The 144,179-nt window shown below is 36.0% G+C and overlaps 4 protein-coding genes and 1 pseudogene across 14 annotated transcripts; 3 read left to right on the plus strand and 2 right to left on the minus strand.

The window, feature by feature from the left end:
- Positions 1-16,406: 16,406 nt before the first annotated feature.
- On the plus strand, positions 16,407-21,927 carry lhx1b (LIM homeobox 1b). The gene is made up of 5 exons (XM_051110624.1): positions 16,407-16,615; positions 18,155-18,378; positions 18,653-18,927; positions 20,009-20,174; positions 20,728-21,927. The coding sequence occupies exons 1-5, from the start codon at positions 16,446-16,448 to the stop codon at positions 21,099-21,101; spliced, it is 1,209 nt and encodes a 402-aa protein (XP_050966581.1). The 5' UTR covers positions 16,407-16,445; the 3' UTR covers positions 21,102-21,927.
- Positions 21,928-23,382: 1,455 nt separating this feature from the next.
- Positions 23,383-25,005, plus strand: LOC127164786 (serine/threonine-protein kinase pim-1-like; annotated as a pseudogene).
- A 1,773-nt stretch (positions 25,006-26,778) lies between these two features.
- On the plus strand, positions 26,779-39,851 carry aatf (apoptosis antagonizing transcription factor). 3 transcript variants are annotated; one of them, XM_051111211.1, is made up of 12 exons: positions 26,779-26,913; positions 27,642-27,812; positions 28,002-28,427; positions 28,592-28,729; positions 31,497-31,611; positions 31,806-32,040; positions 32,186-32,350; positions 32,542-32,625; positions 32,729-32,796; positions 32,873-32,953; positions 33,731-33,802; positions 39,591-39,850. In XM_051111211.1, exons 1-12 carry the CDS (start codon positions 26,829-26,831, stop codon positions 39,640-39,642), a joined length of 1,692 nt encoding a protein of 563 aa, XP_050967168.1. In that variant the 5' UTR covers positions 26,779-26,828; the 3' UTR covers positions 39,643-39,850. The 3 variants fall into 3 exon arrangements, with proteins under 3 accessions (XP_050967168.1, XP_050967169.1, XP_050967170.1); XM_051111212.1 differs by having other exon boundaries at positions 26,782-26,913; positions 31,809-32,040; positions 39,591-39,851; XM_051111213.1 differs by having other exon boundaries at positions 26,782-26,913; positions 28,005-28,427; positions 39,591-39,851.
- Positions 39,852-41,874: 2,023 nt separating this feature from the next.
- Positions 41,875-94,613, minus strand: acaca (acetyl-CoA carboxylase alpha). Of its 9 annotated transcripts, none has more exons than XM_051109014.1 (54): positions 94,423-94,613; positions 92,155-92,410; positions 85,398-85,530; positions 84,718-84,856; positions 84,293-84,402; positions 83,665-83,746; positions 83,456-83,554; positions 82,807-82,913; positions 82,615-82,725; positions 82,323-82,532; positions 81,982-82,152; positions 80,868-81,029; positions 79,877-80,040; positions 79,604-79,754; positions 79,291-79,394; positions 78,687-78,914; positions 77,915-78,065; positions 77,345-77,479; positions 77,084-77,230; positions 76,215-76,403; positions 76,026-76,126; positions 75,842-75,930; positions 74,580-74,704; positions 74,191-74,418; positions 72,936-73,025; positions 72,728-72,846; positions 69,900-69,923; positions 69,186-69,287; positions 67,768-67,911; positions 65,826-65,928; positions 65,576-65,683; positions 65,446-65,502; positions 65,212-65,256; positions 64,229-64,270; positions 62,940-63,155; positions 62,704-62,859; positions 62,420-62,623; positions 61,271-61,426; positions 58,876-59,022; positions 58,247-58,516; positions 58,050-58,147; positions 57,695-57,815; positions 57,481-57,591; positions 52,863-53,006; positions 52,670-52,790; positions 51,974-52,070; positions 50,371-50,467; positions 50,153-50,288; positions 49,891-50,068; positions 49,604-49,716; positions 47,880-48,034; positions 47,533-47,703; positions 44,990-45,126; positions 41,875-43,216 (listed from the first exon to the last, which is right to left on the minus strand). In XM_051109014.1, exons 2-54 carry the CDS (start codon positions 92,379-92,381, stop codon positions 43,090-43,092), a joined length of 7,152 nt encoding a protein of 2,383 aa, XP_050964971.1. In that variant the 5' UTR covers positions 92,382-92,410; positions 94,423-94,613; the 3' UTR covers positions 41,875-43,089. The 9 variants fall into 9 exon arrangements, with proteins under 9 accessions (XP_050964971.1, XP_050964970.1, XP_050964978.1 ...); XM_051109013.1 differs by having other exon boundaries at positions 62,399-62,623; XM_051109021.1 differs by lacking the exon at positions 69,186-69,287.
- Positions 94,614-136,679: 42,066 nt separating this feature from the next.
- Positions 136,680-144,077, minus strand: tbx2a (T-box transcription factor 2a). The gene is made up of 7 exons (XM_051111291.1): positions 143,259-144,077; positions 142,259-142,526; positions 141,492-141,638; positions 140,775-140,851; positions 140,513-140,679; positions 138,388-138,986; positions 136,680-137,981 (listed from the first exon to the last, which is right to left on the minus strand). Exons 1-7 carry the CDS (start codon positions 143,615-143,617, stop codon positions 137,544-137,546), a joined length of 2,055 nt encoding a protein of 684 aa, XP_050967248.1. The 5' UTR covers positions 143,618-144,077; the 3' UTR covers positions 136,680-137,543.
- Positions 144,078-144,179: the final 102 nt, after the last annotated feature.

A 144,179-nucleotide genomic window follows, 5' to 3' on the forward strand; every position in this document is an offset into this window, starting at 1 on the left:
GACTGAAACACTGATATGACCTGTCATGTTGACTTGAGGATGCCATAAAAACAGTGTCCAGTGTGGCAGATAAGACTTGTGATTAATGGCTAGTCAACACTAGCACGCTCTGCTAAGGGATCGGGGAGCTTTATGAAAAATGAGTGGGAAAAAAAAGAACGACTATGCATTGTGTATGTGTTTTTGGGTGTTTAATGTTTGTTGTAGGATATATTGAATTAAACAGAATAGGGTATGGCTCATTGAAACAGTTGTTGAAAAAAAATGCTTTTTGAAATGAAATGAGGAATATTAACATTCAAAATTATTTCCTGCTGTGATGTAAACAATCAAATTTCATTCAAAATACAAGTTTAAACATAAGCAGCTTGACATGTCCCACCGTTTGGTGTGTGAATGCATGTGTAAACACACTCGTGGAGGCCTGGAGTGTGTTTGTGCATGTCGTTCTGAGTTTATGCTAATGAGCCGCAGAGGGCAAAGAGGGAGGGATGAGCTCTTCTAACGGCTTTTTGAATGAGATGAATGGGTTACAGATGGCCCACTCAATATATTAAAATGAGACATGCAAAGCAGGGGCGGGACTTCCTCAAGATGGGGGCTTTCCTGAAGCAGCTTGGCACCTGTCTATCTTTCGTCATGGATGTATGCAGACGCACATATGCATGCAGAGACGCAACTGATTCACCATAACAAATAAGCACAGTCGGGCTTTAACCAGACTAACAGAACCGTGTAATCAACCCATTAACCCAACAAAACTGCATCTATTTATAGAACATCTCTAAAGCTATTTTTAGGTCATTTTCAGTAATCTCTAATGCTAATCTCACCCTGGGTCAGTAAAGAGTGGAAATATTGCTGTCATCATCAGCTAAGCGTGCCATCATGTTTATCCATGTTTTTCTACTAATGCACTAAAAAATGCAGTGTTATTTTAAATGTAACAATGTGACTTTATAATTACTTTGTTTCTCATAACTCCATTGTTTCTAATATCTTGCAATGTGATTTTAAATCTCGCAATGTCACTTTATATCTTGCAATTATGATTGTTTCTCATAACTGCAACTTTTTTTATCATGCAATGGGATTTAATTGCTTTATTTCTCAATATGTTCAAACAATAATGTTCTAGCATCTAACAGGATTATATCTCAATGTGACTTTATAGTTTGCAATGGGACTTTACATCTAGCAATTACAACTTTGTTTCTTGTAGCTGCAACGTCATATCTCGAAACAAAATTTTACATTTCACAATTCAACTTTATGTATCTCAGTTATGACTGTTTATTGTAACCGCAACTTTACAGCTCACAAGGTGAATTTAATGTAATTTAAATCTCACAATATAATTTCATGTCTTACAATATGACTTTACATTTTACAACTGCTACTTTGTTTCTTAAATCTTGCAGTTGCAATTTTGTTTCTTGTAATTCTGATTTTACATCTCACAGTGTAATGGTTTTATAGTATTTTTGTGCTTTTAAACCACTTTTACTTTTTAAAAGAGCATTGGACATTACAGGAAGGGCCAGGGTCATGTGATTCTACCATTTGGCTTTTCAAGACATTTCCAGAGGTCTTTCTGAGTTGAAAGGTAGAGAGGAGGTCAGACTGCAAATGTTTGGTGTAAATGTTTCTGATTCAGGGGCAATGAAGTGGAGAAATGGATGCTGGGATTTAGAGGTTCTGCTGATTTCTCCGCCTGCATCTCTCTTTAGTGTCACTCTGACCACTGACACGTGCTGAGCACTGCCCTTTGTCACCCCCGTCCCACCGTCTGGCTACACCTACCCTCGTATGACCGCCCCGTTCTCCACAAAGACACATTGACCGGCTCTCCTTTTGGCAGACACATCGCCTGGCCATTCTGCTGTGCTGTAATTCATATGTGGGAGTACATATTTCTTTGAAAGACACCAACACAGATGCCAGGATTTTAGATTGATCAGACAAATATATTTATTTTACTAAAGGTTTATTTTACTCACCCCCCTGTCATCCAAGATATTCATGTCTTTCATTCTTCAGTCTAAAAGAAATTAAGGTTTTTAAGGAAAACATTCCAGGATTTTTCTCCATATTGTGGACTTCAGTGGGGGCCAATGGGACGAAAGTCCAAATTGCAGTTTCAGTCCAGCTTCAATGGGTTCTACACAATCCCAGCCGTCTTCTTTAGTGAAACATTTGGCCATTTTCTAAAAAAAAAAAAAAAATAAAATAAATATGTATATGCTTTTTAACCACAAATGCCCATCTTGCATTAGTTCTGTGATGTGTGTGTGCAACTTCACGCATTACGTAATCACGTTTTTTGCACATTCGCTTTGTAAACACTGGGTCAGTACTTGTGACCTTTCCAACGTGAAGTCAAGCTAGTGCAAGACGAGTATTTGTGGTTTAAAAGTATAGACTTTTTTTTTTTTAAAAAAGATTGATCATTTCGCTAGATAAGACCCTTATCCTTCAGCTGGGATTGTGAGGGGAAGCTGCATTGAAACTGCAGTTTGGACCTTCGACTTGTTGGCTCCCATTGAGGTTCACTATATGGAGAAAAAATCCTGGAATGTTTTCTTTAAAAACCTTAATTTCTTTTCTACTGAAGAAAGAAAGACATGAACATCTTGGATAGGGTGAATAAATTATCATGAAATTTTTGTTCTGGAAGTAAAGTATACCTTTAACTACAAATTATGCCTCATTAAACAAATTTGCTATTATTAATAGTTAGTAAGGTAGTTGTTAAATTTAGGCAAATGAAGGGATCTAAAATATTGTCATGCAGAATAAGACATTAATATGGGCTTTATAAGCATTATTAAACAGCTAATATGTTAATAATATGCAAGCTAACAAGTTAATAGTGAAACTGGTCCCTACACTGGCTCTTGTAGATTTGACACTCACATATGAATTTACAACTGAAGAGAGACTTGCTGACAATGAATTACATTAAGCAATATCCAATTTTGGTCACACTTTATTTTAAGGTCCTCTTCTTACTATTAATAGACCATTAACTATAACTATTTTGCCTCAATAAACACTCCTGTTTTGCTGCTTACTAATAGTTAGTAAGGAAGTTGTTTAGTTTAGGTATTAGGATTAGCGATGTAGAATATGATCATGTAGAACATGTGCTTTATAAGTACTAATAAACAGCTAATAAGTAACTAGTTAATAGTGAGAATTGGTCCCTATACTAAAGTGTTACCCTGTTTGCACCACTAAGAAAAATAAGTCTAAACAAAGTCAAAGCAGAATTATCCATTGCCTCTCTGAGCAACAGAAATTTCTATTTCAGAATGAATGAGGGCTTGTGAATGAACTGGTTGGGTGTATGATTCAGTGACTTACTTGTATAAAGACCCTCATTTTATGCCACTGGCTTTTTGATGTTAAAAATCCTACCATTAATTCACAGGCTGTCTGTCCCAGAATCATTTCACACAGAGTTTTTCTATGAACTAATGTTAATAAAAAGAGTAAAAGTGATGATTGCCTTAATATGCACCATTAATTGTTACTTAGTCACAAGGACATCTTAACTTCTGCCAAATACAATAATATGAGTTTGTTTTTAACATCCAAATATGCAATTCACAGTGGGAAGATTTTATCCCTATTGATGCTGCCAATATTAAACTCTAACTTGTGAATCACATAATCCATACGTTCTTTTCTCATTGTTGTCAACGTATTGAAAATTCCTTGATATTCAGTCAGAGATTATATTTACCCATGGTTCCCATTCATCGGAGAAGAAAGCCTAAATGCGATTATGTAGACGAGGGATTAATGTGGAGATAAGCACAGGGTAATGCATGGTAATGATCTGACAGTAGTATTCCTCCTCCTTCATTTGCATATCTTAAAGTGCTGACAGGTGTGCCAGGGCACGAGGTAGAAATGAAGGCCAGTGCATGCCGATAAGACACTGTGGGGTGTTTTATACCTTTGAATGTTGCAGATAATATGGACATTGGTTCTCTCTCTCACACACACACACACAAGCATGAAAACGCTCTGAGTATGTTTGTCACAGATAACATACTGTAGATGGCTTGCTGGACCATCTTTATGTCTAATGTAGTCTGTCTGCAGCTCTGTTGTGGGCTGTAGGCTCTTGTGAGGGCACTGATAAATCAAGGCAAATGTTATACAGAGGTATTTTTCGCATTCGCACACACATAGACACTTTGCGGTGTGCCTCATGCATCATTTTATCTGAATCTGCCACATGTTGTTGATTTTTCTCCGCCGACAGCCCTGTCTCATAATATATGCTTGGCTGGTGCTTATAACAGTAGAGAATCAATCGTTATATTGGCTACACACCACACTGGAAACGCCGAAACCTCCTTTGCAACAATAAATGTACTGTGGCTTGCTCATAGGATAACCTATCCTTTACTGGGACTATTCAATCCATGCAATCTATATTGTACAGCTACATCATTACAACATAATATTCTTCTATATTCTTATTGACTAGCAGTGCATGTACATATGTCAAATGTCAGAGATAATTGGCCAGAAGTGCAAATGGTAAACAAATTTATATTCATTACTGAGAATGCTAATGTATCTCCTGCCTGATTCTTTAATGTGTTAAATCCTCCTTTGCATGTAAGCAAGTTGTGTCTTTGGTTCATTCTTAGGAATCTGTGCATTTCTGTCTGTTTTCTGTCCCTGTGGCTTTCAGCTGAAGTAATTTAAAGGAATACTGAACTCTGTATGGTGTGTCATGCAAAATAAATGTTAGGCTGTAAATGTTTTTCCTGTTAATATCAACCAGTTTTTATGTTGCCATACACCACCATTACATTTAATAGAGGGTTTAAACTTACATCAAGATTTGGTCAAATATGAATGAATGAATGAATGAATGAGTGAATTTATTGTCATTTTATACACCCGGAGGCACAAAAACAACAAAATAGTGTTAGCAGCTCTGCAAAGACATTAACACCGATAAGGACATTAAGTAGTAAATAGGAACAAACACTAAAAAAAAAAAAAAAAAAAAAGCAGTCTATAGTACTCCAAATGTTTGACCGATTACTACAGCCCAAAACATGACAATAATCAATAATTTTCAGCAGCAAGAATCAGCAAAATATGTGAGTTTCGTTCGGTTCAGTGGCATTGTTTACATTCAGTCCCGCCAATATGGCACAGTGATGGCGTGCCAGAAAAAAAAATTCTTATTTGATAAAATTCTATATATTTAAAAAATAAATATATAAAATTAAAATATTTTTTATATATATATTATTATATTATATATTATTATATAAACGCTTTGTGAATAATGTGTTTCTTTTTCAACCTTGACATACTAGAACTAAAACTACACTAAAACTCCAAACTCTAAACTTCAAACTAAAACTACAATTTTGAATGTAACACTGTTGAATTACTGTTGCACAAAATTTGTTTTGAAAGAGAAATGTTGTAATATAGGCCTATATAGCAGATTATTTGGTTGATTTTAACAGAATCTACTGTCATTTGTATCAAGAATGAAGTATTAGTGCAAGGCTTTGAACTCATATGCAGGACTAGTTCAATCTGCCATTAAAAAGTATATATTTGTTGATGATTAATTGGAATATTATAACATTCCCTATTTCTATAGGTCACCCAGTATTTATGGGAGTTATGGCCAGATGGGCAAATATGTGGCCCTAGACCACAAAACCAGTAATAAGCGTCAGTTTTTGAAATTGAGATTTATACATGTGAAAGCTGAATAAATAAGCTTTCCATTGATGTATGGTTAGTATAGGATAATATTTGGCCGAAATACAACTGAAATCTGAGGGTGCAAAAATATTTCTTAAAATATTAAGAAAATTGCATTTAAAGTTTTCAAATGAAGTTCTTAGCAATGCATATTACTAATCAAAAATTAAGTTTTAATATATTTATGATAGGAAATTGACAAAATATCTTCATGGAACATGATACTTAATAGCTTAATGAGATCATTTTGACCCATACAATTTTTGGCTATTACTACAAATATACCCGTGCTCTTTAAACCAGTTTTGTGGTCCAGGGTCACATATGATTATTAAAAATAGATTTGAAAAATATGTCTTTACTGGTTTATTCATTGCTTGGTTTCTTGGTTGCTTGGTTGACATAAATGCCACTGATCACTCAGAGTGAAACTACTTCAGAAGGCATATATAAGCTCTTTGGCTCTTAATCATGTGATTCTCAAATACTAGATTGTAGACACCACAGACAATCACAGCAGAATAAGGTCTTCTAACTGTCTTCTGACACTGCTCATGCAGGTCCCCAGGAGTCACTGTATCAATTGTGGTGCTGTTATTGGGGTGTAATCGGGCATGAGAAAGGCCAGCTTGCTGAGGGTTGGGGGCTATTGTGAAGGTCCCATCTGTGACTGCTGTGTGGAGAGGGGCGTACTGGCCTGGAGGTCTCTGGCACATGTCTATGAATGGTGGGTGTGAGAAGGGGCAACAGGGAAGCAGCTGATATCTCCGGATGTGTGGGTGTATTGAACAACCTGTCTGAAACTTTTGCAATAAATATTTTGCATTCACCCTCTAGATTTCTCTTAGAAATTGTCCCATTTCACTGTCAGCCAATGTTTATTACTGTTAACTTAGAAAAAGCTTAAAATGCACATTGATCTGTTCACAGATGCGCATCCGTTTTTCCTCTTCTTGCATAAAACTTCATATTGTCATATTGACTAACTTGTGTTTGAGTGCACATTCAATGCCGTCTCCATACTGAGACACATTTGAGAGTGAGAGTGATGGTTGATTGATCCCATGGCTTCCTCTGCCAGGAACAGTGGGGTCAGGCTGTAGGAGATGATAAGCTGAGATGGAACAGGGCTATCACTGCTCTGGGGTCAGGACCCCTCCGTAAATTGAGCTGATTACTGCCGCTGCTGGTCAGGTTCGGAGGGAAGACCAGTAATCAACAGCCAGGCCAGAGTACAGCAGAAGTCTGCTAACACAGGCATTACAGTACATACTGTAATATATACATGTACAAGGCTGATTGTTCATTCAGTGCAGACACAATATAGCACAGTATATTCCTTTTATAAAATGGCTACTATATAATAAACATAAAAATGGTATTTTATATTATAATAGTGAATTAATGAAGTGCCACATCACTTCTTTCATGTCAATTCTTTAGTATGACCTGAATATGACATAAATGTATTAATATAAAATATAAAATAAATGAAAAAATAAACTGTAAAAAAAAAAAAAAAAAAAAAAAAAAAAAAAAGTTTAGGATTTACTCAAAACTCACTACACTGTAAAAAAAAAAAAAAAAAAAAAAAAAAAAAACATTTTTTTTTAAAGATTATTGGAGTACACTTCACAACTACTGGTTTAGTTTTCTACTTTGAAATGTCATATTTATTTCAGTGTGTTACTTGCGGTTTCTTTTTAATGAACTGTGAAATGTGCTAGTAATTTCTGAGAGAAAATAATTTCTACAACTTATTTTAACACTTTAGAATAAGGTTCATTAGTTAACATTAGTTAACTACAGTACATTAGTTAGCACAAACTAAGAATGAACAATAGTTCTACAACATTTAATTTCAGCATTTACTAATGCATTATTAAAATCACAAGCTGTGTTTGTTAACATTAATTAATGCACTGTGAGCTAACATGAACAAACAATGAACGACTGTATTTTTATTAACTAAATGTGCTGTACATTGTTTGTTCATGTTAGTTAATACATTAACTAATGTTAACAAATGACAGCATTTTTTGTAAGTAATTACAAAGAAACAACAAGCAACACATTGAATTTGAAGTAGAGAGATATGCAAAGCATATTTTTTAACAGTGTATTTGGACACTTAAGCAAAAATGATATCTATTTGCATTATAAAGTAAAATATTTAAACAGCTACCATTTATTAAGTGATTTTATAACTGATAGATCCTCAATTTGAGTGATGGTTCCCAAGTCAGTCAGTTTGATTGAGAAATTCTGAACAATTTGCAACATCTTTGGGAAAATTGTGACTAGCAGTGTTTGAATGTTTAGATGATACTTACGCATCTCAACCTTGTTGACATCTCTCAACATCCCATCAACACATTCACACACAAAACACAATAACTGGCTGGATTTGCACAAAGCATGCTGGTGAACAACTCAGATGGTCTCCACGCCCTATACTTGACACAAGCATGACCTGTGTGTTTGTGTGCGTGTCTAACCCCTCCTCATTGCAGTCTGTCTCTCTATTCCTTTTCCGTGCCAACTGCTCTCAGTCAGGGCTGTCCTCCAGGGCCAGGGTGCATCCTCAGGTCACCTGGTCAATTAAATTCAAATTGAGGATAAATGATCTGCAAATTATGTCCAAATAAGTAAGTAAAATAAATTGACTTTGAAACGGCTCAGAGGGGCCAGAGAATTATAAGCTTCACTAACAAACCTTTACATGGAAACAAGGCACAAAATTTGTGATTTTATTTACTGTAAAATACACTATTGATATATGTTTACATTCAGTCCAGCCTGTCTATATTTTATTATTGTTTCACCATGGGCATCATTATTACTATCACTCAAGCTTTCTGTATGGTTAAAAGTTTGCTCATATCACTAACCCTAAGTATTACATTTTGGTCTATAACCTAAGTACATGACATGAATGATGCCTGAACGAAATCAGGGGTTTTTTCCCAAGAACCCCCTTCCTAAAATATTGAGTATGTATGTATTTTTCAATCATGTATTATTTTTTTCTTTCAGAAAATGAAAAAAAAAAAAAAAAAAAAAAAAAAAAAAAATATATATATATATATATATATATATATATATTCTTTTCACAAAATGTTCCTAATCTGTTCATTGTTTTTTCTGTCTTTAATTATATGTTCTTGTGTATATGTGTTTACAAAAGTGAGGCAGAGAGAGGGAGAGAGAGAAACAGAGAAAGAGAGAGTAAAAGGCATGTAACGGTTCTTCTCCCTGAGGGCTGGATGACACTAAAGAGACACAGAGAAGAAAGGAGGAGGGGAAGCCCATCACCCTCTGCTCCATTCTGTTCTTTTACAACTTGACAAAATAGCCTTTTAATTTTGCTGAACGTCTGGGGCGTCTGCGGCTCTGCCTGCATCAATCTCCATCATCAGCAGGCTCCAGGCACTGAGTCCCCAGGGTCCTCTCACTGCCAGAAGACCACTGTCTCACCCCCTCTGGGCACAAGGCAAAAGGGAGCTGCCAAGACCATTTCTCTTTCTCTGTAAAGCCAGGAATAGAGTTCACCATCTTTCTATGCTCAAATTCTCTCTCTTTTTCTGATAAGATTGAGACTATAAATTCAGAATTTGCAACCAAGTTTATGCTTTTCAAATTAAGTCAGCAACACTCATGCTCGTCATCATATCATGTAATATCCATTTAATTTCACTTTCAAATTTATATATTTGATTTGACGCCTTAGGGTTTGAGTTCTTCCAGCATATCTGGTATGATTGAATATCGTTTGACTCACAGGAAATGTCACCGGTGTGGACCGGCCTGATGTGGGACATCATTGAGTGAGACAAATCCATGATATCAATTGGCAGGTTGAATGAGAGATGGTCAATAAGGATTAGAGTGAAGTCTTTCCCTGTTGTTTACATTCATACCTTTGCATGCCAACCAAGGTAAGTGAAGCAGAACAGGTGTGAAGGGTCTGTGGGCAGAACACAGCATATCAGCCTCATTCACACAGAAAAGGAGGCTTGACAAACTCTTCAACCAGCCATCTGTCAAGAGTGACTGTGTAGTTTCATCATGCAGTTGAAATATGCATATGCTTAAAGAACTCTTGTAGAATTAAGGTTTAGGCTGAGCGGTTTTCATTTGGTTTTCCAGCTGTATAATTTCATTGTTTAAAACAGGGTCATTATCTAGGTTACACTTCATTTTGATAGTCCACTTTAGACATTCTACCAACTATAAGTAAACTTGCAACTACATGTCAACTAATTCTCATTAATTTGCAACTACATGTTTATTAACTCTTGAAGCAGACTGTTAGGTTAGGTTCAGGGTTAGTAGAATAAGGTTAACATAGTTAACAGAAGAGTGTTAGAAGATATTAAGCAGACAGTCTACTAATACTCTAATGACTAGTTGACATGCAGTTGCAAAGTTACTTAGTAGAATGTCTAAAGTGGACTATCAAAATAAAGTGTTACCATCTATCTATCTATCTATCTATCTATCTATCTTTCTATCTATCTATCTATCTATCTATCTATCTATCTACAGTGCCTTGCAAAAGTATCCATACCCTTTCATTTTTTTTCAAGTTTTATGTTGCAGCCTTATGTTAAACTGCTTTAAAGATTTTTCCCCCCACATCAATCTACTCTCCATACACCAAAATGACAAAGCACAAAACAGGTTTGTAACAAATTTGTGCAATTTTTTTAGAAATAAAAAACTGAAATAGTATTCATACCCTTTCTGGGACACTTGAAATTTAGCTCAGGAGCATTCATATCAGCTGTAGATGTTACTGCACTTCGAGTGGAGTTAACCTGTGACAAATTCATTTGAATTAGTATGATTTGGAAAGACACACAGCTCTTAATAAAAGGTCTAACAGCTGAAAATGCATATTAGAGCAAAAATCAATTCACGTAAATAAAATTCACATAGAAATAAAAATAAAAAAATTGACAAAAAACACACAGCAATTAAATTAACAATTAAAGTGAAAACAAAAAATTGAATTCAAAATATTAAAAGAGAAGTCCACTTCCAAAACAAAGATTCACATATAATGTACTCACCCCCTTGTCATCCAAGATGTTCATGTCTTTCTTTCTTCAGTCGTAAATAAGTTTTTTGAGAAAAACATTTCAGCATTTTTCTCCATATAATGGACTGGTATGGTGCCCAGATTTTGAACTTCCAAAATGCAGTTTGAATGCGGCTTCAAACGATCCCAAATGCGGTTGTAAACGATCCCCGCCAAAAAGAAGGGTCTTATACAATTTATATCCTTTTTAATGTCAAACGCTTATCTTGTCTACTTGGTGAGAAAATACGTTTGGAGTTTTTTCGACATACCCTAACTGTCTTGAGCCAGAATATACAGAGAGTTTAATGAGAGCAAGGCAAGACGAGCATTTGAGAATAAAAAGTATTTAAATTGAATTTTTTTTATTGAAAAAAAAAACACGACCGATGTGTAAACTAAGGTCATTCAACCAGATTGTGTGAATACTATTTTTTTTTTTTTTTAATAAATAGTATGCAGGTCTTGAAGTCCACTCCTAAAACTAAGCAGATTGAATGAAAACATAAAAAATAAGGTAGTACAAGTCACCAAAATGTAAAACATAACTAATTTCTCCAAGACTGTTTTAGGTTAATAATGCCATTGTGGGTGTAACCACATCTGATACAGCTGATGAACAGAGATTTTGCATCATAACTGCCTCTGTATTTGGGTACACTGACCAATGAACTTCCAGGATTGAAACAATCTAATTTCATATTTTTTAACATCATACATATGGAGATAAGCCAGAAAATCCCTTGCATTAAGATCACCCAGCTTCAGTTCAACCTTCACAATCTACATTAATAACACAAAGTAAACCTGCTCTACTTTACACCCAAACAAGCCTGACCTCAAACTCCCTTTTCAACAAATAGTTGCCATGGGGATCTCTCTCCATCCCAATGAGCACAGACTACAGTCGCACTGGTACAACTCTGCTATATGAAAAAGTATGTGGACATCCCTTTCTAGTTTATCCCTTAACAGTTTAGGCTTTCATAATTAAGATGTGCATAAAATCAAGAATATACTACTATGTCAAATATAGTACAATATTTAATATATACAGTATATATTAGTATGTTTTGTGACAATACAAGCAATCAAGCAGTAGAGATATGCTATGTATGTAATGTATGTATGTGAATAATATTAAATATATCCAACTTCATATAGAGAGCTGTTGCATAATACATATGCTGCGCACCAAAGATCCCATAACTTTCATCATGGATTCATGTTTATTGTATTGAAATGAACTGATGGTTTGATGTTTTATAAGTAAGTCAAAGGTATTTACAACCCCCCACATAAAGAGTAAAAATGTACAGTCATAAAACACATTTACTCAAAACCACCTGTATGGTTAAAATTGTGCTAAGAGGTTTCATTTGGCAAATCATAATCAATTATGTTTTCAGCAAATTATGTGAATGAGCAGTCCCTCTGGGTTGCCATCTCATCTTGTTGAACTCAATTAGCAGTAATTAACACGTGCTAATGAGATGAAGTGGAATCCAAAACAAACAGTGTGAGCTCAGCCTCATATCTAACAGCAACAGAGGCTGAATACAGAGGGTCAGGTTCACCAGCACATTCTTTGCAGACCAAAACTATCATTTATGCATGATTGTATATAAATCTGACTCATGCAAATGATTCAAACCAAGCTGAAGCAAAGGGAAATAAACAAGATGTGTAAGCACTCCTGGTTTTTGATTTATTTGGTTGTTTTGAGGGTGGCTGTGTAACTCACCATGTCTTTACACCCATTCAAGCACAAAAGACATTAAGTTTTACTATCAGTTGTATTCTTTCAAGCTGACTGCACAGGCTGGCCACAATTCTTGTGTATTGACTATATTTTTCACCTGCTTGACATCTATTCCAGGCATAAAAGTGCTGGTTGGACACTGGTGAGAGATCACTTTCCCAGTGAGAATAAAGTCACATCCTCTTTCACATTTATAAGCTATAAAATAAAGTCTGTACTTCAGCATCTGCAGTGCATCTTTGTCTTTGGCTTGCACAACAAAAAGTGAAACTGTAACAGGACATTGATCTCCCACAGTTCTCTCAAAATATTTTACTGAACGATAATAAAGATTTTAATGGTCCTAGTCCTGTGGTTCAGCAAAGAATGCATTTATCATCTCCATTTTTTTTGGCATCTCCTTCTTTATTTGCATCTATGGCTCCATGAAGACCTGAAGACTCTTTCGACTGCACAAATGTTTCATTACAGTGGAAAAAGGTTCTTTAGATTATTGAAAAGATCTTCCAAAAAAAAAAAAATCTTATCTTTTTTTTTAAAAGATGTCAAGTTCTTATGTTCAGTGTTGGGAAAGGTTGCTTTTAAAAGTAATGCATTACAATAGTTAATATCCCTAAAAAAGTAAGTAACTACACTACCGTTCAAAAGTTTGGGGTCAGTACATTTTTATTGTTTCTTTTTTTTTTTTTTTTTTTAAAGAAATTAATACTTTTATTCACCAAGGATGTATTAAGTTAATAATTAAAAGTTTATTAAAAGTTAATAATAAATTATTTACATTGTTATAAAATATTTATATTTTGAATAAACACTGTACTTTTTAAACTTGTTATTCATGAAAGAATCCTGAAAAAAAACTCACAGGTTCCAAAAAAATATTTGGCAGCACAACTGTTGATATTATCCAACATTGATCATTCTAATAATAAATCCGCATATTAGAATGATTTCTGAAGGATCATGTGACACTTAAGACTGGAGTAACAGCTGATAAAAATTCAGCTTTTCATCACAGGAATAAATTCTATTTTAAAGTAAGTTAAAATAAAAAACATTATTTTATATTGTAAAAACATTTTGCAGTATTACTGTTTTTTTTTTATATATATATATATTTTTAATCAAATAAATGCAGCCTTGGTGAGCATAAGATACTTCTTTAAAGACTATTACAAGTCTTACTGACCCCAAACTTTTGAACGGTAGTGTATGTTACTTTTTATGGAATGTGTTATGTTACTTCTGTGTTACTTTTTTTTTAATTTGGGCAGGGCTTGCTTGTTTGTAAAATAAAAAGTTCTAATTTTTTCCAGATGTAAAAGCCCTTTCACACAAAAAGCCTCAGGCTGAAAGAAAAGTAAATTCATGCCTTTACAGTAGAATACAGAAAAAGTAATTATTGCTTATTAGTATGGATTAATTGATTCAGCCGCTAAAACACTGTTTAATAAAATGAGATTAAATACATAAAGGATATTTGTATTATTAAGCATATTTAATAATAATTATTATTATTTAATTATTTTCTGAGTTGCATTTCACTGTTTTTATTCATTTTGAGTACTGAATATGTTTTTTGTGAGTTACAGATTAATTAATGCATGTTTACATTTATTCTAGAACTAAAGTAACATTTTACTACTACTATATCAATCAATAAATGGGAAAAAGTAGCTGGCATTACTTATTTGTAAAAGTAATGCCTTACTATATTAGTTGCTTGAAAAAAGTAATCTGATTGCGCAACTCGCGTTATTTTGTACATTGCTTATGTTGACTTTATGGTTCTTGATGTTGGTCCAATCAATGACCAATGATATTAATTGTTCAATATTAACCATATCAACCATATTTACCTAGTGCTTTAATGCTGAAATAAATGCTTCTTTGTTTTATTAATTTATGTTATGAATCTTGAATCATGAAATGCTTTTCATCAACAACAATTAGCAATGTTAAAAGTCAAAGAAACCCTAAATTGGTGCTATTTTTCTAAATAGCATATCATCCATTAACAGGGGAAAAATGAAGCCCCCTTGGGTTCTTTACAGCACCGAGACATTGCTGGTTTTCCAAGAACAATGGAAACTCGCAAACCCTTGGATCCTTTATTTTTATGCATGGTAGTGTTTTGACACATTTAGAGGTTAACGTTTTGAATGATTATGTTTTTCAAACTTTTTTCCCTGTAAGATTAGCTATCGCATAAACCACGCACATATGATTTAATTAAACAGTAAAGTCGTAAGAACACATTCGCTCATTGCATTGTTGAGGATCAAATCCCACGGCTAATGATATCTATAGCATACAGGCATGAGGCTTGTTCGCTGTCTGTTGTATCTCTCGCTGCAGCTCCTCTGATGGCTCCCCGTGCGCTGATAATATCTCCCAGCAGCCGGAGACTTTATATTATAATCATTAGTGATCCTTGCCCTCTCACCCGTACTGAAGAACAATCGCAGAGGAACATTAATCTGAGCTGGAAACTGCCGTGGCCCTATTTTCCCACATGGCTGTCCAGGGCGTGTTTTTTTCGAATTGTGCATAATTTCTGGATCACTATGGCTGAATTCAGCCGTTTAACTAAAATATTTCAAACAGCCTCGATTTCATTAATTACCCTGTGTTAATAGGATTTACTGGATGTAGCTGATAAAACGAAATTACAGTGCTGTATATAAAATCTTTAATATAGGCCAAGCCTATATTAACCTTTTTATAATTTATTAGCCTATTCTGTCTAACAATATAACAGAAATAAGTGAATCTGAAACATTTAAAAGCATGTTTTCTATTTGTATTTTGCATTGAATATAAAACCATTTAACAAATAATCTTTACTATGCTTCCAATGGCCTAAGGTAAGCTTGCTTGAATTGATAACAAGCGTAAATAATCAGTAGAGCCTTCTATAGGCTACTGAGATTTACAAGATCATTGAAAAAAAAGAAAACGTCAGTAGCCTATTGTTCAGAATGTGAATTACTCATAACCAATGTCTTGCATACCGTCAGATTGTCTTACATGTCATAAGTAGAACTAATTATTAATTATTATTTCTAAAAACACTTAACTGATATATAAATAAAGAAAGACAAATTACAATGCATTAAATTCTTCTCGGTCAAAATAGGTTAGTTTTTACATACATTTTCCTCCACTCCATTTCGAAATGTAATTAGTCAACATTCAAGTTTGTTTTGATAATACTCAATGTGTTGTTTCCAAATGGACTGTAGACAGCAGAAATTGCAGGGGAAAGTGCTTTCACCTAATTTGCTGTAATCTGATTGGTTCTGTTCCAACATGACGTCACATCGCAGGGAATAAGGTCTCTCGGCAGCATCCAAACGCATGCCAGCGACTGAAGCAGAGCAACATGCAACTGGAAATTACACACAAATGACCAGGGATATATGTGATATGCTTTGATATCGTTGATTTTAACTTTTTGTAAAACGAATTAAACGCATTCATTGTTTTTGTTCAAGCGATGGGAGCATTGGAGATTCTGCGCGCTGTATCGATTTAAATATAGGCACAATAAGTAAGCATTTCATGAGACTGAACTAACACTTCAGCTAAAGTTTGTTTTATTCATCTTAATGATAAAGCATCAACGCATGCTTAATCGTCTAAAGAGGAACTGACACTTGTCCGTTTCTGTGCTGCATCTTTAGGCAAAATCTGGGATGCTGTGTTATATCCAATGCCTGGCTTTTTGATGACTTTTGTTTACTTGGATCAAGGACCACGTAGTGTTCTCTAACTTTTGGCACATTTCAAGCTAATTTTTGCCTTTAACCAAGGACAGCTACGTAGTGACTGGAGTCACAAAATATGGTCCACTGTGCGGGATGCGAGAGGCCTATTCTGGACCGATTTCTGCTCAGCGTCTTGGATAGAGCCTGGCATGCCAAATGCGTGCAATGTTGTGACTGTAAATGCAATTTAACTGATAGATGTTTTTCAAGAGAAGGACGACTCTACTGCAAAAACGACTTTTTCAGGTGAGCATTTGAATCGAAGAAAGCATAAAAGACAAGTTTTAGCAATACAGTTACTGACCTTTCTGTATTAAAACCTTGAACTAGATTTTTTTTCCTCATAAAAAAACAATAAAATAAAATAAATAAAAAAGGAATTCTTTAAAAATCCATGTATATATAAAATACAGCCCAGCTATGATAATACATTTACACTAAAATAAAATAAAAAATCGACACAAGCGGTGCGAATTACATTTACAACCCCCCGAATACTACACAACTTGTTACGTGACAGACTAAAACAGTTCTCTTTGTTTACAAGGTATGAGTGTCAGGCAGGCAGCGGATGAGATTTGCACCAGCACCTGACGGATGTGTGCCCTGCCTCGCCTCAATCTTTCGTAGCACACGCGTTTGTTTGCAAAAGCTCGAGCAAAGATGCGATAAGTGGATTTGAATAATGAATCAGCTCGAGAGCAAAGCCACAGACATCCAGTCAGCACGCATTTGATAACCATTTCAGTGAACTGCATTTACATGTACGCGGAGAGACAAAAGAACGTATATTGGAAGAGTTTGGAAGAGGATATTCTGTTAATACATTCTGTCAAAGCAATGCTGAACATATCAGCAACTCTGTGCTGAAAGAAATGTATAAAGAAATAATTCTGTTAGTTAATGCACCTTTGTGGGTGGAAAAAGCATGATTATAAATTGTTTACCATTTTAACAGAATATATATACATAAGTAGGCCTACATGTTTTTTTTTCAACATATATGGGGTAAATTTACCATATAGGGTACATTATTTTATTATAAAGACATGTACGTTGTCTGTGAAATATAAAATGTTGTAGATGTAAAAGTTGTAACTATTTGAAAAAAAAAACAAGAAAGTTGTATATATTTAAGGTAACAATATACAGCAAGATATTGGTTGAATGATTATGGTTAATAGGTCGTTCCTAGAATTCCCTGTTTGGTTTTTATTTTAAACAGTATCTTCCCATTTTTGTTATCAGTGTTATTCATTTGAATGTTTTACATTGCATGTTGTGTCATTAATGTTTATTACAGTATTTAAGTGCTGTGTGTTACCCTGTTGCTTTTATGTTATATTACTGTGCTCCTTATTATTTACCAATTTTGGCCAATTTTGATAAACCATACGTTTTTTTTTTAATTTGCACCCCTATATAATATGCGGCACAAAGATTTGCATAGCTGAAATAGGTTGATATACTTAATGACATATAATTAGAAAGTGCCTGTAATGCTTCACATTATTTTAATGCCAAGGTTGTGGCAACCACAACTGCCACCTTTTTAACTGTAAATTAAAGTGTAGAACTGTAGCTGTACATATAATATATTTAATGTTTATAGGAAAAAGTAAAAAGGTAGAACCCACTTTTCGTGAAAAGGCAAACGAAACAGCTGCAGTGCCAACAGTCTTCCTCACAGGTTATTTTAAAAATATTGCATTTGCGTGTCTGTTTGTTTGTGACTAAATTCTTTAATTCGCTTATTTGACTTAATGTCTCTGTTGTTTTCGGCAGACGTTATGGCACTAAATGTGGAGGATGTGCGCAGGGAATCTCGCCCAGTGATCTAGTCCGGAAAGCGCGAAGCAAAGTCTTTCACCTGAACTGTTTCACCTGCATCATGTGCAATAAACAGCTTTCCACTGGCGAAGAACTGTACATTCTAGATGAATATAAATTTGTCTGCAAAGAGGATTACATGAATAACAGCATCGGAAAAGACACAAACCTTCTGTCAAGTGAGTAATTTTGGGCCTATGTAGTCTACAAGATAAATTTGCACGATTTTTTTTTCTCATGGTCTGCTGATTCTGTAGGCTATGTAATTTTAATAAAGCGTAGACTAGGTTGTTATTGTAATATCTGATAACGTGTTGTCTTCGAATGTGTTGCACAATGCATTTTGAAAAAAAAAAAATACAAATGCACATTAGAAAATTACAAATGCATAATGACATTTCTATTACGAGAATGTCCTGACTACTAAACGTTTTACGTCTGCGATTTTTACAGTTACTACGTGCAGTGACCCGAGCTTATCTCCAGAATCTCAAGACCCACAGGACGATTATAAAGACTCTGAGACTGGACACATGTCGGACAAGGAGGTCTGCAACAATGAAAACGACGAGCAGAATCTGGGTGGCAAACGTCGCGGGCCGAGAACTACTATCAAAGCCAAGCAGCTGGAAACTCTGAAAGCTGCTTTCGCCGCCACCCCCAAACCTACCAGACACATACGAGAGCAGCTGGCGCAGGAGACAGGCCTTAATATGAGAGTCATTCAGGCAAGAAAAAAAAAAAAAAAAACAGAAAACAGAAAATGGGCTATTAAAAAAGGTTGTAAGTCAATAGGCGCTTCGCGTTGTGCATAAAAACAGAACACTCCCGTTGTCAAATAACTGCAAATGTAGACTGTTTGTGTAACCGACGTAGGCCTATTTTTTACTTAAAAAAAAAAAAAAACACAGTTAATTTAGTTAACATGATTTACCTGACAAAACATTTGACGTGTGGACTTGTGTTGCCAATAGTTTTTATTAAACCGCGGCCACGACAATATTATAAAAACACCCATTTCAATATACATATTCTTAAATGAAAGTGATAAGTAGAATAAACAGTTGTCTTTTCAAGAACATTACCCTAAACTGTACGTCTTTTACGGTTTCCAAGCACATAATGCATCTTCTGTGTGGTCACAGGTGCGTGTTGGTTATTTTACGTTTTCGTCTTCGGCACATCCAGATTTTAGAGTCGGAACTATTGGTATAATATGCCAGTATTTACTAATGGCGTACAAATGAACAAATTAAGTTATGACAACTTAAAACAAGCAGCCTACATTAATTGGCTAGTCATAATGACTGCAATCACAATACATTTTAAAATTGTGTATAACTATGCCTAAAGTCCATTAGATGGGATAATAGGCTTGATGCAAATATGTGCTGTGCAACCTTACAAAGACTCAGTGACATAATAGTAGCCTGCCACTGGTTTGTCTTTCGGCAGTAATACCCGTGGTCATAACGAATGGGGCTTTAAGTACTACATGTAGAGAATTGTGTGGCACAGTGGCAGGAATAATGACAAGTGATTTGGGCATAAACGCCAAATATTCGAAAATTTTCGAATTTATATTTTAATTTGACCTATTGTTTCATGGAATATAGCGATATCTATGCGTATATCTAAATACCTTCCTTAATATTCGAATTAAATCTGTATTTTTTTTTCTAAAACTGTTGCTTAGCTCTTAGGTTTTCCATGTGCTGTCAAATAACAAAGTTGTTCTAAAAAAATTTTGGGAGGTTATTAACCTGGATGTTAATGTCCCTTTTCTTTTGTGTATTTTCTGTCGTGCAGGTGTGGTTTCAGAATCGGCGCTCTAAGGAGAGGCGCATGAAGCAGCTGAGCGCGCTGGGCGCCAGAAGACACATGTTCTTCCGCAGTCCGAGGAGAATGAGAGCGCTGGGCGATCGAATGGAACCTGGAGAGCTCATGGCCAACGGCCATTTCTCTTTTTATGGCGGTCAGTTCATATTCATGAATATTAATTAGAAAATATATTGCGTTTTTGGAATTCGCTTGCCCCATATAGTTACAGTAATATGTTACATATATAATGTTGGAGTAGTATGTTTTATACATTTTAATATATGTATTATGTTTTGTGCAACACATATAAATATATGTAGCCTATGTATATATGCTAGTGTATGTAAATGCATACAAGCATACAAGTGTTGCACAAAATTTAACCAACATTACTTAAAATAATAATAAAAAAATAAATAATCAAGCTTACATGTGTTACACAAACCATATATATATTTTAATTAAGATTTAACGTTCTGTTAATAGAAATATGAATGTACACAAAATATTAAGCAGTCTTCCTAATGTACATTGATGTTCAGTGTTTAATTTTCACCAGTCCAGCCCTACAAAGTCCAAACAGAGTAATTACACCAACACTGACTGAAGTGATTTCACATGCCAAATGGGGAGTTACTGCATTGTCCCTGTGAAAGTGTAATAGGAAGTCTTGAATTATGACCATTTCATGACCACACTTTTTACAGACTATCAGGGTGAATACTATGGCCCAGGGTCAAACTACGACTACTTCCCTCAAGGTCCACCTTCCTCCCAAGCCCAGACTCCAGGTGATCTAGGATTCATGCCCTCCTCCGGCCCAGCTGGAACCCCTCTAGGGAGCATGGACCACCATCACGGAGCCCACCACCCCTCCACTGAGACACAATGCTTCAGTGAGATGATATCGCATCACCCAGGGAACTCCCCCAGCCCAGAGCCCAGCGCACCCGCCTCCATCCACAGTATCTCCACTGACATGTGTGACTCCACTCCACCCTTCACATCCCTGAACTCTCTTAGCAGCAACGGATACAGCAATCAACTGTCCTCGGAGCTCAATGAAGGGACGGTTTGGTAGCAAACAACAGACTAATTACAAAGTCAGGATACAAAGATGTGGACATGTACTGTTCATGTGTGATTTTATAGCAACAATATTTCTATTTAGTTAATTTATTGACATAACTGTCTATTTATTTGATCATTTGTTTACCTATTTATTTAATGTATTTATCTATTTAAGCAGCATTTTGTGTATTTTGAAAGTGGAATGTCAAATATGGGTCTGCAGACCTTATAGCTGTGCTATAGACAAGGACAGTACAAGAAAAGCTGAAACAGAATGTTTATATTTACAACACCTGGTGTGTCTGTTCACATGTGTATCATAATTTGATGACTCAGACCTCTTTGCCTTTCAAGGCTTTGCCATAATGACACTTGAAATCATCTCGCACCAAAATCTTTCTCTGCTCTCCATGTGGTGGAGTTACGTTTCCATTATGAGTTCCACCAAATCTCAGAGCGTTTGCCTTTAAAAGGGAAACTTAAAATTGTCGGGACAAACCCTTTATTTGAAATGAAACATGACTTGAATTATAAGACAAAGTCTACCTTCTAAAAAATGATTTTATATGGTCAGTGGACAGAGAGCAGTCAATTGTTTACGTGTATTTTCTTCAGGGGTTTAAATATCAACAATAACTTAACGAACCCTCTTGATACTGACATAAACTTTTTTTTTTTCCAAGCAAGAAACCAAACTTTTGTATTAATTCAATTTATATTTGAGTTGTGATTCACTGTACTAGTTTGTATAATATTGTGTTTGCACAAAGAATACACTACACAGAACAAAACCATAAATACATGTTGACAAAGGAGCACAAATCCATAAATTGCATTTGTTTTTTGGAAAACAACTCTAATGCTGAAATTGACTCATCGTGTATTAGTCTGAATTAGGGTTATCTGATAATAATACAGTGTTGAATTTTAGAATCTGTAATAAAACGGAAACAAGAAGTCTGGAGAACAAACAGGGATGACATCGATGCATTTTCTAGTGAAAGAAAAATTATAAAACTGTGTTTTTTGTTTATTCTATTTGATTGTATACTTTATATCAAATTTAGCATACAGATATTGATTGATATTATGTCAGTTGCCCAGTATTTGCTGACATTCTTTTTTTTTGAAAATGAAATAAATAAATGAAATATATAGTAGGAAACCAGACCTTATCGAAAATGCAGGCAGCATAAACTATAGCCTACCTAAACAATTTAAATTAAGTTTAATGATAACACTTTACAATAAGGTTCATTAGTTAACATTAATTAACTACTTTAGTTAACATGAGCTAAGCATAAACAACACATCTACAGCATTTATTAATCTTAGTTACTGTCAGTGTTGGGGGTAACGCATTACATGTAACACCAGTTACGTAATAATATTACTTTTTCAAGAAACTAGTAAAGTAACGTATTACTTTTGAGTTTCTTTTTCAAATAAGTAACGCCAGTTACTTTTTTCCCCATTTATTGATTGACAAGTCTCCTGTCGGGAAATTGGGAGTAAACATGATGTTACTGTATTCTAGACTAAATGTGAACATGCATTAAGTCATCTTACTCTCAAAAAAACAAACAAAAAAAACAAAACAGAATCAGTATTCCTCAAAATGAGTAAAAACAGTGAAATGCAAATATGACGCAACCCTGCAATAATTAAATATGTTAAATAAAATATAAAAATAAATATAATATAAATACATAAATATCCTTTATGTATTTAATTCCATTTAATTAACCAGTGTCTTTGCTGCTGACCTTCGATGATGCAATTCTTTTTATTTATAGCTAAAGAGTGATCTCCTGCATAAATGTACATTTCTTTCAGCCTGAGGTGAATTTATTTCACTTTTGGTGTAGAAGGGCTTTTAAAATTGTTTTATATTAAAAACAAAGAAGCAAGCCTTGTCCAGATTTAAAAAGTAACGCAAAAGTAACGTAAAACATTACTTTTAAAAGTAACTTTCTCCAACACTGGTTACTGTTCATTTTAACATTTACTAATATATTATTAAAATCAAAAGTTGTGCTTGTTAACATTAGTTAATGCACTGTGAATGAACACGAACTAACAATAAACAACTGCATACAAATCCACACCATCACATCAAAATACAAAATGCCATGATACATCTTTAAACAGATGAAAACAAGAGAACATCTTTTACCACTGGCCAAAAGAGAAAACGAAGTTCCCTCAGTGTGTACGACATCTCATCCTTAACATCCAGCACTGATGTGGCTGAGGAACATCTGTCCATTAGTGCTGGTGAAGAACATGAGATGTCAGTGAAAAAGAGGAGAAGGACAGATAGTTTTGAGAAGCTGCTCTCTCTCAGATATATCAAGTGGAACAGCAGCTCAGACCACGCATCGACACACGAGAGACACGCTGAAGGTAAACCAAAAGACCATTTGGCAATGTGTAATTGTCTTCTGTTTACTGGAGCTCTGTACATTATAAACTCAACAAAATGTTCAGTATTACCATATGTGACCCTGGACCACAAAACCAGTTATAAGGTTAATTTTTTTTTTTTTTTAATTGAAATTTATACATCACATGAATGCTGAATAAATAATAATAATAATAATTTCCATTGTTGTATGGTTTGTTAGGATAGGACAATATTTGGCCCGAGATACAATTAATATCCTAATGATTTTTGGCATAAAAGAAAAATCAATAATTTTGACCCATACAGTGTATTTTTGGCTATTGCTACAATATATTCATACTACTTAAGACTTGGTTTTGTGGTCCAGGGTCACATATGCTACAAAATAATCTACACAATCAGGCATCATATCAAATTCCCAAACTTTGATAAGTTTGAACTCATGATCAGATTTTTATTGCAGGACATAAATCTTTAAACAGATAAAACATGAAGTAGTTCTAATTTTGATAGCATGTAGCAACTGAAGAATCATCATTAGAATGCAATATTTAATTATTTGATAAAAACATGCTTTGGTTTGATATTCCCCTCTTCAGGTCATTCTCCACAGTCAACTGCTTGGTCTCAAGAGGATCATGGTTTTCAGGAACCTCTTTCCAGTGATCCTAAAGTCCTTCCCCTTGCAGATCAGCAGGTTCAAAGTCCTTCAGCTCCAGTCCATCACAGTCCAGCATTCGCTCACAACAGCATGGACCTGACGACTGTTGGTGAGTTTACTGTCATAACCCCAAACATTACACTGCTGTCAGTGCTTGAGATTTAATTTCAAATACAATTAATCTTTTAACAGACAGCATTCTGTGCCGATATGAAATTAGGAAAAAGCTTGGTGAGGGAGGATTTGGCTCCGTCTACGAAGGCAAACATTTGGAGGATGACCTTGAGGTACAGTCATTCTTATAATATTGAACTGCATTGTTTTGTCTTAATATGTCCATTTTAAGTCAAAATTGCCAAAAAGCCAAAGAACATGAAATACATCAACATATAAGTACACAACACTCGCTGCAACATAGTATTTTTTTTAATCCAAAGATTCAACAAACGTCCTTATTTGGGAAGCACCTCCATCTAACAATGATCTTTCTTCTAGTCTGGTCATCCCACACCTGTTCCATTAGAGGTTGGCCTACCAATCCTGGTCAACAGGGAGTCCAAACCTCCAGAGATCATTCAGTTGCTGGACTGGCAGGACCAGCCTGAATATTACATCATGGTCATGGAGCGTCCCTCACCCTGTGAAGAGATGTGGGACTATCTGAGGCATCACGGTGGCACCCTTGAGGAGGAAACAGCACGGTTCATCATGGCACAAGCAACGATGGGCGCTTACATCTGCTGTCAACGAGGAGTGTTTTACTGTGACATCAAGCTGGAGAACCTGCTGATGAACCCCGAAACCCTCGAGGTCAAACTGATCAACTTCGGGTGCGGGATCTCCTGAGAGACTATGTATTATGCACTAAACCTGTAGTTTGGGAGTAATTGAATAACACCAGATATTTTTTACACATGCTTTCAGTGTTGGGGAGTAACTAGTTACATGTAACGGAATTACGTAATTTAATTACAATAATTCGAATTCCTCAAGTTAGCATAGCGTCTGGCGGCCTGACCTCAGTGCCAATTCTTCCATGTTTTAGCATCTTGCTGGACTGAAAGTGACTTGCCTTGGTTGCGACAGAGGCCACAGTCTCAAAGTTCCTCTTTTGGCCATCCTAGAGGTCCCCGTGAAAGCCGTTCCTGCCATGGCTGTCCCAGAGGTCTCTGCATTGGCTGTCACAGAGTTTCTGGTCTCATCCCTCAGCTTATCATCTGTCGTCTTGTCGGTCACTCAATGCCATAGCAACTTGTGAGGCTGCCAAACCCTGGTAGCTTCTGGTTCCTTGGTTTGAGGCAGTAATATTTGCATCTTTGCAGTATTACTTGCTTATCTAGTGACCACAAAATACAAATGCAGTGTAAACAGTGTAGGAATGTATGTAAACATACATATTATACAAATGTATAATATACTGTATATATTATACAAATACAAATGTAAACAAAAATATTGTATATACATGAAAATGTGAACACATTATTGAATAAAAAATTAAAACTGTCTGTTAAATCCATTAAATGAATGTGCTTTTGCTTAATAAACTCAAATAAAATCATTACTTTATGACTGTCTCCACAATCAAATACTTGAAAGGGAAATAGTGCAAATAAATAGCGCCCATGCACCTTGAGAATTAGTATATAAGCTTTGAAATGCTTACTTTCATTTATTACATGCCTTTCTGAAATGCTTACATCTTTTTATCATGGCATTAAGTGGTGAAATATTTTTGTATTTAACATGTGCCATATTTATATGCAATGTTAATGGTTGTAAGGTGACAAAAAAAGAAAATCAACTAAGAAAAAAACTTCTTTTGCATTCTTTCTTTTTTTTATTGCAGAAAAAAAGGAACATATTTCAAGGCGCACACTCAGTTTTAACAAATAAAGATATTACGAAGTACCAAGGGAATTGCAGATTATGTCGAAGTATTTTAAACATGTCACAGACTGTAACAGTCTTACTGAATCAGAACAATCAATCAGAACAAAACAAATTTAACACAGGGAATTAATTAAGATATTTTTGTTTATGTATGTGAAATATTTTGTAATAAAACAAAAAGGTTAACAATAAATTCTAGATCTTTAGCTATTGTTTTTTTCCCCCCGTAATACAAGATAACATCCTTTAAAGTAAAGCAATAATTAATATTCATTAAATGAAATATAAACTCTACCAGGTCCATCCAAAACCTGTTTATGACTTTAGTCTAAAAATAAGTCCTCATCTCTTTCTCACTATTACAAAAACAGCATACGTAATAAACATCAGTGAATCTTGATGTTAAAGATTTAGAAGGGTAAATGGTATGTAGAATTTTGAAATGTATTATTTTATTTTATTATTAATACAGTATTTAAAAGGAATTAGTTTTTAAAGCTCTTCTCCAGTTAATGTTCTCAATTTTAAAATATTTTTTGTTTTTGGAAAATATTACAAATATGTTTGTTTTTGCCTTTTTTCTCAGTTTTAACTAAAAATTAAACTAAAAAAATAACTGAAATGTATTAAGGTTTTGTCACAGGTAGAGAATTATAACATATAACATATAACATATATATATAAACGTTTTAAACACCAACTTGTTTTCTACATACGTCACGCCTTCTCCGGCGCACTCTGATGATGTCACGACAGAGTTACAGCGTGGGACAGTCATGGCAGCTTCCATATCACAGCAGCTCGAGGATTTATTAAATCCTTTACCAAACTTCGTGGATCCTGAGGATGACCAAGATGAAGGTATTATACCTTATAAACATATTAATTTTATTTAATGCGTTGTAAAGCATTTTAGCGCTATTATAATAGAAAATTTGCCACCTTCAATGTAAGCACGATGTGTCTGCATGCCTGACTGTACTGATAAGCAGCTTTATTTATTATAACACACTTATTCATTAGAAGCTGCAACTTATGGCATTTAACATAAGTTAGCAATAAATATGATTGTCATGTTAACAATAAGCAACATGTTGTTTTGTTTTCACATAATAGGCTATTTTCTGTAAAAAATTTTTTACTTGTATACTTATTTTATTTTAAGCTTCCACTAAAACAATACACCATGTATGTACCATGGTACATATGTGTATTTCGTGTGCTATGGTAGTACCGTGCAGTTCTTTGTAGTATCATGTAAATATTATGGTGCATTATATAAATATGGTAGTCATTCAGTAACATGGTATTACCGTAGGATACCGTCGCTATACCATAATACTATAACGTTATATTATGTTATAAGAATAATATTTTATAGTAAGTATCTTATGTATTAGAGCGGGGCTTGTTGATAATTGTTAATCAGACATTGTCATTGTCTGGTGATATAGTCAAAATCTTTATCTTACATGCAGGTTTTAATGTAATATATGTTCTTCATGTAAGAATATATGGATAACTGACTGTTGATATGATCGTATGACTGTAATTGCCCAGCTTAACTACAATACATTTGTGAACTGCAGAGACGAAAGCCAAAGTCATAGAGAAGTTTGATGAAGGTGATGATGATGATGAAGAACTTTCATCTGGCCATCTGCGGAAGCGCTCTGCTGCAATTCTGGCTGATGGTGATCGTCGATATCGTGGCAAGGCAACATCCAGGAAAGATATACAGAAAGAGTTAGACGGATCAGGTGAGGTGAAAGTGTCTATATGTTTGTTTAGAAAAAAATGACAATAATGACAAACTTCTTAAAAAGAGTGATGTTTTGAAAACCCTTCATTTACACTTTTTGAAAAAAACAACTAACTAGCAACTTGTCTGTAACTGTCTGTGGATTATAAAATGGGATTATTAAACTAATGCTTATGAACATTTTCAGCAGATGAAGATGAAGGTGATGATGATGATGATGAGGAAGATGAAAATGAAATGCTGGACAAATACATGGAGTGCATCAAAGATGATGATGATGACGAGGAAGAGGAGGATGACGAGGATGATGATGATGACGACGATGAAGAAGAGCAAGGTGATGACGAGGAGGATCTTAATGAAGACGATAGCTCACAGATGTCCAGCTTAGTATCTAAAATGAAAGGCACAGACTTTATGAAACTCACAGAGGGAATGGATGATCTGGGAGAGAGTGAGGAAGAAGAGGACTCAGCTGCCAGTGAAGGAGAGAGTGAAGAAGGCTCTGAGGAAGAGGAAGAAGGCGAAGAGGAGGAAACAGCCCTGAGGACCTTCTCTAAAGAGAAAGTTGATGAAGAGGTTGAAAAAGGGAAAGCCGTGAAAAATCAGCTCGGTATGGATATTTGCGCGCACATTCACATATGTGCTCTACAATAAATAAATAAATAAATAAATAAATAAAAAATAAAAATGCATTTGTTGTAATCTATTATAAAAGAAAAATAGAAGCTACCAAAAAACTATACTCAACTTCACGCTGTTTTCAAACCTCCACAGCTCTTTGGGACATGATGCTTGAAAGGCGAATCAAACTGCAGAAAGCTCTTGTGATAGCCAATCAGCTTCCACAGCCACAGACATTCCCAGAGTTCAAGAGCAGGGGAGGGGCTGAATATGCAGAAGCTTTAAAAAACAGTAAGTGAATGCAGTAAAAAATACTTGATATTTCCTACTTCTGACCATAAAGTTGTTCTGTTGCTCAGTGTTTTAGAAGGTGTGTAAAGAAACAAAGTTGTGGTCAGTAAATGCAAAAAATCACTGTAAAAGTTTGGAGTTAGTAAGTTTTTTTTTTTTTCTTTTCTTATTTTTTTAAAAGAAATTAATACTTTTATTCAGCAATAATGCATTAAAGGAGAAGTTCACTTCCAGAACAAAAATTCACAGATAATGTACTCACCCTCTTGTCATCCAAGATGTTCATGTCTTTCTTTCTTCAGTCGTAAAGAAGTTATGATTTTTGAGGAAAACATTTCAGCATTTTTCTCCATATAATGGACTGGTATGGTGCCACAAAAAAAATGTAGTTATAACGATCCCAAATGCGGTTGTAAACGATCCCAGCCAAGGAAGAAGGGTCTTATCTAGTAAAAAGATCGTTTATTTTCATAAAAATAATACGATGTATATAGTTTTTAATCTCAAATGCTCATCTTGTCTTACTCTCCCTGAACTCTGTTTTTTTCCGGTTCATGACAGTTAGGGTATGTCGAAAAACTCCTCTTTTCTCCCTCAACTTCAAAATCGTCCTATATCGCTGTTTTACCTTTTTTTTTATAAAGGGTGTTTGATCTTCTTTGCTTGTTCACTTTGCATAGACTGGGTCAGTACTTGTGCAGTGATGTAGGATGATTTTGAAATCATTTTTGAAGTTGAGGGAGAAAATACAAGTTTTTTGACATACCCTAACTGTCTTGAGCCAGAATACACAGAGTTCAGGCAGAGCAAGACAAGACGAGCATTTGAGATTAAAAAGTATTTAAAACTAGATAAGACCCTTCTTCCTCGGCTGGGATCGTTTACAACTGCATTTGTGATCGTTTGAAGCTGCATTTAAACTGCATTTTGGAAGTTCAAACTCGGGGCACCATATTAGTCCATTATATGGAGAAAAATGCTGAAATGTTTTCCTCAAAAAACATAATTACTTTACGACTGAAGAAAGAAAGGCATGAACATCTTGGATGACAAGGGGGTGAGCACATGATCTGTAAATCTTTGTTCTGGAAGTGGACTTCTTTAAATTGATCAAAAGTGTCAGTAAAGACTAAAAAATATATATTTCAAATAAATGCTGTTCTTTATTTGAGAATGTGTTCACCATTGAAGATAATATGAAAATGAGCATCAAGCATATAAGAATGATGTCTGAAGAAGACACCAAAGACTAGAGTAAAAATTACAGAATTTTACTTTTTAAAATATGTTAAACCAGGTATTTTAAATTGTAATAATATTTCACAGTATTAATGTTATTACTGTGTTTTTGATCAAATAAGTGTAGCCCTGGTGAACATAGGAGACTTTTTTCAAAAACATTAAAACCGCCCCCAAACTTTTGAATGGTAGTGTGTACATCTTTAGAGTTCCTAAAGATGGCTAACAGACATGGATAAGGCATAACACTTATTTTTAATTCTCTGTGAGGAATCATATGAACATGCAGTTAAATTTCCACCTTTATCATCGTTTAAATCTCACATCTTCTGTGCATTCAACAAACAGGCCCTACATCAATTGTAGTTTTAATATCAAGGATTCTTCTGGCTCTGAGCAATTAATACATTCGTGCACCTTCTTTCTCAAGCAGATCTGGCTGCTTAGAGAGACTGCCTGCTTCTCATTTGCATATTTATTGCATCGGTCCTTTAGCCAGCGAATGATTGATGTGGGGCCGTCCTCCTGAATTCTGAACAGCGCGTTGCTTTGAGAAGGAAGGAGAAGTGCATGTGTATTTTTGATTAGCAGTAAAGATGGCACAATCTCTGCACCCCCACCCCTGAGTCTTTTTATTTATTTGCTCTTATTATGTAAGGTAAATTGTAGCATAGGCCTGTTTTGCATATTGGCTGTGTAGGAAAACTGGGAGGCATATCTTCTTTAAAATATTTTTAAACTTGGTTTGGTTTTTGATGACAAAGAAAAAGTTATTTATTTTTCTTTTTAGGTAGTTGTGTGCTTTCCAGGTAAAGCTCGGTGGTATGACATTGTGGATTGTTGCCAAAGCATTGCTTTGATTGCTAAGAGTTTTGTGGTTTTTAGGGCTTTTTTTATTGCTTGTGGCTTCTAGGGTGTTCTGGGTAGTTGTTTACTTGCCCAAGTCAAAAGAGATGACCATTTAGTCTCTACATTCTCAGAAAAAAGGTACAAAGCTGTTACTGGAGTGGTACCCCAAGGTAAAAAACCTAAAAATACATCTTTGTACATACAGTGTACAAATTAGTGCTGTTTGAAAGGGTGCCATCCCAGTGACAGCACCTTTTTTCTGAGAGTATTTGATACATTGGTCCATAGAAATGGAACTGGTTCCTCCGATGGAATTTTGGTTCATCGTAAGGCTGAAAATCTCATGTCTGATAGCTTTAAAACAATGATAGCATACCTTTTGCTAAACCACAAATGGCTAACTTTTAGATGTCTCTTGACAGCATTTTAAAATTGAAATGATACACTTTACCTAAGCTTGTTTTCTATGCCATGGAATCAGTATCTTGTCTGATGGCTTGTGTGCCTTGGGCTGTAGAGTTTATTTCTTCATGCGTTTTGATGTTTTTAACTAGTGTAGTACAGGAATGACTAAGATCAGAGGAGGTGAGTTGTAATGACCCTGCATTTACAGAAGTGTGCTGAATTGATGTCATGCCTGACATGTGCTGTATGATAAGCTTGTATCTGTGTGTGGTAGGTCATAAAGCCCTAAAGGCTCTACAAAGGTCTCTGCTGGAACTCCAAGATCTGCTGCTCTACCAAAACCCTGAAACCAGAACCATCTCTCAGGGAAAGACCTGGGACGCCAACAGGTACCAAATTTTTGCTTTTAAAATATTTTTTTTGACATTGCCTCATTCTCTCTATTTCCCACAAGTGAAAATTGTGAATTAACAATGGAAATTAATTAAGAGATTATTTTTTGGGTGGTTGCTTTCTACATGACAGTTGTCTGAACACCATAAGTGTATAATTTCCTTATTTCAATCTCTTACATCACATGCAGCAGCAGTGCTAAAGATGATGAAGAGATTAACAGTGAGGATGATATGGAAAATGGGGATGACGTCCAAGAGGAAGAACAGGAAGAAGTGCGAAACGGACCCCTGAAACGAAAACTGGAAATGGCAGAGTATCCTGACTTTATGGCTAAACGATTTGCTGCTTTTCTGCCTTACCGTGATGCCACCCTGCAGAAATGGTATGACAAGACACGACTCGCAACCGGCAACAGTAAAAAGGTAAAAAAATATTATGTTACGTTATGATATATTACATTATATTATATTGCATGTGTGTTTTTAAATGTCACAGAGTAGGATGCTACTGTCTCTGCTTAACGTGAATATCTTAAGTAATTTACTCTTTTTGTTTCCCATCAAACAGGGTTTTGGAGCTTTTGACAGGAACATCCTTACACAGGTGGAGCAGGTTTTAATGGACAAAGAGAGGCTGGTGAAACGTACACAGACGCGCAGGTCTGAATACAGAGTTCTGGGGAAGCCGGAGCCCATCACGCCTGAAATAGACAGCAGTAAATCAGAGGGAGAGGTAAGACACTGCTCTGTGCAGAAGTGTAGTTCTCTTTTAATTAATTCTACTGCTCTGGAGTTGTTTAGGCTAATCAGCCTAGCCATTTCAGTAGGTTATATATCTGTTGATTTGAAGTGTAAAACTATTTTTAAAAGTAACATTTCCCATCATGCTAGAAGTCTCACTGAGCTCACTCTCTGCTGTTTCAGGCAGCTGAACTGGCACTGAAAGCTAATGTGCACCTTAAAGATTTGGACGAGGAGATTTTTGATGACGATGACTTTTACCACCAGGTAAGAAAACAAGCAGGATGAATTACTATGCAATGATAATGTTGAGTAGTTATAAAAAAAAAATAGTAGTGACGTCAGGCATCTCTCTCTCCTTTTTTCACAGCTACTTCGAGAGCTTATTGAGCGGAAAACAAGTGCGACAGACCCCAATGATCAAGTGGCCATGGGAAAGTGAGTGTGTGTGTGCATGTCTCATGTGTGTGTTTCATGTGTCATTCACATAATAACTCAACCTCTGATCTCACAGGCAGTGGCTTGCCATCCAGAAACTACGAAGTAAAATCAAGAGGAAGGTGGACACCAAAGCCAGCAAAGGCAGGAAGATCAGGTAAGCTGGTATTCTCCTAAAAGAGTCAAGATGTGCTCAGAACTCACAGGTGAATATCACAAAACCTGTCAATGAAAAATCAAGAAGTATTAAAAAAATAAAAGAAAAATCAAGAAGTTTTGTTTTGTTGTATTTTGTTTTATTTTATTTCATTTTATTTTATTTTAGACCGGACGATTCTCGTTTATTTAAATACAGGCTTTTCCTTTAAACAAATTTTTTTTTTTTTTGTCAACTTTTTTTGTTGACATCCTTTGCAAAATTCAGCCATATTTACAGCAGTGTCATTGATTTTAGTGCTCCAGTTCTTTCATGCAGGGTTGTTATAGTTAACTAAAACTAAATGCATAAACACATCTTCGTCCAAAGCAGTTTTTACTACTTCTTGTTACTAAACTAAAATGAAATAAAAATGAATAAAAACATACATATTTAGATGTATATTTAGACACACACACACACACACACATAAATAATAATAAATAAATAAATAAATAAATACGCTTTCATTTCAAGTTGTTGCATCATCTAATAAAAACAGTAAATCATCTGCTATTATTTAGCAGCAAAAAAAAATTAATTCAGTTATGCAGCAATGAGATGAGTTGTTTCTACTGAATAAGCAGCAGATATCATCTCTTATCAAACATCTCTTTTAATTGTCTGTTTGTCATGTAAATGAGTTTGGTCAGTGAGGCCGTGTGTGCTCACAGTTAAACGTCACAATTCAATTTTCAAGACTGTTTATACTTGTCATTCTTTCAAACTTCTTGTCAGGTTTCACATTCACAGCAAGCTGATGAATTTCATGGCTCCTATAGACAACAGCAGCATGAGTGATGATGCCCGGTGAGTGACGTCTTATGTTCTACTCGTGTCTGTATTTCTCATTCTGCTGAAACGTCAGAGTCAAACGTGATTATACACAAACCCTCACATTTATAAGATGTATATAATTGTCTAAATGCATAGTTCACACAAGACAGAAAGTCTGTCCCCATTTACTCACCCTAATGCTTTGGAACACAAGATCTTAACGCAGAAAATCACAGCTGCTGTTTTTCATACAACAAAAGTAGATGTGGACAAAAACTGCAGTTCACATGACTTATGCACTATATTCTAAGTATTCTGAAGTTATACAGTAGCTGTTTGCAGTGAACACACTGAACCCTGGTATTAGAGCAGCTCGAACATTCTGCTAAATGTTCCATTTTGTGTTCCATTGGGGGGAAAAAAGGTGAGTTTGGAACAACAGCGGTGAATAAATGATGAGAACATTCATTTCTGAGTGAATTGTCCTTTTAAGTGTCAAAGCATCTTCATTTGAGTGAGCTTTTTATGCCAGTCTGTGTTTGTACCCTTACTGTGCAGTGGGAACACCAGCAGGAAGCTGTAGTTGTAGTTGTGTGCGTGTTTAATTAATGGTTCAGTTGTGTGTTTCTCTGTCCTGTCAGCCAGCAGTAATCCTCCTCAAACAGAGAACAGGCTAATCAAACACGCTGTGGAGATATGCACATACACAAACACTCACACATTTCAAAGATTTCACTTTTAATCCCCCTTCTCGTTTTTTTTTTTTTTTCTCCCTTGTTTTGTTTTCCGATGGTTCCACAAAGACAGTTGTGCATATCAGGTGTTCAGTAGCGACTTTTTTTTTAATCTTTCATAGGCACATGAATTCTATTCATTAGGGCTGGCTGTTTTTCAGATTCTGTTGATTAATTTGAATTTAGTGTTTTGCCATGATTTTATTTGTTAGAAATCCCATGATTTTGAATAGAAATATTACCAAACGTTAGAATTACACACTTACAATATACCAATGATAACTGTAAAGAGAAAAGAATGATCCAACCGCATGTCGGCGCATGTGATTAACTGCTCACATGTGAATGTGCTGGGATTGCTAGGCGCCATTCACACAGAATGCGCTTTTGTGTTGACAAAGATGTGACGCGGGCAGTGGAATAGGAAAAACATGCAAGAAGATAGGAGTGAACAACTTCTAACTTGAGCGCTGCGTTTTTATAATGCCATTTCATGCATTAGATCAGGGGTGGCGAACTCTGGTCCTGCAGAGTTCAGCTCCAACCCTAATTAAACTCACCTGCCTGTAGCTTTCTAGTAACCCTTCAGACATTGATTAGCTTGTTCAGGTGATTGGGTTGAAGCAAAACTATGCAGGGCTGCAGCTCTCCAGGACCAATGTTCGCCACTCCTGCATTAGATGCTGCAAGAGATGCGAGTGCAGCAGTCAAACGTGTCCATGTTTACATGGCAAAAACAATGGAAAAGCAGCACAATCAAATAAAAAAACCTGTGAAGAACTACTACTCTATGTCTGATGTTTCATGTTTGCATCATCGTGACTGGCTGAAAGCTGCTGTTTATTGTTTTTACAGTTGATAATAGTCTACTATTGTCATACCTTCAGTCATTTTGAATTTGAATTACCTTGACTCTTGAGATTTTTAAAAAAGCATTTTCCTCGTATTATTTCTTAACATATAATATGTGTAAGACAATGTATAAGACAAGTTTGTACAAAATGTAGTTGTAGTTCATGCATCTTTTCTGCAAAGATATTTAACTATTAATTATTAACATTTACATCATGTTGACAACATGTGTGGTGCACTCGGAATAGAATTTTCTGTAACTAAAGGGTTAATAAAGAAACAGTTACTTAGTAACAGTTGATTAGTTGATTACCTAAAAATTGTAAAAAATCAAAAATCAGTTGAACGTCCTGAAAAAAATGAGATTTTTATTTTTTATGCCATATCGCCCAGCCCTAGAATTCATATTAAACAACATATAGACACTGCCATTCAAATGTTGGAGTCAGTAAGATCGGGATTTATTTTTTTTGTCAGTGTGGCTTTTTTTTTTTTTTTTTTAATACTTTATTCAGCGAGGACACATTAAATCAGTCAAAAGTGAGAGTAAAGACGTGTAATGTTATAAAAAATTAAATAAATTAATCTCTCTTGAACTTTTAATTCTTGAAAAAGTCAAAGAATCCTGGAAAAAAAAATCATTCTACACAAAATATTAAGCAGCACAGCTGTCAACTTTGAACATTTCTTTGATCATCCTGAAGGTTACAGAAATGTTTTTTATACAGTTTATTCCTCCCCCCCACCCAAAGCATACATTTAAGGGTTTATGTATGTATTTGTTTATTCATATTACGCTTTATCTATTTACTACTTTAAATTTCCATTACAATACTTTTACAATTCATTAAGTATTTTTCTAGTAGTTTTTTTCTCCCCCCTTATTAACTAAACCAAAAATCTTTGCTTCAGTAGCACATATTAAATGTTCCAGTTTATTCTTGTCTATATTTTAAAGTTTTTTACAGAGGGTTGTAAGTATATTGGTCACCTATTAGGTATTTTACATTTTAATACTAAAAACAGTTGACAGTATCTTCAGATTTATGATTAAAAAGATTTAACTCTAATATGTTACCAAAATTAAGCAAGAATTTTAAACATGGCTTTATCCGATGTTCAGGTTTCTGTTACGGAAATTTAAGGAAATTAGTGCATACTTAATTAGATAATTTGTCTGTTAGATAAATGTGTACCCTGTTCACCTGAACTGCCTTAATATAGTATGGTGCCTTTTTGTTCTTCTTGGAGCTACTTTTTGTGCTTCTTGGAAGAGAGCTTTGGAATGGCTCAAGGGAGTAAATGAAAGAATTTTTATTTTGGGGTGAACTGCCTTTGATAAAACATGGAAACCCTATATGTAAAACACAAACCACAGTCTTATAAAATCAAGCTTTGAACACATATTTGCATGCACTGATCTGTCCCTCTGTAGTCCTCCTATTGTTTTCTTTTTCTTACACAGTAAGTATTTGTGTGGGTGTTTTAAGGGTTCTACTATATCGTGCTGCACTGGGTGTAGAGATGTGTAGAGAAGAGAGATGCAGGATTAGAGAGGAGAGGGTGGATTGATGAAGAGATGGAGGTGACGGATAGACTTGGCCTGGTGATCACGGTCACAGTGCGATGCTACTTGAGCACGTAGAGGACGAAAACATGAAGCACTCAAGAAGGTGACAGAAATGTCTGCTGAACTATAATGCACGCACACTCATCTTTAATCAGACCAGGAGACAACACAGAACATCTTGTGTCAAACTCTGTTTGCCTTATGTGTACCTGATATTCCCTACATTATGGGGACCAAATGTCCTCACAAGGATAGTAATACCAATGAATTTTCACCTTGTGGGAAAATAGCTTATGAATACAAAATGAAGATATTGGTGAATAAAGTTATTTTTGTTCTCTTTACGCACAAAATTATTCCTGTTGCTTTATAAAATTACGGCTGAACCACTGATATCACATGGACTATTTTAATGATGTCCTTACTACCTTTCTGAGCCTTGAATGTGGTAGTTGCATTGCTGTCTATGCAGGGTCAGAAAGCTATGCGATTTTATCAAAAATATCTTAATTTGTTCTTGAACGTGAACGAAGGCCTTACAGGTTTGGAATGACATGAGGACATGAGTAATTGTTGACAGAATTTTTATTTTTGGGTAAACTAACCCTTAACATACTAATAACACTAGGACTGTTATCAGAGTCATAGATGACACAAACTGAAGCTTGATCTTTGCCAGCCACACATGCATAGTAACACATGTGCCTGCTGGATTGTTTTTATTTACATAACAAGTGGTGAACTACAGAAATAATGATGTATGCCGATGGCATCAGAGAGTGACCGGTGACCTTTGCCAATGAGGAATTCTAGGCGACCTTTTCCTTGTGCAGCCAGAACACACTTCCCTCTGCCTGCTTACACAGCCACTCTGCCGTATCTCAACTCCGGCTCCATAGCCCCGACACGCACCACTGGCCCCATGAATGTTAATGCCGACGTTGCAGGATGGGGTGCGCTCTCTCTCTTGCACGTGGGCAAGTGAGCAGACATGCAGCATACAAATTCTGCTGGGGCTTAAGAGATAATCACAATACATTTGCCCTGATGGGGTGATGGCAAAAGCTGAGGATTCTGGGTAGCATGAGGGTCCTGGGTAAACCTCATCAGCAGAGATGGGTCTCAACTTTCCCCTTTGATGCTGTGCATCTCTCTTTAGCCCTTTGCTTCTAGAAGTTCTGTTTAGCTCAGAATGTATGCGTTGTGTGACGGCGACAGCGTGCTGTAATCCTGAATGCTGGTTGTGCATTTCTAACAGGGATTTCGGATTAAGGATGGGCTTGTTAGCTTGGCCTCAGCCCTGCCCCTCTGGGACATTAGCACCTCAATCTCAGGACTATGCTTGTGTGCTTTTGTCCTCTGTGCATTAAATAGGGCCATAGTTTATCTATTAGGATTTGTGGCCTTTAGTCATGGATGGTTCAAAAGGGACTGAACAGATTGAGTTCCTCATGCTACTTTGAGATTCTTTTCTCTGTTTTTTTATTATACCAGGTTATTTTCCAATTTCACAATTTTTCTGCCATGGAATGTCTAAAACAGCCATAAACATGATGATAACAAATTTACAGGTCAAATAATGCATACGTTTTAATAGTAGAATTAATGCAATTGCTTTATAAAAGTATAAGCTTCCTATTTCTGATTTTAGTTCTAAATAGGCTGTCTTTACTTAAAATTAGTTTATATAAAAATACAGTAAAAATGGTAATATTGTGATGTATATTTTAATTTAAATGAACTATTTCCTATTTTAATACACTACCAGTCAAACGTTTTTTAACAAAAGATTTTTTTTTTTTAAAGTCTCTTCTGCTCACCAAGCCTGCATTTATTTCATCCAAAGTACAGCAAAAACACTAACAATCTGAAATATTTTTACTATTTGAAATAACTGTTTGTCTTTATTATCACTTTTGATCAATTTAAAGCATCCTTGCCAAATAAAAGTATATATTAAACTTTTGAAGTGTATAATGTTACAAAAGCTTTTTATTTCAGATAAATGCTGATCTTTGGATCATTCTATTCTATTCTATTCTATTCATCAAAGAATCCTGAAAATAAAAAATTACTTGACTGTTTTAAAAATTGATGAAACAGCAAATCTGCATATTAGAATGATTGCTGAAGGATCATGTGACACTAAAGACTGGAGTAATGATGCTGAAAATTTAGCTTTGATCACAGGAATAAAATTAAATTTGAAAATGTATTCAAATAGAAATCACTTATTTTCAATAGTAAAAATGTTTCACAGTATTACTGCTTTTGCTGTATTTTGGATTAAATAAATGCAGGCTTGGTGAGCAGAAGTGATTTATTTAAAAACATGAAAAATCTCATGACTGGTAGTTTATAATTTAAAATATAATTTATTCTATTGTTCAGCAACTCCAGATTCTTCAGATATGCTGAAATGGTGCTCAGGGTACATTTTATTTTTTATTTTTTCCTAACATTATAAATTGTTACTGTCGCTTGATCAATATATAGCTGAGCCCAAACATTTCAATAATAATAAACTGTGGCAATAGGTGTATTGTTTTTACATATGAACATGTCTAAAATTGGTGCTCTTTAAAATGACATTGGGCTGGTGACAAAATGCCTTTAAGTTGAAAAATGCAATATGTTCAACTTACTGTGTTCTGATTGTTTTCAGGTCTGAGCTGTTTCGTTCCATGTTTGCGAATGGTCCAGTGATGTCACAATGACTGAAACAGCCTTAACATGCTTAAAATCCAGCGTGCTGCATTGTTCCCACACACTTCTGCAGTTGAAATCCTTCAGGGACCCCAGGCTCAAACCAAGTTTTTTTGTGATTACCTGTAAATGAAACTAAACTTCTTTTGATTTGTAAAATGACATATTTTACTGCCTATTTGTATTAAAAGACCATTTTGTCAACAAAGGGAGTTTTTTTTCATTGATGCTTAATTTTACACTTACACTACATAATTGTGTATAGTGAAGCTAACATGCATTTCAATTTTATCATGTAATGTAATCTGATTAGAGGTATCGGAGACACCTTTTCCTCATATTATCCACAACAAGCTTGGTTTATCGTTGTTTCATAATTTTAATTGGGTATTGAATTAGCGTGATTCAATTTGGTCTGTCGTAGTTGGTAGGTAGTATGAGAATAGACTGTGAAGCCCACACAGAGGGGACTGAATGAGAGAATGATTGCTGAATTGAAAAATCAATGGATGTGTGTTCCTGGATCCTTCTGTCTGCCTGATTTCTCACAGGACTGAAGTATAGCATGAAGACAAGCACTGATTATCTTTTGGTAGAAACAGTCACCAACCTTTAGGATTTCATACCGGGCTACTCTTATTTGCCCAAAAACTGCACCTTAAACTGTAAAGGTCAAAGGATGGGGAAAAACACACATTACTACATTTAATAATTTTGGAACCCAAAATCTGGTCCAACTTACAGGTGTATCTTATAAAGGGGACATCGGATGTAAAATTCACTTTTACATGGTGTTTGCATACAAATGTACCTTTAAAAACAACTAATTTCAATTAAGCCATATTGATTTTCTGAGCAGTGTGACGACACACTGTTCAGGCCCCACCCACGACTGCTGACGGACTGTCCCATATGAGCATATTTCCGCCCTCAGCCAGTTGTACGCCAGGGTTCGTACAGATACTGTAAAATAAAATTCCAGGACTTTCAAGGACTTTTCACTACTTTTCTTAATTTACAAGGACTTCAACCAGAGATCTCACTTACGGTTTGCTGTTTTCTACTGTTAAGAAAAAAAAATCTGGGAAAAAAAAAAAAGATTTGCGAAACTTTTTTTTAAAGACCAATCTGAATCAAATTATTTGAGTTCCACGTCCCGATCTGGATAATGATTCATGGACCGTCATTTCAGATCATGACTCGGGAACACGGATCATGAATAATTCAGTTTGCGGAATGATTCTAGAACCCGCTCCAAATTCCCAATATGAAACAAATTATTCACGATCTGCACTCCTAGGTTATGATTTAAAGCAAAAGATTCACAAATACACCCTGAAGTTCATAGATAGATTGTCTTACAATAATTTAAGCACTTTGCATGTTCACTTTGCATTGATTTTGAAATTATTTTTGAAGTTATGGGAGAAAATACGATTTTTTCGACATACCCTAACTGTCTTGAGCCAGAATACACAGAGTTCAGGGAGAGCAAGACAAGCTGAGTGTTTGACATTAAAAAGTATTTAAATTGTACTATTTTTATGAAAATAACATTGTTTCATTTGATAAGACCCTTCTTCCTCGGCTGGGATCGTTTGAAGCTGCATTTGTAAACTGCTTTTTGGAAGTTCAAACTCGGGGCACCATATCAGTCCATTATATGGAGAAAAATCCTGAAATATTTTCCTCAAAAAAACATAACTTCTTTATGACTGAAGAAAGAAAGACAAACATTTTGAATGACAAGAAGGTGACTACATTATCTGTAAATTGTTGTTCTGGAAGTGGACTTCTCCTTTAAGTACCCTGGTACACTGTCTGCCATTTTCTCCATGCTCGAGCAGCTGTAGCGACAGAAATGTCTTTTAAGCAATGCAGGTGTTTTGTAGTTAGATGTAAAAGTGAGCATAATAATCTTAATTTTCTCCTGACATGAGAGCAACTGAGGACGCAGTAGATTAATTTTGTTTCTGATGTTAATGCGCCAGTGGGTGGTAAAAGGGGTGATGTTTTAACTAAAGTATTTTGCAGACATTCCATGAAGACCCTAAAGAATCATACCAACTTGTGTAAAAATGGGACCCTTCAAGATATTTCAGAGAGAAGGGAAATCCTGCCACAGCTAACCACCGGGGTACCTCAGGGCTCGGTTCTTGGCCCTTTTGTATAGAGTATTACAGAAAATCCCATTTTCTATGATATTTTGCTGTATATTCATTCAAGAAAGAACCACAAAAAAGCAGAATTTACGATTTTATTCAGTTATTGTTTTAGAGGCAATCACAGCTTGCCATGGTAAACAGGAAATCCTCCATTATGACAAGGGAGGCAGCTTTTGATCTCTTCAGTAACATGTTTAGCAACACTCACAATCCACCAACTGTTTAGGTGACAGCATGTCAGCAAACCTGACAATTTTTCACCGTTCATAGAAGCAAACAGTACTGCTAGCATTGGAGTGGCAGCTTGTTTTCCAGTATTGGAGACAAACATGATGCCAATGAGACATTGAGAATAAAACGGAGCATCATGACTGCCAATTTAGATTAGAGTATTATGCACAATCACTTAAGCATTCTCTGCCACCTCCATTGCTTTTGTTTAGTATATTTCTACACTGCACTCATTCTGTCATTCCAGAATGTGTTGTAACAACAATCATGTTCTACAGTTACGCACTTACAGTACAGTGTACTATGTTAAACTACAGTGTGCAGCACTTGGATCACTTGACATGACTGTTAAATAAGTTATTAATGACTTCTCAGCATTATATCATCTATGCTAAAAAATAAACATCATATTTATAAGTACAATACCAGTGGATACAAGTTTTAAAAAAATTATTTTTTGGTTAAGCCACAAAGGAATGAAACAAGCGCAGTCACAATCTAATGCGGTCATACGGCTCAAATCGACCATCCTGCATGTGAATAATACCATGTCTGCATAGCAAACGATGCGACAAAATACAGCTACATCACTCCTGGAGCAGGAGTGATCTAGTTGTGACATCACTTAATCTCAGTGTGGATGAGAACTGTTGTAGGACAAAGTCTAAAGTTGATTTTTAAGTTCCAAAGTTCTCTCTTATATGGTAATCTACTGCCTGTAAACAAAATTTTTTCTAAAAAAAAAAAGTGAAACATCCTCTAACAGCAGCTTTGGGTAGCTTGTTTCTACAATTGGTCTCTGTTCAATCTAAGTCTCAAAGTGCACTTGACTAGACTGCAAAACTATAAACACAACACTAGCACATTTTTTGTGTTTCTAAAGGTGTACATCGATATGCATTCATACGTACTGACACTGAGTATCTCTGTTGTAACTCGTGCTTTCGGAATCATAGCCAACAATGTTATGTCACATAACATTACAGCACTGCTATGTTGGCTCCTCTAGCTCCAGTTTCCAGTAGCATCAGGCCTCTGATATGATTGTGTGTAAACGGGGCTCTACGATGACGCAGGGGCATCCATGGTGGACAGGATTCGGACCACCTCAGCACGCTGCGTGGGGGAAATGTGCTGGGTCATGTGGACAATGGAGTCCATGGCCACTTCAGGGTTAGCTTGAACCAGGCTAAGGAAACAAACAGTTTATTAAAAACACAAAATATACATTTAAATGAATAAACAGTAATGTAAAAATGTGTTGCAATGCATTGATCTGACATTGAAAATTCAATGCAGTGATTTAATAATCTGTAAAAAGTACCATTTCGTATCCAAAAAAATTATTTGTGCATTGATTAAAAATCCATCAAATCCAGATCTCACAGACCTGCACTAATATTTTATTCGCTCTTTAAATGCAGTGCGCAAAGAAAAACAGCTCCTAACAAATGGCTTTAAGCCTAAACAAAGTTCAGACAAGTCTGACATTTAAGGCATAATGCACACTTTTCTCTACATATATAAACACGAGGACATAAAATGTTAAGAAGAAAGCGTTTTTAAAATCGTACCTGTTTATCTAATATAATACTGTGAGGTCAAAACACATACACCTTGCAGAATCTGCAAACTGTTAATTTTACCAAAATAAGTGGGATCATACAAAATGCATGTTTTCAGCACTGACCTAAATAAGATATTTCACATAAAAGACGTTTTCAATAGTCCACAAGAGAAAATATTAATTGAATTTATAAAAATGAACCTGTTCAACTTACATTTGATTCTTAATACTGTGTTGTTACCTGAAGGATTCACAGCTGTTTTTTTTTTGTTTTGTTTTGTTTTGTGATAGTTGTTCACAAGTCCCTTGTTTGTCGTGAACAGTTAAACTGCCCGCTGTTCTTCAGAAAAATCCTTCAGGTCCCACAAATTCTTTGGGTTTCCAGCATCTTTGTGTATTTGAACACTTTCCAACAATGACTGATGAATGATTTGAGATCCATCTTTTCGCACTGAGGACAACTGAAGGACATATATGCAACTATTACAGAAGGTTTAAACGCTCACTGATGCTTTAGAAGGAAAAACAATGCATTAATAGGTGATACTCCAGAAGAAAAAAAAACTATGCATTAAGAGCCAGGGGTGTAAACTTTTGAACACAATGAAGATGTGTACATTTTTCTTGTTTTGCCTAAATATCATGTTTTTTTTTATTTAGTACTGCCCTTCAGAAGCTACAGAAGATACTTGCATGTTTCGCAGAACACAAAATAAGTTAAATTTACCTTGATCTTCAAATTTAAAAAGTTTTGAAATGCATTGTGTTTCCTGCTGAAGCTTCTGTGATCATTTGAACCTTCTGTAATAGTTGCATACGAGTCTCTCAGTTGTCCTCAGTTTGAAAAGATGTATCTCAAAATCACACAGTCATTGTTGGAAAGGGTTCAAATACACAAAGATGCTGGAAACCAAAAGAATTTGTGGGACCTGAAGGATTTTTCTGAAGAACAGCAGGCAGTTTAACTGTTCACGACAAACAAGGGACTCATGAACAACTATCACAAAACAAAACAAAAAATGCTGAAATACCCACAAATTTGTGGGACCTGAAGGATTTTTTTCTGAAGAACAGGGGGCAGTCTAACTGTTCAGGACAGACAAGGGACCCATAAACAGCTATGAATAATAATAAAAAAACAGCTTTGGATCATTTAGGTTACAACACAGTATTAAGAATCAAGTGTATGTAAACTGAACGGGGTCATTGGACTATATGTAAACGTTTTATTTAGGTCAGTACAAAATAAAAAAAGACATGCATTTTGTATGATCCCTCTTATTTTGGTAAAATAATTAACATTTTGCAGATTCTGCAAGGTGTATGTAAACATTTGACAGATATAAACCATTTATATGTGCATATATGTTTTTAAAGCTGGTATCTGGATATTACCTGCGGATCTGTTTGAGGATGTGATCCCTGCGGATGTATTTGATATTCTCATCGATGACAGATCTGGCACCCTCTTCCTCTGCCAGCTGCCTCTCCAACCACTCCACAACATCCTCATTACTGTCCCACAGATAAGCCTGACAGAAACAAACAAAAGAACACATAAAGAGAATTAAAAAAAAATAAGTCAACACATGGAGCTTGTTTGAAACATCCTGCCAAACAAACTTTCTGACAATGTTTCTTTTTGAAAACCAAATCACAATCCTAATCAACGGCTCTTCATTTAGGCTTAGACTGATAACATCAGGCCGATCTGAAACAAAGCTGGACTTGTGCTTGTGAAGATTTGTCGAGGCGTTAATGGGCTTCCGCGCTTCTAAAAAACGCAAGCACTTGTAGTCGGCAAGAACATTTAATGCCCCATATTAATCATTTTTAATCCGTTTGCTTTTAATTAAGAAACAGCGTGTTGCTCTGCTATCTGCGCGTGGCAGGGTGGAGATTAATTGTAGCTTAAGATAGCTCGCTCTGATTAGGGTAATGTATTAGTGGTCCAGACATCGTCTTCTGCAGATACTTTAACCTGCCCTGGGGGCTTGGCTCTGCTCCAGGACCTAGTGTGGCGATTCTTCCGAGACCTAGTCGGAGATCGGGAGCGTTCATCTATTCTGATCATTTCTAACTGTCATATATTCTCTGGTCCACACACTACTTCAAGAAAAGAAAGACTGACTTTCATTTTTTGTCAATACAGTCCTTCTTACCAACTTTCAGCTTGGCAAAGCAGTAAATTTCACATGTAAAATGCACTAAAACTACCAAATGAAGTCAATCTTCTGACCCTGGACCACAAAACCAGTCATAAGTATATTTGTAGCAATAGCCAACAATATATCATATGGGTCAAAATGATTGAATTTTTTTTTTTTTATATCAAAAATCATTAGGATATTAAGTAAAGACCGTGTTCCATGAAGAACTTAATTTTTGATGAGTAATATGCATTGCTAAGAACTTCATCTGGACAAACAATGATTTTCCTCAATATTTAGATTTTTTTGCACCCTCAGATTCCAGATTTTCAAATAGTTGTATCTCAGCCAAATATTGTCATATCCTAACAAACCATACGTCAATGGAAAGCCTTCAGGTGATGTATCAAAAAATTGACTTTATGACTGGTTTTGTGGTCCAGGGTCACATAACGTTCTCTGGTCCACACACAACTTCAAGAAAAGAAAGCCTTGCTATCATTTTTTTTTTATCAATACAGTTGTTCTTACCAACTTTCAGCTTGGCACAGCAGTAAATTTCACATGTAAAATGCACTAAAATTACCAAACAAAGTCAATCTTCCATAAAACTAGCAAATATTTTCAACCAACAATCATACTTCATCACTCATTAAACAATGACCTTAAAACAGTAAAATCAGGTAGCATTATACTTTTTTTTTTCTTCGTTAAAATGTATATAGAAAACAAAATTGACATCTCTGTACTGTTTATGAATTCACTGTAGTATATGCCAGGTTTACATAACAGTACAAAATGATTCCTAAATTGTCCCCTTTTGTCTAGACAGTAATGAAACTGAAAGACTAACACGTGTATCTAAGGGTGTGTTCACACTTGTATTTTTTGGTTCACCAAAAAGGAAAATGATACATTTGGTCCTGGTCCACTTAGCGTTCACACTGGCTTTTTGACAGCAAATCTAAAGATACCGAAACCTAAAGGCATAGTGATACGTTCACAACCTCATTGGTCGAGTCGAATGATGTATATTCCGTTACAGAACTCACTGAACTCACAAAGAGCTCATAAAAGGCACTTTACCTCCTCATTGCTCCACGCTTGCCCTCCGCTCATTTTGTTTTGGATACACCGCATCCTGTCAATACTTCCTGTTTTTGGTTCGTTTAGAAGTATTTGGTCCATGTCACGTTCATATTTCAATCAAATCGCACCAGAGTTCCTTTGGAAGTGGACTGAGACCCATCTTTTTAGCGGTCTCGGTCTGCTTGTTCGGTGCGCACCAGGGTTCGGATGGCAGCGTTCACACTTACTCAAATGAACTGCACTAACAGAGCAATCACACCATAGTTTGTTTTAATCTAACCAAACATGACAATTGTGAACACACCCTAAATGTTTTGAAAATGTTTCAGATTTTGTATATAATTTAACATGGTATTACTACAGAAACGCATCCAATTGCTGCCTTTGTTGTCTTGTTGTTTTGTACTGTTAAATTTTGAAGTTTTGGGGAGAAAAAAGTATGTAAACATGCAAACTGGCCTGTAGGTGCATAGAGTTCAGTGAAGGTTGTGTCTAAATGAAAAAAGGATTCATGTAATTTAAAAGATATAGTCAATGAATGTATTTTGTGGCAGGCAATGGAAAATGATCCACAGTTTAGCCCACGTAAACTGCTGTTGTGACTTAAAAGGTAGGGTAGAAGATTTCAGAGAGGCTAGCTATAGCAAGCTAGCTTTGAAAGCAGAAGAGTTGTTTATGCAGTAGTTTTTGGTAACATACTTTCACAGCTCCCTCTGCTTCCACAAACCAGCGGCGGAGCATGGCCTGAACCTGCCCGTCCGTCAGCTCGCTGTTAGCACACTGGATCTTCTTCTTAACCGTGTCCTCCAGCAATAACCGCCGTAAGCGCCAGTAGAAGAACAGTCGGGATGTCCGCCACTCCAGGACATCCTGAACACACACAAGTCCAGGTTAATGGCATAGTTAATTGATTCAGGTCTTATTTTAACTGAGCTTCTGAGCTTCAACTATGGACAAATATGAAAACAAAAGTACCAATGGAAAACAACAAAAGCTAAAAAATCTGAGCAGACTAGTATAAACCACTATAAGAGTTGAGTACTGACAGTGATGACTCCTTTCTCCTGCATGCGGCCCGGTGTGTCATGAAGGTCGGCAAACTGCACGGCTACTTGATGATATATAGGCAGCAGGAACTCTTCTCTCTCCTTCAGTTTACTCTCCAGCTCTTTACGCTCAGACACACTCAATTCTGGAGTGCCTGAAAACACACACACAATGGATAAGTGCAAATTATTGATGAATGTCCCAAAAAAAGAAACAGAAAACAGGCTGGTACATCAGTCAGGCCAATTAATTAGCTGATATTTAGCTGTTTCAGAGGACTACTGCCCACCATGAACAATTCTGGATAGCAGTTTTAAAACAGCTTTGGATCTGAGGATAAAAGGCATCACAATGGTAAGATGTCTTCAAATCTATCATTATTTGCCATTACTGTGGCTTATATTGTACTTTTTTTGTTAACAATTATTAAATCACTGTTTTGTTTAATTACAGTATATATTTTTTATGTTATTACAATGAATATTATAATGGATTTATTTTTGACTAGGTTTTCAAAAGGCTGCATTACCTAAAATAATAACCTAATTGTTTTTGGCTGTAAATTGCTATATTTTTTAGCCGAGGTGGCAGCAACAAAAAGAAAAGTAAAGGAAGCAGTGTTGGTAACTAAAACTATTAAATTATTTCCTTTAATTGAAGTAAAATTAAATATCAATATACGATAAAGTTAAAAAAAACTTGAATGAAAATGAAGTATTGTTTTGTCAAAATTACTAAAACTGAATTAATGAATGAATGAATGAATACTAAAACTTAATCTAAATTAAACTGACAATATATAAGGCCCTATGATTTCTGCAATGCGTAAAACACGAACAGAATCGCAGAATCCAGTCATAAAAATGAATACTATATAACGCAGAATATCACAGAATTTGTCAAAGTTTGGATGAATTAACCAAAAGTAGGTCATTACACTTACATCAATTTACAATATAGACTAGTATCTCTAAATATTGAGCAAAAAGACTATTTAAATATGAATCGTTCATGTTCTGCGTGTTTTCGTGTGTGTGAATAATGATGCAGACGTGCAGTCTGCTGTCTCGCCAAATCAGGACATAAATACACAGGGCCCTAAATATAAAAATAAAACCCAATTCAAAATATAAATAAATGCTATAATAGTGTATAAATACTAAAAGAACACTGGAAAGCAAGCTATTCTATTTTGATAAAAAAAAAAACAAAAACTTCAGAATAGCATGCACTAGTAAAAGAAATGTTTATTCAAAATATATATTCCATTTGGCTTAAGCTAATGAGCATAATTCTGCTATTTTTACATCTATGTGTTGATGCCTCATTCCATCCATGAAGATCACCAAGAATAATCACAGCGCTACAGTGCCACCCAACCGAGGAGCTCTCCGGGATCTTACATCAGCCTGTGGCTGTTCGAAAGAGATCGATCCCATCAGAGCCAATCATTCATTTGGCCGCCTGCAACACCGCAGGCCACTATAGTGGCACGGTCCTCTTTAGTGACCGCTGAGGGGGTAATTGATCGAAGGAGGAACAGAACAGCAACGGCGTCTGATTGATCTGAGACCCCTGTGATTGACACGTCTCCTCAGGGAGGGGAGAAAGGGTCGACGCAATCAGCAGAATGCAGCGATGAGGTGCTTTAATATAACACTCATACACGCCCAATAAAACGAGATAGGATTTCAGTAAAGAGAGAGCACTGTAAACAACTTACCCAATCTTTCTGCAAGTCCCGTGTATACAGGGTCCACCCGTCTCATGGTCTTCACCAGGTCTTTTTTACGGAACTTGATCTCCACAGTACCTTCAGGCTCCAGCACGCCACCACTGCAGAACACACACACTGATGAATCAGTTCATTCAAATGGCCATTACAATGAAATGTTTGTGAAACACTGATGCTTTTCTTGCAACATCATTTAAAAAGGCCTGCTTGTAAGGTCTGACCATTTCATTTTTTTTCTTACTTTTTCAACCAAACAAAACTAAACTGGTTCTTACCGGCTGTCCTTATCTGCATACATCTCCATGTGGCGAGGGTTGATGGTGGGGTCTATGACGACCCATGATCCTCCCCTGAGCTCTGCCTGTGGAGGGATGTACACCAGTACTGGCTGGCTGTATTCTCTCAGCCCGTCCACTATATACGCTCCAAACTTCAGCACCTGGTCATACATGTCTGAAGACAAGCGAGAATGAGGTGTTAGCAGAGGCCGTCATAGCTCACTAAAGCACATCCTATTTCATTTCCTGTATCACTCACCTTTCATCCCTCCAGAGAAGCCCCTCCAGTTGGCAAACACCATGAGTGGAAGCCCCTCTCTGTTGAAGTCTTTAATAGCCTGTGCAGTCTTAAAAGCAGAGTCGGGGAACCACACTTGCCCTGCTTGTTGGATGATCTAGAGGAAACAGCACAGAACACTGGTAATTTTCCTGAAAGAAATCAAGTGGCAGAGTGTGTGAGTGTTTTCAAGTGGTCACCTTTGCTTCTGAGTCCAAATTCGCTGGGTCTGCTGGGATTGACAGCTCCACCGATCGGGTTTCCACCGCAACTACTCCAGTTGGGATCCCGCCCAACCTACAAATGACAAGAGGGAATGTTTTTTACACAGGGACAGATTGAACAAACGCTTAACAATATATATACACACTACCAGTCTAAAGTTTTTGAACAGTAAGATTTTTAACGTTTTTTAAAAAATTCTCTTCTGCTCACCAAGCCTGCATTTATTTGACTCAAAATATAGCAAAAGCAGTAATATTGTGAAATATTTTTACTATTTAAAATAACTGCTTTATATTTGAATATATTTTCAAATGTAATTTATTGCTGTGATCAAAGCTAAATTTTCAGCATCATTACTCCAGTCTTCAGTGTCACATGATCCTTCACAAATTTGAATATGCTGATCTGCTGTTCAAGAAACATTTAATTCAGTATTTAAAACCACTGAGTACTTTTTCTTTAATGAATCTTCAATCTTTAATGAATAGAAAGATCCAAAGATCAGCATTTGTCTGAAAGTTTTGTAACATTATACACTATACCATTCAAAAGCTTAATAATTTGTTTTTTTTTTGGGAAATTATAGAAATTAATACTTTTATTTAGCAAGGATGCTTTAAATTGATCAAAAGTAATGATAAAGACATTTACAATGTTACAAAAGATTTCCATTTCACATAAATGCTGTTCTTCTGAACTTTCTATTCATCAAAGAAAACTGAAAAAAAAAAAATAAAAATCCACACAGCTGTTTTCAACATAATAATAATAAATGTTCTTTTAACAGTAAATCAGAATATTAGCATGATTACTGAAAAATCATGTGACTGGAGTAATGATGCTAAAAATTCAGCTTTGAAATCACAGGAATAAATTACATTTTAAATATATATTAAAATAGAAAACAATCATTTTAAATAGTAAAAATATTTATATCATAAATATTATAGTTACTGTTTTTGCTGTACTTTGGATCAAATAAATGCAGGACTGGTAAGCAGAAGAGAGTTTAAAAAACATAAACTTAAATAAATAGCAACATAAGGCTTTATCATGCAGAAAAATACTCTAAAAGATAAATAAAGCTGACACATTCACTGTCAGTCCGTATTTTGGCAGACAACTAAAGGAGTATGGAGTAGAAGACTGATGTGAAACTAATGTTCCCCACAGGAGCTTTCAAAGTGCATTTATCAGAGCAGGACCTTTCCAACTGACAAGTGTTGCCCTTTAGGAATTGAGGCCAGAGGTCAACACAAGTTCACTGAGGAGAGTAAAGGCTCAGATTGTGTTTGTTAATCATTAGAATATACAAATTTATGAAAATGTTACTGCATGTGCAATTAATAATAATAATAATAATAATAATAATAATAATAATAATAAAAAGATAAGCATTATTCTTTAGAAAACCACCTTTAAAAATGGTTAGTTCTGAGAGCTCTGAGAGAATAATTTGTTTGCTTTAGATAACAAAATATTACACCAACTGGCATCTGCAATGACATTCATAAAGTTTTAAAACTTGCCTAGGAGTCCAAATACTTTTTTGGGGCCAAAGTATTTTTTGATGCTTACCTGGCTCGTCCTACGATTACACTCTGTGCCCATGGCTGCATGATCTCCAGAAAAGAGCCGTGGTCAAAGAACCCGCTCACCCACGCACCCTTAGTGTCTGTGTGGAAGGAGAGAAACTGTCACAGATATGCAGAGCTTAAAACCAAGGGGAAGCACATGCTTGCTGCGGGAAGCGGTTACCATTCAATTACACTGAGACCTGTGTCTCCTCTGAGACAAAGATTCTTCTCCCCGCCACCCGCTCTCGATATCTCCCCACCTCACTGTGGCAATTACAGTGATGTGTAATCTGTCTCGCCAATAATAATAAAGAAAAAAACACTCCATATATCCCAGAGTAGCTTATCTCTGAGTGGAGAGACCTAGTGCTGTGCCTCAAACATAAACCCTCAGACCACAGTCATCCATTACTGGACACTTGCTCCATCTAACAACATATCCCTCAGCACAATTAATACACAAAACACAAGATATCACCGCAGGAGGCCTCAACAAATTGAGCTCCTTTGACAACATAATGTTACTGACACAAGTTTTTTTAATGCGTCTCTTGTTTTTTGTTTTTAAAGCAAGAATTATTATTGTAAGGCACTTACAATGGAATTTCACATAATAGGGTCCACGATACAAATGATGCTACAGATGCAGTCAATAGAGCTAAACGTAATGAAGTCTAGAGTTGCAGTATCTACTCACTCTGACTGGGACGTCCCGCTAACATCCAGCGTGGGTCATAAGGTGCCTTGGTAGGAACAAACTCCACTGGCCGATCAATAGGATCTTTGCCACTGAGAATTGGCACAGGACTCGACTTATTCTGAAGGAGAATAGCACTGTTAGACTTGAAATCACATTCTCTGAGTATTATGTCACAGTGTGTTCTGCATACCTTTGGCATGAAAGACAGCCAGACCAGTAACGCAAACACTCCCTCAAAATCATCGCACACAGTGGTGTGTGTGACTCCATTATTGTGCATGATCTGTACTCCACCGAGCTGGTTATTGGAGGTGTACACCTCACGACCCAGAACCTGTGGAGAAAGAGCAACGAGGTGAAGGAAAAGGTTTGCTCAAATCACAAAGCTGCTACACTGAGTACTTCTTAAAAAAAAAAAAAAAAAAATGCTAAATTGTGTAAAGTACGTTTGTGAGATATCACACTGAATATCTGAAAGATACTCAAGAGTTTTGAGACAGTTCATGTGAAAATATCCTCAAGAACTTTTGCTTTGGTTCTAGAGTTAAGACCACAATACGAAATTATGTAACAATCAGTAATTCTTTGACCTCACTCTAAATATTTAGTCAAGGGCTGCCTCCTAATAGTCAACGAGAAAAGCCTTAGTTAACCAAAATTTTATTAGTCGCTCAGTCGCAGAAGCATAAAAATCCAATGTGGTAATATAGTACATCGGGAAGGACATCCAAACACTGACCTATAATTCATTGACCTCAAATATGGCTTATCATCTAAAATATGTAAGTAGCAGCAACTTTACATTGCCGCTTAATCTAATGCTAACCTACTAAATGTGCGGAGTGTGGAAGCTGAACATAGCGTGCTTAATGCATGACGGATGGAGGTGCCGGTGCGTTCACTTGCTCTTAAAATACTCCCTCATTTTTGGTCATACGGATAAGAGTAATACAAGCAAACAGAATTCGCTTTTTGCCGTCTCGGTTTCTGTGAACTTGAGGGCGAAATGCATGCAGGCGTATCAATACTGCAGAGATGACGAGTCAGTGTCTTTCACAACTTAGTCTTTCAAATCTTTTACAGTAATTTCTTCACAGTTGTCTATAGTCTTCACAGAGACTAATATGCCATTATGTGAATCAGTAATCACTTGGTTGCATACCTGTCTAATATTGTGAAACCATTGATTTCATATTAACCTCTGCCCGTAGACAGCACATTAAAAAAATATGAACTGTGGTTGGTCATTTTACATGTCGGTCAAGCATGTCCCACTAGCTTTTTCATATTACTGCCATTGAACTCTATGGATTCAGGAGTCAAGCTACAGCACTACCCCTGGTGTCAAGTTGCCCGCAGGTCAAGAATTTACAATGATCCTCAAAGATCAAAGAACTTCAACTTTGACCCTTTATGACCATGCAAACTATTCCCTTAATATATAATTGATGGTGCCACCTTGAAAACAGACCGTAATGAGACTCTTGTCCAATTTTTGGCCAGAATAACAACGTCGTCCAGACTTTGTTTAACTCATCTTCTTACTTCTTACTTGAGTAAGTAACATAGAAGTAGGGAGCATGGCATGTGTATTATGTGTTATGGCAGTGTCAGTGCAATGGAGGTCCTGGGGCTGTGTGGATCAATACCATCACACAGGCAGTCAGCCCAGTGCTGGAGGCTGAGGAGAGTCTGCTCTCCGCTCAATGCTGTCAATGACCTGGGAAGAATGACGGTGTCACAGAGTGGTCAGTGGTGGAGAGTAATGGGTTATTTATGCCTCTGGGACTACATCAATACACAGTTTTTGCCTTCCTTTCTCTATTCACACACTGATTAAACACAATGATTTCCATAGAGTGATGCAATTTCTTGTGGTGTTTTGGGCCATACATGGTGTAAATACTGTGAAGCATATCTTTCTTTATGAGCTCCTTGACATCTTCTAGTTTAGGGATGCCCAAACTTAGTCCTGGAGGGCCAGTGTCCAGCAGAGTTTGGCTCCAATTTGCCTCAACGCCTGCCAGGAAGTTTCTAGTATGCCTAGTAAGTGCTTGATTAGCTGGTTCAGGTGTGTCTAATTGGGGTTGAAGCTAAACTCTGCAGAACATCATCCCTCCGGGACTGAGTTTGGGCACCCCTGTAGTTGAATCAATGCCATGAGTTTGGGGCAAGACTACTTGTTTGGCCAAAGGGGAAGGGGTGTCCAATCCCATTCCTTGATTGTCACAGTCTTGTAAAATTAAGCTCCAATCCCAATTAAACAAACCTGAACCACCTAATCTAAGCATTTAGGATTACAGACAACTTCTAGGGAAGTGTGCTGGTGCAAGTAGTAGCAAAGTAAACAGTTTTGAAAATGGACATTGTTTTTGCAAGTTTGTTTGGTGCCACTAGTGGTGCAGACATTCACTACTTAGTTCCTCTAATTTTTGCTTGCCACACAAGAAAACTGAATGCCCTGCTTCAAAAAAAAAAAAAAAAAAAAAAAAAAAAAAAAAAAAAAAAAAAAAGTTTGACCCACAGCTGGCTATTATTTAGCCATTCCAGAAAAAGCCAATGCCAACATAACATTCAACAGTCTTGAATTTGGATTCTTGGTCTTATCACCTCTTGAGACCACATTCATGATTTTGGGTCATGGTCATTACTCTTGGAGAGCTTTCACACTAGGCAGGTTTGTTGTGAAAAATGTGATCTGAATCAGCCCCTCACACCTCGCTGGACTCGGTTGATTCTACTGAACCCTAGTGCATAAGCGTTCATCTTGCTAATTTTCTCGGGACGTAACAGTTATCACAAGCTAGCATTATGCAGAACACAATGCTGGCCAGTGTATTTTTGTTTTAGACAGTTCCTTCGCAACCAAGAGCACGGGAGGTGCTGATTGTTAGGGTTCTGTACCACAGGGTCCCTGTTTCAATCTGTAATAGACCTTGGTCTGCATTTACAGCTCAGTTTATGGTCTCAGCTAAGACTGCAGTCTGTTTTCAACATACTGTATCACAAGTAATAATGACCTCAACCATTGTTGTCACTTACATCTTCACCATTTCAGAGAATGTACAAGAACTTCATGACTCTGAAAGGTAACATAACCACTGTAGCCATTAAGTTTGCCTGGTCCTTGGATCAACTTCTTAAACTTTAGCTTTAACTTCTTTTTCATGGTCAATCCTGGTTTGGACCTGAAGCGCAGGAGGTCTAGTTCTGGTTTATACTGTATCTGGGCTGCAGAGAATCTAGTTTTGGTCTGGGACTTGCCTCTAACTCCAGTTTTTCTGTCTGGTATGTCCCTTTTGTTCCAACGGTTAATCAAAGACTGAACTCCTCCATATCTTCCACAGTAGTACAATCACAGGTTTGACTATCCAAACATAAACCACTCTGAACTCTGAGACTGACGTCTTTGTAACAGTCAGAATCACTCGCAGACCTGACGTGCTCTGAGACCTGCGTGGTGATGCTTATCATGGGTATTTGTAACTGAGCCAATCGCGGTTCTGCTCTAATTAACACAGTAATGGGACTGTAAAGAACATTTTCAGATGGAGATAGATGGGGCGTTCCTGCGGTTCCAGAGAGGACAACCAGACATTGGCCATGACACATGACCATGACTGAAAAATCTGAATACCGTTTTTCTGTCCACACCGGACATTCAAGAACCATTAACGGAAATTGTTCTGAATAAGAATTGTTTCTCGGTTCCCAACACTAATCTAGACTGCTGCAGAGTGATGGGAGAAAGGCAGAGCGAGACAGGGATATCTGTAGCAGTAGAAGTGCTCATTCTGCTCTCAGAGGAATGATATGGGTGTCCCTCCCCGGTCTCAGCCCCAGGCATCAGCCTATTTCTATGCAAATAACAACTTCACGCTTCTCTTTCTATTATTCCTGCAGGAGCTGCAGCATCATGACGGGAGACAGAAAGAGAGACGCGGGGGGATGGCAGTCACTGTGGGGTGAATTATAAACGTACGGAAACATACACACACACACATACACATTTGTTTTTCTATCATAGCAGGTGATTTTTCATTGACTTCTACAGTTTTTATACTGAGATAATCAGTTTTTATCAGTTTTTATAATTTCTGATATAATTTTTGTTCCTAATAAAGCACATGTGGTGTCTTTGCTTCCTTCAAGCATGAAATCACTAGACCCCAGTTACTTCGAAAATTACATGTAAGTACATATAAAGTACATATGTGTATTACAATGCACCACAAAAATACTGGTAGTTATTTTTACTGTATAAGTGCACAGTATGTACATGCGGAACAGGATTGTAAAAACAAAAAAAGTCATATGGGTTTGGAATGACATGAGGGGTGAATAAATGATGAAAGAATTTACTTGGGTGAGCTGTTACTTTAACACGTGCTTGAATGCACAGCCGACCACATCCAATCGCTGTCACCAGTAAAATAAGAAACTGGTTGATTCATAAAAGTCATATTGTAATGCAGTCGTGGTAATTGCATGAATTAGGGATTCATTTATTTGGGTCATAGTTGAGTGCACACAAGGCTTTTGGAGTTCACGCTAACCTGTCACAATTCCTGCCTCGGCCCAATCAAATTACTTCATGCAATTAAAAGAGAGGCCAATTAAAATGCCCTTATCAGCAGAGTGAATAGGTAATTTATGCATAAATGCCATCTTTTACAGCAGCAACTAAACAACAGAGAAGACCTTTGAAAAGACCTTTATAAAACGGCTTTGAGGAGACATAGTTGGCTTTTCTGGTTTAGATTCTAACTCTAAACCAGAAAAAAATGTTAACGGGTGCAGCTGCTGACCTTATTGAGAGCTCCAGCACCAGTCAGGATGATGTGAGAGTTCTCCACCTGTATGGTTCTTTGGCCCAGTCTCACCAGATATGCTCCGATTCCAATGGCCCTGCATGTCACCTGAGGAAAAACAAACATACAGATATTCAGAAACACTCTGACATATACACTACTGTACAAACGTTTGGGTAAGATTTTATTTTTGTGTGCTCTGTCAGCTTACCAGGTTCATAGTGATGATATCCTCATACGCCAGCGAAGATTCACCTGCGATCATGCCAGAACCCCTCAAATTCTCCACACCCAACCCCTCCTCTTTACCAATGATATCAGTGATCTTATACCTGCAAACACAGAAAAAAATTTACATTAAAACAGAACAACAAAAAATGACAACAGTCAATGACAGAAAAAATCCTGATGATCTTTTTGAAATCCGAAGTTCAGAAAACCGATTCAAAACTTCCTCCCAGTTTAACTACTTACTGTTATTATGCTGCAAAAACGCTTACAGCAGATAGAAAGGCATTAACAATAAAAGAAACCAAAATCAGAGTGTGGTGTAATATGTAAATCACCTGGATTCACCCTCGTCTTCCACATGTTCACAGTGTACTGAGTTCAGAGCAGACACCTTTTTATAATCCTGAGGTGTGAGGTATAAGTACTTAAAGCCCTACCAATCAACAGGAAAACACTGTGATTACGACACACATACTGAAGATAGACACTACATCAATGATCACTGATCCCTTCCTTTGGAGCCACTCCAAACCTTGTATGGGTCTGCTGGATCCTGCCAGGCCACGTGGAACATGTGTCTGATTTCCTCTGCCAGGCCAATCCGGGCTCCGCTGTTGGCAGCGATATAGATCCGTGGAATGCCGCTTTCACGTGCCATCTCTGAAGCCTGCTGGAACAGTACATCCTCCTGTGGCCCAAAGGAGCCAATCTTATGTGTGATGTCATTGCTGATCACAATAATCTCACGGCCAGCCGGGTACTCAGGGGTTCGGAGAGTCATCCGCCATGCTACCATGCCAATCTAGAGAATCATGGAATTGTGAGTTAAGCATATTTTGTCCCCATTTGCGATAAAGGTGTAATAGCTAAATGCTTGTGGATTCTCACAAACCAACATTTGCAAAGCAAAGGGGCCCCCTACAGTGTACACAATTTACTGCATTTGATCATTTGTTGAAAATTAAGATTGAGTTAAACAGTCGTCACCTTTATTTCTATAGTGCTTTACGCAACACAGCTTTACAGCGGTCAACAAGAGAATAATGATTCAATTAAATTCAATCAGTTCATTGCAGATTCATTTCGGGTTCAGTTTAGGATAAGGAATACATTTTTTACAAAACAAGTTTTAGCCAGTATCATAACTTGGTGCAATCTAACCTCATTTCCTCCAGGTAGGCGGTTCATCTGCACCAGCTGACCCTGAGTATCCAAAACTAGCTCTGTGAAGGTGAGCAATTCTGATGGAAGAGGACACTTGGGTAAGTTGGCATGTGCATCCATGGACTGCCATAGCTTCCTTAGAGCCTAGAGGAAAATGGTACCATAAAAAAAAAAAAAAAATATATATATATATATATCACATATTTCCAGTGCTCTTGAAAAATGTACTGTTGAAGTCAAAGGTTTACATATACCTAAATTGCAAAATGTTCATTGTTTTACCAAAATAAGAGGGATCATACAAAATGCATGTTATTTTTTTATTTAGTACTGACCTGAATAATATATTTCACATAAAAGATGTTTACATATAGTCCACAAGAGAAAAAAACTAGTTGAATTTAAAAAAAATGACCCTGTTCAAAGGTCTTAATACTGTGTTGTTACCTGAATGATCCACAGCTTTGTTTTTTGTTTAGTGATAGTTGTTTTTGAGTCCCTTGTTTGTCCCTGAACAGTTAAACTAACAAAATCTTTGGTTTTTCAGCATTTTTGTTTATTTGAACCCTTTCCAACAATTACTGTATGATTTTGAGATCCATCTTTTCACACTGAGGACAACTGAGGGACTCATATGCAACTATTACAGAAGGTTCAAACACTCACTGACGCTTCAGTAGGAAACACGATGCATTAAGAGCCAGGGCTGAACAGAATAAAGGTGTGTACATTTTTCTTATTTCGATATGAATATATGAAGAGTTCAGATGCAAAACCAGCGAAAAGCCATCTCGGTCAAAAATGAGATAATGATACTAAGTGAATGCTCTCAACACATATTATACATCCATCAAATACTTTTTCTTCAAACTTGGTAAAATACCAGCCTCAGCCCAATCAGAAGTACCGGTACTTACATAGAAACCTATACATCTGAGCCTGATAAAAATGTGTTTTTTAAAGAAAGACGTCAGATGGATTTAGCTGGTTTTGCATCTGAACTCTTCATACATATATATATATATATATATATATATATATATATTTATATATATCATTTAGTACTGCCCTTCAGAAGCTACAGAAGATACTTACATGTTTCCTACAAGCCAAAATAAGTTAAATTTACCCTAATATTCAAGTTCAAAAAATGTTCACCCTCTGGCTCTTAATGCATGAGCGTCCCTCAGTTGTCCTTGTGAAAAGACAAATCTCAAAGTCATTGTTGGAAAGAGTTCAAATACACAAAAATGCTGAAACTAAAGATTTTGTGGGACCTGAAGAACAAGGGACTCATGAACAACTATCACTAAACAAAATAAACAGCTGTGGATCATTCAGGTAACAACACAGTATTAAGAATCAGGTGTATGTAAACTTTTGAACGGGGTAATTTTTACAAATTCAACTATTATTTTCTCTTGTGGACTATATGAAAACGTATTTTGTGTGAATCTTATTCACGTCAGCACTACATAAAAAATAACATGCATTTTGTATGATTCATCTTAATTTGGTAAAATAATTAACATTCTTCAGATTCTGCAAGGTGTATGTAAACTTTTGACTTCAACTGTATTTCCAGGTAAAATGGATACACAATTAATAATCATTATAACTTGTATATTAAAATAAAATTGTTCAAATGCTTGGGGACAGTACGATTTGTACTTTTTTTAAGTCTCTTATTGTCACCAATGCTGCATTTATTTAATCACAAATACAGTAATAATAGTAATATCGTGAAATATTTTTACAATTTATAAGAAGAGTTTTCCATTTTACAAGATTTTAAAATGTAATTTATTCTTGTGATAGCACTGAATTTTCAGCAATCATTACTCCAGTCTTCAGATTTGCATGATGCTTGTGAAAACATTCTAATATGATGAAATGATAGCTACTCAAGTAACATTTATCATCATTATAATTTATGAAAACAATCGTGCAGCTTAATTTTTTTCCTGAAAAAACATACATACATACATGCATACATATATATATATATATACACATATACATACACATATACATATATATATATATATATATATATACACACATATACATACATACATACATACATACATATATACATATATATATATATATATTTATATATAAAGGATTCTTTGATGAATAGAAAGTTATAAAGAAAATAGAATGTAGAAATAGATATCTTTTGCAACATTAAAGTTGCTTTATTGTCTTAATGCATACTTGCTGAATAAAAGAATGCATTTCATAAAAAAAAAAAAAAAAAAAAAAAAATCTCACTGACCTCAAACATTTGCATGGTAATATACTGAAATTAAATCAGTGTGTAAAGTGTGTAAAACAATGTGTAAAGATCTGCCATCACTAGACTACTGTATCAGGTTGTGGATGATACCTGACGGAACATCTCTGGAAAGTCGTAGACATAAGTGGTACCGAGGCTCTGGGCCTGGAAGCGTTTGGACTGCAGGAGGTCTTTAGTGACGTAAGGTGTGTTGATGAGCATGCCATGAAGTGGACCCTGCTTATCTCCATATGCCTGGAACATGATCTGATGAGAGAGAGACAGAGAGCAAAAGAGAGTCAGCCAGTCATAGGTAAAGATTAAAATAAATAAATAAATGCAAATAAACAAATAAATCTACAAATCTCCCCACATTTAGGCAAACAGATAACAGCTGAACAAAAAAAATAACACTGAGAGTTGATGTAACAACGAAAAAAGATGATTTTGCAAACACTTTAAAAATGATCAATTCTGTGAAAAATGAAAAAGCATTTTTACATTGAGACAGAAAAAGTCAGCACATCACTGACAAATGAAAGAAAAATGAAGACTAGCACAAAGACAAATCCCTGAATGTTTAACTGCTGTGTAACTGCTGCCTCAGTGCAACAAACGACAAATTATACAGTACTATTTGTATGTTTGGACACACTACATGAATTTTTCCAGTGACAAATATAAATAAAATAAACAATAACAGTGATACTGCTTATTATTCATATCATAAACATATACAATACCATTCAAAAGTCTAGGGTCTGATTAAAAGTTAATGCTATTCTTCTTTAACTTTTTTTATACATCAAAGAAACCTGAAAAACAATAGACCATGGTTTTCTATAAATGAAATCCATAAATTGTGTCTACGTACTGTATAAATAATTAATAATGTCACATTTGAGGATAAAGTATAAGCAACATTTTTTTTGGTCATTGCATAATTCCCATATAGCCATTTGTAATATTTCCCAGCAAAAAAACAAACAAAAAAAAAAAAACAAACAAACACACACACACACACACACTATTTAAAATAAAATGTGAAGAATAGTCATAATACAGAAAAGAATGTGTGTCCAAACTATTTACTGATAGTATGTCTTTTAATGACAGAAAATTAATAATTATTAACAAACAGTGAGTGATGACAAAGGCATAGCACTGTTGTTCAGTTTCAGCTGACTGCATATGTATGTGTTTGTGTGTTTGTGTTAATGAGAGACACGTGAGCCCCACCTGTCGGTCTTTGTGCCCCACCTGTCCTGTACGGGAGTCTGTGACCTCCTTGTACAGGCTGATGTCCAGGTAGTAGCCACTCTCATTGGTCAGGAAGAGGCGGATGGGGATCTGTTTGCCAGTGGGTGTCAGTCGGATGTTGATCTTCAGCTCGGCTTGAAGCACACGGAGCTTCCACAGACGACTGCCGTAGCGCATGACCATGGAGCGCACAGATTCCTCAATCTAACGAGAACACAAGTGATCAAAACACATGCAGATATGTACTTTCCTAAAAGCAAAAATCCACTAAAACTCATTAAAACCTTAGAAGGGTCCATGATGACGGTTGGGACAAAATTGAGGAAGATGTGATTGCAGTCGGTGCGGACTGTGGTGTTGTTGAAGGCCACTTCCAGCTCATCCATGGCCTCCAGCAGCAGACGTTCTGCCTCGTTGTGCAAGTATTCAAACGACGCTTCCTACACAACACAGAACCGTAGAGTGTGACACATCTAACCAAATTTATGGATGCAAACACAGACCACAGAGATGCTCTTACCTTGGTGACCAAGTCTGAGTGGCGGATGATGGCACGTACAAAAAAACGGTAATCTGTGACCTCAGTGCCCACCTCCACACGAGCGGCTCCCAAGTACAGGTGCATCTTATGGTTGGCACAGGGGATGGCCGTCAGCGCAAAGTTACGCATGCGGTTGAGCTCCAGCTGGAAAGCCAAGGCAGGTTCCAAGTGCCTGTAGATACGGTCCTCCTCAAACTGGAAAAAAGGATTTAGAAAAGTGACAAAAACCTTCTTTTTCAGTCAAAATTATAGTTTGGCCAAATGGCCATGAAAATGAACTTGGTTGAAACCAAAATTCTTTGGTTTTTTAGCATTTTTTTTTTATTTGAACCCTTTCCAACAATGACACTGAGGACAACTGAGGGACTCATTACAGATGCAACTATTACAGAAGGTTCAAACGTTCACTGGTGCTCCAGAAGGAAAAAAAATGCATTAAGAGCCAGGGGTGTAAACTTTTGAACAGAATGAAGATTTGTCGATTTTTCTTATTTTGGTTTAAATATCATATTGGTTTCATTTAGTACTGCTCTTTAGAGGCTACAGAAGATACTTACATGTTTCCCAGAAGAAACACTAAGTTAAAATTTACCCTGATCTTTAAATTCCAAAAGTTTTCACCCCAAAAGTTTTTGAACTGTATATATGCACACACAACATGACCAATGTTTATCTTCATCAGAATTAGAATGCTGACCAAAAATAATAATTGATTTAATAATTGATTAAGATTTTTGCCATTATCGAGCAACCCTAAAAACGCTTGATCATGAAAAATCTGCATTTTACTACTACTACTAATAATGAAACAAGATTTAAATAAAACAGAAAAAGGAATGAAATTGCTCGTTTGTGTAGAGAATGTAGAGAAAGCGAGTCTACAGGAGTAGGAACTGCCCGTGAGCTATAATAGCAGGCTAGATTTAGTAAATGTAGGTAATCACAGCTGCTAATGGATGTCATCCCTCTCAAATGAGACAAATAATTAAAAAGTTCATTAATGTAATGAGCTTTGCTGGAACCATTTTAGCAAACTATCAGGGCTGAAGGAAGCCAGAGAAATGCCATTGATCATGATAGAGTGACTTGCACAGCAAAGACAAGAAATGGAGGAATATAACAGCTTTTTCTTTTACTCCTCCTCGTTTTCCCCTTTGTATTTCCCCCCCTAAACATAAACCGCTGATGAATTTAATGAACACTTGCATTTAAATGTGTTACAGTCTTTTGTGCCTGTCACTGGTAGTCTTGTGTAAAACATAACTCACCTTGTCTCGAGCGCGGAAAGTGAAAAATTTGGGGAATTCTCGCTGTGAATTAAAGACATTAAACATTAACAGTGAAATAATATTGCATTGCGTATATGTCAACACCGATCTGGAAGACCAGACCAATATTATTAATACAGCAAATTGTATGTAGTCTTATAATTAAGTATGTATCTTAACTAAGAGACCATTTATAATGCCTCTGTTCCAAAACCTAGGAGTCAAAAAAACAAAAACAAACAAACAAAAAAAAAAAAAAAAAAAAAACAGGATTTCTAATAATACTCCATTTATACAATTTAATTCATCATCATATAAACTTACACTCAATTATATAAAACAAATAACACCGACTTTTTTCTGTATTTTAGTTCAATGATTTAATTTCAAATCTTTATTTGTTCATATCCAATTTTTCCATTTAGGAACTCAAGTATTGATATACAGTATGAAATTACTGGTGATTTAATTTGAGTAATCAGCTTATCATGCAATGAATTTGATTGCAGCGTTTGAATCAAATAACAGCCCAAATTTTATTACAAAAGAGTACTGTCGTTAGTTTAGCAACATGCTAACATCCAAGACGGTGAACACGATTATGCCGATCAAAAATACTGTACATTTCATTCAGTACTGAGAAGTACTACATTAAAATAGTCTAATCAAAATTTAACTGTGCACACCATGTATTTTATATTTATTATGTGAGTCATTAGCTTAGCAACACATTAAAGTTCATATCTACCACAGTGAGCTAAAGCCAAGTTTCTCACGCACTCCAGACAAGTAGTGCTACTGGTGTGACCTGCATGACCTGCATTAAAATCTATGTAGAGCCTTTCAGTTCAGTCACTTGTGAGGTTCCATTTTGGTTAAAATGCTACCTAAGAAAGCAGCTGCCTATTTAGAGTGCAGACAGTGAGACACCTCCATAGGATGTGGAACAGAGCCAATGTCTCAAACATTCCACAACTACTTACATGGAACCTCTGGTCCACCTCACAGTTGACCTGCTTCCTGAAATCCTGTTAATAACAGCGTCAAGAGCAAAGGGGAAAAGACACACATGCAGTGGGCGCACCAAGATTTGAGATCAGTTACTAAGAATTTCAGTTATTCAAATGAACATTCAACTGATTACAAATTATTTTGCTGAAATTCGATTGAGGAGTAACAGAGCGGAAACATGCTCAAATGTCATTTTGAATGTATACCTTCTGAGCGACCAGGAAGGTAAGTCTTCGGATGCCGTGCTCAAACAGCAGAGATTTCTGTGATAAAAATGACGTGAATGAAAAAATTGATGTGAATGAAGAAAAATCACATAGAGAACTGAACACTCACCTTAGACTGGGTAAACTCGCGGAACATGGCCGCCAGCCCATCATCGTCAATGTCGCTGTCCGTCTTTATGGCCACATTAAGGATATGAATTGGCTCGTCTTGAATGCTCTGGAGTAAGACAAACAAAAACAAAATAAACTAGGAACAGAAAACAACAATTTTCCAAATAATAGCTTCATTCCATAAATCAAAAAATATTATCTGAGCTTATTTTCTCTTTTTTGATAGGTTCAGAGGATAAAAGCTTCACCTTATTGTCCTCCTCTCCATACAGCACAGGGTTGCCCCCCTCAGGAAAGGTTGGAGTAGAGGGGGGTGAGTCTGAGAAACAGCTCAACACATCCTTAATGTTCCTGTGATAACAGTCACATTAGACATGCAACCAGCAAATGTATATAAATGTTAAGAAAACTGCTATAAAAAAAAATGACATTAAAGAGATGGCAGCATTGAAAGGGCCCTCGCACCCGGGCTCACCACCACCTGGTGGCTTTAGGAAAACAGTGAATGGTGGTCAATATGCATTTAAAGTGGTAAACATAGAAGGAGTATGTGAAAGTCATTTATATGCGCCAAAATTCCTTCTACCAAATAGTGGCGCTATGACTATAACTGGATATTGGGATGTAGATGTCTTCAGACCAGCACTTTTATAAAATATACAACGCTTGGTGCATTGAACATGGTGGCCCAGTTTCACAGACAGCGCTTAGCCTAAGCCAGGATTAGGTCATAGTGCAATTAGGACATTTAAGGAAATTTTATAAATGTGCCTTAGGAAGAAACATTACTGGTATGCATCTTGAGACAAGGAGACAAGGCACTGATATATTTTAAGATCAGACAGGGCAAGTTTCTTTTAGTTAAAACAGCTTAGACTGACATTTTAGTCTATGACTTGGCTTAAGCCTTGTCTGTGTAACGATGGGGGTGGGGGTGAGGAGTATGTTTGAGTGCAAAGCATGACATATCCTGTTGCCAACAGGTGGCACTATGATTATAACTGAATATTGGCCTTTAGATTTAGATTTTGATTATAATACTGGCCGTTAGATGCGTCAGGCCAGGACTCTTATTGAACGTATGAAGTTTGGGACAGATTCTCATTGACGAAACATCAAACTTTGCTGTCACAGACACCCCCTTCAACGAAAACTCAAGATCTTTTCAATTTAACATTGCAAAGGCCTTTAGAGTAGACTGACCAAATATAATGTTGATGTCATTAAATCTGTAAGAGGAGTTCGTTAAAGCGTAAAACATGCCACTTCCTGTTGCCAGCAGTTGGTGCTATGGCTATAACGAAATTTGGTCATGTGCTCAGAACAGGACTCTTTTCAAACATGTGAATTTCATGCAGATTGGACATTGTATGCCTGAATTAATGTATAACAGCTTCCTTTTTCATAGCAAAACATCAAAGTTTGTCAGGCCGGCACAGACACACCCTTCAATGAAAACTCAAGATCTTTGCAATTTAACGTCACAAAGGGCTTTGATTACACTTTAGATTATAACAGACTTCGTGTTGGGTTTTGGACTTTGTAACGGGGGACTTTTGTTAATGTGATTTTATAGGTCATTTTGCCACACCCACTTCTGAAATCCATATGAGATGTATATTTTTACCACTTTTGCTGTGTATGCAAAGTTTTTTATGAGTTTTTGAGCATGTTTGGGAACAAAGTTCTTACGGGTTTGGAACCACATGAAAGTGAGTCATTAATGACAGAAGTTTAATTTTTGGTTGAACTAACCCTTTGAAATCGCCATTCTCAATATGTCACACTACATATAGACACAGACTTTATACTGACACCTACTGGCATGGATGAAACATCCCGCAACTGTTATAGATGCTAAAAAGGACCATATTTTCAGATCTACATGTGACTCTTGATGTAGTTGTTTTATGAATGAAAGTGTCCAAAATAACAAAAATAAAGCAAGCAGTATTAGGCTGGTCATGTGATTTCAAGAGACAGTCCCACTCTTACTTACATAGAACAAATCAGTCTAGCTTCAGACAATCTGGCTTTTTCTCTCTTAATGTGAGTGTTTTACAAAAAATCTAATAGTTTATTTATGGATTAAACCTTATTTGTGCAGAGTAAAATCAACAGAACTAATTTACATTTCATGATGCCTGTACTAAATACCTCGTAGGTAACTTACTGTAGACACACACTAACCTGGTGAACTCCTGGAAGGAGCGGAAGGAAACCATGGCGCCCATGCGCTGACAGGGTGGGGTGAAGGAGGTGTCCAGGAGCACATCACTAACACTGGCCACGTGGACCATGCCATAGTGGTTCAAGTTAGAGGAGAAGGACATTCTGAGAGAACAACACACCCGCACAAACAAAAAGACACATCATTAACACAGCTGCATACACCTAACTTCTTAAAAAAATGTGGCAAACCACCCCAAGGAGAAAGATCAAATCATCACCATCACACATCGGTCTAGATCACAGGAGTGAATGGAGGCAGCATCGCCTCCTCACAAGCTGAATGTGAATGCACATTGATGTGTAAGATCTGGATGTTATAAAAGGGGCCAGTTGTCAGGAGGCAATTAAACCAGATGTTAAAGGAAAAGTAAGTATCACTGAAACTTCACTGCTTAGGTGAATTCATGCATTCACATTCACTTATTTAAACTCATGGTGGAAGTACAGGTTAGTTAAAGAATATTCCAGGTTAAATATAATAAAGCTGTAGCCTGCTATTAATTACCATCATTTTTGATCATCCCTTCATTTGTAAAAACAAAAGAGGTCTTTAAATGGGTCTCAAAGTTAATGAAAAATGTAGTTTTAAATGTAGTTTTAGATGGACCACATTTAATAATATTACATTTGAATTCTGCTTTCTGAAGTAAGTTTTTTTAAATTAACTGGTAATTTTATTTTACTGACAAAGCTACTTTTTAACTATGAAGCTCCACACCTGATGTGGGGGGAAAAATTATATGACCACAATTTAGCTAAATTAAAACAAAAGAATAAACTAGTACAACATGGCCATGATTTAAGTAAAACGAAGGAATAAAATAAATTGTGGTTGCAATTTAACTAAAATCAGGGAACAAATTAATAAGTTGTAGAAACTAATTGTTATATCGTTTTCTTTTTTACACATGCTATGTACAGGGCTCCATATTTAACAGATACAATGTTAGCTTGAATAAAGCTGTGATGTTTTAGATGGTCTAAATGTTACTTTGTGATGCTGTACACATTGCAAGTGCATTATTATTATTATTATTATTATTATTATTATTATTAATGCATTTCTCGTGATTTTACAAACTGAGGGACAGATGTCAAAAATGAATTCCTGTGGTAACTGACAATATGCCATAAGTGCTATTGATCTTAAGTTATATTTAACCCAGACTATTCCTTTAATAAGACCCATAATTACAAGCTAAATCAGCACATCTACCAGAAATGTTGTCAAAATTTCAGGAGGTGACAAGTATCCTATTTTAATGTTAGTATCAACAGCAATCCCTTACCCATTAAGACTAATTAAAAGATTCACACCCATTTATCATTAAAAAATGGTGTGTACAGATTAAACCCTGCAATCTGTCCTGCTCTACCTGTCCTCACTCTCAGCAGAGTCACTAGCTGCCCCTGTGGCAGTACTAGCGTTAGCTGTGAAATCTGGAAGTTTGTAGTCCTGTAGTGGGGCAGACAGTTTCCTGGGAGGACAATCACATCACAGACATACACACAGCAGATTTAATCGCCACTATTTTGTACTGTAGTTAATTCAAACCCAGTATGAGGTCTATACAATTTCACTTCACATATTAAGGGAATATCTTCATTTGCATGCACTCACACAAACACACATACACAATAATATCGTTTTCAGACAGATCCACACACATTTGTGTTGAGAGTGGTGCAATAAGCCATGCAAATTAGTTTGTATTTACTGGCATCAACATCATAAAGCACCAGTGAACAGCAGTTTTCATTAAAAAAAAACAAACTTAAACACAAATATTTGCAATCGATTGATTCAAAATATTGAGAGACACACAAAAGCTTTGATCATTTGATCCATTCAGTAGGTTGCAAATGCGTTTCATCCAAGGTTGTTTATTGTCTTAAAATATGAATTCAAATACATTTTTGTTTTTTTGTACTGGCTGTGTTTGAAAATTAGAATAATTGAATATTCATGTAGTACTAGTACATATTATACTGACTACTACTGTATAAATGTATGTGTTTGACCATGCTGCTTTTCTACTCTATTTCTAAGTCTACATTTTGGTTTATGGAAGAAAGAATGTGTACTATACCTGTTTAGAGTGGGGATGTTCCCTCTGCAATCAAACAACATTGATTACTGATTGGTTAGTGTCAGGCATTAATGGGAGGGGTCAGTCAGAGATCAGATGTGTGTGGCCCTTTCACATAACTGACAGATCCAATCTAATTTCAGTGCGCTTCATTTATGCGCATATTAACTTGGACTAGCAGACTGCTGCTAATGAGAAGTGGCTCAAAGACAATTGTGCAAAAGTTTAATTGAATTATACAAGTTTCTCAAATGAGTCTCAAGTGATTATTTGAATGTGGTCAGTGAGTAAATGCATAACCGACTGCCTTTGTTAATTTATGGGTAAATCTTACCAATAAATTCAGGTCACATTTCACCCAAAAATCAAATGAATAATACATAATAAATTACATTTAGCTTAAAGAAAATGCTGCCTTTTTTAGGAACTTTAAGACTTTTTTTGTGTGACATTTTATACATTTTAAACCTGTGTAATTAAGCAGATGTAATCCATTTTTCTCACAACTGCATCGTTTTGAATTAAAAACAATTACATGTTATTAGAACAAATTTACTGTATTAAATAATGAACATCTACAACACTGAGAATAATGTAAATTACTAACAAAATCAGAAGTAAAACGCATTAGATAATGAGAAATGGGAGGTGGGATTACTTATGGTAAAATACCAAAAAAGATAAAAAAAAAATAATAAAAGGTCTAGCAATTAAATTTTTAATATCATTTGGAATGATTTAGTATGACAATTCAGTTGATTTTAACACTGTTAATTTAGCAATAATGCTTCAAGTGATAAAGTAATGGTAAAGACTTTTTTTTTTTACATTGTAACAAAAAATTCAATTTCAAATAAATACTGCTCTTTTAATATAGTTCATTTAAATCTATTCTATTCAAAGAATGGGAAAAAAGTATCACAGTTTTCATTAAATATTAAGCTTCACTGATAATAAGTGACCGATAATAATTACTTCTGAATTTCTGAATTTAAAAGGATCATGTGACACTGAAGTCTGGAATAATGGCTGCTGACAGTTCAGCTTTTCAACGCAGCAATAAATTGCTGTATTTTGTATATAAAACAAATGCAGCCTTGGTAAGCATAAGTGACTTCTTTCAAAAGTATTTATATAAAAAAAATAAATAAATAAAAAAAAAACATGCCAAACTTTTAAATGGTTGTGTATATTGATACCATATTGCTCATCAACCTATAAAATGATTACATTTACACCAGATTATTTTATGATTTTATTTTGTCTTTTTTTGTTCACAAAAAATATTATTGTGAAAAAATATTATTGTAAAATATAAATTTTAATATGTAATTTATGAATTACTGACCATATCTTAAAAATAAATATTGGTTTCCCTAGTAAAAAGTAATAGATTTAAAATTTTTATACTAAATAGAGTTTATTAACATATTTACCGACATATTGCTCGAGACTTATAAAAATCGTAAATAAATAAATAAAATAATAATAATAATAATAATAATAATAATAATAATAATAATAATAATAAATAAAAACTGTAATTAAACTTTATTCGGAGTACTACTTGTGCACAATGCACATTTCTTAATATTAAGCCTACAGTGTGTTTTAATGTCACTATTGATGAGGATTGTATGATCTTTAAATAATATTGGTCTTTAAATGCAAAATATATAAAGTGTACCTAAAGTATACTTGCAATAGTTCCACTTCAGCACAATCAGATATACTTAAGTATATCTCTAGTTAGACTTTAGCACTACTTCCACACAATTAAAGTGCATTAAATGCAAAACTAGTTGTTCCATTTAGGCAGACTTTAAATATACCAGTTTAGTATACTAAAAGTACAATTGCAGGGTATTTTTATTAAGTACATAATATGTAAATGTATTTGTAGTATACTTAGCATAAAATAAATGTATTTTAATTATATTATATATAGTATATACAGTATACTTATTTTTCGCTAGGGCTATCTGCCAGAATTTTAATATCAGAGGATCCCTACATGAAATATAATTTATTTGTTGCTTCCTTTGATTTTAGGGCTTTTAAAATTGTGACCAGGTCATGGTTTTGTGAGATTTATCCACAACACTTCTAAACCAAGCCACACACTTCACAAACGACTACCCCTCCCTCACATGCAACAATTCAGCTCTTAAAACACTGCAGTAATGCAGCTAAAATCTCTTTCAGATACTTTAACACAGTACACTGCATAAGCCACTCAATTTACTCAGTTTAAGTCACAGGCTAAAGCAGCTGGAAAAGAACATGCTGGGAACTAGAAGCATGGGGGATAAAAATGTAAAATATGACTAAATGCACAGAAAACTGGAAAAAAGAAAACAAAAAGAAAAGAGACACCATGCACCAGAGGAGGCTACTCTGAATCAGTTCACATGCATGAATCAGCGATAACAGCGAGCTGGTAGAGAGCCAATCAGAACGATCGCTGAGCATGTCCTATTGGTCGCATTCTTTGGCTTGTAATAGATCAGTGTCACCTGAAACACACGGATGTGGCCAGCACAGATGAGAGACACCTTAAAGACGAACTTTTTTGGCCCTGTGATTCAGACCCTGTGTCACTACATAATGCTTTTCTACTCCTACTTCATACAAACCTTCTGATCACAGCAGATGCTAAATCAGTGGCATGGACTGTGCACAAGTTGAGCATTGTAAAGGTGTGAGAGGAAGTGACTGTGGTACAGTGGAGGAGCATTTGTGTTTCAAGTTTTGACATGCTCCTCCACAGTCCCAGCAAGGGGTGGGAGGGATGGGGAAAGCAGGGGTGTTTTTACATCTTGAGATACCTGTTAGGGTGGGATGTGGGCAGCATAAACTGGAACTCCACAATGCAGGTGTTGTCCTTCAGCTGACGGTGCTGGACGCTGTTGAGTTCATAAGCGATGTAAGCTCTACGAACATACACCTGAGAAAAGAGAGCGAGAAGCATGTTCTGCATCTTATAAAGGAAAAATTAACACTTCTTTGGATAAATGTAAACTGACAGAGTCTTACCTCCAGAGCAGCCATCCGTACCACCTGATTACTGTGGTAAAAGAAATTCGGCAGTACGTCAAAGATGGATGTCTCTGACAGGATCAGTTTCTAGAGAAAACCAAAAAGGGTTATAATAACACACCTTGTTCTAGACAAAAATATTACAAATTCAATGTAAATTGTAAAGTGCTAATAAAGGCATCTAATGAAACTTTATGCATACGCTGTTATTAAGTTTTAAATAATATATGCTGTTTAAAAATGTTTTTTTGAAAGAAGTCTTGTATGTTTTAATTAAGTCTGCATTTATTTATCAAAATTACAACAAAAACAGTACTGAGATACTACAGTTGAAGTCAAAGTTTACATACACCTTGCAGAATCAGAAAAATGTTAATTCATTTAAGAATTTTTCTGAAGAACAGCCAGCAGTTTAACTGTTCAGGACAAACAAGGGACTATCAAAAATTTAAACTTTTTGTATTTAAACTTTTGAATGAGGTAATTTTTTTTAATTCAACTTCATTCAAATTTATTTCTCTTGTGGACTGTATGTAAATGTCTTTGATATGAAATCTTATTCAGGTCATTATTAAATAAAACATAACATGTATTGTGTATGATCCCTCTTATTTTGGTAAAATAATTAACATTTTGCAGATTCTGCAAAGGTTTATGTAAACTTTTGACTTCAACTGTACGTAGCATTATGAAACACTATTACAATTTCCTATTTTAATAATATATTTTAAAATGCAGTTTTCAGCATTATTACTGTAGTCTTCAGTTTTTTTTTTTCTTTTCAGGATGGAAAGTTCAAAAGAACTGCATTTATTTAATAGCATAGCTATAGTTGAATTAATCAAACAATAAACTAAAGTCAGTATTTAATGTAAATGTATCAATTTATATTATTATTATTATTAAACTGACAGTTACAAAATAGTTACATGGCTTGTTTATTTTATATAATTATAATATTATATTACAAAATAATATGGCAAAGTGTACAGTTTGTTTTGACGACTATGCTAAAAAACTGTACAGTACAGAACTTACATTAATGCTTTTGTCACAAAATGTATTACAATTACTTGAACTGCAATTTAGAAAACTCTCTAATTCCTGTGGATGTAGCCAATTCAATTCAAATTCCTCATAATTAACTGAAAGGGAGTCCTTTCTTAAATATTTGACATTCATATTAGGTTGCTGTCCAGCAGATGGCACTATAGATCGGTCAACTCAGACACAGGCATCCACCATGGCCTACCTGCAGATTTTCAATGCAGAACTGATGTCCGTACATGTCGATGGCGGAAAGGAAGATGGATTCAACCTGATTGTGTCGTAGCTCGTATGATGGAAGGTGAGAGGCAATGAGAACCTGCCGCGCCCGCAGTGCCACCTTAGCATTAGTGGTCTTGCTGAGCTGTGTGAGTTCTGTGAGGATGGCCATGAGCTCGTCTGTCAGAGTGGGGTCTCGTCCACACAGCTGATCCTACAGTAAGAGGATAGGGAGAAACATTTTAATCATATGAGTGGACTGGAGTCTACAGACTAAAAAAAAAAATGTTTTCATTACATATCGACTGTTATTACGTTGTGAAATCTACAAGAAAGCAAACAGAAGTCTCTCTGTTTTTGTGACTGTGTACTCACAATTAACATGGTGACCAAAGAGTTCTTCTTTGTGACTTTCGCATGAGAGAATATGTAATTAAGCACATTAGCCATGTCTCCTTTGTTTTCCTCTCGTAGTGCAAACACACACTTGTCATAGTGACCTGACAATAACACACAAATGAACAGAAAATTAATTAACACAAACAAACAACACCTACAAAATGTACAAAATATAAAACTGTTAATACAATGGAAAGAACAGAAAAAACGAATATTCACAAAAAAATATTTTTTATTAAATAAAAATTAAATAAAAAAATTTGAATATATATATATATATATATATATATATATATATATATATATATATATATATATATATATATATATATATATATATTTCTATACTGTTTTAATTTTAGTATTTCAACTTAAAGCTGCAGTCTGTAACTTCTGGCGCTCTAGTGGTTAATAAACAGAACTGCATGCATTTTGCAGAAGAGCATTATAGCCGGAGCTACTTCTCTCCGTTATGTCTATGACTGGTCACGCAAACACTGAGCTACTCCGCAGCGATTCCTACCAGAACCAGTAAAAAATAGTCAGAATATAAAAACTTATTATAGGTGTACCGTAGTGATTCAGGATAAGCCAAAAACACTGTTTGGAAAATGGACTCATGATGTACTAACTAATTATGCACATTTTGTAAATTATGAACACAAAAAGAGTTACGGACTGCAGCTTTAAACTTATTGGTGACCCTGGACCACAAAACCAGTCTTAGGTAGCATGGTTATGTGCTACTTAAAAATACATTGCATGGGTCAAAATTATCGATTTTTCATTTATGCCAAAAATCATTACGTCCAATGTCCTATCCTAACAAATCATACATCAATGGAAAGCTTATTTATTCAGCTTTCAGATGATAGATGATAGAGAAATCTCAATTTCAAAAAATGTACCCTTATGACTGGTTTTGTGGTCCAAAGTCACATTTATTTTAGTTAGTTGCCAAAGCAACATTTCTAATTTTAAGTTTAAGGTTTATAAGTTTGAAGTTTTGTAAATCTAATATTTATATTTTATGTCAGTATTCACATGTGGGATCTTTTGTTTCTATTTTTTTATTTCTACATTTAAATAATGGAACATTTTCATTTATATGACTTACTACACCAGTATGAATGAATCAGTGTTACACTGCCATCCAGTGGTCACAAGACAAAATAAGGCACCATTCTAAGTTTCCAGTGATATCTCATAATTTATGTCCATATAAGAAGCAGTCTTACCATGCTGAAACTGAACTTCCACTCTTAAATACTGCCTGAGGAGGTCCATCACCACTGCCTTCATATGTCCTCTGATGCCACTGCGGTACCTAGGTACACACAACAAACATGAGGGCCAGTTAACCTATGTGTCTTTGAATTTTTATATAAGAAAATGTGTAGGCTGTTTGAATGATTGACTAACTTCTGAACCAGCTGTACAATGCTCTGCGTGTTCATGAAGAAGACTTCTCTCTCTGACTTCCTGTTCAGCGTGGCAGCATGACTGTCCAGTATATTGGCAATCTGACATGAAAATTTGACAACATTTATAACAATGGTCACAGTCTCACAGCTTTAGAAAGACATTAACTCAAAGGACCACAAGTAGCACCTGCTGACTGGGAAACTGGCAGAGGACAGAGGTAATATTGCTGGCATACTGAGCCATTTCTTTCTTGATGGACTTCTCTACGGCAGGAGGGATACGGCCTGAAACGCTCGTCATGATGTCCTGAAGCTCCAGCAGGGGCAGAGAGGGGTCCCTCAGAGTCTTCATCAGACGCTCCACCCATTCTTTCAGCTACAACACACACATACAAATCTCAATGTCTGTTCACACCAAGCCTATTTTGTGATATCTAATGAAATATAGACTTCAACAGCTTCTTAACAACATTACTTTAGCTTGTTATATTACTTTTTCAACTTACTTGATGAAATCTACTATTATACCATCAACATCAACGTCTCTTTGGCATTTATCATTTTATTATTGATCTATTATTGTTAATATATAAAAATATGGCAAACAGTTGTCCACATTTGGCCAAAAATATATAATAATAATACAAAATAAATAAAATAAAATAAAATAAAATAAAATAAAATAAAATAAAATAAAATAAACCGATTTTAAAGCCATGGTTCTCAACCAAGGGCCGGGCCTCAACTTAATGTTTTAAAATAAGATAAAATAAGTATTAAAATAAGCTAAAACAACTAACAATTTAAATATTTCTTATCATGTGAATTACAAACATGTTTTTTCCAGTCGTGTAAATTCATTGGTTTAAAAGCGTGAGAACCTTAAAAAACATTCAGTTCTTAAAACCTGAAATCAGAAATTTAATTTATAAAAACTAGGATTGTTAAACCTTTAAATGTGGTTTGGAGTCAAAAAGTTTGAGAATCACTGCTATAAAGTCCTATGTGGATGAAAAGCTTCATTGGTTACAGGTGTTTTGCCATGAGTTTTCTCACCTTGGCACTGAAGAAGGGCTCTGGCAGGCAGTAGCCGTTCATAATGTGCACTAGGTGATCCAGAGTGCTGTGGAAGACTCTGTGAAGCTTCTCTCCCCTGAGAGCAACGGACTGAACACTGGGTAACGTCCCTGTAAACAGCTCCGCCTGAAACAGACACACTCATTGGAAACACTAAACCACTTAAATCTTCTAGAACTTCTGAAAGGGAACCTAACCGAAAAGTGATACACATTTACCACATGTAAAACGTGCATGTACCTGCTGCACTCTGCTGGGGTCGTCCAGTTGCAGTTTGCCAATGACACAGCCCGGCTCCAGCACCGCACCTGCTCTTTTCACATAGTGAATACAGCCAGACTCAGAGGCGGTCAGGGTCATCACCATCTTCATCACCTAAAAGACACATACATAATGTTATAAGCACAACAGTCTTGTGTAGCCAAACTTCATATTATCGCAATCTACTTTGCAGCTGATTATAGCCAAGTACTGCTTGCTTAGACAGAAAGGGCTCATACAAATGACATGTGAAAGGAACTACCTAACAAATCACACTTTTTGTATTTTTAACATCATAAATGTGGTAAAATACAGTATTGTTCTTTGCAGCAGAATGGGAACATTTGTGACCATGGACCATGGAGTCATAACGGTCAATTTTTTGAAATTTAAGATTTATATATCATCTGAAAGTTTATTAAACATGCTTTCCATTGATTTCCAGTGCTACGTACAATTGGTTTTGTGGTCCAGGGTCATGTTTATGAATCAAACAATCTGTGCACTCTGACTTTGGTAAAGCTGCCATTCTTACACACTCTTACACACCTCTATTTCTGCATAACATTGTCCAGCAAACACGTGTCCACCGTCCTCCACAGTATACTGGATGAGTTTCCCAGCAGATGGTGAGCGCAGGAGTGAAGGATCATTCTCTTTTTCAAATACACACGTCTTGTTACCAATAATGATGCGATACCTGAAGAATAAAATAAATTAAATTAAATGGTGCGGACTCAAATCATTTTCTACAAGTAACTATTTCTGTAGTAAACTTTTTACCATCTCTTAAATTAATCAGTAATAATATATGAAATAATTATGCAAAAAGCTGGATTTGTATTTGTGAAAAATAATTTATAATTACTTAAAAATTTTAGAACATTTGTTCTATAACAATTAACGCAATTAATGCAGCATCTATTTTTTTAGTTGAAGTGACAGCTGGGAAAAATAAAAGACCAAACACACTATATAAAAGGTAGAGCTAAATGTTTATTTTTTTAATGTTCTATAATTGCTAATAATGATAAATTAAAAATGTATTTATACAATAAATAAATAAAAAAATTGAAGAAGCATCAGTATCAGTACTTTTTTAATCAATCAACAGCATTAATATATATTGTACAAATAACTGACTGCACTGATTTATTATATTATATTATTATAGACAGCATTCTCATTTTTCCATATAAAAATGTCCAACATTTAAATGTAGTTCTGGACTTTACATGATGAATCCACACATTGAGCACCATGAACACTCTCTCATAACGTTCTTGTGTTTTCCATACTGTATTTACACTCAGAATCCTACCTGTCCACCTCCTCCTTCATGTAGGTGGTGTAGCTGCTTCCGTCGTACGAGAGCAGCAGACCCCCATCGCTTAACCTGTGAACATCCACCTCTGCCGAAGAGTTATTCATGATGACCACGTAAGAGTTAGGAGACTGTCTGGTCACCTTTAGAACATACTTGGTCCCCTCATAAATCAGCTCAACATCCACAGTGTTTAACAGGGTGTGCGCAGGCAAAACCTGCCCTCTACAGACACACAGGGGAAAAAAGCAAAACATTCTATGACTGCAATATCAACTACACTGGTTTTGTGGTCCAGGGTCACATATATACTCCTTAGGGCTGGGATGACAACTGGTTAATCAAGTTTAATCTATCTTTACTTTGACGTACAGATATTGATTCTTAAACTTAAAAATCATTCTTTTCAAAATCAGTCTATGCTATTCTGTTGATACTTGAACAAAACATATTACTTTAAAACTTACTGCATAACATTACTTGTTGCACACATCCCATCCAATAATTGCAATAAGCTTTGTGCTTTGTTGCTTATGATATTAAATAAAGTCTCAGATTTCAATTTTTTTTTAAAGATCATAATATTTAAGTGGCTTGTTACCTCTCCAGTGAGTGCAGGAAATTGGACACACTATTTCTGAGGTTGACATCAGCCACATGCAGAGCTCCACTCACTACTCCCAGCATAGTGTCAGGACGCTCGGCCTACACACACATACACACACACAGAGTGACAATGATGTGACCTAATTTACATAATGAACTCAATATAGGGAATTATGCTTGAGCATCAGACAGGAAATGTCGCAGTGTCTTAGCGTCACAGCTGATTATCTGACTGAAAATGGCTGGAAGCAGTAACAGACATGTTCATGAAAGCTGTGTTGTGAAATAAAAAGGGTTGTTTCACACACCTGCATCTTCTCAGAAATTAGTCTGTCCAGCCAACCAGTGTCAATGCTGTTGTGCTGGAAACTTTCTGTTTCTAGCAGCTTTATGAGATACTCCACTGTAGTCCTGAAGTCTCCTCTGATAGACAGCTCTTTGAGGGCCACCACCATGTTTCTAAGATAATACATAAACAAATACATTTCACAGACAATTCCATATGAAATAACAGTGTAAGGTGATTGGGTAACGATTGCTGTGCTCTACTCTACTAAATACAGATAATTGGAAATACTCACGAGATGGCCTCCTCACGATTTTCTCCCCAGGAGAAACAATGGCCAAACTGAGAGTCTGCAAACTCATGCAGACCTCCAGCAGCCGCAACGCTGAAGTAGCCCCACACATTCTTGTTACTGCGGAAATTTAACTCCTGGACAGTTCCTGAGCTGGGCTTAAACCCCTGACACACACACACACACACACACACAAAAGCATCAACAGAAGTCATTTACATGGTAATTAATTAACATTATCTTACAATATTTACACTACCATTCAAAAGTTTGGGGTCACATGTTTTTTTAATACGTTTCTTATGTTTACCAAGGCAGCATTTATTTGAAAATACACTGCAGTAAAAACAGCAATATTGTGAAATATTAAAATTTAAAATACATTTTCTGATTTATATATTTGTAATTGTAATTTATTCCTGTGATGCCAAAGCTAGATTTTTAGTAGCACATGATCCTTCAGAAATCTTTCTAATGTGCTTTGGTGTTCAAATAGCATTTCTTATTCTTATCCATTTAAAAAAAAAAAAACAGATCTGCTACTTATTAATATTTTTGATGAAACCTTTGCACATTTTTTCAGGATTCTTTGATGAATAGAAAATTCAAAAGAACAGCACTTATTTGAAATAGAAACCTTTGTGACACTATAAACTAAACAAAACAACCTTTTGTAACAATTATTTGATCAATTTAATGTGCCCTTACTAAATAAAAAGAAAAAAAAAACCCTCAAATTTCTATCCTCAAACCTTTGAACAGTATTATACTCAGATTTTTTCCCATGACATCTACTAAAATTGTTTGTCATGGTTTCTTGCACAAAAGATACGCTCATGAAGAATTTTTTTTCCACTCTCTCTATGACTCTTAGAATTAAACAGGCCATTTCTTGTTGCTGTGTCAAAGACATTTCCTTTGTATATGAAATCAACATCAGAGCTTATTCAATTTTCACATTCTCACACTTTTAATAACAGTCAGGATCACACACCTCATCTGGGTTCTCGCTAGTAATTCGAGCTGCAATTACATGTCCTCGTGGAGAGGGGGTGGTGGAGAGTCCATCAAAGTCAATTGGGGAATCACCCCACGGCTGCATCCCATACATCACCCTGATGTCTTTAATGCGGTGAAGTGGGATGCCCATAGCAATCTAAATGAGAGAACGCAAGTTTTCAAAATTAAAAACAGCATTATCAAATTTCACAGTAAAAAACAAACAAAAAAAAATCCACACGCAATCTCTGTGATATTCTGGCCCTTTGATACAAGCAAAACATGCAGAATAAGAGACATGAGTTCATATTTCTTCAATCATTAAATATGCACTTTTCTTCATTTCTTTAATTTCTACACTCCCTTGGTTGTGCAATTAACGAATGCCTCCCCACTGCGTTTCTCACCCCGTTTCCCTTTGTCATTCTCTCCTTTTCTCTCTCCATCAATTCCCCTCATTCATCTGCAGCAGTCTTTGTGTGTTACATAAGCATATTAACCCTCCTCTCCCACTCCCACTGGACCTACAGCACACTGGCCTCAGCCACATGACCTACATTGCAAAGACAGTAGTCACGTGACAAGTGTCCGCCACAGAGACTGTACTGTATTGTTCACTAGATGCTGCCAGTCTAGTGACTGTAGAGGTCTGCATGTGCTGTATGGCAAAGGTGGATTTGTAAATGAAAGGCAAACTACATCTTACACATCCACATTACATTACAAGTCCACTTTACATTTATTAAAGCAATAATTTTGCAAATACTTAAACACTATTGGCAGCATCTGTCGTATTTAAAAGAAGAGGATTTACATCACTGATCTTTCCTTTGTTACAAACTGAGGGACGAGGTCAAATTAGATCCAGTGGAAATTGAGAATTAATAACAAGTAATAACAAGTAATAATAATAATAATAATAATAGAGCATAAGGATTAATAATAATAATTAAAAAAAATCATAAGAATTTATCCTAGTATATTTATTAAAACAATCAATAAATAAAAAAATAAAATACAATAAAATACAATAAAATAAAATAAAATAAAATAAAATATGTATTTAACCTCCAATATTCCTTTAAAACACATAAATTCACAATGCAGACCTGCAGTTGGGCTGCAGGCAGGTTAACATCAGCCACCATCTCAGTACAAGGATGTTCCACTTGAAGACGAGGGTTGAGCTCTAGAAAGTAAAAGCTGCTGTCTTGACTGTAGAGATATTCCACTGTACCTGCACTCACATAGCCCACCATCTTCGCCAACCTCACTGCACACTGAAACAGACCAACACGTTGTTCTTAATTTCAACACATTTCTTTTTTATGTTTAGGTATCCCAGTGTTTCATGATGGCATATGCTTTATTCATTCTTTTAGGAAAATACAGAATTAACATTCGACGACTTCTGAATCTGATGTTTGGTGCTCATAATAGTCAGTGATACCTTTTCCATGTCTTCAAACACATCAGAGGTGGCAATGGTAGCCGGAGCTTCTTCAATGATTTTCTGGTGTCTGCGCTGGACGGAGCAGTCACGGCCAAACAGAGAGATGGCGTTACCGTACTGATCAGCCAAGATCTGCACCTCCAAGTGGCGAGCATGTTTGGCCAGTTGCATGACAAAGATGGGGGAACCTGGAACTTCAGCTTGAACCTGAGTAGCAAGTACTGTGGTTAGTTTTGGAAAGTTAACATGTGGGTAAAATTGTAGTTCAGCATTGAAGAACAACTCTGACCTGTCTAAAGAGGTTGGGGAAATCTTCTGCACAATTGACTTTCCGGATACCTTTTCCTCCCCCGCCTTCAGATGCTTTCACCATCACAGGGTAGCCTATTTGTTCTGCTGCCTATCAATCAAAACATGCTCTTTCACTGACCGGACTAAAGTATGAATGTCACATTGTGCTTGACGTAAGTGTATAGTATACCTTCAGTCCAGCTTCCACGTCATGTACACAGCCCTGCTCGTACAGCTCAGAAGGGACATTAATAATTCCCTTCTTCTGGTCATTCTCTGTCCACTCTACAGTCAGCCCTGTAAAGACACAACATTAGCACTTCAGAGTTTGTCACGTCTCATTGGATCTTATGCTATGCCTAAATCCTATGCTGTCCACTGGAACGCCACTCTCTCAAGAACATGCATACGACATTTAGCAGAAGCTAGAGATTACGGTATATAAAGTTTTAAATATGGATATTTTTCTTACATGCATTGATTCACTTCAGAAAGCCTTTATTAACCCTCTGAAGCTGTGTGGAGTACTTTTTATGATGGATGGATGCATTTTATTGGACTTGAAAAAAATCAACAGCCATTCACTGCCATAGAAGAGCCAGGACATGTTTTAATACAACTCCAATTGTATGCATCTTAAAGAACAAAGTCATATACACCTAGGATGGCTTGAGGGTGAGTAAATCAGAGTAATTTTCATTTTTGGGTGAACTATCCCTTTAAAAGGAATGATAAGAGTATCAGTAAGTCTAATTCAAAACTGTAACACAATATACAGCAAATCATTAAAGAATGGGTTTTGTTCATATATACATCAGACAGCTGAGGCTGATACTAACCTGTTCCACTCCAGGGTAGTGTGGGAATGCCAGCTGTCTGGGCCACAATCGAAGAAGCGATCTTATCCCCAAGAGCCCACATAGCCTGACTAGGTGGACCTAAGAAAAGATACAAACCACTACAATAAGAGCAGTACAGTACCATCACAGTACATTAATAATTTATTAAATGCGATGTGGTAAGGTTTATTACAATATCTCATTCTCACCCATGAAGGCGATGCCGTGCTTGTGCAGCAATTCAGGGAGTTTGGGGTTCTCAGAAGCATGGCCCCAACCAGCCCATACAGCCTAAAGACAAGTACATTACATTTATACACTTAGCAGACAGCTTTATCCAAAGGAACACAGTAATTCGTCAAAGAGCTGAGAGATTTGTAATACACAATGCCTTCATTAGACAACCAGATTAGAAACCAAGTTAGAGAAGAGTAGAAATGCATATTGAAAAATGTATACTGAATAAATGCCAATAAAGGGTTTAACTAATAATGAGCAGTAATAACAATGCTTACCTAGGATATGATAAAGATTTAATATCATAAAAAAAAAAAATAAAATCTATAATGCTGCTGCTGAAACATAAGAATGTATATAAATAAGAACGCATTTATATGAACATTCTTTTCTGTTTTTATATACATTTTTTTTAAACTCGCATTACTGTTGTAATACTACAATTGTGCTTAAAATAATAATAATAATAATAATATTTGATAAGTATAATAATACTTTTATTTCACAGTGTAACAATACTAACGTCTTAAACTTCACACATTAATTATGCAGCCTGTTTTAAGTCTTTTAAGTGTTACCCCAAAGCTCACATGCATTTACCTGAACGGGGATTCGTTTTGCTATGTCCAAAATGAGTTCCACATTAGCATAATTGTTGTTGTTTGTCCCTCCTGGGACAGGTACATAGTGATCTGCCATCTTGATATACTCTGTGGACAGAGTTATACATAGGTTTACATGAGTATTTCATTGAGTACATCTGAGATTAAAGGCCTATTGACAAATGATTTTCAACTCGCTAAACCCTGTCTATGCAAATTAGGTCAGATATGCACCAACAAAGCCTACTGACACAGTTTAAACAATGGAGAGAAGGACCAAGACATTCCTTACTAAATACATTTGCCAGTCCAGCAGGCTTTTCCTGGATTACACCATGGTACAGCCAGGAGTGGGGGAAGGTTTCCTCAAGCTATTTTTTTAAGCTTATGACGTAATAGTTAAGCTCAGCACTTTAAACACACCTGCATTGGCTTTAAGGTCCTCCGGGGTAACCATGACCACAAAACGTATGGCCCGTTCATTTCGAAACATTTCATAAGCCCAGCGACGGATGGAGCGCATGCACTTGACTGCAGCGATGCCATTGTTGGCAATGAGGACCTGTCACAACAAAATATTCTCTATTTTATTTAGTTTAAATTGTAGTAAAATAACAAAAACTAAAATAAAAATTAATAAAACGGTATAGACATTAAAATATTAACAATAAAAAAAAAGGACAAAAACAATAAAATTGTCATTTTTAATTTAATTTAAAACATTTTAACCCTGTTGAAAAAAACAGCATATGCTGGTCAAGTAGGTTTTGATGCTGGTTTTAGCTGGTTTGTCCTTTGCTGGTTTATGCTGGCTCTTTGCTGGACCTTAGCTTGTTTAAGCTGGTCTTGGACCAGCACATGACCAGCAAAGGACCAGCAAAGACCCAGCATAAACCAGCAAAGGACCAGCTAAACCAGCATCCCAGCATCAAAACTTACCTAACTAGCATATGCTGTTTTTTTCAACAGGGTATTCAATTGAAAAATGTAAAATATAAAAATAACTTAAAAAAAAAATAACAACAAAAACTATAATAGTATTTCAATGGCACTAAAATAACACTGCACCACACACATAGGACAATAGCGGATGGCAATCTTACCTTCTCAATGACTTTGTTGCCACCAAAGCGGGTGACAAACTCAGCGGGGGAAGCGACAGTAAAATCCCTCTGCAGGTCCATGCGTCTGCGGTCCCTGCCCTGCTTTACAAGGTGAAGTCCTGACATGCTAGGCCTTGAGAAACACACACAATACCATCATAACTCACAATGCAGCCTGAGAAACACTGAATACAAAGAGATAAACACTACAACAATACACATGCTAGGCAACTGACAGCATTGCTGATCCTTTTGGATTGGATTTTTTGAATTTCGAGGGTTAAAAAAAAAAATGTAACATATTATATCACTGTAAAAGGTCTTTTGTAATTTGTACTACAGTCTGTTCAAAATAAATGAAAAGAAACTCAGCTTTTTCTTGTTTTTTTCCTGTTTTTTCCTGTTGTTCAAAATTGTATTGAACCGTGACCCCCAAACCAAGGTATGTACCGAATATATATATATATATATATATACACACATATATATATACACATTATATATATATATATATATATATATATATATATATATATATATATATATATTTTTTTTTTTTTTTTTTATATATATATATATATATATATATGCTGATGATATCAGCATAAATCCTTAGCATTTTTTGGTGCAAATACATTAAAGTAAGTTGACATTTTCATTTTGATTACATTATAATGGCAATGTCAGACATGCCCCTTGATGCCTGGTTACTGGTTTAAACTTGGCGCCTAGGTTTTTAAAAGATTTTTGGGTCAGCACACCTTAATAGCTTCAACAATTGATTGCCAATTAAGTTTAGAATACAATGAATTTAGGCCCAGATTATGCAGAGCTACTAATGGTGGATATTTTGATGAATCAAAAATGTTTTTTCTATGTATAAACTGTGTATGTAATAAAACATGGTTTCGTAGTTTGTGTTGTCCCTTATCAGTGCAAAATTATCACAAATTAAAAAGTATTTAAGCCAATATTGTCCAAAACCCCACTTTTCTAGGGCATTTCCAAACTTTTGGAGGGCAGTGTATATAGGGCCAGATTTACTAACAGCTTGTGCCAGCGCAAACATCGTTTAGTGTTAAAATTGTACTGTCAGAATTTCTAAAGATGTGCAGTGAAGAATTGGCACTGAAAAGACATGGACACCGTTATTTTTGTGCCTGACCTTACTGAATATGCATTTGTAGGAGTTTATCACACAAAGCAATTTACTCACGTTTGCACTCGTCAAATTACTGGTATTTGTTCCATTATTTAAAGTCCCAAAAAAGCATTAGAGAGATTATCTAATTTCTAGATAGATTTCACTGGTCATTATGGAAATGATCTAGCCGGTTCTGTGCTCTTTAAAGGATTAGTTCACTTCCAGAACAAAAATTTAGAGATAGTTTACTCACCCCCTTGTCATCCAAGATATCATGTCTTTCTTTCTTCAGTCGATAAGAAATTATGTTTCTTGAGGAAAACATTTCAGGAATGTTCTCCATATAGCAGATTTCAATGGTGCCCCAAAGTTTGAACTTCCAAAATGCAGTTTAAATGCAGCTTCAAATGGCTCTAAATGATCCCAGCTGAGGAATAAGGGTCTTTTCGAGCAAAACGATCAGCCATTTTCAAAACAAACTGACAGTTTATATACTTTTTAACCTCAAATGCTCACCTTGTCTCATCTCTACAATGTGCATGCATAGTCCGTGTAATCTGGGTAAATACATTTAGGGTATGTAGAAAAACTCCCATCTCGTTTTCTTCTTCAACATCAAAATTGTCCTATAATCGCCGTTTTATTTTTTATTTTTGGTCCTCTTTGCATGTTCACTTTGTAAACACTGGGTCAGTACTTCTGCAGCAATGTAGGAGGATTTTGAAGTTGGAGAAGAAAACAAGATGGAAGTTTTGAACCGCAACTGAACCGAAACAAAACATAGACTTAGAGACAGACTTAGACAAAATGAGCGTTTGAGGTTAAAAGGTATATACATTTTTAATTTGTTTCAAAAAAGACCAATAGTTTTGCTAGATAGGAACTTTTTCCTCGGCTGGGATAGTTAAGAGCTATTTGAAGCTGCATTTAAAATGCATTTTGGAAGTTCAAACTTGGGGGCACCATTGAAGTCCATTATATTTCCTCAAGAAACATAATTTCTTATCGACTGGAGAAAGAAAGACATGAACATCTTGGATGACAAAGGGATGAGTAAATTATCTGTAAATTTCTGTTCTGGAAGTGAACTTCTTTAATGTGTGCATTGTCAGTAAATCACACACAGAATTTTCCCTCCCATCTGCATTTTTGTAGAATTGCGCTAACTTGCCCTGTTTAGTAAATCTGGCCCATTATCACCACAATATTACATTTTTCTGATATGTTTAATTAAAGCAATGCAAAAGAAACAGAAAAATCTATATTCACCATTTTATATTTTCTCCCAGAATTTGTCCGACATATTTAATAAATTCCATGACTCTCCTAGGCCTGCAAATCAACCCTGTAAATTCACCCCCTTTTATAAGGGCTTTTTTTTGTTTTGCTTTTGTTTTTTTACGCAGTAAAAACGCAGTAGTAGCGTGATAGATTGCTGAATAGATGGATGTCTTTAAGTGCTGAGAAGGGGAAACAAAATTAATGGAATGGAATACTAACACACTGCATACTACAAACTGTACCACATTGTAGGGGTGGGACAAAATATTGATAGGGCGATATATCGTTGTCCTTCTCCGTGCAATACGAAAATCGAAACGCCGGCAGCAAATATCATAAAATAAGGTGCTCTAAATAGCTTACCCTGCTCCCAGTGTTGCTACTTCTTAGCTCTTTGACAAGACACTCAACACATGAATGAGGGAAACGTGACCATAAGTTATCTAGCCTAAGAATAAGGTTTTTAAAGGGATGGCGGGCAGCAGTGAAAGTAAAATAACAGATGCTCCAGCCACAATTAAGTCCAAAGTCTGAAACCACTTTAGCTTTCATACCATTGATGGGACAAACAAAATCATCAAAGAGTAATAATAATGTTAATAATGCATTATTTGCATGTGCGTTGAAGTCTTGCCTGTTAAACACTTAATTCACGTTCTGACACATGCTTTATACAAGAAGATATTTTGAACAATGTGGGTAACCAAATAGTTGCTGGTCCCCAAAAAAAAAAAAAAAAAAAAAAACACTATGGAAGTCACTGAAGAACCAGCAACTGTCAGGTTTCCCACATTCTTCAAAATAACTTATGTTTAACAGAAGAAAGAAACTCATTCAAGTTTAAACAACCTAGGATCATTGGAAATACGTGCCTCTATATACATTTCTGCAAAACTTAAAAAAAATTTCACTATGTACGAATCACTGCAGTTTCTAGTTGAAATGAACACTAGAGGCAGGAAAACTTTCCTTTTCACACAAAGTATGATTTACAGGTACAGAATTTTGATTAATAAACCTATTTTTCACACAGTTACTTTTAGAATATTATGTTATGACTTCAAAACAATTTTAACACCCTGCGCAATTTGAAAACTGGTACTTCTGAACTCTGTTGTGATATATACTGTTTACAGCTTCATATGCATGAGTTTTCTAAGCTCCGACGATATGGCATTGCACTTGAGAGGTAAAGAACTCCGTCATGAACCCTATGAAACTGGGGTTTCAACAAATGTGTTTTTGTATTACTTTTGCATTTGTTAACACTATCGGGTAGGTTCAGGGTTGGGTTTGGTGTAGGGGATATTTCCAACACGACAGTATTAACGAGTATTAACCTTTAGTGACACTCCCCATATATTTGAATTCGCCACTCTCTGGACATTAAAGTTTAAAACCACCATGAAACGTGAAGTAATTATGGTGTTGCAGAAATGTATACAGAGGCACGCATTTTTATGAGCCTGGATTGGGTTTAAAACAACTCTAGAGTGAGTAAATGACAGAATTTTCATTTTTGCTGATTTTTTGCAGAATTTTTAGCAAGTATTTTTAGACTTGAATAAAGAGAGAACTTAACCTTTTCATAGTTTGACCGATATATAGTAGTCAGCATTTGAAGTGGATCAAAAAAAGTTTATCAAAGTTGTTCCAAGACAAGAACGGGTATTGTTTTAGTTTTAGGACAAATTAGATGAAAGGTTTCGATCCACTTCAAATGTTGACTACTGTAGTGATGTATCATTATACGATTGTCTATCTATTGATTATCGCAGAGTTGCTGTATTGTGATATTATTGGTATTATGAGCCATGTACTGTGATTCGTATCCTATCATGTGGTACCCTTTGATTCTCACCCCTACCTTATACAGCCGAAACAGTGTTGTGAAAAATATCAATCAGCAGCAGTATGCTCTGTGCTGCATATTAAACAGTAGCATGCTACATGCACATTAGCTAAATTTAGGAAAGGGAATCCAGTTATCATCTTGGATATAATAACAGTTTATTTGCATATCCAGTTTTGTGTAAAAATGTCTTAACTTTTGGAAGTCTGATTCCTGAATCAAGAAGACAAATAAGACTTCTGGTTTAGGTTCTTCTGGAAATGCAAGGTCAAGAGCATTGCATTGTGGGATACAAAACATCACACAAGATCCAGGTTGGCAGATGTAGGTCAGTTTGTTATTCAAGCCAAGGAAAATACATACTGTGCATAACATACATTCTGTATACTGCATAAATAGAATTAGTAGTGTAGTACTATGCTATCACGTGCAAGTTGAATTTACAGTATTGCATCATGTCGGAAGTGCTGGCACACACAAAGTGCACCTTTAAGGGGGAAGGACTGGAATGCCTCTCTCCCTCTCCGACTCGATTTTCCTCCTCTTCTTTCCCCTAAGGCAAAAAGAATGTTTTGTACTTCCTTCGCACTTTCCCACCACAGGCCCTCCCCTTGACCAATAGTAGAGCAATATGGGGAGGAGGGGCAAAACTTGGCCCACTCAGGCGGTTTCAGCACCGCCACCCCATCCTATTACACTTCTCAGGGCAGCTCGTACGAGGCCTTAGTCAAACACTGAGGCATGACGTATTATGTAAATTAAATCAGCATTTTATATGTATAAAATCAGAAAACACAAAAACACACTATAAGCAGCTGTACGAGTTTATTATTCTGCTAAATGAATTATGTATTCAGGACACAAGGCAGCCAATAAATAGCAGATTTGCCGGTACTGCACAATCTGTCTTGCCTGCATGTGGTCTGGTCGATGACTATAAGGGGTGGCCACATGTTCTCCATCCCCAGCTGACAGTTTTATGTATTAGAGACAAGTTATATTACTTTTCATAGTAGCAATATTGACAAAACCAGACTAATAGAAAGTGACATGTTTAGACCTAACATTTTAAGGATCCTTGCCTTGTTTTTTATTTTTATTTATTTATTTTTTTTTTTACAGAAAAGTGCAGATAACTGCAGCAATGAGAGATATTTTAAATTCAAAACAAAATGTCTCTGCAGTATTTTTTTTTTTATGTGCCACATAGATACAAAATTCAATATTTTCTATTACATACTATTACATACTATCTAGTTATTGCAGATAAAATTTAGATCCTAAGAATAGATCTACATAATTTTGTGTTTGATGTTGATTTTATTTTTTAACACTTCTCTTTACTTTGAGAATATATTATTATGTGAAATCAGGTTATCATTAACTAAAATTTTAAATTAAAAAAAAAAAAAAACAACACTCAAGACCATTTTATTTCAGCTTATTTGCATTTACTTTACAAGTTGAAGTACTAAAATAACTAAATAGACTACAATGAGAAGCTATATACTGAATATATAAACATAAAAAAATACCCAACAAATTACTTAAACTTTAAAATGAACAAGAAACAGAAAGATAAATTATAATTAACAATATTACCAAAAATTATAAGTATATCAATGATGCTAAAATAACTGTCAAATATAACTGATTACTATGAGAATATATTTCAAATAATCACATTAAAATATTAATATTAGTAATTGGTAGTTTAATAATTAACTACTAAATAAATTGTAAAAATGCCTTTATAAAGGCAAAAAAGCCTCCGACACTAAATTCCAAATTTTAAAACATTCATTTAAAAAAAACATTTAAATAATGAAATAATAATAATAATAATAATAATAATAATAATAAATCACAGCATAGCAAATAACAGCAGGGAATGTTCTGGAGAGTAAACTGTGCTTAACTGTAAAATTCATGACCTGGAATTCTGTGAAGAACTGAATATAAAACAGTCTATATCCTTGAGCATTATACTACCACTATTCCAGGGCAGGCCAAACAGCCTCCTGTGTAACTCCAATCTATTCCTAAAGCATCACCACTTTGACACACTCACACTTAACGGCGCCCATTATGGCATGTCTGTGTGAGACCCCAGTGGGCATAGAGATGGAAAACGCTGCCAAAGACTGGCAGTGCAATCTAACTTAACCAAACACACAGAGAGGCTCTTGTGCACATTTTCACACAGCACAGTGATGAACCCAGACGAACCTTGATGAACCCAGTATCCTGAAGCCACTACTTTGCACAATACTGCTGCATATTTCCCTCATTCTCACATGGGCTAAGAAATGTAATCACTTACATTTAGACAACCAGCATTAGCCTTATCTTGAAACTAGTCTTTTTCAAAGGCCACGTCCCTGATCTCGAGCACCAGGCAGAGCAAGCGTGATACAGGCTTGGTGAAAGTATACATCCATGTCACAATAACTGCAACTGAGTGCACAAGCATCTCTGACCTCATATTGTGCAAGGGTCCGTCCAGGCTGTCGAAACCCATCTCATAAGTGCTGTCTGAACTGACAGAAGAGGGGGAAAGGGAACGCGGATTCTCCTCCATCTGCAGGTCCAGCTTCCCTGCGGTTTCATCCTCAGAGTTTTCCTCGGACACAGAGCCCACGATGAAGCGAGAGTGCAGCGCAGCCACTGCTGGAAGCTTCTTCTCGGTGGAGTCCTGCTCTGCCATACTTAGGCCACGTTGGCAGGCTGCAAGCACTATAACAGGGAGAGAGAAGATCCATCAGTACATATTAAAGCCTTCAAGTCAACAGTTACTACAACAAAAAGATTTCTTAATTAAATATTTGACTTAAATATATGTTCCCAATGAATAGATGACATAAAAACAAAGATAATATGTATCTTTCATTCTACTTGAAGTTGCAATGTAGATACAGATCTTTTCTTTTGTATTGTGACATGCATCTGAGTAAATCAGATTATTGAAAATGTAGTAAGGCAGGCACTTGATTCTATTCATTGGTTGCTGATTGGATGGAGGCAGATTTAAATGCGAACTTGCAGTCGACTTTAAGAAAATGGTGATTTTTAAGTGGACCAAATGATTGGAGAAGCCTGAAATACATCACCAAGAGAAGTCTGTTGTTTCACCAGAAGATCGAGTTATGAAATTTTAGTTAAACATTACAAGCTCAGTGTTCTTAAAAACTATTAATTTATAATAAGATCAATAAGACACATTCAGAAAACGGCAAATTTCCATTTCAAGCAGACTTTAATAAAAGCAAACTGACAGCTTTTTTCCCCAAAAAGTTCTGGTTTCATATGGTAATACCATTCATTTATACAACACCATGTATACCACATTTATCTTAGTGAGTGAGTGATTTATTGAATGCCAGATATGATAAACAAACAGTTGATTCCATGCATTCTCGATTCAACAGGCTACACTCTAGAAATGCATGTTGAAACTTGCTTTACCATAATTACAGTACGTAAAGCAACAGTTATCATCTAATCATGCCTTATTGGGAAAAAAGACAAGTACAGTAACAAGACAGTACTGTACAAACAACACCAATGTACTTTGACCAGTGCAAAGTATTATTTATATACAATTATAGTATATATAAAGATTTTGAATTAACTGAATACAGCTGTTCAATGCTAGTTCATGCTATCTCAGGTACACAAAGTAATAACTTTTGATTTTAATAATGTATTAGTAAATGCTGATTAAGATTAAAATGAATAACCACTTCATACATATTTTTCATTTTTAGTTCATCTTAACTAATGTAGTTAACTAATGCTCATTAAAGTGATACTTATATATCTATTCAGCTTAAATGTATTTTTAGTTACGTTTTATAATTTTAGTTCTTTAACCTCAAATTAAGCAACTTTCTTATATCTAAAGTTTTTCATCTAATATTTCTATTTTGCCTTTATTTAAATTAAAGAAAACAACTGTAATAGTTTTAGTTAATTCCATGACTGTACTACAAATAGTATGATATTTACATGATATGTTGCTAAAATGTTCTTCCCCAATTAGTATCATATCACTTTGGTATCTATTAGTAAATTATGGTATCACACTAACATTGTGTTTTAGGACATGCACTATACACTCTTTATAATACCACGGAAGTAAATATCATTATGTAGCACAATGGACACGCATGGAAACACCATGGTACTATCATCGGTTCGCATCAATGTATCACAAAAACAAGTTCTGTAACAGTAGCTTTATTGTATCTTACCCATATCTTACGTTTGGCTCGATGTGAACCTGTCTGATTACTGTACCTCGATTTAGCAACTCACCTGCAGAACTGACACATGTAAAAAATATAACCGCACCTCATCCAGCCTGATGAACCTGATCAACGAGTCTCAGCATCGCGGACCCTCAACCCTGTGTGAAACTGCGTTTAACAATCTAGCACCTACATTAAGGGCTTATTTCTGCTATCAGTACATAACCGGCTTCCTTCATTCAGTATGATAGTCGTATTATCGTCATCGTTCAAGCATGTGAACTGTCTGTCTCAACTTAAACCGGGAAACAGAGGAATCGGTTCAACCTAGCAAACATGCTAACTCATCCTACCATCACAAACCGTCCTGTCATCTGATCCGCGGAGGTTCGCCAGCCAAAGTCGCTGTTGATGTTTTATAAATCCGTCCAGTATGTGCAGTGTCATATGCAGCGTTACAGTTAGCACTCGCTCCAGGTAATAAGCTTATGTACTCACCGTGCGAAAAGAGTCTGCAAGCAATTCTGAGGCGGGTAAACCAGCGTTTTAATATCGACTGAATTCCCTCCTAATTGAAGCCCATCTCCGTTCCGGTGATGGCTAATAGGCTATATAGCAGCATAATGGTACAGGCTCTGGAGTTCCAGCCTCTTTGACAGCAGCATCACGGTGGTGTGATGCGATGGGGGTTACTTCTGGACGTCGTCCTTTGACCTCATCGATGCAACGACTCACGCTGTATGTGCGGACCAATCGGATTGCGCGCTTCGGTCGGGGCGGGATCACGCATGCAAATAAATAGAAAGGTGTGCCCAATGATTTGACGCTTCGTTAGACGCACGTGTTTTCTGTCATAGAATGCTACCATAAAGCGTAGAGCTGCCATTGTTATTTCTATGAAGAATTAATACAGCAAATCAAAACGACTTTAATATACTTGATGTGGAGCGTTATTGTATGAACTAGAAAAGTAAAGTTCGTAGAGACGAACTTTAAGTTTTGGCTTTACAAAGCTGTGTCTGGAAGTACTATGGCATAATGTAGGTTTTGTCTCATGTAACTAATGTTAAAAATATGTATTAAATGCATTACTGCTTAATCATAAATAACATAACAGCTGTTTAGGTATATTTATATGTAGATAACATTGAGAAACTGTATTTAAAATTAGTAAGAATCAATACATACTGATATAAAAAGAACACAACAATAAATGATGCTTTTATTTATTATGATTGATTTTATTTGACATGCACAAAGAGATGCACACTGAGGCACGCTTTTTAGGTTGGGTTCGTGTTGTAGAGTTTCTAACAATTCACATTGTTCTTTCTCTTAAGATTTTAATTGTGTGATAATTATTAACTACATATGTGTATGTGTGTGTGTGTGTGTGTGTGTATATATATATATATATATATATATATTTATATATTTAATTGTGTATTGATGCAATTCAGTTTTTGGTGCAATGGCCCATGAGGCCCCATGTACTCAGTCCCCCTTTTTCAACACTAGTGACATTTTGCCTGTGCTCAGTGCATGAAGTACTTAACTAGGGAGGTGATCTGTCTGTATCCCATCTAGCAGCTGCCTAGAGTACCACTTAGAAAACCTTCTGGCAACACCCTAGCACCATCTTTTAACATTCAAATAAACAAAACTAGTTCAACCATGAGGGTAAATGTGGGCTGGTGCAACCCTATGCATTGGGGGGGGGACTGCATGATTACTACCCAGGGGGGCCAAAATTGAATTAGCGAAAAGTTTTTCTTTTTCTACTGGATACCACTTAAATTAAATATGGAACGTGATGAGGTCATGTGATAAATGTAACAATAGTGAATGCAGCACACTGCTGCTAGGCAGTAAAATTCAGTAAACAAAACATTCCAAGAGAAATTTTAGTTTTGGAAGTAACTTAATCCATGTTTGTACAATAACAGAATTTGTCAACCCAACATAACAAATCTCTCACATTTTATTGGCAATTTTATTGCCATCCAGCAGTTGATAATCATTGTCGTACTTTAGAACATGTTTCTGATATCTAAACAAATTTGCTGTTTTGATCAGAGTATTTCAAAATGAGCAACCTTGACCTGTTCAGCCCAACTAGAGACACAGAAGCCTGATTCAGATATTGGGTAAGTCATTTAGTTGGAAATCATGCAGTTTTACGTTGTGCAACATATATTATGTAGTCAGAATCAGAATTAATGTTTATTGGGCAATTTATTTACACATACTAGTTGGTTATTTACTTATCCTCATTCCATATCCTCAGTTAGGGTGGGTGATGGCTCATATAACATCCATCCATCCTCCAAATTGCATATCCTTTGTAGGGTCGTGGAAATATATTACTCGAAATTATTAACAAATATTTTAAATTGGACATTGAGTGCCGATAAATGGGAGAGTTAATGCTTATGTTTAACTGTTCGGTTAGTACTGCATATCAACTCGTTTATTGTTCTATCATTTCTCAACTTATCAATTCATGCTCAAACCAGTGTTTTATAGTGGCTATCACACTGTAAAAAGGCACAAAATATGACTAAATCTTTTCTCTCAGTCAACCACTATTCATTTAAAGAGATCTATCATAGAATTACCTACATCAATATATCATTGGTCAGTTTCATATTCAGATCATCTTAAATGATTACTGGGCAGTTTCAGATTAAGGTCATTTTAAATTCACAATTGCTGACTAAAACTGAAGCTCATATTTCATCATTTTTCCTGATTTATTTACTTTGAATTACCAAAGCCTGAGATGTAGCAACATGTACTTTGATGACAGAATCTACCTTTATCCTCACTTGAGCACGTGTAAATGTAGTGAAACTTTAATATTTGCCAGATGGCAACATAATAAAAGTATATTTAGCAAATGTCCTGTTTCAATTACATTTTATACTTAAGGAGAATGCAATCCAAACCATGAGAACGGAACTACAAAACCTAATTTAGCACTGCCATCTGCTGGCAATATCTACAGATGACATTGACTGATGTCATTTTCTCTCTCTCTCTCTCTTTCTCTCTCTCTCTGTTTTGTGTTTCATGATTTATTACAGCTACTGTAGTTCTGTGTCATTTAAGGTTCCAGTGTAATCTTGGCTCATATAGTGTTTGTATGTTTCTACTGTATCTTATTTTAAGGCACAGTAAATGTGCCAAAACATAAACTTTGTAACATAAAATGTGACAACCTGTCCCAGCCTTCCATAAAGTATTTATGCACTTGTTATGGTATTCAATTTTTTTCTGTTTTTTGTTTTTTGTTTTGCCATTGGAATTATTATAGTTCTGTATCTGTAATTAGCTGTAATTTAGAATAATAACACATGAAAAACAAACCAACATCATAATTTTCATATTTGTGTGTTTGCACTTCAAAGCAAAACAGTGTAAAATATAGACTCTCATTTAAAAGCAAACCAAAGATGCTAATGAAACAACTAACTGCACTGTTAGCTGAGAAGGAATACTGGGATGGTATATACAGGTGCATCTCAATAAATTAGAATGTTGTGGAAAAGTTCATTTATTTCAGTAATTCAACTCAAATTGTGAAACTCATGTATTAAATAAATTCAGTGCACACAGACTGAAGCAGTTTAAATCTCAACAAATTAGAATACTTCATAAGACCAATCAAAAAAATATTTTTAGTAAATTGTTTGCCTTCTGGAAAGTATGTTAATTTACTGTATATGTACTCAATACTTGGTAGGGGCTCCTTTTGCTTTAATTACAGCTTCAATCCGGCGTGGCATGGAGGTGATCAGTCTGTGGCATTGCTGAGGTGGTATGGAAGCCCAGGTTTCTTTGACAGTGGCCTTCAGCTCATTTGCATTTTTTGGTCTCTTGTTTCTTATTTTCCTATTGACAATACCCCATAGATTCTCTATGGGGTTCAGGTCCGGTGAGTTTGCTGGCCAGTCAAGCACACCAACACCATGGTCATTTAACCAACTTTTGGTGCTTTTGGCAGTGTGGGCAGGTGCCAAATCCTGCTGGAAAATGAAATCAGCATCTTTAGAAAGCTGGTCAACAGAAGGACGCATGAAGTGCTCTAAAATGTCTTGGTAAACGGGTGCAGTGACTTCAGTTTTCAAAAAACACAGTAGAACAACACCAGCAGATGACATTGCACCCCAAATCATCACAGACTGTGGAAACTTAACACTGGACTTCAAGCAACTTGGGCTATGAGCTTCTCCACCCTTCCTCCAGACTCTAGGACCTTGGTTTCCAAATGAAATACAAAACTTGCTCTCATCTGAAAAGAGGACTTTGGACCACTGGGCAACAGTCCATTTCTTCTTCTCCTTAGCCCAGGTAAGACGCCTCTGACATTGTCTGTGGTTCAGGAGTGGCTTAACAAGAGGAATACGACAACTGTAGCCAAGTTCCTTGACACGTCTGTGTGTGGTGGCTCTTGATGCCTTGACCCCAGCCTCAGTCCATTCCTTGTGAAGTTCACCCAAATTCTTGAATCGATTTTGCTTGACAAGCCTCTCATAGCTGCGGTTCTTTCAGTTGGTTGTGTATCTTTTTCTTCCACACTTTTTCCTTCCACTCAACTTTCTGTTAACATGCTTGGATACAGCACTTTGTGAACAGCTAGCTTCTTTGGCAGTGAATGTTTGTGGCTTACCCTCCTTGTGAAGGGTGTCAATGATTGTTTTCTGGACAAGTGTCAGATCAGCAGTCTTCCCCATGATTGTGTGGACTAGTGAACCAAACTGAGAGACCATTTTGAAGGCTCAGGAAACCTTTGCAGGTGTTTTGAGTTGATTAGCTGATTGGCATGTCACCATATTCTAATTTGTTGAGATGGAGTGAATTGGTGGGTTTTTGTTAAATGTGAGCCAAAATCACCACAATTAAAAGAACCAAAGTGTGGATCACAGTGTGTAATGGTTTGTCTAAGTACTTCTGTGTTGAAGCTATTTAGTAGTGACCATGAAATCTGTACTCAGGTGCACACATTTGATGTTGTTCATCTCTCTCAGCTTGCTTCAGGCTTGTTTGTCTTCAAATGTTTCAGCAGTCACACTGCAGCCTCATCAGCTCTTTCGTGGCTTGTGTTATTCAACACTGCATTGATCAATTATGTCTGTCCATATGCCAGCAGTTCTTGTTGGTGTTTATGTCATTCTTTACTTTTTGAAAGGCCTGCTGATACTTCATCCCTTTTTTAGGGTAGAGTGTAACCTGGAATGTTGACCATTCTTCTGAAAGCTTCTTACACCATTGACAGTATAGTGTTTTGTCTTTATCCATGTCTTTATCCCACTTGTATTTTATGTCTTGCAGTGCCACAAAATCTTGGTTTTGCATATTTTGCAGGTTATAACCAGTGTTGGGAAGGTTACTTTGGAAATGTAACAGGTTACTCTAGTTTTAAATATAATAAGTAGTGTAACTTTTCAATTGCTTTATTAAAGTAATGTAACTTATTACTTTTGATTACTTTTCTAAATGTCTAATATTTTCAACTGTTAATCATTTTAAAACATTTAAACCAGGCAGAGTTAACCTTACAGTAGCACTCAACACTGATTACTGTCAGACTTTATCACTTGAATTAAGATTATAATAGGTAAGGGATAATATACATCTGTATTTTGCAATAACAACTGGCTGGATGTACATTATCCCACTTATTACACAACTGATGGCCACAAAAGTAAATAATTAGACATGAAACACTGATCTGAGTTTAAATATGTGAATGCAAAGCTTCCATGAAGAAATCAGTTGCTAGCAAGTGGCAAGTTGACAGAATTAAGAAACTGTACACATAATATTGAATTGAGTTTTAATACTTTATTAGCTAACCAAATGTAAAGCTTCCACCAAGAAAAACTATCAAGCGTATAGCGCCGACTTGCCCGGATGAGTCTGAGTTATTGGCTTTTACCAGTTGTAATCAGGGAATAACACACCTTGGAATGTCTTGACTGACCAATCAGAATCAAGCATTCCACAGAGCCGTGTAGTAATTTTATTTAAAGCACAGCCGCCACAAATTCAGACTTAACACCTCTTATTTACTTTGATATCTTTCTGAGGTTAAACACAGATTTGAAATTATAACAAGAAATAGTTTAAAATGACTCAGAACATGTTCTGCAGTTTTTGTCATCACATTGACACAGAGCAGCACAAAGTGCACAGCTGATCATTGTCCAAGCTGATTAGACACGCAGTACCTATTTAGAGAAAAAGAGCACCTGTCTAAGCCACGTAATCACCACGTAATCACTGGGTTTGATAACTAGTAAATTACTTTTATAATAGATAGTGGAAAGCAGATGTTAGATGACAGCTTTGATACATTATCATCATTCTCACATATTGATTTGATATTGTTTTATCCTTGAACTGAATGAGGTGAGTTGTCCTGTATTATCTGTAATTTACTAGTGTTTGTTCCTCACACCTGACTGACAACCACAGATGTATTCCTGAATAAAATTAATAAATATAAATTAGTCAAGTCAAGCATATTATCACAGCTTTTGACATTTATATATGACTGTATGTATGTATTTATGTATTTATTTTATTTTATTTTATTTTATTTTATTTATTTACTTATTTATTTTAGTTAGTAAAATTCTGGCTGCACTTCGGTACTTTATTTTTTTTCCAGTAGAGGCCAGCAGAGACCATTGTTAACACACCAAATACTAACGCTTATGCAAGCCATGGTGATGCTAACTAACAAGTTTTAACTAATAGGTATGTTTTTTTTTTCTTTTTTTTTTTAGATTTTGCCCCCCTTGACATTAATTTTCTATACTAATAAGATATGAGAGATACATAATTAGTGTTATGAGATTACAAGTGATTACAACTTGTTGGGTGTGATTAAATTACTAGTTTAATGTATTTGCATCATATTTTACACGATTGACAGCTAATTTTATTTGTAATAGTTCACCCAAAAGTGATTTTTTTTTTACATTTACACACCATCTCGTTATATGGACAAAACACTTAAACATTCTTCAAAATATGTTTGTGTGTGTGTTTCACAGAAAAAGTCAGTCATACATATTTGGAATGAGTAAGGGTTAGTAAATGATGACCAAATTGTTATTTTTTGGATGAACAAGTATAGACCATTAAATGAGATGTTGCAACACTGCGTATTACACATCGTTTCCCCTCAAAGCAGATGCCACAAACACCAATGAAAAGAATCTGTGTTGATGTCTTCACCCATCACACAGTGGAACATATTGCTTACTAGTGGCACAATGAGGCTGGGTGACTTTAGTTACACGTTCCTGTGGACTGGCAGACTGTAACAATGGCTACAGAGGCCCTGGTCCCTACATCTCTGTGATAAGGCCACGATCTGGTTTCACTCCATCCTGCTGGTGCTGACTGACATCCTTGAATGCAGCTTTTGATGCAAGGCTCCAGTTTAATTAAAGCATTTACCCAGAGATCTGCAGAGAAGTCTGCTGATAAATACTGAATGGAGTTCATCCATGGCATGATGGGAACAGACAGGTACTTTGTGCCTGGATACGATTAGGCAGAATTCTGAGTTTTGCAGCATTCTCAGATCTTGTTTATAGTGTTTATTGGGCCTAGGTGCGGAAAGTAGTTCTGGATCAGAAACGCTCGGGCCGGAGCTCTGCCAACACGTTGAGCCTTTGTGGCCCTGAGTAACGGGCAGTGTGAGATTTCACACGGTCGAAACATGGCACTGACTCTCTGGTGTCAGGGTGGCAGTGTTAGAGCGAGGCGGGATCAGCTCTCTATCCACTGGGGCTGATATCAGGGTGTCAGGCTACCTGTGTGGGCTTGCAGGAGTGTGATAAAGTCACTAGCAATCCATCTGCCCGCTGGTGCGACCCCTGAACCCCAAAGCCGTCTTGTCTTTGAGCTTGAATGCTCACGGTTCGCCGTAGCTTTGAAGCGAGGCACTCTTGCGGTGCGCTTCTGTCCTGATGTGTGACAGTGGTGAAATCGATGGAGAAAGGGAAAGCTTAATGTAGACTTTGCTATCTGCATTCCACGCTGACTGCTGCCCAACAACGAAATGCTCTGATAGTTTGTATGGCATCTGAGAGAGGGGGCTGAGGGGTGGACGGGTAGAGGCAGGTAACAGATACCCTTCTGTCACCTGTTCCTTACACCACCACTGACAACAAGGACCCCCATTCACAACCCACCCTCCTATTCTTCCCTTCAACTATGAATAAGTAATCATTCCATCCAAGAGGCGAGCAGGGAACTTGGACCGGACCATTTCATGTGGCAGCCGTGGGTAAAGCGATCCCCCCATCATGGGCAACCGGAGCCGGAGAGGGCCTCTTCTTCAGCCTGTCTGTAACCCAACCTGTAGCTCTCGCTCTCTCTGTTTACCTGCTGCATCAGGCCGGCCCTTTATTCCAGTGAGTGGCAGCTCAGAGGGGCTCACTTTCACCTCTGTACTACGGCACATTGTAATATTTAATGGCAAACAAGCTGGAAGGGGAGCGTGGGTAACTGGACCCTGTGGTTTCCACCAAGAAATGGAAGCTTAAAAGACAGTTTGATCTCTGCCGTTGTAGCGCAACACACGCTGAAGCACAACATTTGTTTTGGAGATATAACTGTGGTGGTTTGCCATGAAATAAATACAGAGCAGTTGGGAAAGACAGAATTTTTGAGTATTTGTAGTAATGGGCTTTGAAGGGTGTAAGATCCTATCCAGTAGATCCAAACTAAATAGGGGCTTATTGGAAAACTGTACTTTAACAAGTTTTGCAAAACTCCAAAAAGGTACCTATACATACAGTTCACTGCAGTTTCCAGCTAAAAAGTAAACACCAACAACTTTTATTCCGTTTCACACAAATTACACTTACAGGGGAAGTTTATCAATTAATAATGGGTTATTTTCATATGGTCCCTTGAACAACACTCAGTACACGAGACCTCACAGCACTTTTTACAATAGTACATGATTTGTTAATTAATTTTGATGTTTACATCTCATAATCAGCTTCATATGCATAGCTTTTCCAAAGTAGTTCTCAGAAACATACTGTAAATCACAATAAAAGAGCTTAAAAACGCACTAAAATGGCATGGTTGCTACAGAAAATGCATTAACCTTTTAGCGCCCCTCACCATATGTTTTATTCGAACTGCCTCAACTCATACAACAAAAGAGAGAGAGAGTGAGAATGTACGTTTATACAGTTGATGTCAAAAGTTTACATACACCTTGCTCAATCTGCAAAATGTTATTTTACCAAAATAAAAGGAATCATACAAAATTCATGTTATTTTCTATTTAGTACTGACCTGAATAAGATATTTTACATGAAAGATGTTTACATATAGTCCACAAAATAGTTGAATTTTAAAAAATGACCCCGTTCAAAAGTTTGATTCTTAATATTGTGTTGTTACCTGAATGTTCTACTTTTTTTTTTTTTTTTTTTTTTTTTAAAGTTCATGAGTTTCTTGTCTGCTCTGAACAGCTAAACTGCCCACTGTTCTTCAGATAAATTCTTCAAGTCCCACAAATTCTTTGATTTTTTTAGCATTTGTGTGTATTTGAACTCTTTCCAACAATGACTGTATGATTTTGAGATCCATCTTTTACACTGAGGACAACTGAGGGACTCATATGCAACTATTAAAGAAGGTTCAAATGCTCACTGATGCTTTCGAGCAGAATGAAGATGTGTACATTTTTCTTATTTTGCTTAAATTTTGTTTGATCCTTCTGTAATAGTTGCAAATGAGTCCCTCAGTTTCCTCAGTGTGAAAAGATGGATCTCAAAATCATACAGTCACTGCTGGAAAGGGTTCAAACACACACAAAAAAGCTGAAAAACTAAAAAATTTGTGGGACCTGAAGGATTTTTCTGAAGAACAGTGGGCAGTTTAACAGTTCACGACAAACAATGAATGATGTGGATTATTCAGGTAACAACACAGTATTAAGAATCAAGTGTATGTAAACTTTTGAATGTGGTCATTTTTATAAATTCAACTATTATTTTCTCTTGTGACTTATATGTAAACTTATTTCATGTGAAATATCTTCAGGTTAGTACCAAATAAAAAAATAACATGCATTTTGTATAATCCCTCTTATTTTGGAAAAATAATTAACATTTTGCAGAATCTGCAAGGCATGTGTAAACTTTTGACCTCAAATGTATTATTAAATGAATTCAATTATAGTTATATTATTTTATTGAACGAACCAACATCTTTATTATCTTTCTGTTGATTAAGCTGTTTTTATAGAGTGCAAAGTCATCATGAAAAAAAAATATCTCTCTGTCAGATGAGTAACAGAGATGGTGTTGTAACGAATCCAAAACCCAGGATCCAGAGTTTTAAAACTAGGTCAACACTAGTTGTTAATGTTATTACCATAAATTCTTATACATTCTTGTACTTCCCTAAGTCAGAAAAGGCTGGCTACATCTGCAATAGATCTGAGAAATCCTTTTATTCATCATTAACGCTCAAGCGCCATCATGTGAATATACCTAACAGCAGACCAATTGATCTACCTTTTCAAAAGATGAATGAACAAATCTGATCCATGTGAACAGTAAATTAATGTTTGTGCTAATCAATAAAAAGGTTTGCTACCATGATGCAATGGTTCTTTCAGCAACATTAAACTAACTGAGTGTTTCCATCACCTGCGGGTAAATACTTTACACACAATAGAGGGCTTTGTGAATGAATAAATGATTGGATGGATGAATAAAATGACATGTGAATGAGTGAATGAGTCATTGCATTATACAGCACACACCCTGTACACGTGCCGGATGTGATAGCACTCGCCTCAAACTGCAGTATATGAAATACAGAACCCATCTGAATGCTTTCATCAGCGATTTAGTGAGCTTTTTGCTTTTTTGAAATAACAGGTATTAATTCCAAAGTATCTGGGTCATTTGAAATTAAATTAAATGAGTTATTCAGAGATATTTTGCTTGGTACAGATGTGACAAGTATTGCAGCAGTACAATATCTCAACAATCAGAATACAATGGCTGCCACAGTTTCCCTGGATCTCCTTACAAGCTCTACACACAGTCCACTTTCAGCTTCACACTGATAAATACTGCAGACAGCAATGTTCAGCATCAATTATTCACTGTCTTTCCAGCTGCTAGTTTGCTGGCCAAAATGATGTAGTCTACTCTTTAAACCATAAAAGATTTTATATTTAACACGTGTCATTGTGCATTTATTACTATACAGGATAACAGGCAGGTATGTTGTAAGAAAACTGGAACTGACCTAGATGTGAATCTATATCAGTGCTGTTTTTATTAACTGACTTGGTTGTAGTTTTTTCAACCTAAAGCTCTGGAACACACTACGAAGTCGTGAGTCATGTGGAGGTCTCCTGCTTTTTCGCTTGCTGTTTTTCTCAACTACAACAGTGGTGCCAAGTGGAGCATTCAAGCACTGCCAAGAGAAGTTTTCTGCTGACTGCGAGAGGAACTTGTACTTGACCTCTTCGCCACATTTCCAAGCCAGTGAAGATGCTTTTTGATTGCTCAGGCACGCTCAGTGAAGAGGAAAATCCACATTGCGAAGACAGGAGGGGAGATCGACAGAGTCCAGAGGCTTTTAGATCAATGCTTTCCCCAGGAGAATCACTGACTTTTCCCATGCTACAGCAGAAAACATATCCCTCAATGATTTCATTACTGGGGAAAGTGAGAATTCAGTTTCAAAATAAGTGCACTAAAAAGGCAAAATGATTCACTCTACAGTACTCTCTCCAACTTACTGCAAAGATTATCAGGTTTTTCACATATGAAGTGGGTTAATAATAGTTATTCTTCAAATTTGAAACATGCTGACATAGAGTATTGTTTTGGAATAAAGCCTTGGATTGTTCCTTCAGTGGTTGTGGCAGAAATGAATATTGTTCCTTTATACTTGCTCACTAGAATAAGTAAAAAAAATAACTGATCTGCTGCAGTACAGCTTGTTTGAAGTGACAGGAGGACCTAAGGGAAAACACCCTCATCTTCCACTTCACTAGATCTAGGGCAGGACACTCAGGTTGCATCTCATTTACATTTGACAGCTCACTCCAATCTTAAAGTTGAACACAATCCGGCCTAAAAGGAGATTCTAAGATTACCATAATTTACCATGTCTTCGTCACCCCTCAGTGTACCACCAAGATTGACCAGTCGTAATGTTAGGAAAGAGTGCTGTACAAGGAAAAATTAAATAGCACTACCTTCCTTACCTACTAAGTCAAGTATCACTTGATTACAAGAGTCTATGACAGAAAGCCACAAACATGTTTTTTTGTTGTTGTTGTTTTTTTGTTTGTTTGTTTTTGGTAACACCTTACAATAAGATTTTATTTGTTAACCTTAGATAATTAAATTAGTTAACATGAACGAACAATGAAAAATACTTCTAAAGCATTCATTAATCTTACATGATGTTTTCAAGATTTACTAATCCATTATAAAAATCAACATTCGTATCTGTTAATATTGATTACTGGATCTGAGCTAACATAAACTAAAACTGAACAGTTGAAATTAAAAATTATAAATGATGTAACAAATGTATTGCGCATTTGGGACATACTTGTAAGGTGTTTTTAATTATTTTAATTTTTTTTTTTATTGTTATTACTATTTGCTTCAGGTTAGAGCTAAGATCACTGAATAAATAAACTTTTTGCACTTTACCACTGAATACAGTTTCACATAAATAATAATAAAAAGACAATAAAAACATGCTTTATTATATCTTCAGTTTGTTTATTAATCAACGCAATAAGGATCCCTCCTTCGTAATAATTTTTTTATGACTTTAACAACAACAAATTGCATTTTTGACATAGAACACGTTCATCAATTACATGACATACAGTAAATATTGAATTTCTTTGCCAGAAATAATGCACAAAGCATGCATAAATAAATAAACAACAGTTATAAAACATTTTATACATGGCATATCTGAATAGGCATAACATTATGACCACTGACAGGTGAAGTGAATAACACTGATTATCTCCTAATCATGGCACCTGTTAGTGGGTGGGATATATTAGGCAGCAAGTGAACATTTTGTCCTTGAAGTTGATTTGTTAGAAGCAGGAAAAATGTGCAAGCGTAAGGATTTAAGCGAGTTTGACAAGGGCCAAATTTTGATGGCTAGATGCCTGGGTCAGAGAATCTCCAAAACAGGCCCATGTGGTACGATCCAACAGACAAGCTACTGTAGCTCAGATTGCTCAAGAAGTTAATGCTGGTTCTGTTAGAAAGGTGTCAGAATACAAAGTGCATCGCAGTTTGTTGTGTATGGGACTACAAAGCCGCAGACAAGTCAGGGTGCCCATACTGGCCACTGTCCACTGCCGAAAGTGGCAACAGTGGGCACGTAAGCATCAGAACTGGACCACGGAGCAATGGAAGAAGGTGGCCTGGTCTGATGAATCATGTGGATGACCAAGGTGTGTCACTTGCACTGCCCTCCAAAAGTTTGGATACACCCCTGGCAAAGTGTGGTTTTGGACGATATCAGCATAAATCCTTATCATTTTTTTGTGCAAATACATTAAAGTAACTTGACATTATCATTGAAGACCAACAATAATAGTTTTCATTTTGATTACATAATAATGGCAATATATACATGTCAAAGTCAGACTTGCCCCTTTGCCAGCTATGATGTCTGGTTACTGGTTTAAACTTGGCCCAGGTTTTGAAAAGATTTTTGGGTCAGCACACCTTAATAGCTTCAACAATTGATTGCCAGTTAAGTTTAGAATACAATGAATTTAGGCCCAGATTATGCAGAGATGTAATAGCTGCTGATGGTGGATATTTTGATGAATCGAAAATGTAATTTTTTTCTATGTATAAACTGTTTATGTAATAAAATATGTTTCGTAGTTTGTGTTGTCCCTTATCAGTGCAAAATGATCACAAATTAACTTCCCACTTTGGGAAGAAGGATGTCAGCCATGTGGATGTTACTTGGACATGTACCACCTACTTAAGCACTGCTGCAGACCATGTACACCATTTCATGGAAACAGTATTCCCTTGTGGCTGCGGCCTCTTTTGGCAGGATAATGTACCCTGTTACAAAGCAAAAATGCTTCAGGAATGGTTTGAGGAGCACAAAAACATGTTTGAGGTGTTGTCTTGTCCTCCAAATTCCACAGATCTCAGTCCAATCGAGCATCTGTGGGATGTGCTGAACAAACAAGTCCGATACATGGAGACCCCACCTCGCAACCTACAGGACTTAAAGGATCTGCTGCTAACATCTTGATGCTAGATACCAAGCACATCTTCAGGGTTCTAGTGGAGTCTATGCCTTGATGGGTCAGGGCTTGGTTTTGGCAGCAAAACCAGCACAATATTAGGAAGGTAGTCGTAATGTTATGTCTGATCAGTGTATACACCAAAAACAGTTTGAACATTGTTATTATTCCTGATCTGAAGCATAAAAGGGGAATGAATGACTAAATTGTTGAGTCAGACAGACTCTGTCACAAATCCAAAAAGCCTAAGTTAGCTATGGTCTAACTGGAAACACAAACAACATGAATAGAGCACTTAGCTGCAAAACACGCCTTATAGTCAACAGTAGGGTAATAAAAGCTAGGTAGAGGGTTAAAAAAAGTATTGTCTGACATTTCAGCTCAGTCCCTCCTAGCATGTGGTCTCACGTGCGTTTAAGGATCATTGCCAGTGGTGAGGCCTGCCTTTTGCCCATATGTAAGCTGTCAAATTGAATCGCGTGCTGCTTTCTGATAGAATACGGATGATTTAATCACTCGGGGTACTGGCCTTTACTTTTGGTGAAGAGATCCCTCATAGCAGACACTTCCAGCCCCTGGTGCCCCAAAGATGGAAATGCTCCTGTCAGGAAACTGCTGGCCTATAATGGCCCACTGTTTGACTGGTTGAATGATGGGGATTTCTGCCTGATTACCCATACTAGTGTTGGCTCTGCAGTAGCTGACACAGAGACCTGTCCGATTTCAGATTTGCCATTTACACCATTGCCACTAGCCTCATGATTTTCATATACATCAGTGTTGACAGGGATCTGATGGCATGCATATACAATGCTGTGCACTACATATACCACCGGTCACATCTGCTTGCTATTGCTGCATGGATTAGATATTTCTGTGTAATGTGGGTGTCAGCTTTTTGTGTAGTGAACAGGAATGCACATCCTCCTCACAGCTGGTCCAAATAATAATGGTTTCCAGAAAATGTACTGCATAACAAAAAACAACTGATACAGTAATCCGTAAGGTGGCCATATGAAACAACTGTATGTGAAGTATATGTGATAGGTTAATTTCAATCATAAAAAACTCACGGAATAGTTTTAGCATGTTAATGAATATGTTAATGTTTTTTGGTGTTTGTGGATTAGATCTACACACGCTGCTGCTTTAGAGAAAGTATGGGCTTGCTACTGCTAATAGATATACATATATGATGATATTGGCATGTAAGATATGCTGCTGCTACATGAATAGGCACACATAAATCCCATAGTAAATGTAGACAGGTGGAGCTGGGGGAGGTGGAGAGTTTCAGACGAACTCAAATCCATGCTGTAGGACCAGCATCTCACAGTCAACACTGAACTGACTCAAGCAGAATAATGACACTGTTGTCTTCTGTAGAGCTGCTTGTAGCTAAACTGAACTTCATAGTTTCATAATTGATTAACTTTACACAGTTTTGGAACTGAACTGAACCAACACCAAACTGACTTGAACTAAATAATGACACTGAGTTTTGTTGTGGATCATGTGACACAGCAGCCACAACAGACTTTTGTTTTGTTTATTTTTCCCTTTTTATTTGAAAGATTCCCAAACGCATTAACTATATCATGGAATATCTTGATTCTCACCTTTATTGAAGTAGTTCACTTCCAGAACAAAAATTTACAGATAATTTACTCACTCCCTTATCATCTGAGATGTTTGTATCTTTCTTTCTTCAGTCGGTAAGAAAATATGTTTCTAGAGGAAAACATTTCAGGATTTTTCTCCATATAGTGGACTTCAAAGGTGCCTCCAAGTTTGAATTTCCAAAATGCAGTTTACATGCAGCTTTAAATGGCTCTAAACAATCCCAGCCGAGGAAGAAGGGTCTTATCTAGCAAAACGATCTGTCATTTTCGAAACAAACTGACAATTTATGTACTTTTAACCTCAAACGCTCGTCTTGTCTAAGTCTGCCTGAACTCTGTTTTTCCGGTTCATTACAGTCATTACAGTTAGGGTTTTTAATATGACTGACTTTATATTTAATGTGAATTTAACAATTAAAGTTAAAAGTAAATAAAAAAATGTAAGTTAGGCTACTAATCATAACACTTTCGTTGTACAGAAAGAGCACAGAACATTTACATTATCAAATAACATTTTCACTGACAATCTAGAGTTTAAGCACTCTCAAAAACTCTCATTAAAATCACTGAAACCATTTACACTGTGAATCTAACAGATTCGTACACACATCTGCACTTTGTTGTTTTCTGAATTCGCCAGAAAGTGGTATTCAGTCAGCGAGCGAGTAAAGAAACACCGGCATTTTTGCGATAACTCATCTGAGTGCCTTTGATTGGTCAGTGCATTCATAAGCTCAACAGCATTGTGTGTGATTGGTTATAATGCACAGTGCTGTAAAAACCAAGTATGTATAACTGCAGACTGGAGATTCCCAAATGGGGGCGGGAACTTCAAAAGTGGGCAGAACCTCCAGAACCGCGAGCTCTCCCGCGAGCCATCACAGCACAGCGCAGGGGAAAGATTTTACTCTATTGCTTTGTTTTAAGAAACGGGGGCATCCCAGGACTTGAAATTTGCAGGGTAGAAGGGTGTAGTGATGCTGAGTGTAACTAAAAAGGTCCCATTGTCCAGTGAGGTCTGATTAGGTCCGGTTGGGGAGTTACAGAGCGGCCTGGCGATCTTATGTCGCATAGTTTTATTAACTTTTATCCACCATGCTATTCAGCGCCAATCCCACTGTGCAGTCAATTTCACTGGTTAAGGTTAGGGTCAGGTGTGGGGTAGGTTTAGGAGTTAGCATTGTTTGTAGCATAGTGTAGGAAATGAACACTGTGATTGACACAACCAATAAAACCTTTAGAATCAGCTGTGGGGCGGAGTTTGCGCTTAAGTGGATTGGAGGAAAAATTTGCGCATGCGTGTCATATGCTTGTATGTCAATGGAATGAAGCCACGCCCTATTTCGGAGCTCCCACCCCGTTTTGGAGTTCCTGCCCCCATTTTGGAGATCTCCAGGCTGCATTTATACCCTTCTCGTAAAAACGCATCTTTCTTTTTCTCAGTGCCAGCCAGCGAACGCAGATTTGAATTTATCAGCTGATGATATGACACGAATGATCTAATCAGCCAGTGTGATTGTATCAAATACAGAAAATATTATTCAGGTATTTTTTTTTATCTTTTGGAAGGTGCATTCAAAATACACTTGACTCAAAAATCACTTTCAATGGTCATGACGCCTCTGATAGAAACCTTGGAAACCTTAACTAACTTTACCAAACTGATTTAGAATTAGACCAAAGTGAAAAACGTTCTATCAGGCTCCACTGATTACCTACCCAAAAAACAGCTTCCTATGTACACTAAATGCAACCATTACAACCAGCAAACACTAAGCTTAATGGAAGACTTAGACAGTTTTGAAATTGCTAAGCTACTTTAATGTTACTAAAATCTAGTTAAATGTAGCTTTTTTTTAGTTAGCTACTCAACAAAACTACACACAGCCTTAGTTTTTTGTGCTTTTGTTGGATTCCAACATGTTTAGTATCAATGGCTAGTGAGGTGGATAGAGATAAAGATCTGGAAACCTCAAAGAAACTTTCCTTCAAAGGAAATGGCACTGTGAGCTCACTGGTGCATTGAATTAAAAGCCCCTACGTTTAGCATGCAAGATCACAACAAACACTAAATTCTTTCATCCACAACCATTTTTTCCAATCCTAGGAGCTTGAATTGCACTACCAGTACAAATTCTTCATACTGTGATGGAAAAACTTCTAATCCTCCAATCACTAGCAACTAGATTTAAAATATTGTTTTATTCCATTTAGCCCATAACCAGGCAGTAACATAATGCTGACATACTTATTTGGGGTAAATAATACTTTTTGACTGTGCATTTTGACTGCCAGAATTAGTCATATAATCTGCCTTCTCATAGATACAGTGCAGACAAACAAACAGATGAGCTGATCAAACCAGGGATAAATCTTTAAAACCCCAAGATTACCTCAAGATTATTCCATATGGACTTGCTGTCTGCCACTAACTGCTATTGTTCTGCACAACTAACACTATTCAGACCCATGTTCATGGTGAGCAGAATAAGCCCTCTCAGGTTTTTAGGCCTTGTGGAATTCCATAAAGAAATTATTTGTTATTTCAATAACTGAGTTACACAATTTTAAGTAACACAAGCAAGAAGTCACACTTTCACATCTAAACCTGGTTATTCCATCCAGGTTGCACCATTTGCTGATCTAAATTTTTGTTAAAACCTATTCACCCTCATTTATGTCTAAAAACTTAAAGCACAAAATGTCTAAGCTACTCTTTCACAATGAAAATGCATTGTGATCACTGTCTGTAAAGGTTTGTAAAAAAAAAGTTACATGTTAGGTTGGGATTTGAACCCGGGTCCCCTTGCAGGCTAAAATAAACTTTACATTTGTGACCCTGAACCACAAAACCAGTCATAATGCAATGATATTACTCGGCATCTACACAAACTTATTGGCGGTCACTTTCAGGCACTGCGTGATATTATTACGCCTGCTGCACCCATGGTACGCCAACAAAGTTCCTTGATTATTATGCCGGAATGAAAGTAGTTCCTAGTCATATCAGCCTAGAAAATCGCAACTTTTCATTTTCGTCAGTCTTAGTACACGATGTAGCTACAGATGAGTAAAGTTTTAAATAGGAAAAATATTGTCACTATATATGGTCATTTTTGAGCGAGATGCTAACGGTCTAGTCAGATTCAATGATCTATGCTAAGCTATGCTTAAAGTGCTACCGCCAGACCCGGAGTTCGGCTGAATGGATTCAAAAACGGTAAAACTCAGCTGTTTAACTCTAGGGGAGTTGGACAATAAGCCTATTTTCAAAAAAAACAAAAAAAAAGTTGAGTGTTCCTTTAAGGTGTAAAATGAAATACTGCCTCATACTCATACAAACATTACATACATGCATCAAAAAGTATCTAATCTGATTTAAGCTAATACCGAATCAAAACGGATAGTCTTCCAGCAAGTACACTTGGACATGTTTCAGATTTTGTCTCTGTCTGAAACAGATTTTAAGGGTTTTGGTTTAATTCCTGAAGGAGTCTCCTGAGCTGATCCTTATTAAAAGTTTTAATCTAGTTGGAGCAAGACTGTAAAAACTCAATTGAAGCCAAATCATTAATAGGGTATATACTGACTCTCTCATTTTAAGCAGACCTCCCCTGCTGTGTGTAGCAAGATGTTATCATTGAAACTCCTCAAAGGTTTTACCTAAATCCAAGGTCTCAACTTGGATACATACAGACTAACCCATTTGTATTAAAAAGGGATAATTGTAAGGAAATGCTATTATCTATGCTATTAAAGAGATCAATGCTTGTAAATCCGTAAGTCCCGTCCCAACCTAAAACCTAATGGGATGAGTTCATCTGAGGTATTCTCACACATAACCACACACATATTGGTGAGCAAAACATTTAGCACTTAGTTGTGTTGTTCAGTACTAAAAGGTTTACCACTATTTTTTTTAAAAAAGTGGATGAACTATTGGAAAGTCGGTGGGAATCAGGAAGTGGGAAAAACTAAGATTTTTACCGTCATAGTTATTCATATCGACTAGTATAATTAGATCTGTATTGTTGAGTGTGGCGGCTGAAGTGGCTGAGAATTTGTTTAATCTGTCTATGGTGGCAGCTGACAGCTCTTGACTTGATGCCAAATTTTAGAGCCCTATTGTAAGTAAATCTGAAGCCTCTTAGCAGATTATAGATGTAATTAGACATATAAAAACTTACTCTCTTTCATCTGCAGATGTCAAAAGAGTTGGCTTGTTAACTGATACATTAATATATACACATTTCTTTCAGTCTTTTTCATCTTGGTTTATAAAAGCACCAGTTGATTTGAATATGATCCTACTGTATGTTTTTGAGTGGCTGTGTGCTTTTATTTAGTCTGCATGGGGGTTATAGTGGCTATATACTGGTTATGGAGCTCTGTGGGACCGGTTAGAGCTCACCATGCTTAAACAGAACTGCACAACTGGAATTGGAGTCAATTAGTTATGTTGATAAACTATGATGGCATACAGATGTCATTTTATATTATCTTGTTATGACTTATTTCAATTTATTTTTACATTTTTATTGCCATTATGTTCTTTATGCACTTACTGTATTCCTTATTTCAATATGAACCATTACACTAACAATGAAAAGTAATAGCTAAAAACTATTTAGAGAAGTATGCAATGTGTAGGTTCTCATTCTAATAAAATCTGGCATATGTTTGACTTGATATGGGCCATGTGGCATCATAAGTAGGCAAATATAGTTAATTTAATTACTTTAAGGATTACAAACAGTGCACTAAAATGTTTAAACACAATGAATATTAATTTACAGTGGATGTCCAGAGAGTCAAACGATGCTTTCTGAAGATAATGCACACAAATTTAAAACTGCTTATCTTACATTTGAATAACATGGACAAACAGTTTTATTCTCACAATCAGCACCGCATGGAGCTTGTCTGTCTGGGTGGTCTTAGTAAACAGTAGGAGTGCTGAGGGTTTAATATGTCAAAACATGCTCGCTGAAACAGTGTTGAGATGAAGACAGACAGCTGCTCATCCAGAGTCTCTGCCAGAGTCTCTTTGTCATGCCAAACACTTCTAAGGCATTTTTTGTGCCATTAAAGTATGAGCCATAATTTAAAAATTGGCTACCCTTGGACACACTTACACAAAGTTGAAATGGAATGTTCAGAGCAAGGTGATTTCAATGTTTTGTAAATGACAAAACCATGCCTATTTAGCACCACAAATGTTGCAAATAATTATTAGACAGTTAGAGCATTTGGGGATAAGTGTTCTTACACTCTGGTCAATACAATGAAATGTTTATTACCATTTAAAACACTGATTATAAATCTTCTTTTGTTTCTGGAAATATGTTGTGTGCATGACAACATGTTAATCATACAAAGGTCATTTATGCTGAATAAATTTATTACTAAAAACTTTTTTTTTTTAATCCATTTTATTTATTCAACTACAACCACTGTAATACAATGTACCACTGGTTATTGAATTATTAGGTATTAAAAGTTTTTTGTTGTTGTAATAATAAATTTAAGCAATTTAATTTGTAATATTTTCTGTAAGTAATTTAGCAGTTTTAGTTGTTTTGTTAAGTTAAATAAGGTTTTTTATATTTAATTAAAAATATTTAAATTTATTATTTTATTGTATTTATTTTACTCTCAGTTAATGGTATTGACCCTGTTTCTGGCTATATCTTAATTTATTTTTGGTGTTTTTCTAATGCTTTTATGAGACCCAAACTATTAGTCTAAAAATAAATAAATACATCTTAAAATATGTATTTTTATCCTCATAATTTGTGTACTTGTGTTTACCAGGGAGACAATTTGAATACTAGACCTTAATTTGAATACTAGACCTTCATTTCTTCTTCTTCTTCTTCTTCTTCTTCTTCTTCTTCTTCTTCTTCTTTTTATATTTCTTTCTTAAAGTTTAATTAAAATTTCATCTGTGAACCATGTTTGCTACCTAAACTGTCAAAAAGTCAATTCCAGTTATATAACAATTAATTAATATTGAACTAAATTGCATTGGCAGTGTTGGAAAGGTTACTTTGGAAATGTGATAGGTTACAGATTACAAGTTACTCTGTGTAAAATGTAATAAGTAGTGTAACTTTTCAATTACTTTATTAAAGTAATGTAACTTATTACATTTGATTACTTTTTGATTACTTTTCATTTACATTTCTAATATGTATTGAAACATTTAAATCAGGCAGAGTTAACCTTACTTTAGCACTCAGCACTGATTACTGTCAGACTTTCAAAATCCTTTATCACCTGAATTAAGATTATAATAAGTAAGGGATAATATACATCTTTATATGTACATCTTTATTCACGACAACTGGCTGGATGTATATTATCCCACTTATTACACAGCTGCTTGCCACAAATGTAAATAATTAGACATGAAACACTGATCTGAATTGAAATATTTTAACGCAAAACTTCAATCAGTTGCTAGCAAGTGGCAAGCTGACAGAAATAAGAAATTGTACACATAATATTGAATTGAGTTTTAATATTTTATTAGCTAACCAAACACAGAGCTTCCACCAAGGAAAAACTATCAAGCATATAGCGCAGACTTAGTCTGTGTTATTAGCTTTTGTTGTTATCGGGGAATAACATATCTTGGAATGTCTTGACTGACCAATCAGAATCAAGCATACCACAGAGCCGTGTAATAATTTAATTTAAAGCACAGCCACCACAAATTCAGACTTAATGTTAGTAATCATTATTTGTTCAGTTTAGTTCACAGTGCATTAACTAATATTAACAAACATAATTTGTGATTTTAATAATGCATTAGTAAATGCTGCAATAAACAATAACTAAGATTAATAAATGCTGTAGAAGTATTGTTCATTCTTAGTTAACATATGAACTTTATTGTAAAGTGTTACCATTGCATTTTGAGTTTTCACAGTTAATACAGTACATATCACAACCAAACTGTGTTTAGCATCACTTTCATGTGAGTTTTCATTTTCCCATGCACTTTTCAAAGCCTCCAAATGTGTTGCACTTTTGATTTAACAAAGGAGGCTCAAAATATGACGAGCCTTTTGCTAACAACTGACCAGTTTGCGTAGCAATGATCCAGCTGACAGCCAGTCACAACAATGTGATAGAATGGATGCCTAACCTACACTGTCCCGAGTACAAAGACACCGCCTTGAAACCCAACATTGCTTTTAAACGACACATACCACTTCAATTAGCAAAAGGGTGGATAAAAGGTACTTCGCCTTTGAATAGAGCCAAAGTTGTATGTTTTTGTGTGTCTTGTCATATGATGGGATTACTCTCTCTGTGAATGAGGGAAGGGATGGTCGGAGCAGGTGGAAAACAACAATACGAGCCTGCCACATCTGTAGCCCTCCAGGCTTGGAGACTTATCGTGCCAACAGATAATAGCGCCAGTTCACACACACAAAGACAACACAGACGTACAGGAAATGAGAGAAACGCCTGGAAGACAAACACAGCTTCTCTCTCGCTCCTCTCTTCGCTCCTCTCCTGCTCACAGACCTTCCCTTGTTCGGCACAGCGAGAGACAACGAGCAGACAATTAGCAAAGGCCTCTCGTCACTGCCGGAGCATAAAAGGGCACTCCCTGAAAACCCGCTGATTAAACAATCCTAATGCACTCTGTGTTAGCGACTGTATTTGCCTTTCAGCTGGGCTGAGACTGATGTGCCCTCTGCAGACTGTGGGACACTTGAGAGTGTCAAAGGGAGAGGCAGAAAGGCCTGCGTTTGGCTTTTGTTGGGAACTGTTTGCGAGTGAGAGTTGTGCTCAGGTTTGCTTCTCTCCCTATTAGGATTCATGCTGGCTCTGTAGAAGTGTTTGCTTTACTGTCTGGACTTAAGAACACTTACTTATGCTTATCCTCATAGGAATAGGTCTTCAAACCAAACTCGATGAGTTAGAATGTTCTGGAGATGGAGATTTAGATCTTGGTGCTGTTGCCAGTAGATGTCACTATGTACTGTATACTGTCCTCTAGATCAGAACTTTGAGCTGTTTTCTGAATTTTCTTTTTGCCTCATTGCCACTTTTATTGATAGTATAAGTGTAGCTCTAAACCTACCCTCACACAAAATGTTCTGCTTTTTCAATTTACAAAAAAAAAAAAAAAAAAAAACCCTCATGTTTTACAAGCCTGTTTTCCTCATGGGGACCAAAAATGCCCTCACAAAGAACATTTTTTTACATTTTCAAAAATTTTCTGTATGATTTATGAGCTTGTTTCCTTATGGGAACTAAAACAATGTCCCCGCTAGGTCAAAAGTTACAAGTATTATTTGTGGGGACATACTACTCACACATACATGCACATTTACACTAATTTATATGTCCTTATTGTACATGTTTCTTGTTTGCATTACTCTGTTTTGACAAAATCTAAGCACCGAATTTGACAAAAAGTCTTGTACTGTCCTTCAATTGATGATCTTAACCAAAATTAGACAGTTGTTCAAATCCCTGCATGGTGTCCACTTAAGTGAACAGTTGTATTTTCAGTTTGGGAAGGAAAACACCTTATTTGTGTCCCTGGATTTTTTGAAATTGAGATTTTTGAAATTTATGAAATTGAGATTTATTAATTAAAGCTGGATAAATAAGCTTTCCATCAATGTATGGTTTGTTAGGATATGATAATATTTGGTCGAGATACAACTGTTTGAAAATCTGGAATCCAAGGGTGCAAAAAAATCAAAATATTGAAAAAACTGCCTGAAGTTGTTAAAATGAAGTTCTTACTAATCAAAAATTACGATTTGATATATTTACAGTAGGATATTCATGGAATATGATCTTTACTTAACATCCTAATGATTTTTGGCATAAAAGAAAAATGTACAATTTTGACCCATATAATATATTGTTGGCCATTGCTACAAATATACCTGTACTACTTATGACTGGTTTTGTGGTCCAGGTTTTACAGTGTTCACCTTAGCCCCTTTCACACATACAGTCTTTACTGGTAAGTTATCATTAAGAGTTCATGTGTGAAAAGGACCATTTTAATAGTACCGCCAAATTCATTCCAGCAGTTTATGAGAATATGAGAAGTTCTAACATTACCAGTAAATTACTGGTAATGTGCTCTGTGTGAATGTAGAATGAGATTACCCATATGAGCATGTATGAGTTCAGCAACCTGCTGACGTAAGACGTCTACTCTGGGCCAATCAGACTTTAATCCCATTCAGTCAGAGGAGATCAGACATGTTTTAGAACACATATTGTTTTAATTTGTTATCCTAGCATAGTGAGTTTATTGTGATTGGAACAACTTTATAGTCTGGTAGTAGTGTATGATCCTCAGTCCTGTAGTATATGATGGTCAGTTTTCTTTTGTGACTTTTTATAAAGTTGGCAGGTGTATGATGCCTAGTGTTTTAAAAATCTGTTCAGATCCCAGCCTTTAAAATAAAATGAAACTGACAATACCTATAGAACAATTCTATATCTGAAGAAAATGTTTTCAGTTCTGGATCTCCCGGAACAAACATTATGAGTAAATATTTAGGTACTTGTATTTTGGCACTTCGTGACAATTTGTCAGTCATTTATGTTGCCATGAATGACCATAATGACATGAAGAATTTGATGTAACAACATCATACTCTAATTGGAGGGAAATGCCTCTTAAAAACCATTTTAGTGCACACCATCCACCAGATGGTTATAGGTACCCTCATATGCAGTCTTTACAAAGTATCATAACATCATTTTTTTTTCTAATCTTCAAATTGCATGTATTCATTATTAATTCATCCACCTTGGGATATCTGAAAATATTTTTTAACTTAATTTTTAGATTTTGTGGATTAGATTGAACAACTGTCATTGTTATCTACACAAGTATACAGCGATATTTAGCTTTGGCAAACAGGAATGGTATTACTGGGGATTGACTCATGTACAGGAGGTAGTTTGGATAATCTGATGAGATCATCTGCACTGTTTAACCTGCTTCTCACAGGTGCCTTTACAAGGGTCTGCAGCTTTAAACACACTCAATCTGGCTCAATTACACAACTGGTCTGTTGTTGGTTTTCTTGAAAGGACAGTGTATGCCAGTTGGTTTGATTTTGTTGTTGCCAAATAATAATAGGGCCATTGCATTTAGCCTAATACTTAATAGTCTAAGTTAAAGGAATAGTTCCACATAAAATGTCATTAATTAGTCACCTAACAATTCTGTCATTAATTAGTTACCCTCGTTCATCTTTGGAACACAAATTAAGATATTTTTGATGAAATCCAAAAGCTTTTTGACCCTACATAGACTGCAATGGAACTACCATGTTTAAGGCCCAGAAAGATAGTAATGCTATCAATAAAATAGTCCATGTCACATCAGGGGCTTAACCTTAAATTTATGAAGCTACAAGAATACTTTTTGTGCGTAAAGACAACAGACATGCGTGTGGTGCTGCTGATGTAGAACCCGGATCACTTCACCTTGTTTGCAAACAGAGGAATGCACATGCATACATTGTGGTAATGTCATGAACGCGGGTGAACTATCCCTTTAAGCTCAGTCAAAAGTACTTGATGTATAAATGTTTATTACATACACAGATATGAATTATTTTCCCTCCTTTTCTTTTTAAAACAGCGAAAATCTGAGATGCAGTGAGGCACTTAAAATAGAAGTGAATGGAGCTAATCTGTTATATCCAAATGTACAACTTTAAAGCCATGATAACATATTACCTAAAACCCTAAAGCTATCGTAATCGTAAATAATCAGAACAACTTTACAGCTCAAATTCCACACAATAACAATATGCATTTTAAAATTTTCAAATCCTCCAAAATTTAGGTCAATTTACTTGTAAATGCCTTACCATAACCTCAATCTTTTTTTTTAAGAACAGGAGAGATGAGTTGCAGTATTTTCGCATTATTTATTAGTACTTTAGTATTTATGTAGTAATGCAGTTTTTATTAATATTTTGAATGAGCTTTTGTTAAGGTTTTGTTTTACTTTTAGTCATTTTGTGATGTACTTTTGTGATTTTTATTATTATTATTATTATTTTTTAAATCTTACTATTTAGGTTTAATTTATTTAGTTTATTATTATTATTATTATTATTATTATTTTAATTTTAGTTAAGTTTTTATATTTGATTCATTTCCAGTTAGTACATTTAGTGTTTCAAATTAGTTGGCAAGACAATAATTTATTTATTTGGATTTATTTATTTAGATGAACAAAAATCTGTTTAATTATTTTAATTTTAGTTTTATTTAACGATAACCAAGGCAATTCTTTTTTCTTTTTCTTTTTATTTATTTTTATTTGTGTGTGTATGTGTGGTGAAGAACATTACGCTGCAAAATACAGTAAATTGAGCTGAACTTGTCCTGAACCCAAAATATTCCTTGAAGACAAAATATCCGCTCTGTGATTCTTCCCGATCCAGGTAAGCCGTTGCTCATCGGATAAGATCGAGTAAGTTCTTTCCTCTCAAAGTCTTAGCATTCAGTAAGATAAGAACAAAAGTTTTAATCACCATCAAAAGCAACTAAACACTTAATGCCCCTAAAATTCAGACATTTCATGCTTTGATTGATGTTCAACTGTCTTTTCAGACTAATTAGTGTTTAACTAGGCTAAACTGTATCTGGTGGTGGAGGATGGGAGGTGTTGGTGTCGCAGAACCAAACGTCCATCATTCCCAAAAGCACTTCAGCGTGTTTGTGCGTGCTCAAGCGCGTTACCTGGTTTTCTCTTTGCACACTGGCGTCACAGAGCCGAAACAAGAGGCATGACACAAAGTAAGCAAACACACTATCTCACCTTTCATCTTCAGCCGTGCAAATCAACAACAATTGTCACAACACAGAGGCCCAGCGGCTTAAGTAGTTCACCTTAACACCCCTGTACATGAACACACACAGGCGCAGACACACGACTCTACGTGTTTAAGTTGTGTTGAGAGAAGGACTATAACAGGATGAGATGTCTGGGCTGTCAGTCATTCATGCCCTGCAGAGATGCAGAGGTTATCTGATAGTCGCTCCTAGTGAAAGCATAACTCGCTTCTTCGGCGTGATTTCATCTTCATTGCATAACTCACATTCAGGCCGTATCTGCTAGTGTCCAGTAGTTCAGACTACAGCCTCCTGTCCTGCAACAGGAAAAGAGCCCGCAGCAAATGCTTACTGATATATATCAGCCTCTCTCTCGCTCTCATTCCAGCGGTATGTTTGTGAGTCATGCTACATCTGGAGCCTGTATGCAGGGTCAGCAGGCCCTCTTTTATCTGTAGGGCTGATTGTGTCTTATCTTATCAAAGAGGCTAAGAGCAGGCCCTCTATCAGTCATGAATTACGAACGTGAAAGGAGAGCTGTGCATCAGCGAGAAGAAGTCAGCTTCAGGGGAATTTTAAATTCCCTTTTTTCTCGGTTACATTCGTATGTAACGTTTACATTAGAAAGTGGCACATACGTATTTGTAAGAAGGCAATGCAAAAGTCTCAAAGAAAAAGTGATAATCATTTAAGATAATTATTTACATATATATAGGTTTAATTTATTTTTCTGATTAACTTATAATTCTGATTTTCTTTTAGTTTAAGTTTTTTTTTTAAATCTATCGCTAGATTTATTTAGATTAACATTTTTTAATAATTTTAATTTAGTTTTAGTTAATGACAAGCCTGACAAGTTTATTTTTTATTTTTTTATTATATATTTGATTAATGTTTACAGATTAACTTTTTCAGATAAGGAACATTATGCCGCAAAATACTATGAACTGAGCTGAACTTGTCTTGAACTCAAAATATTCCTTGAAGACACTTTTTGTTTACATTTTGCCAGTTTTACAAGTTTATAGAAAAGTGCTCCTTGTTTTAACGCTCATTTCATATGGGCTTGAAAATTGCTATACCATTTTCAAGAAATGTTCTCTAGAAATCAACAAATTTAATGACTCTAATGTACATTTCCCTTATATATATATAGTAATGAATTTTACCTAGGAAAAAAAAAAAAAAAAAAAAAAAAAAATATATATATATATATATATATATATATATATATATCACATTATTTATTAATGAAAATCATTTAGTGTTTTTTTTTTTTTTGGACATGGCATTTCACATACTGAACTAACCATGTTGTCATAAAAAGTCATATTTTCTGATATTAAGAGGTGTTTATTTAGCTTGACAAACTCGTGAGGGTTTACAGGGATTTTCTCTATTTTCTCTATGATATAATTTCTTGTTGTGTTTTGACTTTAATTACATTAATTTAATTAAAAATATATAAATTATCAATTTTAATTATTAATAAATAATAAAGCTTATTGTTAAAGTATAAATTTGTATAATAATACTAATAATGCATGCCAAAAACACCCAATAAGGATTTTTTTTTTTTTTTGCCCCTTAAGAAATATATATATATCACAGATATTACAATTTTTTTATTTTTTTTTATAATCAATATCATAGACAGGAAAAGAAAAAGAAAAAAATGAGTGCCTCATCACTGGCTGGCTGGCCGGCCAGACTCTATGTCCTCACCTTGAGGGGATCACACACAGTGGCTGGTTGAGATCTGTGTCAGATGGGAGCAGCTTGGATGAAGCTGTTAGGCCGTAAGCTGTGGCTCATCCCTTAGATAAGAGCCTTCTTAAGCCAGGGATGAGGCAATAAATCCTTTAGTTTGACTTCATGCACCAGCTTTAGGTGATCACCAAGTAACTGTGATCAGATAAGCTGCAGGTATCTAAGAAATGTCTGCCCCTGTGAAATGGGACAGGTCACATGTCTGCTCGTAACCTTGAAAGCAACTGCCTGCTTAGTCCGACACGCGTGGTTTAGACAGCTAAGCTAATTTTACACACTATTCAGAGTAGAATATGGATTTTCTAAACATTTTTTGAGCTTACATGCAGTTTGTGAGTAAATATGCAGGAGTACAGTTTACTGTTCTCGTTCTTTACGCGTAACTTTACATGATAAACAAATTGTGTCATAATGTTGGGAGGGTTTTGCTGTATTAATGGAGGAGGGAGATTTGAGTTAGCATAATGAGCTTGACTAGCCTAACAACAGCTTATCTTCAAACAATGTTGCCCTGATGAACTTCTGTGGCTTTCTTTAGACAAATAGTCACCTTTTTGCCTGATGCTTGATCCGTTTTGGTGCAGTCTTTCTTTAATCCCTGCTTCAATCTGCCTGTATCCCCATTCGTCAAAAGAAACACTTAAGGAGCAAACACCTGATCCTCTGCAATACAGACTGTTTCCTGAGAGCTGAGAATCAAAGTCGATTTTCCAAGATAATCCTTACAAAATGAGTATCAGTAAAACACTCAGTGTGTCACTGGCTACAGTCAATTGGCAACACAAATAATACACGAAAAATGATTATTCTTCTCTATTCTAATGCAAAGATGCTAACTTTGTGGATAAAGTCCAAAGATAATTCACTCTAATGATTTACAAATGCTGTTTTTGCACAGCCAATCAACTAATGTTAGCTTCACAGTTTGGTGAAGTGTACATTCTTAAAAATAAAAGTTCTTTATTGGCATTAATGGTTCTACGAAGAACCTTGAACATCCATGGAACCTTTCAAATGCATAAAAGTTTCTTTATAGTCAAAAAAGTTTCTTTAGATTTTTAAAATGTTCTTCAAAAATGGTTGTTCTAGGAACTGAAAGGTTCTTTGGGGAACCAACAATGGTTCATCAATGGCATCGCTGCAAAAACATCCTTTTGGAACCTTTATTTTTAAGAGTGTATAAATGTAAATAAACGTTTTTGAGTTTACATACAACATTGTAAAGAATGCAACCAGTATAATGGGTAAAGGTATAGAGAACAGTTTTGCTGAACAGGACCTGTATTGTTCATGTGGTCAAGTCAGGTTAGGTTTAATGTCATTCTCGTTATACACCTTCATAAAAAGGAACACATTCTTCTGGAAGCACAGCACAACATGTAACAGAAAGCAGAAATCATGGCAGCCGACCCTTTACAAAGCTACACAAACAATATAAAAACCAGCCCAGGCTCATTGAAAAAACATGCCTGTGGTGACATTCCTGTGAAATTATAGTAGGGGAGAGTGGGGTAAGTTGAGCCAGTGGGTAAGTTGACCCACCCCCTGTATTTTGGCAGTTGTACACTTTTACTATCATGGATTTTGGAATCACACATCATTTCTGCCAGACTATGAAAAGAAGAGACACGTGGGAGGAGTGAAAGGCACCCATTTTACTTTAAAAACGTTTTGGCTTGTCAAAGTAAAATTTTAGCATAACAGATTTAATGGCTGTTACATTAAAGCAAATTTATCCAGGTCTAAAAATATTTACAATGCATACAGGTGATTTAGCAACATGTAAAACCATAGAAATCATTTAGCTAAATATTAGGCTGAATTACTAAGCTAGCTAGATTTTTTTCCAAAATGTCAGCTGTGAGACAAATGTTGTGGGGTAAGTTGAGCCAGCACTGCACTGAAGGGACCAGTCAAATGGCTTTAAACGATTGCAAATGCAGTTGTAAATGATCCCAGCCAGGGAAGAAGGGTCTTATCTAGTGAAACGATCAGTTATTTTCATAAAAATAATACAATTTATATACTTTTTAATGTCAAACGCTCTCTGTGTCGGAACTTCTGCAGCGATGTACTGTAGGATGGTTTTGAAATGATTTGTGAAGTTGAGGGAGAAAATACGATTGGAGTTTTTCGACATACTCTACCTGTCTTGATCGAGAATACGGAAGAGTTCAGGCAGAGCAAGTCAAGATGAGTGTTTGAGATTTAAAAAGTATATAAATTGTATTATTTTTATGAAAAAAAAACAAAACAAAACAAACAAACAAACAAACAAAAAAACGATTGTTTTGCTAGATAAGACCCTTCTTCCTCGACTGGGATCGTTTACAACTGCATTTGGGATCGTTTGAAGCCGCATTTAAACTGCATTTTGGAAGTTCAAACTCGGGGCACCATATCAGTCCATTATATGGAGAAAAATCTTGAAATGTTTTCCTCAAAAAACATAATTTCTTTACGACTGAAGAAAGAAAGACATGAACATCTTGGATGACAAGGGGGTGAGTATATTATCTGTAAATTGTTCTGGAAGTGGACTTCTCCTTGAAGTTAAGTTAAATCTCTGAAGTATAAACTGGTATTTTAATGTGATATTATGCAGGTGGTTTAGTCTATCACATATGTACACATTGTTTATAGTTTATTTGATAGGGACAGTGTACTAGTGCAACAAATAATTCTCTGAGAACCAGAAGATGCTTTTCACCACATTATAATTATATGTAATTATATATAATGTCTTAACATATAACATATCAGACTATTTATGAGCAGGCTACTTTAAGACAAGCTAATAAGATTGTCTGTGATCCATTCCATGTATTGTATACAGAGTATGAGTTGTTGCCCTCTGGGAGGAGGTTTAGAGTCCGTTGTTGTAGACTGAATAGATTTAAAAAATCTTACACTGCACTGGGTCAACTTACCCCTAACCTGGGACAAACTGAGCCACAGGAACACTTTTTTTTTTATAAGAAGCCCTATTTTTTAGAACCCTTTGTCACAGATACATTCAGGTAATTTAAAATGATAGGAAACATCCTGAAATTACTTAAGATACTTTAATTGTACCTCAGCCTCATTTTCCCTTATCTTGAGGACCACGTAAATAAAAAAAATGGCTCATCTTACCCCACTCTCCCCTATGTTGCTTGCATCTACTTGTGTTATCTTGCACTTTTTAAAATTAAATGTGAATTGATCAGCACTAAAAAATGTTTTGTTTTTCCCAAAACAGAGGAATATGAATGATGCTAGTTGTTGTATGTATCATGAAAGTTCAGAAATTAAATGTCTGGGAAGTGGCGGCAAAACACTAAGCCTAACCAATTATATTAACAAAAGTAAATATTAGATAAAAACAGTTACTGAAGTAACCATGCTGTAAAAGGTGACCAGGTGAGCTTCTGAGCACGTTTGCTACATCTGAAAAGCAGTACATACAGAGCTGTTTGTGATGCAAACATCAAAATGCATTAGTTTACACATCATGCACTATGGTGTTTTGAGGTTATAACACAGTATTGTGCATGAAAATAAATCTTTGATCATGTTAACATAATTTGTGTAAAAAGCAATAAAAGGTGTTGGTGTTTTACTGCCACTTGTGTTAATTTCAGATGGAAACTGCAAGTGCATTTTTTTGTGGTTTTGCAAAAATGTAGGTAAAGGAATGTTTTCCAATAAGCATATGTTCTAACAAACAATGCTGGTGAAACAAAAATCCTAAATAACTAAAATGTCAGCTGTTTCCTAAATAACTAAAATATAGCCATATTTTGAGTCATCTTACTAATAACAACTTCTAAATATGAACTTAATTTATTTAGCGGTGACTTATGAGAAATGCAAGATTAGGACTGCCCAATTTCCCAGAAGGCACTGGACTGAGAATGAGTACCGGGGCTCTGCCCGGGTCTCTTTCCCCCCTCTATTCTCATTATTTACCCCATCATCTCTCAAGCATTCCACAGGATATGACAGTCCATCCCAGTGCTGGACTAACAGAAGCTCCAGCAGCCATAGAGGTAATGAGCACAGCCCTGATACAATAATTTCGCACAACAATCACAGTCTAACAGAGAATGAGATTATTTGGGAAATGAGCTGCCGATTTCCAGTTTAAAAACTGGTGAGTACATCAACACTAATTCTGAGGTTAAGGTAATATTTCATGTTTAGTTCAAGATTAATTGACAGCATCTGTGGCATAATATTGATTCCCACAAAAATCATGAGAAAGTTTCATTTTTTTATTGTAACTTATTTTAGAAAATGAAACTTTCATATATTCTAGATTCATTACATGTAAAGTAAAACATTTCAAAAGTTTTTTGTTTTAATTTTGGTGATTAGAGCGTACAGCTCATGAAAGTCAAAAATCCAGTATCTCAAAATATTATAATATTTACATTTGACTTTCATTAAATGACCATCCCTACAATATAAATTCAGGTTATCTCTTGTTGTTTGAAACCACACTAAAAAGGGCTACCAAGCCACTTCTGAAACAGAAACAATGTCAGAAGCCTCTTACCTGAGCTAAGGAGAAAAAGAAGTGGACTGTTGCTCAGTGGTCCAAAGTCCTCTTTTCAGATCAAAGTAAATTTTGTATTTCATGTTGAAATCATGGTCCCAGAGTCTGGAGGAAGACTGGAGAGGAACAGAATCCAAGCTGCTTGGAGTCCAGTGTGAAGTTTCTGAAGTCAGTGATGATTTGGGGTGCCGTGAAGTCTGCTGGTGTTGGTCCATTGTCCAAAGTCAGTGTTGCTGTCTACCAGGAGATTTTGGAGCACTTTATGCTTCCATCTGCTGACAAGCTTTATGGAGATGCTAATTTCCTTTTCCAGCAGGACTTTAGCACCTGCCCACAGTGCCAAAACCACTTCCAAGTGGTTTGCTGACCATGATATTACTGTGCTTTATCAGCCAGCCAACATGCCTGACCTGAACTCCATTGAGAATCTATAAGATATTTTCAAAAAGATGAAGAAAAAGATGAGATGACAAACAGTTGATCCAACAATATGCTCAATAGTGCCTCAGCAGTGCCACAGGCTAATCACTTACATGTCACACTTCACTGATGCTGTAATTTGTGCTAGGAGGAAGTCATTTGCTGTAATATGTGCTGCAGACCAAGTATTGAGTGCATAAATGAACATACTTTAAAAAGCTTGGACTTTTCTTTTTTGCAAATCTGTTTTTTGATTGATCTTGGGAAATATTCTAATATTTTGAGATACTGGATTTTTGACTTTCATGAGCTGTATGCTCTAATCATCAAAATCAAAACAAAAAAACTTTAGAAATATTTTACTTTACATGTAATGAATCTAGAATATATGAAAGTTTCAGTTTTTAAAATATTTTACAATAAAAAAATGAACTTATAATAATATAAGTTATTATATTATAATATAATAACAGTTACACAGTATATGCATACTCTAAAATAAAGTGCAATCTAATTTTATTAGATTTAAATACAGTTATATCAACTTATATTAATTGACTTATTAATGATATTAATGTTTCTGTTAAAAGTGTATTTTTTGGGTCCTGTTCTATATGTATGTACAACATTCTTACTATAATAATTAGGCATCCACTCTCAATATAAACCTGACCTTAGCAGTCCAAGTACCTTACCTTATATTTATAAAACAGTTCTTTCTGGTCCTCAATTCAGATTGGCTGAGAGCCTTTTCCAGCGCTGCAATATTCTAGAGATAACAGAACTCCAACTGTTTCTCGCTTTATATAGAGAGACTGTGTAAGTGTGATTACTTCCATCTGAACATTCATTCCTCAGCTCAGTCTCATATTCACAATAAAAAAATAAATAAAAATAGTGTCTTTGTCATACTATCCTTTCATCCGTTAAATGAGTAGTTGACTTCCTGAACAAAAATATACAGATAATGTGCCCACACCCTTGTCATCCAAGATGTTCATGCCTTTCTTTTTTCAGTTGTAAAGAAATTTTTTGAGTTTTTTTGAGGACAACATTTCAGGATTCCTCTCCATATAATGGACTTCTATGGTGCCCCCAAGTTTGAACTTTCAAAATGCAGTTTTAAATGCAGCTTCAAAGGGCTGTAAACGATCCCAGCTGAGGAATAAGGGTCTTATCTAGCGAAACGATTTTCTAAAAAAATGTACCATATACAATGCACAATGTTTATATTCATGCTCTCTGCTTGAACTCTTTGTATTCCAGTTCAATACAGTTAGGGTATGTCAAAAAACTCCCATCTCATATTCTCATTCAACTTCAAAATTGTCCATCGCTGTTTTACCTTTTTTTTTTTGTAAAGGGCGTTTGACCTTCGTTGCATGTTCACTTTGTAAACACTGGGTCGATACTTAAGCCTTTTGAATCTGCATTTAAACTGTGGAACTGTGGAACTTCGGAAGTTCAAACTCGGGGGCATGGAGAGAATTTTTATATGGAGAGAAATCCTGAAATGTTTTCCTCAAAAAACATAATTTCTTTACGACTGAAGAAAGAAAGACATGAACATCTTGGATTACAGGGGGTGATTACATTATCTCTAAATTTATGTTCTGGAAATGAACTACTCCTTTAAAGGGGTCATCGGATGCCCATTTTCCACAAGATGATATGATTCTTTAGGGTCTCAATGAGAAATCTATAACATATTTTGGTTAAAATTTCTCAGTGGTTGTGTAAAAAACACCCTTTTTGCCTTGTCAAAATCAGCCCTGTTCAGAACGAGCCATTCTATTGCATGTTCTTTTAAATGCTAATGAGCTCTGCTCACCCCTCCCCTCTCTTCTGTCGCATGCTGAGCCGGTCTGTTTACGTTAGCCGTGTTTACCCGTTAAACTTGCTAACTAGCACATTATTAAGCAAGGCGATTTGCAAAAAACCCTTATACTTACTTTTGCTGTAGGTGAAGCTGCATCACAAATGATTCACGCGAACATAGGCGCATTTATGTAGGTCGTCGGGCGCATTTCCTTCTAAAACGAAAGTAATGTTAATCTTCTGCGTTTCAGTCTCTTTCAGTATAAAAGTCTTTACTGCTGATCTCTTTTCACCATCTAATGGCAGAATAAAGTAACTAAAATCACCAACACACACACCATTTCTTAAAGGGGTCATCGGATGCAAAGTTCACTTTTACATGTTGTTTAAACATTAATGTGTGTTGGCAGTGTATATACACATCTACCCTATAATGTTAAAAAACCGATCTACATAAATGCGTATATGTTTGCGTGAATCATTCGTGATCCAGCTTCACTTACAGCAGAAGTGAGTATAAGGTTTTTTTTTTAATGAATCTTTGTGATTGCCTTTCCTAATAACCTGCTAGTTAGCAAGTTTAGCAGCTAAATGTGGCTAAAGTAAACAGGCATGTCACTCCACAGAGAGAAGAGAGGGGCGGGGCAAGCAGAGCTCATTAACATTTAAAGCAACCTCGACCAGAACAGGATGATTTTTGCAGAGTTCATTTTGACAAGGTAAAAAGGGTGTTGTTTTACACTACCATTGAGAATTTTTAACCAAAGTATATTCTAGACTTTTCAATAAGACCCTAAAGAATAATATCAACTTGTGGAAAATGTGCATCCGATGACCCCTTTAATACTAAATGCTATTATTAAATACTACTATTATTTATATAAAATAATAGTTACTGAATAATAGCATTTAATAAACAACAATAACAGCCATCATAAAAGTTTCTAGGCAAAAGTACAAAGGCAACACTCTAATATCAAGCATTAAAGTTACATTATATATATTATATATAACATTATAAGACTTCTAATAGAACAAATAATAGATTAATGAGACCAAATGAGACCAAAGACCGCCCATTATAGATTTACCCAAAACAAATTACATCTCATGTTTAACCACTAGAGACATGAGAGCCAGTGGCAAATTCCAGAAGATCTGGCCAAGCTGCTCTCGGTGGGTTCAAGAGCGCTGAATGCCCGATGACGCCCTGGAGGTTACATTTCTGAAATAGTATATGCATAAACAAATATGATTTTAATGTGAACTAAACTTTGTTTACTAAACTTTCTGAATTCACATTTCAATCCGGTATATACAGTATATATATTTATACAATAGTTCATTCTAGTTCTCAAATCTGATTGGCTGAAAGCCTTTTCCAGGCGTGCAATATTCTAGTGATAACAGAACTCCAATTGCTTCACTGTTTGTATCACTCCGCTTGCAGTATTTGAAATTCTCACCTAAGAAACTCCTAAAACTACATTCTGTGACACAAAAACAGTATTGTTTATAAAATTATAGTGGATTTTGGCATCCGCCAAGGCACTCGCTGTGAGAAATACTGCAAGCGGAGTGATACAAACAGTGAAGCTGTAAATGTTAAATTGGATACAACTTTATACAACTTTGTATAATATGTAAAGAGTGTATAAATAAAGTTGCTATGAAGTTCAAATTACCTGAAACTCTCTCAGCTCAGTATCTTGAACCATACCTCCACCTTTCCTTCACCCTCTCCCCCTTTAGCTCCCTTGCTCTTTAAATTGTTACTTGAACATTAGCATCACAACATTGCAATAATGGATCCACATGGAGACAGTCTCTCCTCTGTCACGCAACCAGCAGCAAGGTTCAGTGGCAGGCTATTGTGAGTCAGGTTTATTTTATATGGAACACATGTCCATTAATGACAGACACAGAGCACGCGTGGTTTGGCTGCCCACAATATTGTGGGAATGATTACAGGGGACTGGGGGAGGGTGGCTTGACATTAGCATTGCTTTTGATCATGCTGTTCACCAAGGTGGCGCTGAGGAAACTCAGAACCGATGCTGGCAAAGGTTTAGATGCTAAAAGGTTCCCACACATGGCAAAGAGAAATGGAGGCTCTTGTGTGAACCCCCCGTACAATAATTGGACTTGGTGGGTTCCTTGGCACAAAATGAATTGTGACAATATAATGCCAAGCAAAACAGTTGTTTTTGAGCAACACGGCAGAAATGTCGGTAGTTTTGTGATGTTAGATTGTAGCTTTTGTTTACGTGGTTAGATAAAGGTAAGCCTGAGTTCCCAAGTAAAATTTACTTTGCCGTTACTTCCTCTAAAAGCACCAGAAAGCACCTTTAATACATTTCACGTGGCTCAGATTGAACTGGTCTAGATGTCTTCTTCAATGGCATTGTGGTAGTGGACCAAGTTAGTGATCATTGTAATTCTCCTCTTCCTGGAGCACTTTTGCCTGAGATTGACTGCAACATTTGAATTATCTAGTCTAAAATTATATTCGTCAAGAAACCACCATAGAAGGCTTTCTTGCAGGCTTTCCTTTTAGATTTTGAATTAAATCTGTGTCAATAGCAAGTAAGAACATTGGAGAAATTAAGACATCTTTAAAAATATCTTGTTCAAAGCCCAAAGGCCAAGATATTAGAAACTGAATCACTGTATTCATGTTAGTTTCATGCATTAAAACAAACTAACTTTAAAAAGTTTGGTTTATTGACTTTTGCTATAATAAGCTTTTACTTTGATGACTCTAAAATCATACAGAAAAACCATCAAGTAAAAGGCAATAAAATATTTTCCAAACACTTGTGTATATCGTAATTTCTTTTTTCCTTCTTTAGTTAAAAAAAAAAAAACAAACAAACAAAAAACAACAACAACAACAAAAAACTGACTTTTAGACCCAGACATACAGTCATGAGGGTTTACAGGTTTATATAATTTCCGGCTTTATGGATTATCTGACATTTTACTTATTTATTCTTTTTTCTTTTTTTTTTTTTTTTTACAAAACAACAACAACAACAATAATAATAATAATAAAATTCCATAATATGTAAATGTATTATTATTATTTATTTATTTTTATTTTTTTACTTTTTAATGACATTTCTTTTCTTTTTTTTTATTACAGTTTATAGCCAGGGTCACCACATAAATATTTTTACTTCATGCTCCTCTCACAGACAAACAGACAAGCAATAAATACATACATACATACATACATACATAAAAATTGTATACAAAATAACATCACATTTTCATCACAGAAGTGGTCTTTTACAGTAACTGTCTAATTTAATAGCATTTTAAATGATGTATTTTAAATGTATAGTAAATGTTTAAATGTAACCATGTTTGTAGGTTAATTCAATAAGTCAGTTATTATTATTATTATTATTATTATTATTAAATGTATAACTTGTAAAGTGATTAATCTGTAAGCTCCCTGAAAATCCACACTTTTATAAAAATGTTTCCATTTGTTTTTGGAGACAACTGTACTCTCATCGTCTTAAAGTTTACAGCTTGCTTTTAGGTAATACAGACAATATTTCCTTGTTTCAACCAAGTTGTTCATGCATGATTTGCAGACATTTCACATAAAATGGTCTGGTATCATTTTATTCTCAAGGACAATACCAAAACAACACATTTTAAACCATTCAGACATGCTGAATACCTTGATTTAGGAAAAGAAAAAAAGCATCACAACGTTACACTAAAATGTCTGGTGTAATAAACAGACGGGGAGGTAAAACACAGGGGTAAGGTTGTTTACAGCATTGACTCCACGGAACACAGACACTGTAACCTCATCCAAACACAGTGTTTGAAGTTAGCAGGTCTGGAAATCCAAGCAGTGCTGACATCCTTTGAATGATAAAGAAGACTGAAATTAAAACAGTTTATTTCACTAAAACGTCATTGGCATCTCATGATGATATAGGGTTTCCTACAAATTCTTTCCTATAAAGACACAACATACTGTAACTGTTGGAAATGACTTGTACATGTTAACTCAGGTAATTAGCAGAATATCTGTTCCTGTTTCCCTCTTAATGGCTTTATGAAGACAGCTCCACAGAGCAATGAAATTTAAGTTACCAAGCATTGTTTTAATTCTATCCACAAAACTTAGATTAATAAGCGTAAAAAAATTTGTTGCGTTTAAAACTTATTTAGGACGTTGAAGGGGCACCAAATGAATATTTGGGTTGTGCAAAATATTGAACCTGAACTGATGCGATGATTTATAGCTGCAGTTGTCTGCATTTAGCCGACAACTTGTGAAAGTATTGTAGCTGTTTATTAATTGTGTCTCTTAAAGACTGTGCGTAATTATACATTTGTTAATACGTGTAATTTGATAGCATAATAATGACTCAGTTTGACTTGACCAGTAGTTTTTTGAAACAGCATTGTACGAAGAGTCAAAAATTACAATATTTTCTTAATTATTTAGTAGTACCCGCATCTCGTTGCAAAATTAAAACCAACTGCTTAATCAGATTATACATTCAATACTCGATGTGTTCCTACATTACATTGTTTACCAGCAGAGGGCGACGTGAACTTGAAAAGGGCAATGATGGAAACGTCAGTCATAAGAGTGACAGGCCATGCATCCAAAGTGGGTAAAACAAGCGTATCAAGCACAATAGTTTCCAGTCATTAAAGACTCGGGCAAGAATCGACTGTCAGGTTTCTTCCGACTATCAAAATTATACTGTGACATACTGACTTTCCCTCGGAGGTTATCAGTAAAATACGTAACACATATTACACATTACAGCAATGCTGCTTCAATTTGTATCTCTGCTGCAACAAACAGAGAGCAGCATACCCCCCACCCCACTTTATGCAAGTTTATGCAAAGTTTAGGTTCACCATACATGTTTTGCAATTAATTCAAGTCAAATTAACTCAGTTAATTTCTGTGTTTGTGTAATCGTGCAATTGTCTGTTTTAACACAGCCAACGATCTTAAAATCTTAAAAACATGTACGTTCTCGCGAAATATTTGGCCTAAATAAAGCTATTATTAAGAAATAAATAATGGCACTCTTGGAGTATTTTTAATTTGTCAATTTACCGTCCTGTACATCGGGTGAAAAACTTTTTTTTTTTTTTTTTTTTTACCACTGAGACACTGTGTTTATATTTATTAGCATTTGATATGTGGTAGTTTGCCTACTAACTGTGTAGGCCTATAAGCACTAGCTCTCATTTTGAAGTTCTCATTTGAAGAGTTTAGAAGGGTAGACATGCACTCATTCTTCAGTTGTTCGGGACTCTCTCTGAGGCGGCTGTTGGAGCCAAGTGATCAGTCATTGACTAATTGTTTTAGACAAACATTTTTTTCTCCATGAGAGTACAAGGTCGAGAATTTGGCTCTGTTAATTGGACGTAACAGAATTTAACAATAGGCTCTCAATAAAACGAGTTTTGTGATTATGGTTTTAGAAAGAGAAGAAAAGAGGCGAGGGGGCTCTCTAATTACCAGCCAGGACTCTGGAGATCCCGACAGCCATTGTGCGCGGGTGTGCAGAGGCTGTGTGGCCGGCAGGCAGGCGACAGGCGCCGGATTGTGGACAAAGGACTGTCTGCTGCTGAGGCTGTGAGGCGTCCCTGCCGCGGCGATTAACCCTTCCACCAGGACGGTGACACTTTTCTCGACTCTCTCTCTGTCTTCCCCCACCCGGGGCATAATTGTAAGATTAGTATATTAATGCGCTCCTAAAAAGTCCCGCTCAGAACAAACAACATACAAGCACAGAAGTCGCTATATAGGCTAAAAATAGCACAGCCTAACACAATGTGCTTTTTGAATTTGGTGAACCAATTATGGTGAACACAGATGGAAAGTTTTTGAAGACATTGCCAGCCACTGTGTTTCAGACATTATTAATTATGTGATCAGACTTCTTTAATTATGGCTTATACCTAGTATGACTTTAGTTATGGAACTTATTTTCAAACAGCATAATTGTATTACGATTTATGCTATTAGCATTGATTGGGACCAATTATTTTTCAGAACTACCGTGTTTTATGAATAAACTACATCCCTGTGATCAACAGATGGCGCAGCTACATCAGCTTTAGCTGAAGGTAACTGCAGAACGGCGCACAGCCGGTTTAATAAATGTAACTATATATAGGCTGACCTACAGCCTACAAATGCATTGTATTTTTATAAGCACGGCGGCATTGTTTAGATTAAATGAAATTACGTATTTGATCTTAATTCAGGCAAAGCAAAAAAGCTGCAAGGTTCAAGCATCTTTTCTAAATCATTTCAGTAAGACTGATCAGAAGGCCTATGCTTGTAGCAGTCCATGTCTGCATAAATATACAGTGCTATATTTACACAAATGAAGTAATACAAAAGACTAAATGAACACTTTCGTTTTATTGAAACTGAGAGAATGCAACAAAATCGCTCATTTACCCGAAAATCCAGCACCGAGATGTTTAAACAAATAGCTCTCATTAGAGAAACTACACAACAACCTTCTCAATGCAAGATAAGAAAGAAACCTGAGTTGTCCCTGCCTATGGACCATCATTACATTGTTGAATTTAGCTACAAATGAAATAGCTTTTAAATGTATCACCAGAGATTTACAGTGGCTTCTCCTTTACATATCTGGCAGGATATCACAAACATAACACATTCGGTTTCCTGCTATCAAGCGCTAGATAATGTTCATATTTGTAAATGGGAAAATATATATAAATGTAACAAATCGAAACCTAATAGTATTTACACATCAATGTACAGTTTTGAATAAATTAACATTTGTCTCCTTCAATCCATTAACCTTATTTACATATGCGTTTTACTTTTATTATTATAAATAATTAGAAAACAGGTCCCAGACACAAGCAACTTAAACGTTGAGCATCCTCAGATGTTGTCAGAGATTGTTGCGTTGGCAGTCCTTTTTCAAAATACACAGAAAAATTTGGGCCTAAAATTGTTTGGATATACATGATAAAACAGTCCAGGGATTTGCGCTTATTTCATAATATAATTGTATCGCCAAATCAAGGATGAATGAAATCAGCATGCCTGTAGATCCGAAAAGTGGGGGTAACAAATGTTACAGTACTCATCGAAATCCAGGTATAGGGCTTGCCTACAGCGGATGAAAGATGTCCCAATGTCCGAGCCATACCTTCAACCGTCAAACTTTGACCTTTTTTCACTGAAGCGTAGTTATGCAATTAAAAAGAGTGAATAGTCGTGTTCATGCGGTCACTTTGGTGAATCACTACGGGGTGATACGTCTCTGTGTTTCTCCAGCCCGCTGACTAATCTTTGTATATTCTGCAGTTCGTTAATGGAATCCGTCCCTGAAGATTTGGGAGATCCCGTATTCTGGCCGCTTCCGGGTTTATGGCTATGGTGTTCCGAAAGAGGACTGCTTTCCCTGCTGCCTGATTTCGATGACTCCGACTCCGCACTCAGAGCGCTTGGTACGCTGGTGGTGAGCAGACCGGAGCTCTGAGGAATAGACATTGGAATCTGATAGGGGCTGAATCGCAACCTTGGCCGTGTGCTGCTGAGAAAGGGGTTCCGGCTGAGAGTGGACGCGGCACTGCCGGCGGGGAGAGCAGAGGCCGCTGCAGCTGCAGCCGCCATGTACGTGTACGGGTAGGGTAGCAATCCCCCGAACGGTGGCATGGAGATACCCTAAATGTAAAACAACAAGCTATTTTAATTCATTGTCAGACGAAAATGGAGAAATAAATTCAGCTTGTTAAGAAAGGTAAGAATTACAGCTAGTATTTTGCAGTAGTTGGCTAAACGCAGCTGGCAAAGAGCTTTGCTCACTGCGTGATATAATAATTAAAAATATGTCATATCAAGCATAAACACCATTCCCCTCGTTTAGGACTGATTCCAAATTCAGCTATAGCCTACAGATTTATAAACAGGGTTTAATGGTGGTTCGAAAACTAGGTTAATTCATACTTTTTTTTTTGTCCTGGGGATGCTGTAGTAATATCTGGAGGTACTGTTAGCAAATATTTAGACAGATTTAAAATACATTTTATTATAGCTTAGTGACAATGCATATCATAAATAATCATCATACCTGAGATGCGAGCATATGTTGTGATAAGTGGAATGGGAAAGGGTTGGGTGAACTGGTACTCTGAGAGGACAGGCTGCCATTCTCAAGTCCACTTGCTCCAGACATTGAGGCTAACAAGTGTCCCATGCCCATGGTTGAGAAAGCACTAGGAGTCATAGCAAACTGCCCAGGGTGAAATAAGAGTGGTTGTCCTGTGCTCAGTGGGTTAAAGAAATGTTGATTGTGTAAACCAGAAAGGGCCAGACTTTGCAAGTGACTTGCACTAAAATGTGATGGGCTCTCAGTTTGAACCATCAGAGGGGAAAAGCCATCTTTGACTGTGCTCAGGCCCACAGAATCCTTTTTGGAGGTATCTGATTCTTTCAAATTCCTGCTGTCCAGTTTGTCCTTCTCCAAGTTTCTGATGCTGAAGACAGAGTCATTCTCTTTCCTTGAATCTGAGTAGTCCCCTTTCTTTTCTGGGTTAGATCTGTCCTTGACCCTGTCCTCGCAAGGTGGGCTGAATGGTGATTGTGGTCTCTGGTCTGGACTGCTAACTCTGATCATTCCATCATCGTGTTGGTCAAGTTCGATGTCACTTTCATTGCAGTTTTTATCATCTGGAAAATATAGATATTTTAAGCACATCAGCTTTATTACTTTTGATAAAATCAAAGCAATTGGCAGTTTAATAAATGTACAGTGTTATTTCCACTCCTTAAATAATACAACAACTTGCATCTGTTTAATTACTCCCTTTGATTACACAGGAATGGGTGAAATGCGTTTTCCACGTTAACTACTTCCTTTCTCTGTTTTCATTCATGGCACGAGCATGACTTCATGAAACGTTTGAGATTTGGATAGCTTGAAGGAAAGTTTTTAATGAGCTCTTAATGAATTGTGATGAAATTCAGATGAAAAATTATCGGACCTAAAACATGTGCATGAGACATTTGTTACAATCTACACTTACTGTATATTATATATCATAAACCTATAACCAGACAAGCTTCAAGGACTAACAATTCTCATCGCTGGTTCTATAGAAATCCAAGAGGCATTCTCCTCATCAGCTAATTTTTTGCAACTTACAGATATATTTTTTATTTAACATGAGGATCTACAAATACATTATCCTAACCACACTGACAACTATCCCTCATCAAGCTTCATAATACAGTAGTCATCTTTACAGCTATAAATTAGTCATAATATGTCATAGATTGTTCAAGCTAAATTTATTGACAAAAAGAAAAAAAAGGAAAACATAAATCTAAATTAAAGTAAGTACAACCAAAACATTGACACATTGACTAGAATAAAGCTGAAAACATATAAAGACTGAATGTATTAAAACAATTCGCATTTTGTAGTAAGTATAGACGGTTCCTTCTTTTCGCTCTTTTAAAATGATTTTAGCCTGTAACTGGTCAGATGTTATTTCAAATAACGGACTGGGTAATCACAAATTATAGAACAATGGCTGTGCATATTTATAGTGTATGTAGCTAATTGCACATGCAATTACAGCATTATTTTACTGGGTCATCCTGGCAGTAAATTACAACCTTTTCACAGGTAGCTACATGAAGTGGCTATGTTGCAGTCACATTATATTCTTTTCATGTATGCAATTCATATTACTTTAATCTGATCTCAAAATTTTTTAAATTTCTGTTTTTGTTTTAAATAGTTTACTAAAGTGCAGTAGTTGTTAAAATATAGGTATAGTGAAAATTAACACATTCTGCTATGGTGTGCAATGCATTATGAGCAGTAAACCAGACACTGGGAAACACTTCCAACCAGACAGATCAATCTGACAGTAACTAAACAACTGTAAACACACTGACACTGTAAACATATTCATCAGTTCACTCTCTATCAGTAGTTTTAACTAGTTGCTGGCAGCATAAAGGTCATCAACTCTCCACATATGAAAAAAATAAAATCTCCAGATCAAATAAAAATATCAGGAGAAAAAAAATCTACATGATACACATTAAAATAAGTTGATCTAATGCATGGTTGCATATTTCATACCAAACTATGGAAAACGTTTTTTGCTTTCTATGTTTTCTATGTTAACAAAAAAATACTCTAAACATAAAAAAACGTTGCACTAAATTAGAAATGTTTTTACCTCTGGATCTGTTGAATTTAAGTGGACTTGTTGCTGGTCCAATCGGCGAATGAACTGAATCCCTCCCAGTAGTTTGTTCGCAAGATGAGGCGTCCGATTCTCCTCCATCTCGATCCACTTTGCACTGATCATCATACATGCGCATTGACGGCAGGGCTAACTGTTTTCTAAAAGTTTAAATGCAATTAGATAACTGTCATTCCTAAATATTTGTGTTTTGTGCGTATCTGGTGGTTTAAAAACAACAGTTTAGACACAGTACCTTTTTTCTCTTCTTCCATTCCCCGTGTCTCTGAATCCTTTTGCGAATGGATTATTGTCGATTTTCAGTTGTGTGATCTAGAAAAAGAGTGAAATTAGATTTATTGCATTTTTCATGCTTTCTCTGTGGTAGCCTATTTCAAATTAATAGCACTAAATTGTTCTGGGACTGTAATTCGTATTATTAACGAATGATCTAATTAAACTAGGTCTATGAAAACATGATCTCCACAACGGCTGGTTGAATCTTTTGTTAATTAAGTTTAATTCATTCAAGTATAGATTGTTTTTAATTGTTAATTGTTAAATTAAATAATCCGAATGCTTTGGTTTGTTCAGTCGAATTCGTTGAGCCTTCACGTGATGCGGTCTGACTAAACACTTTTTCACGGGGTTACATATTGATTGGTAAGCATATTGTATTGCTAAGCATCTTATACATTACATACAAACAACTAGTCGGCGCACTTATCGATTACAACTGTCCTGTAACTTTTACGTTCAGAGCCACCAGACTCAGTGTGCTGTCATCCAAATTATAATCAGCAGACTGATTTCTATCCATGACAATAACAACAGAACAGAAACCGCGTAGGGAAGATACTAAACAGAATTCTGAACTATACGTTACAAATAGTTTATCTTTCTGCTCAACAATAATAATAATAATAATACGAAAACGAAAAAAAAAAAAAAAAAAAAAAAAAAAAAAACTTACCTTGTCATTCTGATATGCAGTGACAGCTATAAAATCGGTCTCAGGAAATACATATGTCCTGAAGGTGCTGTAAGGGAGCTTCAGAATGTCGTTGGCTCTGACGATATGAAACCTGGGTTGGTATTTGTGCATCGAATTTAGAATGGTCTGAAAGATTAAAAAGAAAGTTATCCGGTCAATAAAAATATCAATAAGTGGTATTATAATGCATTTAAAAAGGGAAACAGAATTCTGCACAATAATAATAAAAGTTAGAGTAGAAGGCCTTTTTCTAATGTAATTATGGTAAGACTTTTGAGGTGATAGTTGAGACACGCATCATTGTATAAATGATTGTTTAATTTGTGTATTACTATTATTATTATTTTTAACCTTGGACGTTTTTATAATACAAAAATACATTCGAAATAGCCATTTAACTATTTTACATGTTGATAAGAATAGTGTTATATAGCCTGTGGTAAAAATAAATAAATAAATAAATAAAACTTATACCGTAGATCATGGAACTTAGTTTGCACCATGGCATTTACTGTTAAAGCAAGTGCTCTTTCATGCGACAGACACTGAAAACACGTTAAGAATCCAAAGAACCTTAAAATGTCCAAACTCTGTGCTTGGACTAATCTCGTAATCATCTTTGCTTCTTGATCACCTGAATAACTTTATTCACTACAGTATTCACTTTTCATGTTCTGTCACTGAATTGAAATAGCATAATAGGAAAGAGGCAGTTCAAGAAAGGAAAAAAAAATCATGCAACTTACAAATCCGTGTTTATCCGAAATATTGTTGGTCAGTTTGAGTTTGTGGAAAGCAACAGGCTTTGCCATCCACTGTTCACCCGTGGCCGGGCTATCCGGGTGAATGTACATTCGTTTGGGCATCTCAGGATCGGCCTTTCCTGCGACCATCCACCGAGAGTTGTGAAATTTATACCGACAGTCGTCTGCCGCAACAATATCCATCAAAAGTATATACTTGGCTTTTTTGTCCAGGCCGTTCACGCGCACTTTAAAGGGAGGAAACATTCTCCTGTGGACGTAACAGACATAATCATATAGGTATAGGGCCGAATGTATACAACAAAATATTTATTTAGCCATGTAAATACATTTTAAAAGAAATGAAATACGAAGACGTAGTTCAGCTACACTTTCCATTTTAACCACAAATAAATAGCCTGCATATCTAGGTCGTTTTGCAAAGGCTAACAGGCTATCGTATAACACAATCGCACCAGACTTTTCAAAAATCGCACCAAACATTTCAAAATATCTGACGAGCATATTAATAGTCAAAGAATTTGTAAATCTTTTATCCTTCTTATATTTATATATTTCAGGTAGGCCAAAAAAGACGAAAAAAAAAAAAAAAAAAAAAAAAACCCCACAGCCAATTACGGCTTTTTTTTTCGCAAAGAAGTAGTTCCCCTTCGTGTAGCGCAATATATACGTTGTTCAGAAACATTAACTATACATATATAACAGGTTTGACTTTCTTTGTGATTTTCATAATAACAGAACGAATGTGAATGTTATTCTAATGCTGACATGAAATAAAAACGAAGCCTTTTCTGACCGTTTAGTGCCGTCGATGTATTTCGATAATCCAAAACAGGATTATATTTAACAGGAGCAATATTTAATTTCGAACTAAATTATATTTTGTATAGAGAAAAAGACCACACATTTTCAAGGATGAGTACATAAGCATCGTTAACATCAAGTTTATACCACGAAAAATAAAAACATAAAACAGCCTTACCTTCCTGATTTAGTGATGACCATTTCGGTTCCAATTTTGTGGAATTGATCCCAAAGGTCTTTAGCTTCCAATGTAACTTTAGGATCATCTTCAACGTCCTCCTCTGGCTCGAGACTCTTGAAGGAACGGAGATGAGCCGCCTGGTGGTGATGTCCAAGCGCCGCGTGTAAGCCAGCCTCAGCCGCGCCGGAGAGCGCATGATCCGCCAGCGGTTTACTGAGACCCGGTGGTAAAGTGAGCGCTGGGAAGAAGGAGGGTTGAGCCGCGGCAAGGAAAGCTGACATGGGAAAGTCGGCCGGCCTGTGCGCGTGAAAAGGGTGATAAGCCATAGCGTTCGCTGTGAAAACTGGATCTCTCATCGGTGCATCCAAAAAGCCAGATGAAAATATAATATTCTAAAATAACTGCGCCTGTATCTCGCGTAAGTCCGACTGACTGTCGCCCTCTTACAGCTGAAAGACAGTGTTGGTTTCACAGTAGTTGAAGAGGACTGGTAGGAAATGTCACTACCGTCGGGGATGTCCAGTTGCAGCACAGCGATAATATCCTTCAAAAGAGCAACATTGACACTTCTGTGTGGATTTACGGCTTTCCTTCTGTCCAAGCCACTACAAAAACTAAAACAGCCCCAATAACAAGGATACGAAAGTCGTGCGCACTGATGTAGAATTGGTAGGTTCTTCCCTGACCACTGTGTAACTGTGTCTGTCTTACATGTCCCTTCTCACTGGTTCCCCGTACTAATGAACCAAACCGTCTTGATTGCAGATTTTACGCATTCTGGACCAATTGTAGAGCTCCATAGGCGTGGTTTTGACAGCTCCAGCCAAGATCGTGAAGGGGGGGTTGGCTAGAAGGTGTCGGAAGCATTTGCAGTAAGAAAACATGTCAACAGAATAAAATATTAACCAATGACAGAGT

This window comes from Labeo rohita, chromosome 5 (assembly GCF_022985175.1).
Source record: "Labeo rohita strain BAU-BD-2019 chromosome 5, IGBB_LRoh.1.0, whole genome shotgun sequence".
Classification (NCBI taxonomy): domain Eukaryota; kingdom Metazoa; phylum Chordata; class Actinopteri; order Cypriniformes; family Cyprinidae; genus Labeo; species Labeo rohita.

Excerpts from the sequence above, each read along its gene's own strand:
- lhx1b (XM_051110624.1), top strand. The coding sequence starts at position 16,446 with ATGGTCCACTGTGCGGGATGCGAGAGGCCTATTCTGGACCGATTTCTG. Across the intron at positions 18,928-20,008 it reads TTAATATGAGAGTCATTCAG|GTGTGGTTTCAGAATCGGCG; the intron begins GCAAGAAAAAAA and ends TCTGTCGTGCAG. Across the intron at positions 20,175-20,727 it reads CCATTTCTCTTTTTATGGCG|ACTATCAGGGTGAATACTAT; the intron begins GTCAGTTCATAT and ends CACTTTTTACAG.
- aatf (XM_051111211.1), top strand. The coding sequence starts at position 26,829 with ATGGCAGCTTCCATATCACAGCAGCTCGAGGATTTATTAAATCCTTTA. Across the intron at positions 27,813-28,001 it reads GAAAGAGTTAGACGGATCAG|CAGATGAAGATGAAGGTGAT; the intron begins GTGAGGTGAAAG and ends GAACATTTTCAG. Across the intron at positions 33,803-39,590 it reads AGCATGAGTGATGATGCCCG|GTCTGAGCTGTTTCGTTCCA; the intron begins GTGAGTGACGTC and ends GATTGTTTTCAG.
- acaca (XM_051109013.1), bottom strand. The coding sequence starts at position 92,381 with ATGGCAGAGCAGGACTCCACCGAGAAGAAGCTTCCAGCAGTGGCTGCG. Across the intron at positions 83,747-84,292 it reads CAAAACGAATCCCCGTTCAG|GCTGTATGGGCTGGTTGGGG; the intron begins GTAAATGCATGT and ends ACTTGTCTTTAG. Across the intron at positions 64,271-65,211 it reads AGGTGGACCAGAGGTTCCAT|CGAGAATTCCCCAAATTTTT; the intron begins GTAAGTAGTTGT and ends TTTAATTCACAG.
- tbx2a (XM_051111291.1), bottom strand. The coding sequence starts at position 143,617 with ATGAGAGATCCAGTTTTCACAGCGAACGCTATGGCTTATCACCCTTTT. Across the intron at positions 141,639-142,258 it reads TTTCGGATAAACACGGATTT|ACCATTCTAAATTCGATGCA; the intron begins GTAAGTTGCATG and ends TTAATCTTTCAG. Across the intron at positions 140,680-140,774 it reads AATGGAAGAAGAGAAAAAAG|AAAACAGTTAGCCCTGCCGT; the intron begins GTACTGTGTCTA and ends TTAAACTTTTAG.